This window comes from Crotalus tigris, unplaced genomic scaffold, assembly GCF_016545835.1.
Source record: "Crotalus tigris isolate CLP2741 ecotype Arizona unplaced genomic scaffold, ASM1654583v1 scf7180000019079.287715, whole genome shotgun sequence".
NCBI lineage: Eukaryota > Metazoa > Chordata > Lepidosauria > Squamata > Viperidae > Crotalus > Crotalus tigris.
The window spans coordinates 50,642-172,537 of NW_024097365.1; the positions used below are offsets into that span (position 1 = coordinate 50,642).

General features: G+C 41.5%; 3 protein-coding genes across 3 annotated transcripts; 2 read left to right on the forward strand and 1 right to left on the reverse strand.

Moving 5' to 3' along the window:
* Positions 1-15,290: 15,290 nt before the first annotated feature.
* Positions 15,291-34,910, forward strand: LOC120315359 (class I histocompatibility antigen, F10 alpha chain-like). Its single transcript, XM_039359594.1, has 8 exons — positions 15,291-15,495; positions 18,093-18,368; positions 25,567-25,836; positions 27,768-28,046; positions 28,582-28,677; positions 30,575-30,613; positions 32,260-32,323; positions 34,184-34,910. Exons 1-7 carry the CDS (start codon positions 15,426-15,428, stop codon positions 32,298-32,300), a joined length of 1,071 nt encoding a protein of 356 aa, XP_039215528.1. The 5' UTR covers positions 15,291-15,425; the 3' UTR covers positions 32,301-32,323; positions 34,184-34,910.
* Positions 34,911-63,270: 28,360 nt separating this feature from the next.
* Positions 63,271-82,676, forward strand: LOC120315358 (class I histocompatibility antigen, F10 alpha chain-like). Its single transcript, XM_039359593.1, has 8 exons — positions 63,271-63,377; positions 69,329-69,604; positions 71,332-71,601; positions 73,187-73,465; positions 74,109-74,204; positions 76,141-76,179; positions 81,044-81,107; positions 82,311-82,676. Exons 1-7 carry the CDS (start codon positions 63,308-63,310, stop codon positions 81,082-81,084), a joined length of 1,071 nt encoding a protein of 356 aa, XP_039215527.1. The 5' UTR covers positions 63,271-63,307; the 3' UTR covers positions 81,085-81,107; positions 82,311-82,676.
* An 8,967-nt stretch (positions 82,677-91,643) lies between these two features.
* Positions 91,644-116,477, reverse strand: LOC120315357 (class I histocompatibility antigen, F10 alpha chain-like). The gene is made up of 8 exons (XM_039359592.1): positions 116,274-116,477; positions 112,811-113,086; positions 110,697-110,972; positions 108,410-108,688; positions 105,422-105,517; positions 103,471-103,512; positions 93,324-93,387; positions 91,644-92,100 (listed from the first exon to the last, which is right to left on the reverse strand). The coding sequence occupies exons 1-7, from the start codon at positions 116,341-116,343 to the stop codon at positions 93,359-93,361; spliced, it is 1,068 nt and encodes a 355-aa protein (XP_039215526.1). The 5' UTR covers positions 116,344-116,477; the 3' UTR covers positions 91,644-92,100; positions 93,324-93,358.
* Positions 116,478-121,896: the final 5,419 nt, after the last annotated feature.

A 121,896-nucleotide genomic window follows, 5' to 3' on the forward strand; every position in this document is an offset into this window, starting at 1 on the left:
GTATTAGCTTTTTTGTGGCAGCTGCACACTGCTTTTCTCCTGGGTGGAAGTAGTAATCCAGATCAAGCTCAGTGAGGTGGATTTACAAGAGGAATTGAGAAGAGCTGTGAGAAGGGAAGACGAAAGCGCACCTCGAGACTCATGTCAAACAAGGAAGGTAGCTGAATTGGCTGACTATATTGAGGGTTCCCTAACCATCAGCTGCTTGAAGAAAGGCCCGCCTGGTTTTGGATGAGAGACAGAAACAGAGAAGCCAGGAAGTCTGCAGGAGTCAAGATGGTGTCCATGAAAGTGTGTTTGTACCCCCGCCTTTTATGTACATCACACTCCCAGGTGTCAAGCTATGAAGATTCTTGTCATTAGGACTGCCATTACTGCTTCTGGCTTGCCTACAGTTGTGAGGGGGTGAGGGGAAGGTTTGGTATCCACAGGTGTCCCCTATCAGCCTGAGAGCTGAGGTCAGAGATGTTTGGGGGAATGGAGACTTTCTTCTCCAAGACAAATGCTCGAAGACTAATTGCATAGTGCAGTGGTGGCGAACCTATGGCACGGGTGCCAGAGGCGGCACTCAGAGCCCTCTCTGTGGGCACGCGCGCCATCGTCCCAGTCCTAGGCCTTCAGCTGGGTTTTATAAAACCTTTTCGCTTTAGGCCTCCACCACCGTGTGCCAAAAAAAAAAAAAAAAACAGTTCAATCAATCAGTCAATTTCAACTTCTCTTGGGGAAAAAAACATCTTGCAAAGTTGGAACTGATTGATTGAACTTTTTAGTCCCACCCAGTCTGCCGTTATCACCGCAGCCATGCCCACCCAATGGGCCACACCCACCTAATTGGCCACACCCAGCCAATGGGCCACATCCACCCAGCACCCAACAATGCATAAGTGGGTTTTGGGTTGCAGTTTGGGCACTTGGTCTCTAAAAGGTTCGCCATCACTGGCATAGCATGACCTGAGCTGTCAGAGAAGGGAGGTAAAGTTTTACTCTTTTAATTATTCTTTTCCCCGCCATATTGCCAGAACTGGCTTTCCATCTACTGTAACTGTATGCTATGCCTAATAAACATTTACATTAGAGACCATCATGTCTCCGGTGTGTTTACTTCGTTGGGCTTTTCAGCTGGAACTTAGACACCAAGAGCATTCTCCAAGTGAGGTTGCGTTAGAATAATGTATTCTTTACCCAGTTGGTTCTGAGCCAAGATGATAAAAAAATATATATCACCATGCAGTTTCAGAAATTCTTTATTCTTCAATCTAAGAGCAACGCCAGCAAGCTGCTAGAAAGGCTGCCACAGAGATCCCGTCCATCCAACACTCTCTCTCTCTCTTTCTCTCTCTCTCTCTCTCTCTCTCTCTCTCTCTCTCTCTCTCTCTCTCTCTCTCTATATATATATATATATATATATATATATATATATATATATAGGTTTTTGGTTATTCGGGTTTTCTCCTACATAAAATTGGAAGTGTTTTGGCGTTTTCTCCCACGTAAAATTGGAAGTGTTTTGGCGACGTTTTCGACAAAGTCCCATTCGTCATCTTCAGGCTGGTGTTTTCAGCTTCGTGCTTCGAGGAGCACGAAGCCGAAAACACCAGCCTGACGATGACGAATGGGACTTTGTTGAAACGTTGCCAAGACACTTCCAATTTTATGCTGGAGAAAACCCGAATAACCAAAGACCTACATACAAACACCCGCGAAAACCTCAGAAAACATCTATCTATCTATCTATCTATCTATCTATCTATCTATCTATCTATCTATCTATCTATCTATCTATCTGTTTGTATGTATATATTATATATATGTATGTATATGTATGCATATGTGTATATACATATGCATATACATATGTATATCTATGTATATATATATATATATATATTGGATGGAGGTGATCTCTGCAACAATGTATTTCTTTAGAGACTTGACAGAGAGTGGTATTTTATAGGAGGGGCTGATTGCAATATAGATAGATAGATAGATAGATAGATAGATAGATAGATAGATAGATAGATATAGATATAGATATAGATATATAGATACATTTTTTTTAGATTGCTAACAAAGAATAAAGGGAGAACTGGAATAGCTATTTCAAGCTTCTTAACTCTCTTCAGCCAGACATACCCTTCTGAGATTCAAACCTGGGCTGTGTGCATGCTAGGCAGCTGTATTAACCTTTAATATATATGTATTAGCTCTGTCTTGCTACTATGCCCTTCCCCCAGGAGAAGGAATGTATCACCCTTATCTAGGAAACGGTTTGCACTTGGAGCCAGAGAGAAACGAAAGCGAGAGAGAACTTGAAAGGGCTTGCCTAAGAAGTGAGTTACCAAAACATGCCATCTGTGGATTGGCTGGAATTGAAATGGACTCAGGGGGAGAAGTATTGAAAGTTGCTTTTAATATACTGCTTGCTCGGGTTTTTCCTCAGACCTTGCCTTGTTTTCTCTGCTGTCACTAACCCAGGGGTAGGCAACCTTGGCTCTTTTATGACTCGTGAACTTCAGCATGGCTGGCTCAGGAATTCTTGGAGTTGAAGTCCACGAGTCATAAAAGAGCCAAGGTTGCCTACTCCTGGTTTAGTGCATTACAACTACTGGCTTAAGGTAGAATTGTTCTGTCCTTGGTGTTGAAAGCAAGAAAATAAATGTAAACAGTATTATCAGTTCATAATTAGAAGTGTTGGGGGGATTGGGGGCTCTGGAGGGGCAGATGTCCCATCCCTCCTCCTGCGTGTACAGTGAAGGGATTGGCAGAATTAGAAACGGCCCAAGAATCTGTCCAACAGCAATCAGCTCCCAGATCAGCATAGATTATCTCCAAGATTAACATCAGACCAGCGATCAAGAAATAACACCCCAATCAGGAAACTGTCAGAGAAGCCAACAGTAAACAGCCCAACCAAAGAATTCCTAAGACCTCTCCCCACCAACGCAGACAGGGCAAGCCACCAGACAATAAACTGACAGCACATGCCTTTCCTTACCAGCACTTACGATGTAACCTAATTTGGATAATGAAAAGTCTACCAGAAAATAAGGAAGCGCAGAGAGCATCAAGATAAGAATTAAACATTCATTCTGCAGGAGCGGCAAAACTCATTGAACACGCCATCTCCCATTGGGCTTCAGAGGCAGAAGCAGCGCCCTCTGGTGTCTAGAGAGAGGCATTTTTTTTTCTAGTTGCGCTTTCCATTTCTTGGAAACCTTGTGGTTTCCCTAAATAAATATTTGGCACCCTTCCTTTTGTTTATCCGTCTTTTTAAAAGTGCCAGTTGCTTTTTTTTATTATTAAGCCAAAGGGATCAGGAGGACTTCCTTTTCCAGATTTTCCAGAGAGAAAAAGAGAAAACAAGAATCGCGTCCTCCCCATCATGGTTCAGTCCAAGCCGGGAATAAACAACATGGCGACTGCTTTAATAATAATAACAATAATAATAATAGTAATAATAATAATAATAGTAATAAAGTTGGAAGGAACCTTGGAGGTCATCTAGTCCAACCCCCTGCTCAGGCAGGAAACCCTATATCATTTTGGACAAATGGCTGTCCAGTCTCTTCTTAAAAACTTCCAGTGTTGGAGCATTCACCGCTTCTGGAGGCAGGTTGTTCCACTGATTAATTGTTCTCACTGTCAGGAAGTTTCTCCTTAGTTCCAGGTTACTTCTCTCCTTGATTAGTTTCCATCCGTTGCTTCTTGTCCTGTCTTCAGGTGCCTTTGAAAATAGCTGACTCCCTCTTCTTTGTGGCAGCCCCTGAGTTATTGGAACACTGCTATCATGTCCCCCTTCGTCCTTCTCTTCATTAAACTAGACATACCCAATTCCAGCAGCCGTTCCTTATATGCTTTAGCCTCCAGTCCCCTAATCATCTTTGTTGCTCTTCTCTGTACTCTTTCTAGAGTCTCAACATCTTTTCTACATTGTGGTGACCAAAACTGGATGCAGTATTCCAAGTGTGGCCTTACCAAGGCATTGTAAAGTGGTATTAACACTTCATGTGATCTTGATTCTATCCCTCTGTTAATGCAGCCTAGCCTGTGTTGGCCTTTTTGGCAGCTGCAGCACATTGCTGGCTCATATTTAGGTGATTGTCCACTAGGACTCCGAGGTCCCTCTCACAGTTACTACTATTGAGCAAGGTACCCCCTATACTATATCTGTGCATTTGGTTTTTCTTGCCTAAATGTAGAATCTTGCTTTTTTCACCATTGAATTTCATTTTGTTAGAGAGTGCCCACTGTTCAAGTCTGTCCAGATCCTTCTGTATCTTAAGTCTGTCTTCTGGAGTGTTGGCTATTCCTGCCAGCTTGGTGTCGTCTGCAAATTTGATGAGTTCCCCATCTATCCCCTCGTCCAAATTGTTGATGAAGATGTTGAAGAGCACTGAGCCCAGAACAGAGCCCTGGGACACCCCACTACACACTTCCCTCCATGGAGATGCGGTTCCATTGAAGACCACATACTGAGTACAGCTGGTCAGCCAGTGACAGGTGCTCACTTACCATTTTCTTGCCTATATTTTTAACAGGTTCGTCTGTTTTTTCCCTTTATGTAAAGACAGATGCAAAAATGAGTTAAATAGTTCTGCTTTCTCCCTGTTGCTTGTCACCTTCTTACCACTTCCACCCACTAATGGACCAATCATTTCCTTCACTTTTTTCTTGTTTTTTACATGTTGAAAGAAGGTTTTTTTGTTATTTTTGACTTTGGTCGCAAGCCTTAATTCATTTTGAGCCTTGGCTTTCCTCACTTCATCTTTGCAGGCTCGGGCTATTTGCTGATATTCTGACTTAGTTATGTGCCCCTCTTTCCACTTTCTATACTTGTCCTTTTTATCTTTCAATTTGTCAGAGAGTTCTTTATGCAACCATGCTGGTTTCTTTTGAGAGCTGTTATTTTTCTTTTTTGTTGGTATTGTGCTAGACTGTGCTTTTATTATCTCATTTTTCAAAATTTCCTAAGCTTCTTGAGTTGTTTTCCCCTTGAGGATTCTCATCCATGGAATCCTTCCCAAGCACTCTCTAAATTTATTGAAATTAGCTCTCTTGAAGTCCAAGAGTCTAGTTTGACTTCTATTGCTTGTGCTTCCATAATGTGGAATTCCAACATTGCATGATCACTTCCTACCAGGGTTCCTATGGCTTCAACACCTTCTATCATTTCTTCTTTGTTAGTGAGAATTAGATCCAAAATGGCTAATCCCCTAGTTCCCTTCTCTCCTTTTTGGGAGACAAAGTTGTCTGCTAGGTTTGCCAGGAACCTGTTTGATCTTCCACTTGGTGCAGAGTTTGTCTCCCAGTTGATGTCAGGGTAGTTAAAGTCCCCCATTACTATTGTGATGTGCTTCCTACATACCTTAGTTAGCTGACTAGCAAAAAATTCATCTATTTCCTCTGTTTGGTTGGGTGGCCTGTAGTATACACCTATGGCAATGTCATTTTCCCCCCTTTTATATTGACCAAATGCATTCAAGACTATATTGAGGGTTCCATAACCATCAGCTACTTGAAGAAAGGCCCGCCTGGTTTTGGATGAGAGACAGAAACAGGGAAGCCAGGAAGTCTGCAGGAGTCAAGATGGTGTCCATGAAAGTGTGTTTGTATCCCCACCTTTTATATACATTACAGTCCCGAGTGTCAAGCTACGAAGATTCTTGTCATTAGGACTGCCATTACTGCTTCTGGCTTGCCTACAGTTGCAAGGGGTGAGGGGAAGGTTTGGTATCCACAGGTGTCCCCTATCAGCATGAGAGTTGAGGTCACCAAAGAGATGTTTTGGGAATGGAGACTTTCTTCTGGAAGACAAATACTCGAAGACTAATTGGATAGCGTGACCTGAGCTGTCAGAGAAGGGAGGGAAAGTTTTACTCTTTTAATTATCCTTTTCCCGCCATATTGCCGGAACTGGCTTTCTATCTACTGTACCGGTATGCTATGCCTAATAAACGTTTACATTAGAGACCTTCACGTCTCTGGTGTGTTTATTTCATTGGGCTTTTAAGCTGGAACTTAGACACCAAGAGCATTCTCCAAGTGGGGCTGTGTTAGAATAATGTATTCTTTACCCAATTGGTTCTCAACCAAGATGATAAAAAAAAATATCACCATACAGTTTCAGAAATTCTTTAATCTTAATCTAAGAGCAACGCCAGCAAGCTGCTAGAAAGGCTGCCGCAGAGATCCCCTCCATCCAACACTATCTATCTATCTATCTATCTATCTATCTATCTATCTATCTATCTATCTATCTCTATCTCTATCTCTATATCTATATCTATATCTATATATCTATCTCTCTATCTATCTATCTATCTATCTATCTATCTATCTATCTATCTATCTGTTTGTATGTAAATAATAATAATAATAATAATAAAAAAGTTGGAAGGGACCTTGGAGGTCGTCCAACCCCCTGCTCAGAAAGGAAACCCTATACCATTTCAGACAAATGGCTGTCCAGTTTCTTCTTAAAAACCTCCAGTGTTGGAGCATTCACCGCTTCTGGAGGCAGGTTGTTCCATTGGTTAATTGTTCTAACTGTCAGGAAGTTTCTCCTTAGTTCTAGGTTGCTTCTCTCCTTGATTAGATTCCACCTGTTGCTTCTTGTCCTATCTTCAGGCGCTTTGGAAAATAGCTGGACTCCCTCTTCTTTGTGGCAGCCCCTGAGTTATTGGAACACTGCTATCATGTCCCCCTCGTCCTTCTCTTCATTAAACTAGACATACCCAATTCCAGCAGCCGTTTCTTATATGCTTTAGCCTCCCATCCCCTAATCATCTTTGTTGCTCTTCTCTGTACTCTTTCTAGAGTCTCAACACCATTTGTACATCGCGGTGACCAAAACTGGATGCAGTATTCCAAGTGTGGCCTTACCAAGGCATTGTAAAGTGGTATTAATACTTCACGTGATCTTGATTCTATCCCTCTGTTAATGCAGCCTAGCACTGTGTTGGCCTTTTTGGCAGCTGCAGCACACTGCTGGTTCATATTTAAGTGATTGTCCACTAGGACTCCGAGGTCCCTCTCACAGTTACTACTATTGAGCAAGGTACCCCCTATACTATATCTGTGCATTTGGTTTTTCTTGCCTAAATGTAGAACCTTGCTTTTTTCACCATTGAATTTCATTTTGTTAGATAGCACCCAGTGTTCAAGTCTGTCCAGATCCTTCTGTATCTTAAGCCTGTCTTTTGGAGTGTTGGCTAGTCCTGCCAGCTTGGTGTCATCTGCAAATTTGATGAGGTAAGGAACCGGTGTACCGGTTTCTTACTGTCACCCAGCTTGTTCCGTGGCCTCATGGCAGCCGCATTGGGTAGGAGGTGGCAAACAGCTGGTCTCGGCATGACGCAGCTGTTTGCCACCTCACATATTGCACCCAATGCTGCTGCAGTGCGGCTCGGCCGAAAGCGGCCATGGAACAAATGGTGCAGGCTTCCCCCTCACCTGCCCTTTCAGCTATAGCTTTGGTGACTCTGTCAGAGAAAAGAACTTCACAGCTCTGCCTACAGAGCCACCAAAGCAGCAGGTGGAGCGCTGGAGACTCGGGAAGGCGCTGAAGTGGATGGTCAGGCCATTGGCAAGAGCAACGCATCTGATCTTTCACAAGAAGTTGGAATTCATTGATTGACCTTTTCCCCCCCAAAAAAACTTCCTTTGTCTCTTTGCAAGTGGCGGTGGTGGATTGCAGAGAAACAGCATGGGGCTGGAAGTCAGGTAAGAAAATTCTATTTCTTAGAATTTGTGGATTAAAAGACTCTTTATTTTCTATTTCCTATTTTTTTTTCAATTTTCATTCCTTATTTTTATGGAAGATCTGGTTTTTTTCTTTTAAAATAGAAGAAAAAAACTGAAAAGATTAAAATAACTTTGGAGAGACATCTTGTGGCTAAACGTCATATCGCAATTTTTATTTTTTTATTTTATTTTTAACCAACAAAACAAAACAAAACACAACACACATACACATACAGTATATACTCCTCCCCCCTTTCTTAACAGCGATTACGTAACAGTAATCTTCTATTATTTACATTTCCCCCCTTATTCTTCTTTAGAATATTTGTCCTTATTGCCCCGTTGTTTCTTATTTACATTTTTCTTCCTTCGTATTCTACTTCTTACTAAGAATAATTCATATTATTATTATTATACATTATTATACACATATTTTCACTTTTGACCTTTCCATATTTATTCTCCTCTATTATTTCTAGTCTCCAACCAGTCATAGCACTTGTTCCATGTTATATAGTACTCTGTGTCTTTCTTTTCTTTTAGCTTAGTAATAGTAGTAAAGTTGGAAGGTACCTTGGAGTTTCTTTTCTTTTAGCTTAGTAATAGTAGTAAAGTTGGAAGGTACCTTGGAGGTCATCTAGTCCAACCCCCTGCTCAGGCAGGAAACCCTACACCATTTCGGACAAATGGCTGTCCAGTCTCTTCTTTAAAACTTCCAGTGTTGGAGCATTTACTGCTTCTGGAGGCAGGCTGTTCCACTGATTAATTGTTCTCACTGTCAGGAAGTTTCTCCGTAGTTCTAGGTTGCTTCTCTCCTTGATTAGTTTCCACCCGTTGCTTCTTGTCCTGCCTTCAGGTGCTTTGGAAAATAGCTTGATTCCCTCTTCTTTATGGCAGCCCCTGAGGTATTGGAATACTGCTATCATGTCCCCCCTTGTCCTTCTCTTCGTTAAACTAGACATACCCAATTCTAGCAACCGTTCCTTATATGTTTTAGCCTCCAGTCCCCTAATCATCTTTTGTTAATTTGTCCATCACAGCACAGTCCAGGATTTTTCTTATCACTTCTGTTATTGTGTAAAAGAGACTTGGCTGACAACCCAGAAAGTAGATAAGATAAGATACTGTGCTCTTTATTGAGTGGATTTCTTGAATGTAAAGTCTTTTAGTTTAAATATACTATTATGGAGGAAGATCAGAAATGGATCTTCCTTATGGGAGAAGAGCAGGACCAAACTCTTTGTCTGTTGAAAGAAATTCTTCAAACCTTAATTACAGCTGGTGATGAAATAAGAAGCTACAGAAAAAAACAAGAAGACAGCCTGGACATGCAAAAGCAAAGTATGACTATAACTAAAGAATCATCTACGCAGGATAATACAGAAAAAGTGGAACTGGCCCCCACCTCAACACCCTGCCCAACGCTGCCCAGCATGGCTGCCCTGGGGCCACAGGGGCTGTCCTGGCATGGGAAGGGCATGCATCCCACTTTCCCACCACCATGCAGGGTAAGGTTGCCATGCCCACCCCCGCCCAGATGCCCTCGGCTCCCCCAAGTGTTTGGTTTTTTTTTTTTTACTAACCTGCCTTTCAGCTGCATTCTGTTTCTCTATTTGCTTCTCAGCCTTCGCCACATGTTTGTGGGACTATGAGTAAAAAAAAAAGTTCCATCAGACTTTCTAACTTCTTGGGATCTCACGAGAAGTTAGAAAGTCTAATGGAACTTTTTTTTTTTAACTGATAGTCCCAAAAACATGCGGCGAAGGCTGAGAAGCGAACGGAGAAACAGAATGCAGCTGAAGGGCAGGTTAGTAAAAAAAAGGCCTGGGGAGGCGGGGATGGGCGCGGCAACTTTACCCTGCATGGGTATTGATGCAGGTAGCTCATGGACGGGACTGAAGGCCTAGGACTGGTGCGACGGCACGCGTGCCCACAGAGAGCGCTCTGCGTGCCACCTGTGGCACGCGTGCCATAGGTTTGCCACCACGAATATAGGCTTTCCTGCTTGAGTAGGGGGTTGGACCAGATTCTAGAACAGTGGTTCTCAACCTTTTTAATGCTGCGACCCCCCAACCGGTCATAAGTCGAGGACTACTCAACTGGTGCAGCACCGTTTGCAGAATGGGACTTTTGGCGGGCTCAGCAGGGCAGAGACAGCCTGGACATTCTTGTTGGCTTTTGAAAGCCAATAGAATAAAAGGGAGTAGCACAGCTAAGGAAAAGGGGGAAAAAATGGCGGACTGCGTTGTTTGGTGACCCCCGTGAAATGGTCATTTGACCCCAAATGGGGTCCCAACCCACAGGTTGAGAACCACTGTTCTAGAAGATCTCCAAGGTCCAAGCTCTATTGTGATGGATCTATTTTTTAGTGCTTTATAACTACTGCCTTAAGGTAGAATTGTTTTATCCTTGGCACTGAAAGCAAGAAAATAAATGTAAACAGTATTATCAGTTCATAATTAGAAATGTTGGGGGGATTGGGGGCTCTGGAGGAGCAGATGTCCCTGTGTGTACAGTGAAGGGATTGTGTCATGCACTTTGACCTGAGTCTGAGTGTGCACCTTTGACATCTGTGGGTTAATCCTATTATGTCCTATTCTAGAGTTTGGATGGGGTATGTAGATTCCCACACTCCTTAGCCAGCCCTGGCTTCAGATCCCTTGGCAGAGCCTGCCTCTGGAATCCAGCCAAGAATCTATTCAGCCGATAAAATAATAGATCAGTCTGTTACACCAATGTTTGCTAGGAAGGCAGAACCTCCAGGCTACAACTTTAAATGTAAATTTGCACACAAGGCTTTGGAGAATCAAAATCCTTTTCCCAGGAATAAAGAGGCAAAGTAAAACCAGAAGTGACATGACTACACGCAAACAACTGTGGAAGGTCAGCCGCCACCCCAGAGAAGGAAATATTAAAAGGGCAGAATATTATATTTCTTCATAGAAGCTTAAAGAGGCAGAAAAGCATGCCTAGTTTTCCTTAATAACCCCAAGTCTCCCTCCCTCACACTCAACCAGCTCCGTAGAAATGCAAATGTAAGAATCCATTCAGGAATGTTGGAGGCCTCCAGCTAGAAGATTAAGATGACAAAGACACCTAAAATCTACATACCCCACCCAAACTCTTAAGACAGGACATAACAGGATTAACCCACAAATGCCAAAGGAGCACACTCAATTATAACTTGTACAATTTTTTTTCCCAAACAAAAAAAAACGGAAAAAAAAAAAAAAAAAAAAAAAAAACAAAATGAAAAAATATAAAAACTAAAGGAAAAAAAACAAAATAAAGGTCAAATACATGACCAGGAATACAAAGCCTCAAACAGGAACAGAAAACCTCAGAGCCCCAAAGTTGAAAAACCCACTCCCCCCCTAAAAAAAAAAAAACCAAAATGTTGGCTCCCAACCCCCCCTCTCCTCTTTTCTTCAGAGGCTCTTTCTGGGGGCTGCCTGGGAACACTTTAAAACATTGAATGGTGGGGAGGAGTCCCTCAGATCCTGTCTAGCATGCCAGCAATCAGTTTCTCTTAATAAAGATTCCTTTGAAAGAAACATTCCAAGAGTTCTGTTTTCTTAAGATGTAAAGTGGTTGGATCCTTACACACACTGTAGATGCATCTTGGAACTTTTTAATAACCTTAGCCCCCTCCCCCTCAAGTTATTTCCAAGTCTCTTCTTAAAAACTTCCAGTGTTGTGAGCATTTACTGCTTCTGGAGGCAGGCTGTTCCACTGATTAATTGTTCTCACTGTCAGGAAGTGTCTCCTTAGTTCTAGGTTGCTTCTCTCCTTGATTAGTTTCCACCCGTTGCTTCTTGTCCTGCCTTCAGGCGCTTTGGAGAATAGCTTGACTCCCTCTTCTTTGGGGCAGCCCCTGAGATACTGGAAGACTGCTATCATGTCCCCCCTTGTCCTTCTCTTGGTTAAACTAGACATACCCAATTCCATCAACCGTTCCTTATATGTTTTAGCCTCCAGTCCCCTAATCATCTTGTTGCTCTTCTCTGTATTCTTTCTAGAGTCTCAACACCTTTTTTACATCGAAAAAAAGAAAAGGCTTTGGGGAGAACAATCCATTCATATGTGCTATGGAGATTCTCAGTCATCCAGGTCATGATTGTCCCAAAGGTGTTTTTTTTTTCAAGAGGGAACTGGAATTTCTTGTTTTTTCTTTGAAAGTCCAGAAAGTCCACTTGCCTCTTGAAAAAGCATCTCTGGGACAACCCACTCAAAGGAAACAGAGGGCAACCCCCATGAGGAGGAACTGAAGGGAGGCAGAATCTAAGAAAGACCGCATAGTCGCAGAGAAGACCTGAAGAGGACAGTTGAGTCTCCTTGAAAAGACACCTTGCTAGCTACACCCCCCCCCCCCAATGTGGTCAACCCCACTGATTGGGGTGACACGAAGAAAGCACATGGATGGGGGAAAAGAGGGGAGAGGACCTTGGTGCAGCTAGTCCTCAACTTACAATAGTTCATTTAGTGACCAAAGTTACAACGGCACTGAAAAAAGTGACGTACGACCGTTTTTCACACTTACGACCGTTTTTCACGCTTACAACTGTTGCAGCCTCCCTGTGGTCATGTGATCAAAATTCAGACCCTTGGCAACTGACTCATACTTATGACAGTTGCTGTGTCCTGTGGTCAGGGGGATCCCCTTGTGCGACCTTCTGACACGCAAAGTCAGTGGGGGAAGCCACTTAACAACCACGTTGCTAACTTAACAACTGCAGTGATGCTTTTAACAACTGGGGCAAGACAGGTGGTAAAATGGAGCAGAACTCACTTAACAAACGTTTCGCTTAAGAAAGAAAAAAATTGGGCTGAATTGAGGTCGTAAGTTGAGGACTACCTGTATTTGATATGGGGAAACTTTGGGGGGAGACTGAGGGCTCCCCCTAGATTCATCCAGGAGGCCCATCGCAACTCAGAAAAAAAAGGTTGTGGAACATTCAGAAGAGAGTGGACGGCCATTTGTCTGAAATGGTATCCTGCCTGAGCAGGGGGTTGGACTAGAAGACCTCTAAGGTCCCTTCCAGCTCTGTTATTCTATTATTCTGGTCACATTTCACAATTCACCTAAAGATGCATTTAGTTAATTAATACTGTCGTGGAAAAACCCAATGAAAATGACAAGAGACAGCAACACAAGGACAATACATCTTCCTTTAGGATTCAGAGGTTTAATTTGCTAATAATTTGGAACATAACATAATAACGCAGCTTTCACGACTTACATCAATAACCCATTGCAGTGAGGACCAACTGACAATAGCAGATTCAAACACAACAGCTATAAACCAGTGGCCCCGAATCAGACTTAAACCAACATTTTTATACTTCCCTTTTACTGACCACCCACCCATAATTCTTCCTTGGAATGACAGTTCCCCTCTGAAATTTCTACGTATCTGCTACTTTCACTTCTCCTTTCCCTACAGTAAAATACGTATATTCCAAATATATATATATAATTACATACATTGCATTTTATGTATTGCACAAAGCTCAGCAGATTACAAATAGCACATTCTTATTGTGAAATAACATAAAGTTAAAGCATTAAATCATTAATATGGAACCTATTCTATGTTTATTCATTCCTATCCCTATGAAATGAGAAGGGGCAATATTTCTTGTTTCCCACAATACTATCTGGGTACATAACAAAAGAACCATCACAAATTTATTCATTTGCAAAACAGCTGGAAAAGGATTTTCGGTGGTTGGACTGGAAGACCTCAAAGGTCCTTTTCAACTATTCTATTCTATTCTATTCTATTCTATTCTATTCTATTCTATTCTATTCTATTCTATTCTATTCCATTCCATTCCATTCCATTCCATTCTCTATTCTATTCTATTCTATTCTATTCTATTCTATTCTATTCTATTCTATTCTATTCTATCTATTCTATTCTATTCTCTATTCCATATTTTCTATTCTATTCTATTCTATTCTATTCTATTCTATTCTATTCTATTCTATTCTATTCTATTCTATTCTATTCTATTCTATTCCATTCCATTCCATTCCATTCCATTCCATTCCATTCCATTCCACTCCACTCCACTCCATTCCATTCCCATTCCATTCCATTCCATTCCATTCCATTCCATTCCATTCCATTCCATTCCATTCCATTCCATTCTATTCTATTCTATTCTATTCTATTCTATTCTATTCTATTCTATTCTATTCTATTCTATTCTATTCTAGCTGAGCATTCCTTTTTGTCTAAGCCACGTACAAAAATCTTGTAAAGGCCTGGGGCCCCAGCCAGGACCTTCAGGCACCCCACCGCATAACTCCCTCCACGTAGACCGTGCCTTTGGTACAGATGTTCAACCAGTTGCAACAGTTCAAAAGGCAAAAGGAAACCACACAAAAAAACAATGCATGGCGTATCCGGTGCGTTGTGCACACCACCTGAGGCGAGCAGGGGTCTGTTCCCAGGGTGGCTGAGTTTGGGCAGAGTTGGGGATTTTAAGCTAGCATTTAATTTTGGGAAAAATAATTTAATTAATTAAAATTTAATTTAACACTTTAAAGATGGCTTTTATTGCCCTCCCTCCAAAAAAAAAAAAAAAAAACCCAACAAAAGAAGTTTGGAGCTTTGGATAAATGAATGCCTTTACTCTAGAATAATAAGAAATAAGGGATTAGAGGATTCCCCTCCCCGTATGAAATACAAGTGTTTAAGGTGCCAGCCGAGTCTTTGGACAATTTCTGTGCAGAAGAAAATTCAACTTTCTCTCTGGTGTTGTTTCCCCCCCCCCACTTTTGGTGCCATCTAGTCCAGGGATCTTCAAACTTGGCCCTTTTATGATTTGTGAACTTCAACTCCCAGAATTCTGGGAGTTGAAGTCCACAGGTTATAAAATAGGCCAAGTTTGAAGACCCGATTCTAGCCAGTTTTTGTGATTCCTGGCAACTGCCCCGACTGCGAATTTTTATCATCATCATCATCATCATCATCATCATTATTATTGACCTGGTATTTCAGAACTGGTTTGCCATTGGCTCCTCCTTGGGGCTGAGAGAGAAGGGCTGGCCTTGGGGCTCTGTGCCAGGCACTGTACGGACTCCCCAAATGAGACAGCCTCCCCCACATTTTTACTTCTGGCCCTCCCCCCCCCCCGCTTCTTTGTGGCAGCCCCTCAAATACTGGAATAATGTCCGGGCTGCCATATCCCTCCTCGTACACAGCAGATTCAATTTTAAAAAATTCTTTCAATATTAAATTTTGAAGAGCATTCACTTAATCCTATCACACTGTATTGTATTGTATTGTATTGTATTGTATTGTATTGTATTGTATTGTATGCTATGCTATGCTATGCTATGCTATGCTATGCTATGCTATTACGTTCTTCACCTGCCTGCCTGCCCGTCTCGTGTGAAAGCGGAACGTGTTATTTCCCCCCCCCCCTTCTGTATTGGGCATGATATTTCTCTCCCTTTGGATTCCAGGAAGCCCCACCCCGCGCAGCCTTGGCCACGCCCCTCCCTAGCCGCGCCCCTCCATTATTGCGTCACGTTCGACACTATCTCCCAGCGTCACCCTCCTTAATGAGAGGGATTTTCCAGCGTTCCAGCTGATCTGGGCATCCCGGTTCCAAAGCGCAAGCGCGGAGAGTTTCTTTACAAGCGGCCGCTCAGCGGGACCGCCGAAGCGATGCGGCCGCGCTGGGGGCTCCTGTGGCTTCTCGGGGCCGCCGCTTCCTGCCTTCTGGAGGGCAGCCTCGGTGAGTCCCGGGGCGTAGCTGGAGGGGCGCAACGGCTTATTTTGGACAACTGGGTCAGGAAGGGGGGGAATTAGATGGGTTGCAAGGTCAGGATCTTGGGCACCCCCTGCGATAGGACCCCGTTCGTGACTTTTTTGCCCTCCAACCCCTCCTGACATCCCTGAAGGCGCGACTAGCATGCTCGGGTGGGATCCCTGAATTCATGTAATCATGTATTGTACTAATAAAGGAGAATATTCGTAACTCAGGGTTGACACGAGAGGGTCCTTGCTGCTCTCTGAGCTGGCTTTGTTTTCTTGCGGACGTTTCCTGACCCAGACTAGGTAACCTCATCAGTGCTAGTCCTAGTCTGGGTTGTGAAACGTCTGCAAGGGAACAAGCCAGCTCAGAGAGAGCACCAAGGACCCCCTCAATAATGAAGGGCATCATTTATGATGATTGAAAAGTCCCTGTTGGTTTTTCCAGCGTTTTACTTTCCAATCACAATGTCTTTTTATTTTTAATGGTTGTTTTAGTCATTTATTTAATTCTTTAAATGTTTTTAAAATATATATTTAAAAAAAAAAAAAACAGACAGAAAGTTTGTCCATGCTGGGCTCTCTTTGCTGCCCTTCCTAAATATAGAAGGACAGCTAAGCATGCCAAGCCCATCTATTGCATAGTTTTTACTTTTTAAAGTGAAACTGTTTTATTGCTTTTAAAATAATGATTAAGAAACCCCCACACACACAAAAATCAAAGTGTATGCATAGTCAAAGGAAAAGAAGCACGCACTGAGGCCCGCGATGATATTACAATACTTAATTCACATTCTTTTTCTATATTTCTCTGCATGGAATTGTAGATATCTAGCTTTGTGTATCCATAAATGCTTCAGTTCATTTTGCAAATTATTTCCCATGCTATTTTAATCTTGTTTTTTTGTAGGATAGGTAACTCATATTTGTAGTTAATGCTGGTATATCAAGCTGGTGTATCTAGCCAGTTTGGGGTCTAATGTTTCATTAAAATCCCCTCCTTTACCTCATCATAAATACACTCATTCAATTATTGAAGAAATTAATAAAACATAATAGAATCTAAATTACACCCATTAACATTAACCATAGCTATTACAAGTCCTGCTATTTTAGCATTTAAAATTAAATAACATCCATTTACATCAGTAATGTATTGTACATCAATTGGAAATCCTTTATGAAGCAAAATGGACACACTTTTAGTTTTTCCTCAAAGTATCTGTGAGACAGACCAGTCCCATCCAATCCTTCATTAATATTTATCTTGTTCCATTAAATGAGTTTTTATAAACAAATAGTTTCTGCCTATAACAATTTTAAATATGTTACAATTACATTTTTTTTCTTAATTAACTTCATCTATTAGTTTTAAGTTGGCCCATTTATCAATATTCTCACAGTGCCAATTCATTTTATAACCTATACCTTTTAATAAATATCTAACAGTAAACTTTTTTATATTTAAATGTTTATCATATTCTCTCATATCGCTCATTAACATAGAACCATCATAAAAACTAGTATTAAAGTAATTATTCTACTCTAAGTTATGACAGCCTAAGAAAAAATGACTTAAGGCCTGTGCTCACATTTATGACTGACACACACACACACACACACACACACACACACACACGATTGCAGTTTGAGCATTTGGCAACCAGCTTTACATCAGTTGCACTGGCCATGTGATCAAGATTTCCTTTTTTTTTTTTTTTTGTCTGATTCCTGGCAAAAATGCCCATTAGGGAAGCTGAATTTGTTTAATGATCATGTTATTCACTTAAGAACCATGTGATTTGCTTAATGGATGCTGTAAAAATTCTCATAAAAGTGGGCCTGACTGCAAAAACTTACAAGGGAATATCTGTGTGCCAATATTTACATTGGCACACAAAACCAGCTGTCATGGTTCCGACAGACAGAGATGAATAAAGCAGAATGCCGAGGCTTCGAAATTCCTCAAATAACATGTTTATTAGTTACAAAATGTCAGCATGGTCAAAAGTGAAACCAAGTCTGGATACACAAGCAACAATTTCCCAATACAAAGTTAAATGTCCCAACCAATATGATTATTTGGCAGGCTTTTATGAAACGCCCAGTCCCTAGTCTCGGGAGCAGCCGATGACCTTCGTTCTCATGGGACAGAAGATTATTTTGACTAGCGAAGCACCTGGGCAACACCTCTCGGTTCTATGTGGCAACCTGGAATGAGAAGGAAAATGGCTGCAGCCATGCTCATTTGTAGAGTTGACACCAGTTCTGGCTTTCCCACTCGAAAGCTCGCTTAATTAAACAATAGATTCTCTCATCCCCTCCCACCGGGTGTTCACATTGTCCAATAGTAATACTTCTTGTTATGGGAAAAGTCCACTTTGTGATGGGGCCACATTCAACTGTTTCACTTTCCCCTCCCTCCATACTTCAAGGCAGGCTGACAGTCACGAATGCTAAGCGTTTGATGGCAGCTCTGACAGTCCCATATTGCACCTCATGCTGCAACTTCTCTGGAGCCTCAGTCTATAACCCGTCTCTAGTCCCTCTTAGCTCCGCTCTGCTCTCGTTTCTCCCTAGGCTCCTCCCCTCACGTAATCCGTGTGAGCTACTCTTCTGCGACGGAGGCTTGTCCAGGGCTGCCACCCTTCACAGGCGAACGTTATATAGATGATCAGCTCATCATTCGCTACGAAAGCCACACCAGGAAGATGCATCCTCGAGTGGATTGGATAAATACACTGGAGAAGGAAGATTCCAGATTCTATAACAAGTACACCTGGATTTTGCAAAAAGATGAGAAACGCTTTCAGGAGGACGTGCAAATGCTCCAGAGACGCTATAACCAAAGTGGAGGTAAGTGAGGGGTGGGAGAGATGTGGGTGTTATCCTGCAAGAAAGGAGACAGAGGGGAAAGCTCCGTTTTCTTAGGGATCTTCCTGCCTTCCTCATGAATCAGACCAATTGGCCCACAATAAGCTGGTTGCTGATGCCCTGGCCTTTTCCCTCTTGCAGAACTCAAGTGGGCTCGAGTCTAAAATGAAAATATGACAGTCTCACCGAGAAGCATCAGGAATGTGAATTTTTTTGTGTGTGGGTGCAGAAAACTGAGCAAATCGAGCCCAACATTTCTGTTGCTAAGTGAGACATTTGTCAAGTGAGTTTTGCCCCATTTTACGACCTTTCTTGCCCCAGTTGTTAAGCAAATCACTGCAGTTGATAAGTTAGTAACTGTTCTGTCCCAGCCTACGTGAGTCCTTGTTATGCTCACAAGGAGAAACCCCTCTTTCAACAAGCAGGCAGGAACGGCAAGAAAAAACCAACCCCTTTTATTCTCACAGACCTAAGTCAATGTCCAAGGCAAACAAACAGTTCACAGAAACTCGATCCTCAACACGAACGGTTGCCTTCAGCAACCAGCACCTCCCACACTTTCCCTTTTATAATTCAGCTAAGGCGTGGCTTCCTAATACTTTCTCCTTTGTCTTTGGAGCAACCCCATTGCACTCCTCTGTCCTACTCGCTTCTCTTGCCTGTGCTTTTGTGCATCCTGCATATTTCCCAACTGTTCTTCATCACTGTCCAACTCAGGCTTCTAGCACAGCTGTGTCTCAGCCTGCATGTGAGTAGAGGGGCCAGGCTCCTTGTCCGAGTGTAAGTCTTGGAGCTCCTCAGATCTTTCTTCTGACTCTAATGTCACTGCAGGTCCCTCCTCCTCATCTGATTCTTCAGAACTCACCTGCCAGATCCACTGGCTGGTGAGGAATCACAACCGTAACCCAAAACAAACAAAACAACCACTTCACAAACGCATGGCACAACAGAGGAGAACAAACCCATCGGGACAAGATTCAGCAGTCCATCTATATTTAAAAGACAAAAGCCACTCTTTCAAAGACAGCAAAGTCCACATTTTGGACAGAGAGTTTGAAAGAGGTTTGAAAGAGGGGTCAACGAAGCCATCTATGTCAAAATTGAACAGAGGGGAAGGGATACGACATCAACAGAGGGGGAGGGATACAACATCATCTACCTCCAGTCTACAACACAGTCCTTTCAGACATTTCCAAGAAGGCTCCATCCCCATTTGCACATCTCAGGTGTCCCTGAGCACACAGGTAAACCTCCAAGTGGCTTGAATGACTCTCTGAAAGAATGCAAATGGCTAGCGGTCTGCAAGGAGTATAAGTCCTTCTATTCCCCACCATCCGGTCAGAGCAGAAGAAGCTTCTTGGATGAGAAGCAAAACGTCTTCAAAGAAAAACAAGAAAGTCCAGTTGCCGCTTGAAAAAAGCACCTTTGACTGAGAATCTCCATAGACACATACCAGGCTCCATACTATGGATAGGGCAAAAACATATTTATTGACCCAAGTATCTAGACTTATTTATGATGTTTCTATCCAGGCAGGTCTCCTCATGCACGGAAGGGGGGGGGGCGTATTCTTCCTAATGGCCATGGAAATGGAGGTCAGATTTCAAAGACCGCCAGATGGGGAATTCTTTTTTTTTTATTGAATTTTTTGAAATTTTACAAAAAACAGAACAACCCTTCCCCAAACCTCCCTAACCCTCCCATTCCATCCCCCGACCTTCCCAGAGCTGAACATAGGCTTAATTAAAATTTCTTCGAAAAATCTTTAAAAAAGATATAAACCATGAATAGATCTAAATACATTAATTGAACAAATTATAAGATAATTAACAATAATATATGTATAAAAAAACATAAATACCCCCCCCCCAAAAAATACTTAAAAGGAAAAAGAATAAAGAAAAGGAAAAAAGAAAAAGATAAAAGAAAGTATAATAAAAATAAAAGATAAAAATGAAAAAAAGAATAAAATCTATAAAATATTTTAAATTTTAAATATAAGTTATTGGAAAGCTAAATAGTATTTTTTAATATCCAACTTATATTGTATAAAATCTATCCATTTTTTCCATACCGCAAAATACTTCTCTTGCGATTGATCCTTCAAAAAAGCTGAAATCTTTGCCATTTCCGCCAAATAAGAAACTTTAAAAAACCACTCTTGCAAAGTAGGCAAAGATTCCTTCTTTCAACATTGCCCTACTAACAACCTTGCGGCTGTAATTAAATTTAACATCAATGTGGTCTCTTTAGTATCACAATCAGTAACAATACCTAACAAAAACAATTGTGGGGTAAATCTAACCCTCCTTCTAAAAATTCTTTGAATATTCCACCATATCTTAATCCAAAAGGCTTTTATATTTTTACATGACCACCAAATATGATAGTAAGTAGCATCCAAACAACCACATCTCCAGATGGGGAATTCTGGGAGTGGAAGTCCACTCCTCTTAAAAGAGCCATAGTTGAGGAACACTGTGTTGTGTCCTTCTGGGTTCTCCAGAAACTGGGGACTAAAAGCCAATTTCATCAGAACGAACTTTATTTAATGGAAATGAAAATTCTTACAAGGGAAAACAGGCAATGCTCTCTGTGATGTGATGTGCAAGAGGTATTTTGTTCGGTCGTGGCACGTTCATTTCATTTCATAAGTGTAAGGACTTGTCCCTCCTGTCCCTCTCAGGAATGGACAACTCTTTTTTTTTTTTTTTTCAAAACAATTTTTATTAGTTTTCCATTTTACACCAACACAGCTTAAGAACCCACGTGGAAACATGGTGATCAATTTTTTTAAAAAAACAAACAATAACATGGTAAATATATGCACAATATTTCTTAAAAATATCCCTCTCTATCTATATAGAATGTTATAATCAAATTAATAGGAGAAACTTTCTGACAGTTAGAACAATTAACCAGTGGAACAACCTGCCTCCAGAAGCAGTGAATGCTCCAACACTGGAGGTTTTTAAGAAGAGACTGGACAGCCATTTGTCCGAAATGGTATAGAGTTTCCTGCCTGAGCAGGGGGTTGGACTAGATGACCTCCAAGGTGCCTTCCAACTTTACTATTATTATTATTATTATTATTATTATTATTATTATTATTATTATTATGGATCATCGCACAGTCAGCCAGATGTTCAGACTGGATTTGGCATTTTGTCTACCTATCGAGTCATTACCCAGGACCTGGGATAGGCAGATGTGGATGTTTGATGGTATTACAGATATCGTCACAGGATGGAAGCAGTTCCTAATAAGGCCGCCTTTTGCAATTGACTAATAGCGAATTTGTCAATGCCAATTGTGTTCAAGTGGTGCTCCAGTTGTTTTGGGATTGCACCCAAGGAGCCTATTACTATTTGTACTACCCTTGCTTGCTTTTGCCACAGTCTTTCTATTTCTATTTGTAGGTCTTTGTATTTTGTTATCTTCTCCAGTTCTTTCTCTTCTATTCTGCTATCTCCAGGCACTGCCACGTTATTATTATTATTATTATTATTATTATTATTATTATTATTATTATTATTATTGATCATCGCACAGTCAGCCAGATGTTCAGACTGGATTTGGCATTTTGTCTACCTATCGAGTCCTTATCCATGACCTGGGATAGGCAGATGTGGATGTTTGATGGTATTACAGATATCGTCGCAGGATGGAAGCAGTTCCTAGTAAGGCCGCCTTTTGCAATTGACTAATAGCGAATTTGTCAATACAATAATAATAATAATAATAATTATTATTATTATTACTACTACTATGTCTAACCATCAACTGCATTAATCCATAAAAAGTTTTCAATCTATAGAAACCTATATTTCTTCAAACATTTAAACTTAAACATAAAAAACTCTCCATTTATTTAAAAATATATATATAATAAAATCAATATCTTTCTAAAACTAATTCATTCACTAATATAACGTCTCATTCAGGTTATATAATTCAAAATAGGCTAACATTATCTATCTATTTATATTGTTATAAGCTCATTAAAACATTTCTAAGACAAATTTTCATTGAATATATTACTCTCTATATATTTCATTAATCAATAAAAATTTACAAAAACACATAATCCATCCCAAAGATCCTGTATCATGCTTTCTTAATTTTGCAAATATTTAATCTTAAACTAACATATTCATTTACTATTCAGGTGCCCCAAGAGTTTTTTTATTTAAGCATTATTAACTCCAAAAATAAATTCTTTTCTTTCTCACCAATATTCTATTATTTTTCACTGTTTCTCCAAATCTCCAATAATTAATTCCATCTTTTCCCATATTTCAATTCTTTTCTCATTTTACCATCTCTAATATTAAAAACAAATAAAGCCCTTTTAACAAAGTCCAAATCCAAATCAATCCAGATCACTATAAAACCTTTACCACATTACTATAATCAGATTTAATATTTATATCTTATTCTGAGTTTCTTTCTATTCCAAATAGGTTTCCATAATTGGGCGTCCGCCTGCCACATTATACACTCCAAAAGGAAAGCTCCCATTGTGCATTTTGTTAAGTTAATATGAAAATTATAATTAATCTGGGTGACTCGTAGCAAAACATCATTTCCCCTTTCTTTTAAGATTGAATAAATTTCAATTAAAATCCTTTCTTTTACATCGTCCTCTTTGATCGAGTTTTCCTCTTCTTCCCATGTTTTTTTCTCTATCTCAAAGTCAAAAGGCGTCTGCAGGCCAACTTGTCCTTCTGAAACAAAGTCCTCCAGTTCCTTATCATAAGTCCTTTGTCCGTTGGTATCAAGTCTTTTTTCCAATATCGATAGTCCAACTGTGCATTTACTTCTTCCAACTCAATAAGCGGAGCACAAGTCTCTTGTTTATAAACTAATGTTTCACTTAATCCTTGTATTTTGCCTTGTCAATACAAAGAAATCTCCTTTGAGCAAGCAATTATCTTCTCCGTATTTTCCAAAATTTTGTCCAGAATGTACTTATAAGTAAGATCTGCACCGGTTTCCTCATTTTTATTATATTTAAAATCCTTATCCTTTTAAAGGAGACTATATTTAAAAAACAATCACAATATCCATCTCCTGCCAGCTTCCTCGTCTTTTTACTTTGTACAAAATGAAAGCCTTTCCAGCGAAGAAAAAAATAGCTAATGCAATGAATAGATTTGTCAGAGAACGTCCTCCAGATAATAATCAAGATTAGTCAGATATTCAATCCTTCTGGACACCATAAAGATAAAAGCAAACAGTATTCTCCAAATATTATGAAAAACTTTCTTGAGGCTCCCAATATCCAAAAATAAAATCAACCATTAAAACAAAAATAAATTTAATCCTTTGAGCTTCTCTTCCCCCATTTAAAAAGTCGCTTCACCAGAAAAGGGAGTAATTCCAAGAAAAAAGAAAACTTTTCACAGGCATAAAGAAAATAGAAGTGAAAGGAAAGTCTCACCGTGTTCTCCATGGTGGGTCCATTTGCTTAGCTGATCTTGTGGCTTGCGGTTGGCGCAGCTAAATGATCCACCATTTCTTTACCCTGTCGGCCCAAAGGAGATACTTGGTGCACAGAGGACACCGCCGCTCCTCTGCAACTATCTATCCTCAATGGTAGACGCTCCTCCAGAGCATCTTTTTGACCCTCTCAGGGGTCTACTGGCAGCGGAAACTCGGTCGGCAAAGAGACGACTCCCTTCGCCCGAACGGACCGCCACAAACCAGAACCGGAAGCCAGGAAAGGACAACTCTTGATGCTATGTGGTTAAGCAAAAGAACTTTTACCAAGAGACAGAGGTTGCAGTAAGGCCAAGTGGAATCTAACATTCCTGTGCAAAGCACCAAGCTATTTTTCCCCCGCAGAAACCCAACTCCCCTGATCAGTCCACTGGCAGCCAATACAGTGCTGAAAGGTTGTTTTGAGAATACTGAGGTACAGGACGGATAGCGGGTCATCCTCAGGGCTCAGCAACCTTGGAGTCAGGCTGGAATCGGCTGGGAAGGAGTCCATTCTGGCTCTGAAGACGATCCGCCTCCCTAATTCCCATGTGATCATGGGCTGTTTTTGCCAAAAATTGGAAGAAAATGCCAGTTTGGGGCAAAAAATGTCACAAATTGCAATCACATGACTATGGAAAGCTGCAAATGGCGGTAAATGCACAGTGGTTGCTGAGTGCCTAAATGTGACCACAGGGAGGGAAATAGCTGTTGGTTTCGGAATCAGATCGTAAGTACCTTTGGGGAGGCCCATCTAACTTTGAACAGTCGCTAAAGCTAACAGTCATCAGACTACCTGTACATCCGTATAATTTTCATAGCAACAACATAGAATAGAATAGAATAGAATAGAATAGAATAGAATAGAATAGAATAGAATAGACATTAGAGATCTTTTAGTCCAACTTCCTGCTCAGGCAGGAAACCCTATACAATTTCAGACAAATTTTTGTCCAGTCTTCTTAAAAACTTCCAGTGTTGGAGCATTCATAGTTTCTGGAAGCAAATTGTTCCACTGGTTAATTGTGCTCACTGTCGGGAAACTTCTCCTCAGTTCTGGGTTGCTTCTCCGCTTGATTAGTTTCCATCCATTGCTTCTTGTCCTGCCCTCAGGTGCTTTGGAGAAGAGGTTGACCCCCTGTTCTTGGGGCAGGCCCTGATATTGGAACACTGCTATCATGTCCCCCCTCATTCTTCTCTTCATTAAACTACTAGACATACCCATTCCAGCAACCGTTCCTTATATGTTTTAGCCTCCAGTCCCCTAATCATCTTTGTTGTCTTCTCTGCACTCTTTCTAGAGTCTCAACATCTGTAACAAATATCATCCACAAATGCTAATAATAATCTTTTGCCTTCACAATTTTGAGTTATCTGAAAGTGATCTCAGGAAAGGCGACTTCACTCCAGTGCCGGGAGATGTGGGCCTCTAAGAAATCCTATCTTAATTAAGGAAATTTGAACTGTATGAGGAATTTCCCAGCATTGTTTATAGTGAGTTCCTTTAGAGTGAGAAATCTGTCTTACAGATCCCAAATTCTGTCTCAACCTTGACTTGCCTTCAAGATCTCTTCCTGCAATCCTTGTCTTCCTTGCTTTCTTGTCTCAGCAGTCACAGAATCTGGAGCTCCAGCAGGAAATGGCTTTCTCTGATTTCCTAGAGAGCTTTTCCTCCTAACCTTGGGGATGCTTCTTTTAGGCTTTCACATCGTCCAGTTGATGGTCTTCTGTGAAGTAGGGGAAGATGGGAAAAAGAGCGGCCGTTGGCAGTACGGCTATGATGGGCGGCATTTCCTTGGCTACGAGATGGCGACTGGCATCTGGACAGCAGTTGACAAAGAAGCTCAGGAGATGAAGCGGAGGGTTGAAACTGCCGCCAATCAGCGTTTCACAGATTTCATGGAGACCATCTGCACGGAGTGGCTGCAGAAGAACGACCACTACAGATCGGAGACATCCTTGAGGGAAGGTATGGAGAAACAGCCAGAGAGAAAGTATGGGAGCTGCATCTGCTTAAATGTTGCAAGTGTTTCCTGTGTAGGTTTTCTGGCAAAGAACAGGCCAGATGACCCAGCTTGTTTTCTGCTGGCAATCGTCAGGCGATGTGCTGCCCCACTCACTCACACCCAGGTAACTGTGGTTTAGTGAGTGTATTAATGTTCCCCAGTAATTCCCTTTACCAATATTCAGAACTGTCCCTATAGGCTCAGCTACAAGCAAGCCAAGATTAGTCCACAAAGCAACTGGTCAATAGTCCATAAATAAGTGAAAGTTGCTCGTAAATAAGTGAAAGTTGCTCCACGAAACAAACTTAAATCCACCAGGCCAAAATTAAATACACACATGACAGCTCACTTAGCAAGAAAGGTTCAGAGTCTCCAAGGCATGATTCCAAACACAGTGAAGCAGGAAGCACGAGTAAATAAACAGCCGGCAAACTGGCACGTTCCCAGTAACGCCTTCTTATTCCTGCTGTCTTAAATACCAAGCTTCCCAGTGCAGCCTATCAAGACGGGCAGGGCCTTCTCCTCCCGCGTAATCTGGCTGACCTCCATTGTGCCTGCCTTTTCTCTGCTCTGTGTGCTCTCGGATAAGGTGCAGGGGGCAGTTCCTCCTCCTCTTTGCTGAAGCCTCCTCTGATTCTCTTTCGGCTGGCTGTTCAGAGTCATTATTTAACCAAGTTCCAGATCTCCAAGGAAGAATCTGGGGAGTCATCCAACCGATTGCAGCCTTGATGCTGCCCCTGTTTTTAGCCCTCTCTGATATTTTTTTTTTAAAAAATCAGTCTCTAGAAGTGGAAATAGTAGTGTCAATCTTGTAAGGTAATTGTCAGTGCTGCTAACATTGGATGTTCTTGCTTTGACAAAATATGAAGAGGCAGCCACTCTCTGTATAAGATGTGTGGTACTTTTAGAGTTAAATTAGATGATGCTGGGAGGGGAGAAGAAATAATGTGTGTGGGGATTAGTTAAGATAAGAAACCTTGGGCTACAGAATGGAAGGGAAACTTTGCCCTTCAAACTGATTGGAGAACGTGATTTATGACTGCAAATTAGAGGAGGGAATTATGATTGAATATTATGTGCTCAGGGGAGGGGAATTCAGATCTTGGCATCCACCATGCTGTGCCGACACTTTGTTTCACGATTAAAGACTTTTTAGGATAAACAACGCCTTGAAGTTCTTTGAAGTGTTTCATTAGTCGGAACAATGACAGTAACCCAGATAGGAAGTAGGACCAGAAGAGTTCATTTGAATCAAATTGAATACTTGATTTGGCCACAGGTGATTATACACACAAGAAATTTGTCTCTGGGACAGAAACACTCAGTGTACTTGCAAGGCAACAGAGAAAATAATAATACAGCTCGACTTAACAAAAACAATTAAGCCCAAAATTTCTGTTGAGAAGCAAGAAATTTGTTAAGTGAATTTTGCCCCATTTTACGACTTCTTATAGTTGTTAAGTGAATCATAGCAGTTAAAATGAGTAACACAGTTGTTAGGAGAACATGGCTTCCCCACTCACTTTGCTTGTCGGAAGGTCGTAAAAGGTGATCATATCACCCCTGGACACTGCAACCATCATAAATACAAGTCAGTTGCCTAGCATCTGAATTTTGATCATGTGACTATGGGATGCTGCAACGGTTGTAAGTGTGAAAAACTAAGTCACTTTTTCCTGTGCTGTTGTAACTTTGAACAATCACTAAATGTTGTAAGTCGAGAGTTAGCTGTATTTAATAAAGTGCTTTTATGTTTGTTTTTCTGGCCGAAAGAAATTGTTCAAAGGAGCTTGATTTATTTGGAGACTCCTAGTTCTGGTTGCACGTGCGATGCATGTCAAGCTAATTTCCGGAGAGGCTCAATTTTGATTCTAACATCCCTTTTTTTCCCCAGTTCCTCCAGTGGTGACGATGAGCAGCAGGACAGAAGCCGATGGTATGGAGAGGCACGTCTGCCGAATCCACGGCTTCTACCCCAGGGGGATCGATGCCTCCTGGATGAGGGATGGGGAATTCTGGCTGCAGGATACCTTTCATGAGTCTCTGGCCCCCAACTCAGATGGGACCTACTATTACTCGCTCGGAATCCAAATCGATCCCAAGGAGAGGGGCCGCTATCGGTGCCACGTGGAGCACGATGGCTTGCAGCAGCCTCTGGATCTGGACCTGAAGGGTGAGAGGCTACAGGGAGGGAAAGGCTGGGCTTTTTACAGCTGGAGGATTATGGAAGAGAAATTGTGCCCAGATATATAATAATCATAACAACAACAACAACAACAACAACAATAAATAGTAGTAGAGTTGGAAGGGACCTGGAGGTCTTCTAGTCCAATCCCTGCTCAGGCAGGAAACCAAATACTATTACAGACAGATGGTTGTTCAGTCTCTTCTTAAAAACCTCCCGTATTGGAGCATTTACAACTTCTGGAGGCAGGTTGTTCCACTGATTAATTGTTCTTTCTCTCTTTGATCAGTTTCCATCCATTGCTTCTATTCTATTCTATTCTATTCTATTCTATTCTATTCTATTCTATTCTATTCTAGTCTAGTCTAGTCTAGTCTATTCTACACGTCTCCTATGACGTAAAAACATCTGACATTTCTTAACTTGGTAGATCCCTTATCTTTCTCGCTGTTTGAGATCTTTTCCCCCAATAAGTAGATCTTTTGTGGTCCCATGGAGTGATCTGTTCTTTCCCCCAATCCAGTTCCAGAATCCAGTTCCAGTCTGGGGCTCATCATCGGTGTTAGTGTGGCTGGCGTTATCTTCGTGTGTGCAATTTCTGGGATCTTGGCATTTCTCAGTAAGTATCCTTTTCTGGGTGATTGAAAGATGGATCTATTTCTCCCATGTGTCTCCCTTTGGGGAGCTAGCTACCTTGTTTGCTTACTTGCTGCTTGCTTGTTTATTTATCCATTTATTTATTACCTGTCTTTATTATTTTCACAAATAACTCAGGGCTGTAAACATACCCAACACACCTTCCTCCTATTTTTTTCTCCACAACAATAACCCTGTGAGGTGGTTATACAACTGGCCCAAGGTCACCTAGCTGGCTTTCGTGGCTAAGGCAGGACCTGATCTCAAGCATGGTCTTCCGCTTTCTAGCCCAGTGCCCTAACCACTAGACCAAACTGTTTCTCTTCTTTTTCTGGGCTTCCTTTTTCCCTGTTTTCCCAGCTGACTTAAGGAGCATCTGAGATCTCAGCTTCTTGCTGGGATTCCACTCTCAGTTCAGCTGACAGTCCTGTCTTCTTCTGAGTCGGGAAGAGGCATTCCAGTTCTATCCCTCTCAAAGGCTTTGTTCAAAGAGAAGGGCTTCAATGAAAATCTTCCTCCCCTCCCAGCTGCTGCTTCTGCTTGCTGCTTTCTCCATTTCCCTTTGCTCCTGGGGAATGATCCATTGATCATTGATAATCAGGTGATCCTGTCAGGGAATTGCGCAGCAGCTGACACAAACTTGTAGGTTTATATAAATAAATATATTTAACATCTCTATGTATACAGCAGACTAGATAGTCAGGCAAACAGGAGCATCTTGAGGTAAACAGCAGAGCCCAGAAGGCACACAGAAGAAAAAAGGCGGGAAAAAGGGACACTCCCCTTCCACCGCACCCACAACAACCAATCACAGTGCAGTGTTCCTCAGGCAGGAGCCAGCACACTCAAACCAATCAGTACCTAGTTAAAAACAAATATACATGACGCCTAAAGAAATGGCAAGTCGAAATGAACAGGCACATAGCTTCCAAAGTTTCATTCTTGACATATCGCCTCCCCAAAATCTGGAAATACATAAAAGCAAATATACATGCATATAGACATGGACTAGGAATTAAAACCCCCAATCCATGTCTATATGTATGTATATTTGTTTTATTGGTTTAATTCTATGAATTGGTGTCTGGGAACCTCAAAGTTAATTTTGCTTTGACATTACCATGCCGTGTATAAACAGTAAGATTTTCAGAAACAGAGTGAATCTGATGATTTATTTGGATCCTCAAGCTGGATGTTGAAAACAACCCCTGTGTATTTGGGCTCACTGCACAACCCCACTGCTCCAGCTACTAAATTTGAATATCTTAACACGATCCATTTGTATCAAAGCCAGGATCCTGGGATTCTCTGCCCTAAGAGAGGGACTGATTTGATCCTATTTGGAAGGCCTGTTGCCGTGTGAGGTTGGCATGCTTTGATTCCTGATGTGTCGGCAATGTCTTTTGGTTGGATCCAGAAAGGGTACCGTTTCTGTTCCTGCTCCTCCTTTTGGAAACAGGGCAATAACCTCCCCTCCCTGAGATTTGGTTAGTCCCAAATAGAGATGGGAAGGCCTGGAAAAAAAAACCCAGAAAAAATGGAGAAAAACAGGGGGGGGGGTGTCTGTTTTTTTTTTCTTTTTTTCCCCAAAGCCATTTGTAAAAAAACTGACAAACTGTTTTCCTCCCAATGTTTCTGTTTTTTTTCCAGGCCTTCCTATCAGTCTTCTTTCTGGAGAACATTAAAGTCCTATTCCCCCCCCCCCCAGATCTTAGAAACCCTTTTTCAGATTAACACATTTTGTTAAAAGGCACCAGCTTTTGCAATATGCATCTTTTGAAGTGAGGTCATGAAAGTTTACGCCTTCCCATCGTTGACTGCCTTCCCCTGAGCTTTTCTCCTAACATCTCCTCTTTTTGCTCTCTCTTTCTGCAATCTAGGATTCAGGAGAGAGGATGATCCCAGGAATGACCCTTCTCGTGAGTAGAATTATTAGCAAATATTTTTGTGTTTTGCATGCGAGAATCAAAGTCCAGGCTGTGAAATGTATCTGAGAGCAAATGCAAGCAAAGATGTCGGTAAGAATGACGGGCGGGTAGGATTGGGGAACAGTCCAGGTTCAAAATTTTCTCAGCCTGCTATAAAAATATTATGGGCTGCCTGGAGCCCTTCAGGTAGGTTTGTCCGTTTAAATTTTGTATCCCATCTTTATTATTTTATTTTATTACTGTCAAGGTTCTGACTGACGAACCCAACCAAGCAAACACCTTCGAGAAATTCCAATCTCTTAATGTAAAACTTTATTGAGTACATCATTTCGGCACACATGAAAGCAAAACCAGCTCTGGCAAGATCCCTCTCAAACCGATATAGGAAAAGCATGGAATTCTCCCTCCTCCCTCTGGGTCAGGTCACGTAGGCCAATTAAGTAGAAAAATATTGTTATGAGAAAGTGTCTCTGGATCTGTCAAACACCTGGTGCAATGTCCTTGAGTCTCACGGTCTAGCTTCTGAATCTTTGATGACTGCATTCCAACCCTTCCTTTCTCCCCCCCTCCCGGAGTTCATTGGCACCTGAAAAGCAATAATTATCACACCAGTAAAATCATGCTTCGAAACTTGACAATTACTTTGCATTTATTTATAAGTAACTCCTTGTGGGGAGCAGACATAGTATTCTTCTTCCTCCTGTTTTCTCCACAACAACAATCCTGTTAGGTGGGGTGGGTTGAAAGAGAGAGTGACTAGTCCCAGCAGGCTTTCATGCCTAAGGCGGGACTAGAATTCACCTTTTCCTGGTGATCGGCTGAAATTCATCCAGCCTGTTTTCGTATGTAAGGCTGGACTAGAACTCACTGTCTCCTAGTGTCTAACCTGGTGCCTTCACTACTAGACCAAGCTGGTTATTTACCGGCGCCCCTCCAATCAGCTTCTCTGCTGTGACTACTTGGCTCCAATTCTGTCTTTTTGGACCCTCAGCTTTGAAGTAGGAGAGATGAGGGAAGGAGTCGGGAGCAACTTTGACCCCAGAAATGGAGGTTCTCCCTGAGAAAGGATGGGGTGAGGGGGGGAGGAGATGTGGAAGGAGAAGGGGGGAGATGGCTGGGCTGGAGGGAAAATCCTTCATGGTGGTGGTACTTAGGGATGGAGGAGAAGAGAAAAAGAGAAGTCTAGAAGAGAGATGAAGAATATATCCAGGAATTCATCTCCTCAGGGAGCTGACCCATCAACAGGGAGCGGGAAGCTTCCCATTATACAACTAGATGGGAACTTCCCTGTTTTTCTCCCTTTTGCAGCAAAACAGCTGCCAGTTCTGACCAGGTTGAACTGAATGCTGGCGCTGGAGAAGGAGAGGAGTTTCTCTCCCACAATCAGGGATTCCTGCAGCCTCTTCTGGGAGGGGGAGAGCAGTCCCCAGATTGCTCAAGACCTCATTTTGGAAGCCTTAAGAAGGAACAGACGATTGTGGTGTTGGCTGCTGCTCCTGTTCCGGTCTCCTGTGAATTGCAATTAAATAAATTTGAGGGCACCGAATCAAGTTCAGTTCCTGATGACTGTAGAGTTAAAAAAGGCTTCTCAATCTCCTTAACTTTGGTCATTTCTGCCTTCTCATCTTTTTTTATAGGTAGAGCTCCACTTATGCCCAGTTGCTCAGGAACCATTTGAAGTTACAACGGACCTCCTCAGAGGTACTTACAACCAGCTTCCAAAATATTAAGGGGGCCCATCTTCCCCACCCCCACCTCTCCATAGCACTTATGGCTGTTTGCAGCTTCCTGCAGCCACATGACCGTGTTTTCCTAAAGGTGCTTTTTCCCGAGGCTTTCTTGTTTTTCTTTGAAGATGTTTTGCTTTTCATCCAAGAAGCTTCTTCCGTCTGACTGGATGGTGGGAACTGGGAGGATTTACACTCCTTGCAAACAGCTGGTTATTTGCCTTCTTTTAGAGCAGTGGTTCTCAACCTGTGGGTCGGGACCCCATTTGGGGTCAAACGACCATTTCACAGGGGTCGCCAAACAACGCAGTCTGCCATTTTTTCCCCCTTTTCCTTAGCTGTGCTACTCCCTTTTATTCTATTGGCTTTTGAAAGCAAATAGAATAAACTCTCTTGAATAGAGTCTAATTCTATTGGCTTTCAAAAGCCAATAGGAATTGTCCAGGCTGTCTCTGCCCTGCTGAGCCCGCCAAAAGTCCCATTCTGCAAATGGTGCTGCAAGTTGTCTGCAGTGAAGGCAAGCTATCTGGAAGTTTCCACCCCTCCCTGCTGAGCAACTACTAAAAATGTAAGTAAAAGAGGGCCAGGGGTGGGAGGTGGGAGGCCGGCGGGCGCAGGGACGGTGGCTGGCACGCATAGGGCCCGGCGGGTGCCTTACCTCCCTTGGGCTGGGCCAGCTGGTGGCCCAGCCGGTGATCGGCCTGCGCCATCTCTGCTGCTTGCCAGCTACGCCTCGGCTGGCGCAGGGGCAGCACCACGCATGCGTGGCGCTCCCGGGCAGGGAAAGTCCTCAACTTACGACCGGTTGGGTAGTCCTCAACGTACGACCGGTTGGGGGTTGCAGCATTAAAAAGGTTGAGAACCACTATTTTAGAGAGTCGTTGAGGCCACTTGGAAGAATGCAAATGACCAGCTGTCTGCAAGGAATAAAAATCCTTCCATTCCCCACCATCTGATCAGAGCTGAAGAAGCTTCTTGGGTGAGAAGTGAAACATCTTTAAAGAAAAACAAGAAAGTCCAGTTGCCTCCTGGAAAAACAATTTTAGAATAACCATGACCTGGATGACTGAGAATCTCCATAGTCATGACCACATTTTGTGATGTTTTTGTCAAAAACCTGCAGTTTTCCACAAAACCAGCCCATGGTGAACAATTGACTGCCTCAAAAAAAAGTTGTAAAATTGTGTTGGTCACATGGGTGACTTGTTTTATGACCACCGTGACTTAGAAGCATAATGGGCAGGCTCCATTATGGTCATTAGTTGGAAACTCCCTCTACCTCCCTCCCCCTTGTCAAGCCAAAACATTTTATTTTGAGGGGTCCTTGATGTTCTCTGAGCTTGCTGTCAGCAAACGAGACTCCTTACTAGCACTGATGATGTTACCTAGTTAGGTAATGAAACGTCTGCAAGAAAACAAGCAAGCTCAGAGAGCACCAAGGACCTTCTCAAAACAATGTTTCTCAACCTTAGTAACTTTAAGATGTGTGGACTTCATCCCCCAGAATTCCCAAGCCAGAGTTACAAATACATTTCAACACTGAGCTACAAATATATTCCTTTACCGGTACATTTTATTTGATTCCACCACCTAAATAAAACCCATATTAGTTTGAGCTTTGGGGGCAACTGATCCCAAGAAGAAAGTCAAGGTCAGTTCTGGTTAGTCAGAATCACACTCCAGCTTGAAGTCAGCCACCAGGATAGATCTTGGCCTCCTGGTTTGTCCTCATCCAGGAACAAAAGTAGATGGTTTTTGTCATTGCAGGTCTGTCACTTTGCTGTCCTTCTGCAGTGTTGAACTGATCATTGTTTGTCCTATGTTTTCTCTGCAGTCTGAAACGATGCTGTCAATTGAGATGGGAGCACAGGAAACATTCCCATGTGGCTCTTTGTTCATGTCAAGATGTCAACTTCCTGCCTCTGGCTGAGCTATTCGGACTGGAATTGAATTGATGAAGTGTTTGCAAATGTATTTGGATGTTTGTAAGCTTTTTAACTGCTCGGATATTTAGCAAGTAGCAAAATGTATGCTGAGTTCAACACAGTGTGATAAACAAAACAAGGCTATCGAAACAAGATGGCTGTATTCACAAAGTTGTTATGGGAGAAGAAGTGAATATATGGTTTAAGGTGAAGGCCTGCTTGATACAGCAAGCTAAGATGAACCGCTTTAGAATAGAATAGAGCTGGAAGGGACCTTGGAGGTCTTCTAGTACAGGGCTTTTCAACCGGTGGTACACGTACCATCTGTGGTACTTTGCCACATTGCAGGTGGTACACAAATGCTAGCCAAGTGTAGCAGGGGAGGGGAATGAGCCTAAGCGAGCCGAGCAGCTGCATGACTGTCTGGGCTCGGCAGAAGCCCCAAGAGCCGGCAGGGCTCCAGCTGATTGGCTCCAGCTGATTGATGCTTCCGGAAGCAGCTCGGAGCTGGAGGTAAACTGAAGAAAAAGGGGGAGGAGGAGAGGAGAGTGTTGGAATACTCATGAACAGGAAGAGTCATGTGGTAACTTAGTCAGCCAATGGGATGAAAGTGCTACTGAGTCTGTGCAAAAAGAGTATTGAGTTAGGAGCTGGATTTCCAGTCTCAAGGTTTGTCTCTGGTCTGTCTCTGTAAGAAGTCTTCATTAAGATATGTTGCTGTAAAGAAGAATGGTATTGTAAATATTTTTATACAAATATAAAGTTATTTGAATCAGCTAAATGCAATCAACTGTGAGAGCTTCTGATTTATTTTTTACCAATAGAGAAATTAAAATTCTCTAACAGGTTATAGGCCCAGAGCTTACTAAGGACTGCATTGTAATTTAAAGCTGGAAAAAATTGCCTGTGTTTAGAACAGTGGTTCTCAACCTTTTTATACCGGCGACCCCGGTCATAAGCACGCGGCGCGCATCCGCGGCACGGCGCACATCCGCGGCGCGGCGCGCATCCGCGGCGCGCATGTGCAGTGCCGCCCCCTGCGCTGGCTGAGGCATAGCCGGCAAGGGGCAGCGGCAGGCAGGCCCGGATGCTCCCGGGCGGCCGTGGCAGCGGCGGCGCAGGGCGACCACCAGCTGGGCCACCAGTGGCCCAGCCCAAGGCAGGTAAGGCACCTGCCGGGCCCCACGCATGCCAGCAACCCTCCCTGCACCCACCGGCCTCCCACCTCCCACCCCCGGCCCTCTTTTACTTACTTTTTAGTTGCTCAACAGGGAGGGAAGCTCTGCAGACTGTTCCCCTTGCAGCACCGTTTGCAGACTGGGACTTTTGGCGGGCTCAGCAGGGCAGAGACAGCCCTGGACAATTATGAATGGGAAGGTTTTAGAAAAGTTTAAAATTTTCTATTCAGCAACAGGCTCACTGAGCATGTGCAAGAAAACATGAGTACGTGCCTAAAACTAAGTAGAGAATGTCCACATGTAGAGAACAAAAGAATACCCATATATGGTAAGGTAGGAGGTAAGGTAGGATAATTGTGTCGTCTGATAGGTTTGTGACCTGCCACGTCAGGAATAGCTGACGTAGGTATAGGAGGAGATAGGGAGGGATATAACTGCTGTTACGCTTCTGTAGGAGGTGTGGCTCTTCCCTGTAACTCCTGTGAGTGCATGGTTGAGTTCCACCACGCTTTGCAAACCGTTTCCTTTTACTAAACTCAACTTTGATAATAAAAGAAACTTTATTCTACTACTCCGAACCTCGTCTCTGAATTTCTTTCCAGGAATTCTACAAACAAATTGGGGGCTCGACCGGGATCCAATCTGCGCTGGGACTCTGAGGGGTCCTCCTTAGGTGCACCCCTTTCCTTTTGAAAGGAGGGGAACCACCCAGAGGACTGCGAAGCTCTTGGAAACCCGTAAAATTTCAATAAAGACGAGTATTAGGAGAAGGGTGAATAAAGTGCGGAACAGCCTGAAGACAGACCGGGTAACATCTGCGCGCAGACCCTGGTGAGTACTGGTTTGAAAACACCAGAACACAAGAGTCCAGGGCGGTCGGGATAGAGTGTGTGGATGTGAGAACTGGCAACGGGGCCGGGTGGAAGTCCTTTTGAGGGACCTCGGGGAGGTCTGCAGGACGGAGTGAGTGAAGGGGATATTATTGAATATCCGGAGACGGTGACGTGTGGAACTGAGAAGGAGTTGCTGGGAGGGACATAGGCACACATACTCAAGATAGGCTGAGCACCCATAAAAGAAATGGGGGGAAATACAGGGTCGACCAATTCAGGGACAAAGTGTGTTAAAAGGATCCGTAAAAACCCCAAACTTAAAATCGACCCGAATGGCCCTTTGGGCAAAATATTGGCTGGATGGGGATCCCCGCCCTATAACCGGGAGATTTTGAGGTTGGGGTTGAATAAAGAAGATATGGTCAATTTATGTTGTTTTGTTTGGTGGGAGGACGATAATGTGGAGTGGCCAAGGAATGGCTCCACAGATTATTTTCAGTGTCACAATTTATATAACTATGTGAAGAAAAAGAAATGTAAGAGTTTAGATAATGAATTAGATTATGCGCTAATTTGGGTGCCAGATCTTTGGAACCCAACTGAGCACATTCTCGTGACAAAAACAGATGAGGAAGAAGAAGAACAAGAAAAGGGGAGGGATCTCTTAAAGAGTATTCCACCCCCTTATAATCCTAATCATATCCAAAACCCTCCTCATCCAGTAAATGTATTAACACCACCATTATATCCAGAATCATCAGGGGGAGTGAGCCAGTTAACCCCAGAACAATGGTCAAGTCCCTCTATGCCTGTTTTGAGTCCAGAAAGTCGGGATCCATATCGGACCCCCCAATACCCTACACCACCCATTCCTGTATTAACACCCCATTTCTCTTCTGAAATAGGGAATAAGGGTGAGGAAGTGAAAAAGAATTTGGCAGCAGAGTTGGAAGAGAGAGAGAAAGTTCGGCAGTTTCCCCTGAGGGAAACTCCAAATGGAGTCAATGCTCAGGGAGCCCCGATAATAACATATGTTCAAGAACCACTTAAGGCTTCAGAAGTAAGGGCCTTTAAGAAAGAGATGAAAAGTTTTATAGAAGATCCTCTGGGGGCTAGTGATCAATTGGATTCTTTGTTAGGCCCTAATATTTACACTTGGGATGAAATACAAAATATAATGGGAATTTTATTCAGCCCAGAAGAAAGAAATTTAATTAGAGTAGCTGCTATGGCGGTATGGGAAAGAGAGAATCCAATAGTAGATGGTGGGAATCAGGATGCGGGGGCTGTTAAATATCCTTTGGTGAGACCAGATTGGAATAATAACGAGGAAAGAGGAAGGAGAAATATGCAGGATTTAAGATCAATAATAATAAAAGGGATGAAAGAGGCTATTCCTAAAACACAGAATATGGCACGTGCAATAAATATAGAACAAGGAAAAGAGGAAGCTCCCGCCACCTTTTTGCAGCGTCTTAAAGACGGACTGCGGAAGTACGCTGGGGCGGATCCTGACGATGCCTTAAATGTCCAACTTGTTAAGATTCAGTTTGTGACTAAGGCGTGGCCAGACATCGCCAAGAAATTGCAGAAGAGGGAGAATTGGACTGCAGAATCTCTGGAAGTATTGTTAAGAGAAGCCCAGAAGATATATGTGAATAGAGAGGAAGAGAAAGTGAAAAGAGATGGTCAAAGGACAAGCAGGATGATGGCGATTGCGGTGAAGGAAGTGATGCAAGTGCAGCCAGAGAGAGGAAGAGGGCGAGGCTGGGTGCCACGAGGGAGAGGAAGAGGAAGTGTCGAGTTTAGAGGAAGACCAGGAATGAGAAGCAGGGGCGGAATGACCAGAGGAAGAATGGTAAGAGAGAGAGGAACTTGCTTTCACTGCGGGAAGATGGGACATTTCAAAAGAGAATGCCCAACTCTGGCCTCAGAAGAGCAAATCAATAGGATGATGGAAGAGGATGAAGACATCTACTAGGGAAGTCAGGGGCCCCTGATTAGGAGTTCCCGCCGGGAGCCCTTGATAAATTTGGAGGTGGGAACCCAGGAATACACCTTTTTGGTGGATACTGGAGCATCTCGCACTTCTGTGTGTGTGATGCCAAGGGAAGGAAAATTTGACAAACAGACAAAAATTAAAGTAAGTGGGGTAAAAGGGGAGGCTTTTGATGTAAAACAATTGGAACCAATAAAAATAAAATATGGGGTAAATGAAATTCGGACCCTGAAGTTGTTATATGTACCTGAAGCAGGAATTAATATTATGGGAAGAGATTTGATGTCTGCACTGGGGCTTACAATAAGTTTTGATAAAAACGAAACAGCATATGTTCTAACAGAAGAGAAGGAACAGAAAATTGACCCCTTAGTTTGGGTACAACCAGGCAATAGAGGTGGATTGGAAATAGAGCCTCTGAAAATAAAACTGAAGCCCCAAAGTGAGGTAGTAAGCCAAAAACAATATAACATTTCAATAGAGGGAAGAAAAGGTCTTCAACCAGTAATAGACCAGTTAGTGAAGGATGGGTTATTGGAGGGAACTATGTCACCCTATAATACCCCCATCCTACCTGTGAGAAAACCTGATGGTACTTACAGAATGGTACAGGATTTGAGGCTCTTGAACCTGATAGTAGAGACCAGACATCCAGTGGTTCCAAACCCTTATACCATTCTGAGTAAAATACCTGTAGAACACAAATGGTTTAGTGTGATAGATTTGAAGGATGCCTTTTGGTCTTGTCCTTTGGACAAAGACAGTAGAGCATTATTCGCATTTGAATGGGAGAATCCTTTCACTGGAAGAAAACAACAATACCAGTGGACTGTATTACCCCAAGGATTTACAGAATCCCCAAATTTGTTTGGACAGGTGTTGGAGCAAACTTTGGAGAAATTCAAATTGCCAAAAGGCGTAAAAATGATTCAGTATGTAGATGATTTATTAATATCAGGCAAAAAGAAAACAGACACTGAGGAGGGAACAATTGCCTTGCTAAACTTTCTAGCCCAACAAGGCCTGAGAGTGAGCAAGGGAAAACTTCAATTTGTGGAATAGGAAGTAAAGTATTTAGGACATTTGATCAGTCAAGGTTCTAGAAGAATCAGTGCTGAAAGAATTCAAGGGATTGTGGAACAATCGAGACCCAAAACGCAAAAAGAATTAAGGAAATTCTTAGGATTAATTAGATATTGTAGATTGTGGATAGAAGATTATGCCAAATGGACAAAGAAGTTATATGAACAATTGATCCAAACAAAACCATTCAAAATTGGGTGGACTAAGGAACTTGATGAAGACTTCCAAAAACTAAAACACCTGTTGGTTAGTGCTCCTGTTCTTAGTCTTCCCAATTTAGATAAGCCCTTCCACCTCTTTGTTTCAGTAGAAGGAGGAGTGGCTCTAGGAATTTTGACGCAAAATTGGGCGGGGCAAAAGAAGCCGGTGGCATATTTGTCAGAAAACCTCGACTCAGTGGCCCAGGGATGGCCTACTTGTATTCAAGCAATAGCAGCAGTGGCCTTGTTGGTGAAAAAGAGTGAGAAAATCACAATGGGAGGGGCACTAATTGTTAGTAGTCCTCATCAAGTAAGAACTCTACTGAAACAAAAGGCAGGGAGATGGCTAACTGACTCAAGGTTGTTGAAATATGAAGGGATGCTGTTAGATCATGCTGACCTAGTTCTGACCACTGATTCAGCCTTGAATCCGGCACAATTCCTAAATAAAACTAGCTTATTTGAAAATGATGAAATTGAACATTGGTGTAGTGAAATAGTGGACTTAGAAATGAAGATCAGACCAGACCTGCAAGATATTCCCCTAACAGAAGGGGAAAGATGGTATATTGATGGTTCTTCACGAGTAGTAGAGGGAAAAAGACAAAATGGATATGCCATCATACAAGAAGGAACGTGGGCCCTTTTGGAGGGGGGTAGATTGCCAAATCATAGGTCTGCACAGGCAGCCGAATTATATGCTCTAAAAAGAGCTTTAATATTGGGAGAGAAATTGAATTTAACAATTTACACCGACTCTAAGTATGCCTTTGGAGTGGTGCAAACCTTTGGAAAAATTTGGAAAGAAAGAGGGTATGTAACAAGTCAGGGGAAAGATCTGGTACACCAACAACTAGTGGAGGAGGTGTTATTGGCCCTTGTATTGCCACATAGAATTGCTGTAGTACATTTGAGAGCACATCAAAAAGGGGATGAAATTGAGAAAAAGGGGAATAGATTGGCAGATCAAGAAGCTAAAGAGGCTGGCATGAGTGAAATTATTGAACAAATCAAGTTCATGATTTCTCATGTAGCTAAAATAAAAGAAATCCCAACTTTTAATCAAAAGGAAGAAGACAAAATTAAGCAGATTGGAGGAATCAAGGATGAAGAAGGAAAGTGGTGGTTACCAGATGGAAGACAAATTCTTAATTATCCCCTCATGAGACAAATCTTTGAAAGACTGCATGAGGGGAGTCATTGGGGAACTCAAGCTTTAATTGATGAAGTGTTAAAAAGGTATGCAGGAGTGAAGGTTTACACTGCAGCGCAACAAGTAACCCAAAAATGTATAATTTGTCAAAGAGTAAATAGAAACCAATTGAGAGAAAAACAAAAGGGAGGAAGGCCTTTGGCCCTCTACCCTTTCCAAAACATACAAATAGATTTCACTGAAATGCCACAAGTGGGACGGTATAAATATTTGTTGGTAATTGTAGATCACCTAACGGGGTGGGTGGAAGCTTACCCTTGTTTTGATGAAACCACTAGAACTGTGAGCAGTTTGTTATTAGAACACGTTATACCAAGATATGGGATTGTTCAAAGAATTGATAGTGATCAGGGAAAACATTTCACCGGAAAAATCACTCAAGGGATAGCTAATGTGTTGGGAATAAAATGGGATTTGCACAGCCCATGGCGCCCGCCCTCTAGTGGAAAAGTGGAAAATATGAATGGAAAGATTAAAACTATGTTAACGAAATTATATTTGGAAACAGGAATGAATTGGATGAAAACTTTGCCTATAGCCCTGTTTAGAATAAGAACACAACCTAGGAGGGATGTTGGGATTTCACCTTATGAGATGTTATTTGGCATGCCACTAAGAAATGCTGGTATACAAATGGGGAATCTACCTAGTAAAGATAAGGGACTGATTCAATACTTGCAAATACTGTCCCAGACTTTTGATTCTTTCAGAAAAACTGGCTATTTGATACAAACTCCTCCTCTAAGCTTCAAAGTCCACTCCATAGAAGTCGGAGACCAAGTGTGGATAAAGACGTGGAAAGATGATTCCCTCAAACCGAAGTGGGATGGACCGTTCTTGGTGTTATTGACCACAGACACTGCCATTCGAACACAAGAAAAGGGTTGGACTCATTATACCCGAGTAAAGAAGGCTAATCTTGAGGAGTCGGAAACATGGAAAGCATTTCAAAAAGAACCATTGAAACTGGTGTTAAAAAGACAATGACTTATATCCTTTTGAATATAACAATAGTGGCGATTGGGGGAGAATTATGGATTGAGCCGCCTAGAATCTTTGAACCTAATGGAACTTGGACACAAATTCGGTGTTATAATGACAAAGAGAGTGAACACTGTCCCATGAATTGGATCTTTGAACCCAAAATTTGGTGGTGTGAATCTAAGTTGCAACCAAACTGGCAGCAAGTAGGTCAGGAGAAAAGCTGGGTAACGCAAAATAAAGGGGGTAAGTGTCAAAATACTCTATATTTACAAGTAACCAGGGAGACTATAGGTAAATATACCTGTACCATGTGGGAAGGGAAAACTTATTTGACCAGTCACTCTTTAGTGGCTTCTCCAGACTCCTTTGAATTTCCTCCTATTCCCTTGTGGATATGGACAGCTTCGGCTATTAGGAGACACTTTCTGCGGAGAGAAAAGAGAGCAACTAGTACTATTATCTGTCTAAAAGGTGGGGGACATCAAAAGGGAGAGTTCCAATACTGGAAAACTACTCAATATGGATGTAATCTGACTCTGGAAGTAACACCAAGGCAAACCCAGAGAGATCCAGCTTGGACTTGTAAAAATCAAAGTAGAGAGTGGATGAGTGGAATTACCCAGATGTGTGAAAATGCAACCAGGGGAGACCCAAGGTGCCATTGGATAGGGAAGGCCTTGTGGTACAGTGGTTGTGGCACAGAAGGGGAAAGCACTGATTATCTCTACTTTCTATGTAACAATACTAGGAGTCAGTATTTACAACCTGAATGGGAAGGGCTGTGTGAAGTATTATGGGAAGAACTTGTTCAGACTCATCAGCCTGTCCATTCCTTATCCCCTCCTGTTAGAAAGATGAGAACTACTGTTACTACAAAACAGACCACAACGAAGTTCGGACCCTGCCAAGAGTGCACAGAATGTATTAAAAAGACTAAGCAAGGGAATAGAGTTACTAGTACCTTATTATATCACACTCTAAGACCAGAGTGTAATGCTACTAAAGTGCAACCTTGTGTGTGTAATCAAACTCAATATTTTAGGTGTTATACAGCCCAAGGGATGCAGTGCTATGAACCAAAAGCAGTAGGTCCAATTACTGCTAACATTTATGTATATGGATATAAAGGGGGAGTTACTGGAACAGAAGGGTTATTTGCTATAGCCCAAACTAAGGGAGGATACGTTGCCCACAATACCACAAGAGGAAATACCAAGCTGTCTGTGTGTTTTGACACTTGTAAAGCTATAAGGATAGGACAAGGACATGATAATAGACATGGAATGAAGTGTGGTAACTTTGAGTGGGAAAAAGATTATATGAGGGAAGAAAAATATTTATTCCAAGTTGCTATGCCCGCTGCGAATACAGGCCAGGTGGCTTTTGCTCCAAGTCACACTTATTGGTATACCACTAAGACCCCTTGGGAATGGAGGAAAGGACCCCAGGGGTTCAACTTGTCTATGGCCTCAGTATCAACAGATTGTAAGCCAGAACAGTGTACACGGATTTGCTTACAAATCAAGGCATCTGAAACCCCCTCTACTAATTTTTATTATTTTGGTATTGGTATAAGTGGAAGAGGAAGAGATCCATATGGGTATATTATAGTAAAAGTGAGTTCAACAAAGTTAACTTCAGAGCCAGTAAAAGTATATTGGGAATATCAGGAAGAGATTGCAAAATTTAATAGTCTCCCTGTTCCACCAAAGGCTAAAAATATGTTTATCGCTTTAGCCCAAGAGGTTGCTCAGAAGTTAATGCTGAAAAATTGCTTCGTGTGTGGGGGAACCAATATGGGAGATGAATGGCCATGGCATGCTAGAGAAGCTAATTATACTGAAATTGAGAAATGGAAAGGAAATTTCACTTACCAGAACACTTATAATGAAACTTGGAGGATGTCCATTAACCTGGTGGGCAATATATGTTACTCGAGGAGTAACCATAGTGGGAGAACTAAACCTATGGGGTTCATGCGCTGTTTGAATACCTGGGAAAACAATACTTGGATATCACAAATGAATCAAAGTGTCCCTAACAACTCTTTATCTTTAATTCCCGAGCTTGCCTTCCTAAAAGATCCTGAAAACGATACCCTCCTCTGGACCACTCCTGATGGGTTATATTGGATCTGCGGAGCATTTGCATATAATATTCTCCCTGCTGGATGGTTTGGGTCTTGTATTCTGGGTGCTATACAACCCTCTTTCTTCCTCTTGCCATTACAAAGAAGACAATTATTGGGTGTCCCTGCCTATGAACATGTGGGAAACCTGGTAAGGCGGTCTGTGGCTAAAGTGGGAGAAGGGTTAAAAATTGGGAATTGGAAAGATGATGAATGGCCACCCGAATGAATAATTGCTTATTATGATCCAGCTACTTGGGCCCAAGATGGAAGTTGGGGGTATAGGACCCCAATTTATATGTTAAACAGAATTATCCGATTACAAGCAGTAGTAGAAATTATAACCAATAGAACAGCTGAGGCTTTAACTAAGTTGGCTAAAGAAAGTGTTTTGTCCAGAACATATATTATGCAAAACCGCTTGGCTTTAGATTATTTGTTGGCTAAGGAAGGAGGTGTCTGTGGAAAATTTAATTTAACAAATTGCTGTATACAAATTGACGATTCAGGCATGGTAATTAACCAGATAACGAAAGACATGGTTAGGATTGCACATGTACCTGTACAAACTTGGACAGGGATATTGGATGATGAAGGGTTCTTGGGAGGAATATTCAGAAATTGGAAACAGGCTCTGTTTATGGTATGTATTATATTCATTGGGATGATGATGTTACCTTGTCTGATTCCAGTAATAAAGAACCTAGTGAACAGTTCAGTCCACGGTATATTACAAGCCCAACAAAATGCTAAGTCCATAATGGTATTAAAAGAAATTGGGGACCAAATCCAGTTGTTGGAAAGTATGAATACTTTACATCCAATGAAAACTACCAAAGAAGAAACTAGTAGGTTAAATGAAATAAAAGAAAATATTAAACTAGTGACCAAATAAGAAATGGGGGAATTGAATGGGAAGGTTTTAGAAAAGTTTAAAATTTTCTATTCAGCAACAGGCTCACTGAGCATGTGCAAGAAAACATGAGTACGTGCCTAAAACTAAGTAGAGAATGTCCACATGTAGAGAACAAAAGAATACCCATATATGGTAAGGTAGGAGGTAAGGTAGGATAATTGTGTCGTCTGATAGGTTTGTGACCTGCCACGTCAGGAATAGCTGACGTAGGTATAGGAGGAGATAGGGAGGGGTATAACTGCTGTTACGCTTCTGTAGGAGGTGTGGCTCTTCCCTGTAACTCCTGTGAGTGCATGGTTGAGTTGCACCACGCTTTGCAAACCGTTTCCTTTTACTAAACTCAACTTTGATAATAAAAGAAACTTTATTCTACTACTCCGAACCTCGTCTCTGAATTTCTTTCAAGGAATTCTACAAACAATTCCTATTGGCTTTTGAAAGCCAATAGAATTAGACTCTGTTCAAGAGAGTCTATTCTATTGGCTTTCTAAAGCCAATAGAATAAGGGAGTAGCACAGCTAAGGAAAAGGGGGGAAAAATGGCGGATCGCATTGTTTGGCGACCCCTGTGAAATGGTCGTTTGCCCCCAAATGGAGTCGCGACCCACAGGTTGATAACCGTTGGTTTAGAAAGTTTAAGAACAAGGCAGAATTAGCAAAATGGCTGCAATGGAATTTTAAAAAAGCTGTGTGCCTCGTTTGGGCCAGAAGAATTACATTGTGTGGGCTGCAAAAATGGAATGTTTGTTGAAAGCAAAAGAGCTGTGGTATATTGTTGAAAATCCACCACAAGTGTTTGCAGCAGCAGATCAGAAAAGCCATGATCAAGCTATGGCTTATCTCATCTTGAATTTAGATGATGCACAATTTCTAAATGTTGCAAATTTAAAGACTGCAAAGGAGATATGGTTGAAGTTGAGAGCTGTGAACATGAATGTTTCTGCATGCAATATAGTGCAATTATCAAGAAAACTTTACAGGGCCTGTTTGGAACTAGGTGAATCTGTGAAACAGCATTTAAATAAAATGCAAAGTTTGTTTTTGGACTTAGAACAATGTGGGATTAAATTCCCTGAGTCCCAGAAGGTTTTATTGGTGTTGAATAGTTTAGATAAAACCTGGAACACAGTTTCTGCAATATTTGAATGCAAAGAAGAACAAGACTTAAAGTTTGAGGCTTTAAAGGCATGTTTGCTTAATGAGGAGGAAAAACACCATTTTAGAAGCAGCCACGAGGAGGAGAAATTCCTGAGGAGGGGGTCCAGACTGCAAGTCTCCAGAGGAGAAGAAACAAGCAGATCAGACCCAGACCAAATTGCAACAAAGGAGAGATTTTGCAAGCAGAGAGCAAGCAGAGAGCGGGAAAAGACTTGCTACATTTGTGGAGCGAGCACACATTTGCAAAGGAACTGTTTGCAGAGGAACAATTTGCAGAAAAAGACATTTGTGCAAGGAAAAAGGACTGCTTTGCAAAAGGAACATTTTGGTGTTGCAAACGTTTGCAATAGCAACAACAGAGACAAATGGCTAATTGATAGTGGGGCAAGTCAAACAATTGTTAATGACTCTGAATTATTTTGCAGGTTTGTTTCAGTAGCACAAGAAGCTGTGGCTTTGGCAAATGGCCAGAAAGCAAAAGTCATTGGAAAAGGCAATGTAAAAATTCCATATTTGGAATCAAAGTTTACCAATGTGCTTTGTGTACCTGAGATGGAACATAATTTGTTAAGTGTGTCTAATTTAGACAAACAAGGTTTTGAGGTCATTTTTGTAAATGGGAAATGTCTCATCAAAAGGAATTGGAATATTTGTGCAGAAGGCATAAAGGAAGATAATCTTTATGTATTGCAGGGACAAAAGGTTCAATGTTCCCACATATTTAAGAATGTTGCAGAGCATGATTCATGTGTTCATCTTCTACATAGAAGACTTGGCCATGCAAGCTTTAAAGTTTTGCAGCAAATGTAAGATTTTGCAGAAGGGCTAAATTTGAAGGGATGCAAAACATATTTGGACTGTGCAGTATGCAAAGCATCGAAGTCAAAGGCATTCCCAGTTAGTAAATGTAGCACAAGACAAACAAAAAGAGTTCTAGAGCTGGTCCATGCAGATCTGGTGGGACCTATGCAAGCCAGTTTGGGAGGAGCAAAATATGTACTGGTAATTGTTGATGATTATAGCAGGTATTCGTTTTGCTATTTGCTTAGAGCAAAGACAGAGGTGCTACAACAATTCAAACAGTGGGTAAGTTTTGTAAAGAGAAGATACAGACAACAAGTGTGTCAGTTGCAAACTGACAGAGGTACTGAATTTATGTCAACTAAATTCCAACAATGGTTGGGGCAGTTGGGGATAAGACACAGATGTACACAGCAGCAGAGAATGGTGTAGCTGAAAGAAGGAATGGTGTTTTGCAAACAATGAAAGATTCATTATTGGAGGATTCTGGTTTGAGCAGGTCATATTGGGGAGAAGCCATATTGACTGCTAATTATATAGTTAAGAGGTTGTGGAGTTCCTCCATTAATAATACTCCATATGCCATTCTATATGGGAGAAAGCCATCACTGGCACATTTGAGAATTTTTGGAAGTACTGCATGGGTATGTTATGTGCTCCTGGCTACTTTCCTTCATGACCAGAGGCAAGCTCGCCTGACCAATAACCAGCCAAGACACAGTGAAGGCCTTTTGTTTCGTTTATTGCAATAAGCGGGGAGAGAAGCTTTCAAAGCTTGGTTCTCTCCAAAGTTTTAACCCAAAATATCTCCTTCTTTTATTCATCCCTATCACCGGCCGCTACAGCCCTCCTCTTTCCCCATTGGCTGAGGTAGTATGAGGTTACCCTCTTTCTGTCCGCCTATACACATTTCCTGATAACATACTAAATCATATTCACATATACAATAAGAATAGGAAAAAAATATTTTCTTATGGTTATTTTAAACTCAATATATATATTTATGTTTCCACAATAAGCTCTTTTCCTGCTTTTCTATTCATTGTGTCTCTCTTCTTATCTTATTTGGCATGGTTTCCTGTTTTCCTATACTTCCTGGCTAACCATTTCCTTAAAAAAATCTATTTATCTATTTTATGACTTTCCTCTTCCTTTCTCAGACCCAGCTATTTTTGCCTATATGGTTATCTTACTTCCTTAATCTCTTCCTGACTCTCACCATCTGTATTTTTCTTTCTATTCAATTAGTTTCCATTGTCTCTGAAGATTTATCATATTGATGTATATTTATCAGGTACATATTCCAAAAGCAATCAGAAGAAAGGGACAGCAAAAGGCAAGAAAGCTCAGGTTTGTGGGCTATGAGCCAGGGTCAAAAGGATATCGCTTTGGCGATGGAAGTAAAAGAATTATAATTTCAAGGTCTGCTAATTTTGCAGAACAAAATTGGGACAGAATTAATGCAAATTCTGGGTATGTCTCACTTAATGACGGTGATCTGTTTAGTGACAATAACTCATCTAATGATGGAAAAATCATTATTGAAGATGTCGATATTTAGGAAGGAGAGGCTGAACAAGACATGAAACCAGAAAGAATTGAGACACAGGAGCAGTTAATACCACGTAGGTCAGAGCGATGCAATAAAGGAATTCTGCCTGACAGGTATTCTGCCAGCAAGGTAAAGGTTTGCAATGTGTGGTATGAGCCAAGAAGTTATAAAGAAGTGTTGGCATTACCAAAAGCTGAACAAGAAAGATGGAAGGAGGCCATGGATAAAGAGATGAAATCCATGGGAGACCATGAAGTATTTAAATCAGTGACTTTGCCACAGGGAACCAAAGCTGTGGGTTGTAAATGAGTATATAAGAAAAAGGTATTGCCAAATAATGATATACAGTATAAGGCCTGGTTAGTGGCACAAGGTTTTTCACAATTAAAGAATGTGCACTACGATGAAGTATTTGCGCCAACTGTGAAAAGTGAGAGTATAAGATTAGCACTGGCGTTGGCAGCGGCATATAAGCATAAAATCTGGCACTTTGATATCACAACTGCATTCCTCAATTCTGAGTTAGAGGAAGAAGTTTATATGATCCAAGCACCAGGATATGAAATTGCAAAATCTAACATCGTATATAAATTAAACAAGGCTATTTATGGACTGAAGCAGTCAGCCAGAAACTGGAATATCTGTTTAGATACTGCTTTAAAGGATCTTGGATTTAAAAGTTGCAAAGCTGATAACTGTATATATACTGGACAATTACAAGGAGGGAATTGTCTACTGTTATCATTTGTGGATGATCTTTGCTTCATCGCAAAGGATGCATCACAAGTCAAAGAATTTGCTGATAAATTAGGAAAGAAATTTGAATTAAAGAATTTGGGAGAAATAAAAAATTATCTCGGTGTAGAGATACAGAAAAATGAAAAAGGTGGTTATATTCTCAGTCAAAGGAGAAAAATTGAGCAGTTATTGGAGAAATATAATATGAAAGATTGCAATATTGCTCCCACACCCATGAATGCAGATTTTTATAATAGTTTAAGTGCGGACAAAGGTGAAACCTGTGATCAAGAGATATATCACTCAGCAATAGGGAGTTTGTTATATCTATCACAGTGGTCCAGACCAGACATAGCTTGTGCAGTAAGCATTGGATGGGTGTAAAAAGGGTTCTCAGATATTTAAAGGGAACTATAAATTTGGGTCTTCAAATACAGATTACTGAGGAATTGAAATTAAAGTGTTACGTCGATAGTGACTATGCAAATGACATAAACACAAGGAAATCAAATTCTGGGATTATAATATTGTTTGGAGGGACTCTGATTGGATGGAAGTCCAGAAAACAAACAACTGTTGCTATTTCAACAGCGGAAGCAGAGTTTATTGCTTTATCTGAATTGTGTTCTGAAGTAACATGGTATGTACAGTTGTTGCAAGATTTAAATATTAATGTAAAAGAATCTGTAAAGGTATTTGAAGACAATGCTGCCTGTATAAAAATGGCAACTGGTGACAGGGTGAAGAACAGAAGTAAACATGTAGACATTAAGTATTGTAATGTCAGGGAAGCTGTAAAAAGAAAATTGATTAGTTTACATCATTGTTCTTCTGAGGATAATTTGGCAGACATGATGACTAAACCACTGGGTGATGTTCACTATGGAAAATGTGTAAAGTCAATAGGTCTGATGTCTCTTCCTGTCATGAAGGGAGGAGTGTTGGAATATTCATGAACAGGAAGAGTCATGTGGTAACTCAGTCAGCCAATGTGAGGAAAGTGCTACTGAGTCTGTGCAAAAAGAGTATTGAGTTAGGAGCTGGATTTCCAGTCTCAAGGTTTATCTCTGGTCTGTCTCTGTAAGAAGTCTCCATTAAGATATTTTGCTGTAAAGAAGAATGGTATTGTAAATATTTTTATACAAATATAAGTTATTTGAATCAGCTAAATGCAGTCAACTGTGAGAGCTTTTGATTTATTTTTTACCAATAGAGAAATTAAAATTCTCTAATAGAGAGGCTATAAAAGGAGGTGGTTTGGATGGGGGAAGGGAGAAAAAGACAACAGGAAAGGTTTAATCCCTTTAAACAAACGTAATTAGTTGCCTTTTAGAAAGTTTTCTTTGAAGATAAGCAGGCTTAATTTAAATCTAAATTAAAGCTTTCACAGTTGCCTGAGCCTTTCAGTCTAGGATTGCAACATTGTGACATGTGACACCCCTGAGGGACCTTAAAGAGAGAGAGAGAAAATGGAGTTTGTGTTTCTTTATTGCTTTGCACTTGATTCCTGTGTCTTTAAGGGTACAGGGAATGGACTGGGGGGATGCATTCTTATTACACTGTGGAAGAGCTCAGAAGGGAGAGAGCTAAGAAGGGCTGACCAGGTAGCTACAAACATAGCAACTTTAAGACCTATGGACTTCAACTCCCAGAATTCCTCAACCAGCCATGAGGGCTGAGGAATTCTGGGAGTTGAAGTCCACAAGTCATAAAGGGGCCATCTTTCCCCACCCGTTTTAGAGGATAAAGGGGTCATGTCGGTCATCGACTGCAGAATAAACCACTAATGCCTCTGGAGCCTCATTCTTGCCGCTTTTCCCGTTGTCCCTCCTCTGGGACTTCTGATTGTGTGGAGCCGGCAGGGGCACGTCTGAAATATTGAGGGGCACCATCCCCCAAAAAATCAGGAACACTGCTTTCAAAGAAAGCCACTGATAACTGACAAGATTCCTAAGAATCTTAATATGTAGTGATGAAAATGTGATTTGTTTTGAACTGCGTCCTAGCAAAACACTGGATTCGTTCACCTCCCATTCTTTCTCTTTAAATTCACCTTCTAGATCAGGGGTCTTCAAACTCGGCCCTTTTATGACTCATGGACTTCAATTCCCAGAATTCCTCAGGCATGCTGGCAGAGGAATTCTGGGAGTTGAAATCCATGAGTCATAAACAGGGCCGAGTTTGAAGACCCCTGTTCTAGATCAGCAGCTCGCAAGCTTTTGAACACCAGGGACCGGTTCTGCGAAGAGAGGGTTTTCTGCAGACCGGATGGGGCTTCCCCACCCCTCACCCCACCCTGTTGGCCCAGCCCCAGTTCCCCCTTGCTTCCTTCCAACCCTCTTTGGATGACAGTATTATTAGCTATTAAATTTGTAGGATGCCAAGCTGCTCTAGTGCAGGCAGTCCTCGATGTATGATCACACAGAGCCCAAAATTTCCGTTGCTAAGTGAGACAATTGTTCAGTGAATTTTGCCCCATTTTAACAACCCTTCTTGTTACCGTTGTTAAGTGAATCACTGCAGTTGTTAAGTGATTAACAGGGTTGTTAAGTGAATCTGGTTTCCCCATTGCTGGTCATAAAGTTGACCCCGGGACACTGCAACCGTCATAAATATGAGCCAGTTGCCAAGCGCCCAAATTTTGATCATGTGACCATGGGGATGGTGTAACGGTCGTAACTATGAAAACTGTCAGAAGTCACTTTTTTTCAGTTCTGTTGTAACTTTGAATGGTCACCAAAGAAATGTAAGTCAAGGACTGTCTGTATGTTAGAGTCCCAAAGACTAATAAGCTCAGGGCTGACTCAGTATTAAGCAATATTGGAAAGATAAATTTATGGCCCTTTCCCTCAATAGAAGGAAAATCTGACTGGCCATCAACTATGAGCCTATAGATGAAGACTTTGTATGGATAAATGCAAATGAAACACGGGACTTATTTATACAGCTATAAATTAAATTTTAAAATAGCTATGTAAATGTATCAGAAATATATTTGTTTGGAATAATTTTGCCCTAAAGAATGTGATTACAATATTATATTATATTTTTGCCTTTGCAAGTACATATAGAATTGTAATGTGTGAACCTATTTTTTATCTTTTTGTTCCAGCTCTTTTTACTGATATGTTTTTTTCCTTCTCTTCCACAATGTATGTATGCATCACTATTGCTACTGTTTTTGTGTTTTGTTCTTTAAATAAAAAAAGCTATAAAAATAAAAAGTGTGTATGCTAGAGTCAACTCGGTGCTGTTTCAGTTTTAAGTTGTCCCTAAGGTACTTTTTCAAAAGGCAACTGGGCTTTCTTTGTTTTTAGAGTAGAACAGAGTTGGGAGGGACCTTGTGAGGTCTTCTAGTCCAGCCCCCTGCTCAAGCAGAAGAACATATATCATCTCTGACAAGTGACTGTCTAGCCTCTTCTTAAAAACCTCCAGTGATGGAGCGCCCAGGATTTCTGGAGGCAAAGCTGTTCCACTGCTTAATTGTCCTCACTATCAGAAAGTTTCTTCTTAATTCCAGGTTGCTTCTCTCTTTGATCAGCTTCCAACCATTGTTTCTTGTCCTTCCCTCTGGTGCTTTGGTGAATAACGTGACCCCCTCTTCTATGTGGCAGCCCCTCAAATACCAGAATACTACTACCGTGTTTCCCCGAATGTAAGACCAGGTCTTATATTATTTTTACCTCCAAAAGAGGCATTAGGTCTTAGTTTCGGGCTGTGTCTTATACTTTTCGTGACACCTGCCTCACCTCGCCGTGGCGGAACCAACAGCCCCATCCAACAGGAGCCCTCATGGCTGCTGGCCCACTTCTGCTGCAACCGCTCTTGGTAGGAGCCCATGTGGCACATCCCATCGCTGCCACCACAACGAGGTGAGGCTGGTGAAGGGACTGGAGCTGCTCCATGCACCCTGCACTTGCTTCCTTCAGCCCCCCCCCTCCCCCAGTTAGGCCATTCCTTGCTCCCTTTCACTCCCCTGGCGAGCCGGACTGCAATGCTATCCTACGGAGGATGGGCAAGGTAGACCTGGTCCCCCTCCACCGTGTCGGAGTGACAGTGAAAGGTTCTGCTGCCCTCGAAATGCCTCTCTCTAGACGCCGGAGGGCGCTGCTTCTTGTTTTCTCTTTTTGCAGGCTCTGGAAAATCTGGAAAAGGCAGTCCTCCTGATCCCTTTGGCTTAATAAAAAAAAAAAAGCAGCTGGCACTTTTAAAAAGACGGATAAAGAAAAGGAAGGGTGCCAAATATTTATTTAGGGAAACCACAAGTTTTCCAAGAAATGGAAAGCGAAACTAGAAAAAAAATGCCTCTCTCTAGACACCAGAGGGCGCTGCTTCTGCCTCTGAAGCCCAATCGGAGATGGCGTGTTCAATGTGTTTTGCTGCTCCTGCAGAATGAATTTTTAATTCTTATCTTGATGCTCTCTGCGCTTGCTTATTTTCTTGTAGACTTTTCATTATCCAAATTAGGTTACATGGTAAGTGCTGGTATAAGGAAAGGCATGTGCTGTCAGTTTATTGTCTGGTGGCTTGCCCTGTCTGCGTTGGTGGGGAGAGGTCTTAGAAATTCTTTGGTTGGGCTGTTTACTGTTGGCTTCTTTGGCAGTTTCTTGATTGTGATGTGGTTTATTTCTTGATCGCTGGTCTGATGTTAATCTTGGAGATAATCTATGCTGATCTGGGTGCTGATTGCTCTTGGACAGATGCTTGGGCCGTTTCTAATTCTGCCAATCCCTTCACTGTACATGCAGGAAGAGGGATGGGACATCTGCCCCTCCAGAGTCCCCAATCCCCTCCAACACTTCTACTTATGAACTGATAATACTGTTTACATTTATTTTCGTGCTTTCAACACCAAGGACAGAACAATTCTACCTTAAGGCAGTAGTTGTAATGCACTAAACAATAGATCAGTGGTTCTCAACCTGTGGGTCAGGACCCCATTTGGGGTCGAACGGCCATTTCACAGGGGTCGCCAAACAAGGCTGTCCGCCATTTTTTCCCCCTTTTCTTTGGCCACACCCCTGGCACCCGGTGATGTATAAGTGGTTGGGGGTCACCACAACATGGGGAACTGTATTATGGGGCCACGGCATTAGAAAGGTTGAGAACCACTGCAATAGATCCATCAGAATAGAGCTGGAAGGGACCTTGTAGGTCTTCTAGTCCAACCCCCTGCTCAAGCAGGAGAGCCTATACCAGGGATGTCAAACTCAATTTCACTGACGGCCGCATCAGCATTGCGGTTGCCCTTGGGGGACCAGGTGGGTGTGGCCAGAGTGGGTACAGCCTACTGGGTGGGTGTGGATGGAGTGGGTGTGGCCTACTGGGTGGGCGTGGCCAGTTCTACATCATTCATGTCAAGGGTGCCTATGGGGGCCTGGGCAGGAGTGGGACAAATCTGAGGGTCTCTGGCAGAAGGGGGTGGGACCGGGGCAAGTGCCAAGATGGCCACCACAAAATTGTACATTGGCTCCCAGCTTGCCTGGGCCAGAGCCGAGGCAGCAGGGGCTGTTCCCTCACTGTTTTCAGGATGGCTTTGTGGGCCACATGAAACCACTTCGAGGGCTGCATCCGGCCCCCGGGCCTTGTGTTTGACATATCTGATCTATACCATTTCAGACAAGTGACTTATCCAGTCTCTTCTTAAAAACCTCCAGTGATGGAGCGCCCACAATGTCTGGAGGCAAGCTGTTCCAATGGTTAATTGTCCTCACTGTTAGGAAGTTTCTCCTTAATCCCAGATTGTTTGTCTCTTTGATCAGTTTCCATCCATTGTTTCTCGTCCTGCCTTCTAGTGCTTTGAAAAATAAGTCGACAAGCACCATATAGAATTCCGGTATAATTACACAACAGGAGCTGTTTAACCCAGTGGGATGTCATTTTTCTCCAGGCCTGGCAACTGTTGGAGTATTTTATATAATATGTCAGTAGAATGTTTTATTTGAGCATTTACAGGTAGTCATCAACGTATGAACCACAACTGAGCCCAGAATTTATGTCACTAAGTGAGAAATTTGTGAAGTGAGTTTTACGACTTCTCTTGCCACATTTGTTAAGCGAATCACTCAGTTGTTAAGTGAATCTGGCTCCCCCCATTGATTTTGCTTGTCAGATGGTCACAAAGGGGGATCACGTGACCCTGGGATGCTGTGACTGTCATAAATCTGAGTCAGTTGTCAAGTATCTGAATACTGATCTCCTGACCATGGGGATGGTGCCACGGTTGTAAGCATGAAAAAGGTTATAAGTTACCGGTACTTTTTTTCAGAGCCGTTGTAACTTCTGTGAGGAATAAAAATTCAACTCCAAGGGTGTTGGAAAACAAAACAAGTCTTATTAAAGCTTTTGCAAAAGCTGGTGGAACTCTTGGCAATGGCAAATCCCAGAGTCCACACCTAAATCAATTTTTGCATAGGTTTTTATACCCTGCCCCATGCATCATGCCAAATCCTTCCAAAAGTGAGCCCAATTGATAGACCCACTTGGTCACATGCTTTCCGACCGCCTAGCAACCATTACAGTGACCAAACCCTCCAATTATTTGATCAAAAGCGCCCTTTGATCCTGTCTAATCTTCACTTCCTTGTCTGTGGCATGATTTGTAACATGCAACTCACTAAGGGTATAGCCTTATCTACAAGGTGAACCTTTACTCAAACTGGATAATTGCAGTTTAAAAAGATTTACGTCTTCCCTTGTTTATCTATAAGAATGTTTGCTTTTCATCTAGAAGCTATGTGTGTAACAGAGTTCATGCTTCAGTTAAACATGGCTGCACTTTGGTTCATTGTTGTACTTTAAAATACTAACTCTAGGCAGTTTTTATAAAGAATAACCTTACATAAATGGATAATATGTTATTTATAAGCTATATGCTTATAAATAGTGTGTACTATTCTAAAAATATGTTCTAAGTCAGTCTATATAGTTCCTCTCTATTCCGCCAGCTTACATCTCCTTTCCTAAAAATACCTTAGCCAAGTGCCTCTATATGCCTATTCCTTTAGCAGAAATGGAAAATTACAACATGTACGTTTCTTGTGTACCTCACACTTCGAACGATCACTAAACAAACTGTAAGTCGAGAAGTTCCTGCATTTGTCATGCTCTAAGCCAGTGGCCCCCAACCTTTTGGGCAGCAGGGACCGGTTCCATGAAGAAAGTTTTTTCTGCAGACCAGAGGGGGCCTGGTTTTGCACGCTGCCTGCATCCTGCAGATGGGCCTTTGCTTGTTTGTGTGGCCCGGTTGCTGACATGCCACGGACTGGTGCCGATCCACGGACTGCGGGTTTGGGACCCCTGCTCTAAGCAACTACCATATGGAACTCCAGTATAATGACACAACTGGAGCTGCTTAACTTAGTGGGGTGTCGTTTTTCTCCAGGCCTGGCAACTGTTGGAGTATTTTATATAATACAGTAGTAGAATGTTTCATTTGAGCCTTTACACTTTTATTATGGCTCAGACACCATTGCCTCCTTTTGTCTTCTTTAAAATTAGTTGGCCTTCTTACACCCTACTGTTCACAGAGCCTTGAAAGCTGCTTATATAGGAAGTGAATGGCTTTCAATTTATCCTCAGACGGGTGGATGCCTTGAGCATCAATCCTGAACCCCAGGAAATCAGTAGAGTAGACTCCAATCTTACACTTCTCCTTCTTTAACTTAAGGCCTGCTTTTCGAAAACGAAGTAAGACAGCCTTCAACCTCTCAGCCAAGATTTGAGGTGAAGCCCCAGCGATGAGAACATCATCAAAATAAGGGCAGACACCCAGAATACCCCTCAGGGTGTTTTCCATTACACTTTGAAAAATACCTGGGGCTACATTCACTCCGAATTGCAGCTTCTTCACTTTGAAAACCCCTCTATGGGTCACAATTGTCTGAGCCTCAGTGCTGCAGCATCAACAAGCAACTGTTGATATGCCTGAGCCAGATCTAGCTTTGCAAAAACCCTGCCCTCCTTCCGGGACGCCAGGATGTGGCTCACCACAGGTACTGGATATGCATGTTGCTGAAGGGCCTTGTTAAGTGTGCATTTATAGTCTGCACAAATACAAATGTCCCCATTAGCCTTTAAAGGCATTACTATGGGGGTTTCCCATGGACTAGAATCAACAGGCTCTAAGACACCCTGCTGGAGCAATTTGTCCAGTTCAGCATCAATCTTACTCTTGAGAGCAAATGGTACTCTCCTAGGTTTAACCCTTATGGGTTGTACAGAAGGATCTAGCTTCAACGAAACTGGAGGCCCCTTGTAGGATCCGAGCTCAGAGCTAAACACATCTGCAAATTCCTTGCAGACTGCTGCTAGGCTCTCCGTTTGCAAATTGTGAAGCCCTGTGACCTGGATTCCCAGAGCCTCGAACCAATCGAGTCGAATCAGACTCGTTCGTTCACCCCCAACAACCAACACCTCTAAAGGACCTTCAAAATCCTTATGCTGTACCTTAAGGGTGGCCTCCCTCTTAACGCACACCTTAGAATTTTGAAAATCTGTAAGAATGACATTGGAAGGCCTGAGTGCAACTCGAATGCCACTTCTGCTGCAGATTTTTTTCTGAATGTGTTGAGGGAAATTATTGAAAGTGCGGAACCAGTATCCAGTTCCATAGAAAAAGGAACCCCTTGCAACCTTACTTTAAGGCAGTGGTTCTCAACCTTTCTAATGCCGCGACCCCGTAATACAGTTCCCCATGTTGTGGTGACCCCCAATCATTTATACATCACCGGGTGCCAGGGGCATGGCCAAAGAAAAGGGGGAAAAATGGTGGACAGCCTTGTTTGGCGACCCCCGTGAAATGGTCATTCGACCCCAAATGGGGTTCCGACCCACAGGTTGAGAACCACTGCTTTAAGGGACAGTTTTTTCTTTAGGGGTTTGTGTGTGCCTATCCTCAAAATGTTTCTGCGTGTTGCGCAGAAACCCACCCTGTTTTGGCTGGGGACCCTGGTACCTTTCAGATGCAATTCTTCCTTCGGTTGTACCTTCTGCTGATTCAAACAGACGGATGCGATGTGGCCCTTCTTTCCACATGTTCTGCAGATGGCGGAACGGAACCGACAGTCCGCTCGCTTGTGTCGTCCTCCACACCCGAAGCATTGAAGGTCTGTAGGCGCTTTGTCTGGGCGTTCCTTCTGCCTTCTTCCAGCTGCCTGGTAAAGCTTATCCACTTCATCTTCAGGATCCTCTTCCGAATCATTCCACACGTTCTCTTTATGGACCGTTGCAGTCTCTGGAGAACTTCTGGTGGGCCGCAAATTCTTCACCGCTCCGCCTGCTGCTTCTTCTGCTGTAACCTCTCGCAGAGCATCTTGGAAAGAGACATTTTCCTTTGTGAAGAGCTTCTGTTGTACGTCTCTGTTCCTCAGTCCGCACACAAAACGATCGTAGTCTTTCTTCCAAGTCTTTAAACTCGCACAGTTTAGCTGCTTTTCTCAAGGCCGTGATAAAATCTTTTGCAGATTCCCATGCTCTCTGATCCCTTGTTCAAATGTATGCCTCCAAGCAATAACAGACTGCTTTGGCTGGAAGTGCTCTTTCATCATCTTCTTTAAATCTGGATATGAAACAGTTTCTAAAGAGGCAGGGGATACCAAATTTTCTGCAATTTCAAAGGCGTTTTGCCCACAAACACACAGCAACGTGGCAGCCTTCACTCCATCTTCTCTTACCTGGTTTACTCGGAAGTAAGTCTCCATCCTTGCAACATAAGGCTCCCATTTTTCTGGGTGGGAGACATCGAACTCAGATAAGCGACCTATCTTCACCATTCTTCCAGGGAAAGGGTCTTTCAGCCAAACTCACCCTCCAGCGACGCTGTACTGGCAGGATAGAACGCTGACTTTAACACCGTCTTCCCTCTTCAGGACCTCTTGGGTGAGTCCTCAAAGCTTCTTAATTCGCCTTTGAGAACATCCCATCCTCGTCGCCAGTGTTAAGTCCTCGCAGGAATGGCGAATGACAACAACGCATGTTGAACAGAACAACTACTTTATTCATCTCAGTCACAACTCTGAACAAGAGCAGAGGCGCGCAGGCCTCCTTTTATATGCCCAAATCCCCAGGCAGGCTAGTAATAGAGATCATGCACTTTTCCCACCTTATGCATGCGTGCAAGGCTGGCGCCACTCAGTCTGGTCCCGGGCAGCTTTTGCAATGCCCGGGACTCTTGCAACATCCCGAGCCTGCTGTTGCAGGTTCAGGACACAACACTGCCCTTTTAATATTTCCTTCTCTGGGAGGGGAACTGACTTCCCACATATGGAATGATATTGAGGAAGGAATTGAGTAAATTGGGAAAGGGGGGAGTGTAAAGACCTACCTCACCCCAGCCTCCTAAGAAAGCAGAACTGTTGAAACAGACATTGTCTCAGTAGGAACTTTTATTAGGGGCTAGTGCAGGGATAGGCAACCAAGGACAGAAGCAACCTAGAACTAAGGAGAAACTTCCTGACAGTTAGAACAATTAACCCATGGAACCACCTGCCTCCAGAAGCGGTGAATGCTCCAACACTGGAAGTTTTTAAGAAGAGACTGGACAGTCATTTGTCTGAAATGGTATAGGGCAGTGGTGGCGAACCTATGGCATGCGTGCCAGAGGCGGCACTCGGAGCCCTCTCTGTGAGCACACGCATTGTCGTCCCAGCCCCGCCTCCTCCCACGCCCTCCTCACCAGCAGCCCTCCACAGGAGAGTCGCCCCTGGGCACGGCCCACGCAATACTGCGCAGCCAAGGACATGGTAGCCGGGCAGCGGGGACAAGACTCCACCCTTGCACCCCATCATGCACAGATGATGCTGCAGGGCACGGGTAGAGGGCGTGGCTACCATGGCCGTGCTGGGCTGCCTGGGTGATCTGTGGTGGGCCGTGGAGGTGGTGGATGGTCCAGCCGTCTAGAATACTCTCAAATGCATAAGACCAAAAGTACAATAATTAAGAAGATTTTTTTACATACTATATAAAATTTTCAGGCACAATCTAAATGTTAGGAGTGCCCTCTCCAACCCGTAAATATTTCTGATTGGAAAAGTCAGTGTAACATGGACAGCGAATTTGTCTCCTCAAACCCTAGCTTACCCAGACAGCTGATCTTTAAAAGCAGTCACTTTTTCATGTTGCTGCTGTAGCTTTTTCTGAGTAGTTTCTAATGGCTCCCAGACTTTATGGAGTGCAGTGAGAAAAACCAATTCCGCCCACTGACTTCTTCCAGTTCTTCTGTCCCACTCCCAATAATTGCCCCAGCCAGGACCTTCAGGCACCCCACCACATATCTCCCCCCACGTAGGCAGTGCCTTTGATACAGGTGTTCAACCAGTTGCAATTTCATCCGGCAAATGGATTATTCATCCAGCTGGTGAACAGTTCAAAAGGTAAAAGGAAACCGCACCAAAAAAAAAAAACGATGCATGGAGTATCCGGTGCGTTGTGCACACCACCTGAGGCAAGCAGGGGTCTGTTTCCAGGGTGGCTGAGGTTGGGCAGAGTTGGGGATTTTAAGCTAGCATTTAATGTTTGGAAAAATAATTTAATTAATTAAAATTTAATTTAACCTTTTAAAGATGGCTTTTATTGCCAAAAAGAAACCCAACAAAGAAGTTTGGAGCTTTGAAAAAAATGAATGCCTGTACTCTGGAATAATCTATATCAGGGGTTCTCAACCTTGGCAACTTTAAGACTTGTGGACTTCAACTCCCAGAATTCCTCAGCTGGCTGAGGAATTCTGGGAGTTGAAGTCCACAAGTCTTAAAGTTGCCAAGGTTGAGAACCCCTGATCTATATAAATAAAAATGTAAATGTTCGTTTGTTCAAAATCTTAAATATCCGAAAGTTCTTCACGGATTGCTTTGAAATTTTCACACAACATTGCATTCGAATACGATGTCACACCTGTGACAGGTAAAAACATGTTTTTGAAAAACAGCACCACCTGTTGGACGTAAAAGCAACACACGCTTTTACCAGACTGAGCCACAGCAACGCGTGGCTGGGTACAGCTAGTAAGAAATAAGGGATTAGAGGATTTCCCCCCCCCCCTATGAAATACACGTGTTTAAGGTGCCAGCCCAGTCTTTGGACATTTTCTGTGCAGAAGAAAATTCATTTGAGTCTCCAGCTTTCTCTCTGGTGCTGTTTCCCCCTTTTGGTGCCATCTAGCCCAGAAGTCTTCAAACCTGGGCCTTTTATGACTTGTGGACCAACTCAGCAGGCTGGCTGAGGAATTCTGGGAGTTGAAGTCCACAAGTCATAAAATGGGCCAAGTTTGAAGACCCCTGATCTAGCCAGTTTTTGTGATTCCTGGCGACTGCCCTGACTGCGTTTTTTCTATTATTATTCTTTTTGACCAGGTGTTTCAGAACTGGTTTGCCATTGGCTCCTTCTTGGGGCTGAGAGAGAAGGGCTGGCCTTGGGGCTCTGTGCCAGGCGCTGTACGGGCTCCCCAAATGAGACAGCCTCCCCCACATTTTTGCTTCTGCCCCTCACTCCCCCCACTTCTTTGTGGCAGCCTCTCAAATACAGGGATAGTGTCCGGGCCGCCACATCCCTCCTCATTCCCCATTGGCTGAGGTACTATGAGGTTACACTCTTTGACAGGCTTGTTTCTCCACTCAGTAAATTTCCACTACACAGCAGATTGAATTTTAAAATTTTCTTTCAATATTACATTTTGAAGACCATTCACTTAATCCTATCACTTTCTATTCTATTCTATTCTATTCTATTCTATTCTATTCTATTCTATTCTATTCTATTCTATTCTATTCTATTCTATTCTATTCTATTCTATTCTATTCTATTCCATATTCTTCTATCTATTCTATTCCATTCCATTCCATATTTTCTATTCTGTTGTTGTTGTTAATTGCGAAGTCGTGTCCGACCCATCGCGACCCCATGGACAACGCTCCTCCAGGTCTTCCTGTCCTCTACCATCTTCTGGAGTCCATTTAAATTCACACCTACTGCTTCAGTGACTCCATCCAGCCATCTCATTTTCTGTCGTCCCCTTCTTCTATTGCCCTCAATCTTTCCCAGCATTAGGCTCTTCTCCAGTGAATCCTTCCTTCTCATTAGGTGGCCAAAGTACTTGAGTTTCAGCTTCAGGATCTGGCCTTCTAAAGAGCAGTCGGGGTTGATCACTTCTAGGACCGACCGGTTTGAACGCCTTGCAGTCCAAGGGACTCGCAGGAGTCTTCTCCAGCACCATAGTTCAAAGGCCTCAATTCTTTTGCGCTCAGCCTTTCTTATGGTCCAACTTTCACAGCCATACATTGCAACTGGGAAAACCATGGCCTGGACTATACGCACTTTTGTTGGCAGGGTGATGTCTCTGCTTTTTAGAATGCTGTCTAGATTTGCCATAGCTTTCCTCCCCAGGAGCAAGCGTCTTTTAATTTCTTGGCTGCAGTCCCCATCTGAGGTGATCTTGGAGCCCAGAAAAATAAAATCTGTCACTACCTCCATTTCTTCCCCATCTATTTGCCAGGAATTGAGAGGGCCGGATGCCATGATTTTGGTTTTCTTAATGTTGAGTTTCAAGCCAACTTTTGCACTCTCCTTCTTCACCCACATCAAGAGGCTCTTTAGTTCCTCTTCACTTTCTGCCATTAGAGTGGTATCATCTGCATATCTTAGGTTGTTGATATTTCTCCCGGCAATCTTAATTCCAACGTTTGATTCATCTAGCCCTGCCTTTCTCATGATATTTTTCTATTCTATTCTATTCTATTCTATTCTATTCTATTCTATTCTATTCTATTCTATTCTATTCTATTCTATTCTATTCTATCATCTGTATAGGTGTATACATGTATAGGTATATATTTTCTTTTTTTGGTAGGGTCTCCTGTTTGGGCGGGGGGGGGTTGGACTAGATGACCTACAAGATTCCTTCCAACTCTTCTACTCTACTCTACTCTACTCTACTCTACTACGTTGCGCCAAGGCCACCGTCGGTCTTGCCTTCTTCACCTGCCTGCCCGTCTCGTGTGAAAGCGGACTCTGTTATTATTATTTTTTTTTCCCGCATTCTGTTTTGGGCAACCCTCCGGATTCCAGCAAGACCCACCCCGCGCGGCCTTGGCCACGCCCCTCCATTATCACGTTCGACACTATCTACCTGCGTTCTAAGCGTAAACTCTCCTTAATGAGAGGGATTTTCCAGCGTTCCACCTGACCTGGGAATCCCAGTTCCAAAGCGCACGCGCGGAGAGTTCTTTGCAAGCGGCCGCTCGGCGGGACAGCCGAAGCGATGCGGCCGCGCTGGGGGCTCCTGTGGCTTCTCGGGGCCGCCGCTTCCTGCCTTCTGGAGGGCAGCCTCGGTGAGTCCCGGGGCGTAGCTGGAGGGGCGCAACGGCTTATTTTGGGCAGCTGGGTCAGGAAGGGGGGGAATTAGATGGGTTGCAGAGTCAGGATCTTGGGCACCACCTGCGATAGGACCCCGTTCGTGACTTTTTTGCTCTCCAACCCCTCCTGACATCCCTGAAGGCGCGACTAGCATGCTCGGGTGGGATCCCTGAATTCATGTAATCATGTATTGTACTAATAAAGGAGAATATTCGTAACTCAGGGTTGACACGAGAGGGTCCTTGCTGCTCTCTGAGCTGGCTTTGTTTTCTTGCGGACGTTTCCTGACCCAAACTAGGTAACCTCATCAGTACTAGTCCTAGTCTGGGTGATGAAACGTCTGCAAGGGAACAAGCCAGCTCAGAGAGAGCACCAAGGACCCCCTCAATAATGAATGGCATCATTTATGATGATTGAAAAGTCCCTGTTGATTTTTCCAGTGTTTTACTTTCCAATCACGATGTCTTTTAATTTTTAATGGTTGTTTAGTCATTTATTTAATTCTTTAAATGTTTTTATATATATATATATATATATATATATATATATATATATATATATATATATATTAAAAAAAGTCCGGACAGGAAGCTTGTCCATGCTGGGCTCTCTTTGCTGCCCTTCCTAAATATAGAAGGACAACTAAGCATGCCACACCCATCTATTGCATAGTTTCACTTTTTAAAGTGAAACTGTTTTATCGCTTTTAAAACAATGATTTAAAAACTCCCACAAAAATAGAAGTGCATACATCCTCAAAGGAAAAGAAACATACATAAAAATGAAGCTCAGAGAGCACCCAGGACCGCGATGATATTACAATACTTAATTCACATTTTTTTTTCCTATATTTCTCTGCGTGGAATTGTAGATGGAGGTATCTAGCCTTCTGTGTCCGTAAATGCTTCAGTTCGTTTTGCAAATTATTTTCCATGCTATTTTAATCTTGTTTTTTTAAAGTTTTTTATTCATTTTTTCCATAGAAACAATAATAAATTTTCAACCAACGTGCTGTCTGAGTTTATATATGCTAATACATATTTAATTCCTAATCCTTTATTCTTTGCTCAAGCCAATAGTAAAATAAGTTCCAGGTTTGATAATAGTCCGTTTCTTCCTTTTCTTTCAGTCTCATAGTCAATCTGTCCATCTCTGCACATTCTAATATTTTTTTTTAATTATTTCTTCATCTGATGGTATTCCTTCATTCTTCCAGTATTGCGCAAATGTAATTCTTGCCGTTGTTGTGACGTGCAAAGTCAAATATAAGCTTTGTTTATTGATCTTTTCTGGCATTATACCTAATAAAAAAAGTTCAGGTTTAAAATCAACATGTTCTCCTAACATCTTTTCTAATCAAGTATGTATCTTTTTCCAATAGTTCTTTGCTTTATCACATGTCCACCAAACATGATAATACGTACCTGACTTATGTTTTCATTTCCAACATCTATCTGATATATTTTTAAACATTTTCGCTGATCTTGCTGGTGGCAAGTGCCATCTATAAAACATTTTATATAAATTTTCTTTACAAGAAGTTGACATTGTCAGTTTATAATTTCTTTCCCATAGGTTTTGCCATCTTTCTAGTTCTATATTGTGTCCAAAACTTTTCGCCCATCTTATCATTGTTTCTTTAACTTGTTTGCCTTTCATTTCCAAAGTTAATAAAAAATTATACATTTTCTTAATTAATTTTTCAACCGAAGTTAACAGAGTCTTATCAAACACAGTTTGTTCCTTATAAAACCCATACATTTTAACATCTTTTATCATATCTAGTTTGTATTTGTAAATGTGTCCACCATGATAAGTTGATGCCCTGATTTTCCATTTCTTGTTTAGATTTTAAATGTTCTTCAGAGTTTAGAATATCTCTATATGTCCAGATTTTTCAAAGTCCACTAAATTTGGGTGTACAAATGCTTCCATTGTTGACAACCACCCTGGAATTTTCAAATATATTTTGCTTTTTATTTTTTCCCATGTTGTTAACATTGCATTTTTATATAGTGATTTTGGAAATATTTATGAACTTTATTTTCCCCATACCATAAAAAGGCAGGCCACCCCAATTGTAAATCATGCCCCTCCAGATATAACCACCTTTTATTTTTAAGAATTATCCATTCTTTTACCCATATTAATACGGATGATTGATAATATAGAACCTACTCTGGTAGGCCAAATCCCCCGTTTCCTTTAGCATCTTGTAACATTTTCATCTTAATTCTAGGCTAGCTTTCTTTCCTTGCCAAATAAATTTCAAAATTAGTGAATTCAAATCTTAAAAAAAAAATTCTGCAATTTTATAAGTATTGTTTGAAATAAAAATAAAATTTTCAGTAGTAAATTCATTTTCACTGTAGCAATTTTTCCTAGTATTGACAATTGCAAATTTTTCCATTTTTCCAAGTCCAATTTTAATTGATTTAATAATTTTATATAATTAGCGTCTTTTATCATTGAACATCTTGCTGTCAACTGTCTTCCTAAATATTTAATCTTTTTAATTATCTGTAATTCTGTTTTTCCCAAAAAAATTTTTGTTTATCTGTAAGATTTTTAAATCTTACTTTAGTTTTTCTTTGTTTATTTTCAATCCTGCCATTTCTCCATACTGTTCTATCTTTCCCAATAGTTTAGGAATCATCTCCAAAGGTTCTTCTAAAATGAACATCGAATCATCATTAAAGCTTGCAATTTATATGTTTTGCCTTTTATTTCTAGTCCTTTGTGTTCTATATCTTGTCTAATATTTCTGCTTAAGACTTCCAAAGTAAAAATAAATAACAGTGGAGATAATGGACATCCTTGCCTTGTTCCTTTCCTTATCTCAAAGTTCTCAGTATAATCTCCATTCACAATCACTTTCGCTGTTTGTTTATTATATATCGTTTTTATCATATTTATAAAATTCTGTCCAGAGTCCATTATTTGTAATTGCTGAATCATAAATTGCCAGGAAACATTATCAAACATCTTTTGAGCATCTAGAAATATTAGTGCCATTTGTTTCCCTGGATGTAATTCATAGTATTCTAATACATCCATTAGTGGAAACTAATCAAGGAGAGAAGCAACCTAGAACTAAGGAGAAACTTCCTGACAGTGAGAACAATTAATCAGTGGAACAGCCTGCCTCCAGAAGCAGTAAATGCTCCAACACTGGAAGTTTTTAAGAAGAGACTGGACAGCATTTGTCCGAAATGGTGTAGGGTTTCCTGCCCGAGCAGGGGGTTGGACTAGATGACCTCCAAGGTCCCTTCCAACTTTACTATTATTATTATTATTACTCTTAGATTGTTTTTAATTTGTCTCTTTGGTAAGAAACCATTTTGGTCTGGATATATAAATTCAGTCTCTCAGCCATTACTGAAGTAAAAATTTTATAGTCCACATTCAATAACGATATCGGTCTGTAGCTTTTTACCTGTGTCAAATCTGAGTCTTCTTTTGGTATTAAAGTAATATCTGCTGTTTGTTTTTTGTATGATAGGTAAGCATTAACTTAAACTCATATTTATAGTTAATGCTGGAATATCAAGCTGGTGTATCTAGCCAGTATGGGATCTAATGCTTCATTAAAATCCCCTCCTTTACCTCATCATAAATACACTCATTCAATTACTGAAGAAATTAATAAAACATAATAGGAGAATCTAAATTACATCCATTAACATTAACTATAGCTATTACAAGTCCTGCTATTTTAGCATTTAAAATTAAATAACATCCATTTACATCAGTAATGTATTGTACATCAATTGGAAATCCTTTTTGAAGCAAAATGGACACACTTTTAGTTTTTGTCAAAGTGTCTGTGAGATAGATCAGTCCCATCCAATCCTTTATTAATATTTATCTTGTTCCATTAAATGAGTTTCTATAAAAAAGCAGTTTCCACCTGTAACAATTTTAAATATGCTAAGATTACATTTTTTTGTTTTTTAATTAATTCATCTATTAGTTTTTATCAATATTCTCACAGTGCCAATTCATTTTGTAACCTATACCCAGTGTTCTTTTTCTAAAAAAAAAAAAAAGTGCCGTAACTCAAACATGTCATACAACCCGCCTTGCCTACCCTACGAAGTTCCGTCCAAAAAGGTGCCGGAACTCCGTTCTGGGCGTTCTATGAGAAAAAAAGCCTTGCCTATACCACTTAATAAATATCTAATAGTAAACTTTTTTATATTGAAATGTTTATCATATTCTCTAGTATCGCTCATTGACATAGAACCACCATAAAAACTAGCATTAAAGTAATTATTCTATTCTAAGTTATGGCCTAAGAAAAAATGACTTAAGGATTTGTACTCACACTTATGACTGACACGCACACACATATATACATACACATGTGATTGCAGTTTGAGCATTTGACAACCAGCTTTATGATCAGTTGCACTGGCCATTGATCAAGATTTCCTATTTTTGGGGGGGAGGGACTGATTCCTGGCAATAATGCCCATTGGGGAAGCTGAATTTGTTTAATGATCATGTTATTCACTTAAGAACCATGTGATTTGCTTAATGGATGCTGTAAAATTTCTCATAAAATTGGGCCTGATTGCAAAAACTTACAATGGAAAATCTGGTCCCAATTGTGTCTGTAAATCGCGGACTATATTCATTTCAAAATTTATAACTTGGGTGGAGTGAAGGTCTCTTTCACACCTTCCCCCAGTTTGGTTTCTTAATAAAGGAAGACCCTCGACTCCATTTGTAGTGAAAGTTACTAAAAGCCAAATGGACTACAGTATAGCAAAGCCAGAACTGAAATTCGTGTGCCAAAATTTCCCAGTTAACATTCCCTGTCCAGTTCCTCTCCTCCTCTATGTCAACTGTCCAATTGGCATTTCCAGGTAAAGAAACTTCTGGGACATGATTTTACCAAGAGTATAATACTTTACTGAAAATTTACATTGGCACAAAATTTACATTGGCACGCAAAACCAGCTGTCATGGTTCTGACAGACAGAGATGAATAAAGCAGAACGCTGAGGCTTGCAAATTCCTCAAAGAACCTGTTTATTAGTTACAAAATATAAGCATGGTCAAAGGTGAAACCATGTCTGGATACACAAGCAACAATTTTCCAATACAAAGTTAAATGTCCCACCCACAAAAGTTATGCAAGCAACTACATTACCCAGTATGATTATTTGGCAGGCTTTTTATGAAACGCCCAATCCCAAGTCTCGGGAGGAGCCGATGACCTTGGTTCCCATGGGACAAAAGATTATTTTGACTAGCGAAGCACCTGGGCAACACCTCTCCCTCCGTTTTATGTGGCAATCTAGAATGGGAAGGAAAATGGTTGCAGCCATTTGTAGAGTTGACACCAGCTCTGGCTTTCCCGCTCAAAAGCTTGCTTAATTAAACAATAGATTCCCTCCCTCTACCCACTGGGTATTCACATTGTCCAATAGTAATACTTCTTCTTGTTATGGGAAAAGTCCCCTTCTCCATCGAGCACCTGCATTAGTGACCTTGGTGTTATCAGCACCAAGCTCTCAAAAGATGCCTCGGTTGCCTACATACCATCCCTCCTACCTTTGCATCCCACAATCTTGTCAAGCTATGAGCAAGGAGAAAATGTAGGTGAAAGGGCGAATCAGTCTTTTCTCCCTGGCCCCTTATTGTCCAATTATATTTGAGTAAACTGTTTTTGCAACTATTTTTGCATTATTCTCCCATGGTAACGACTTAGAAGACTCTGAGTGGCACCCCCACCACCTTCAACTGTTTCACATTCCCCTCCCTCCCTCCATACTTCATGGCAGGCTGACAGCCATGAACGTATGATGGCAGCTCTGACAGTCCCATATTGCACCTGATGCTGCAACTCCTCTGGAGCCTCAGTCTGTAACCCGTCTCCAGTCCCTCCTAACTCCGCCCTGCTCTCGTTTCTCCCTAGGCTCCTCCCCTCGCGTAACCCGTGTGAGCTACTCTTCTGCGACGGAGGCTTGTCCAGGGCTGTCACCCTTCACAGCCGAAGGTTATATGGATGATCAGCTCATTGTTCGCTACGAAAGCCACACCAGGAAGATGCATCCTCGAGTAGATTGGATAAATACACTGGAGAAGGAAGATTTCAGATTCTTTAACAAGTACACCTGGATTTTGCAAAAAGACCAGAAAGACTTTCAGGAGGATGTGCAAATGCTCCAGAAGCGCTATAACCAAAGTGGAGGTAAGTGAGGGGTGGGAGAGACAAGTGAGGAGTGGTAGAAACATGGGTGCTATCTTCCAAGAAAGGAGACGAAGGAGAAAGCTCTATTTTCTTATGGATCTTCCTGCCTTCCTCATGAATTGGACCGATTGGTTTACAGTAAGCTGGCTGCTGATGCCCTGGCCTTTTTCCTCTTGCAGAGCTCCAATGAGCTCGAGTCTAAAATGAAAATATGGCTGTCATAGTCCTGACAGATGAAACTCTTCAAAGAACTTTAAGGTATTGTTTACCCTAAAGAATCTTTATTTGAGAAGCATAGCATTGGCACTAACACAGTCGAAGCCAAAAACTGGATTTCCCCTCCCCTGAGCACATAGTATCAAAGCACAATTCCCTCCTCCAATTAACAGTCATAAATCACATTCTACAATTAGTTTGAAATGCAGGCTCTCCCTCCAGTTCTCCAGCCCCGCCAATTCTTATCATCTCTTATTTCAGTAACCTTGGTTCACACACTAGGTTCAGTATTATTATCTCTAGCTAAACTCTCATGCATATTCCTTCCCCCAGCATCATCTAACTCTAACTCTAAGAGTAAAACGTAAGAAGGAAATGGTTGCATCTCCATCTCTTGTCAAAGCAAAAACATCTGAGGTTAGCAGCGTTGACAATGGCAGTCCCACCGAGAAGCATTAGGAATGTGAATTTTTTTTGTGTGGGTGCAGAAAATTGAGCAAATTGAGCCCAAAATTGCTGTTGCTAAGTGAAACATTTGCTAAGTGAGTTTGGCACATTTTACGACCTTTCTTGCCCCAGTTGTTAAGCGAATCACTGCACAGTCGCTAACCCTAACAGTCCTAAGACTACCTGTACATCCATATAATTTTCATAGCAACAACAGAGAATAGAATTAGAATTAGAATTAGATAGAATAGAATAGACGGAAGGGAACTTAGAGATCTTTTAGTCCAAACCCCCTGCTCAGGCAGGAAACCCTATACAATTTCAGACAAATTTTTGTCCAGTCTCTTCTTAAAAACTTCCAGTGTTGGAGCATTCATAACTTCTGGAAGCAAATTGTTCCACTGGTTAATTGTGCTCACTGTCAGGAAACTTTTCCTCAATTCTAGATTGCGTCTCTCCTTGGTTAGTTTCCATCCATTGCTTCTTGTCCTGCCCTCAGGTGCTTTGGACCCCCTGTTCTTTGTGGCAACCCCTGAGATATTGGAACGCTACTATCATGTCCCCCCTCGTCCTTCTCTTTGTTAAACTAGACATACCCAATTCCAGCAACCGTTCCTTATATGTTTTAGCCTCCAGTCTTGCTCTTCTCTGCACTCTTTCTTGATTCTCAACATCTGTAACAAATATCATCCACAAATGCTAACAATATAGATCTTTTGCCTTCATAATTTTGAGTTATCTAAAAGTGATCTCAGGAAAGGTGACTTCACTCCAGTGCCGGGAGATGTGGGCCTCTAAGAAATCCTATCTTAATTAAGGAATTTTGGACTGTATGAGGAATTTCCCAGCCTTGTTTATAGTGAGTTCCTTTATAGTGAGAAATCTGTCTTATAGATCCCCAATTCTGTCTCAACCTCGAGTGGCCTTCAAGATCACTTCCTGTAATCCTTGTCTTCCTTGCTTTCTTGTCTCAGCAGTCACAGAATCTGGAGCTCCAGCAGGAAGTGGCTTTCTCTGATTTCCTAGAGAGCTTTTCCTCCTAACCTTGGGGATGCTTCTTTTAGGCTTTCACATCGTCCAGTTGATGGTCTCCTGTGAAGTGGGGGAAGATGGGAAAAGGAGCGGCCGCTGGCAGTATGGCTATGATGGGCGGCATTTCCTTGACTACGAGATGGCGACCGGCATCTGGACAGCAGCTGACAAAGAAGCCCAAGGGATCAAGCAGAGGGCTGAAACCTACATCAAGCAGCGTTTCACAGATTTCCTGGAGAGCATCTGCACGGAGTGGCTGCAGAAGAACGACCACTATAGATCAAAGACATCCTTGAGGGAAGGTATGGAGAAACAGCCAGAGAGAAAGTATGGGAGCTGCATGTGCTTAAGTGTTGCAAGTGTTTCCTGTCTAGGTTTGCTGGCAAAGAACAGGTCAGATGAACCAGTTAGCTTGTTTTCTGCTGGCGATCGTCAGCCGATGTGCTGCCCCACTCACTCACACCCAGGTAACTGTGGTTTAGTGAGTTTATTAATGTTCCCCAGTAATTCCCTTTACCAATATTCAGAACTGTCTCTATAGGCCCAGCCACAAGCAAACCAAGATTAGTCCACAAAGCAACTGGTCAATAGTCCACAAGTAAATGAAAGTTGTTCCAAAAGATAGCTCCAACAAACAAACTTAAATCCACCAGGCCAAAATAACATACACACTCGAAAGCTCACTTAGCAAGAAAAGTTCAGAGTCTCGAAGGCACGATTCTAAACACAGTGAAGCAGGAAGCAATGATGAGGAAACAAACAGCCGGCAGTAACGGCTCCCTATCCCTGTTGTCCTAAATAGCCAGTTTCCCAGTGCAGCCCATCAAGACGGGCAGGGCCTTCTCTTCCCGAGTAGTCTGGCTGACCTCCATTGCTCCTGCCTTTTCTCTGTGTCTCTTGGATCAGGTGCAGGAGACAGTTCCTCCTCCTCTTCGCTGACCCTCTGCCTCTGCACGTTTTCCCCAGCTGAAGCCTCCTCTGATTCTCTTTCGGCTGGCTGTTCAGAGTCATTATTTAACCGGGTTCCAGACGTGCCAGGAATGGCCTCACCCTGCCTTGAGCTTATCTCTGAGGAAGAATCTGGGGAGTCGTCCAAGTGATTGCAGCCTTGATGCTGCCCTTGTTTTTAGCCCTCTCTGATTTTCTTTTTTTTAAATCAGCCTCTAGAAGTGGAAATAGTAGTGTCAATCTTGTAAGAGAATCCAGACAGGAAACAGGACCAGAAGAGTTAGTTCGAATCAAATCAAATCAACTTGATTTGGCCACAGGGGATTAGACACACAAGGAATTTGTCTCCGGGACAGAAACACTTAGTGTACTTGCAAGGCAACAGAGAAAATAATAATACAGCTCGACTTACAGTCACAATTGAGCCCAAAATTTCTGTTGCGAAGCGAGAAATTTGTGAAGTGAATTTTGCCCATTTTACGACTTCTTATAGTTGTTAAGTGAATCACAGCAGCTGTTAAATGAGTAACACGGTTAGTAGGAGAATATGGCTTCCCCGCTGACTTTGCTTGTCGAGAGGTCGTAACAGGTGATCATATGACCCCTGGACACTGCAGCCGTCATAAATACAAGTCAGTTGCCAAGCATCTGAATTTTGATCATGTGACCATGGGGATGCTGCAACGGTCGTAAGTGTGAAAAACTAAGTCACTTTTTCCTGTGCTGTTGTAACTTTGAACGGTCACTAAATGTTGTAAGTCGAAGGGTACCTGTATTTAATAAAGTGCTTTTATATTTGTTTTTCCAGCCGAAAGAAACTATTCAAAGCAGCTTGATTTATTTGGAGACTCCTAGTTCTGGTTGCACGTGTGATGCACAAGTTAAGCTGATTTCCGGAGAGGCTCAATTTTGATTCTAACATCCTTTTTTTTCCCCCAGTTCCTCCAGTGGTGACGATGAGCAGCAGGACAGAAGCCGATGGTATGGAGAGGCACGTCTGCCGAATCCACGGCTTCTATCCCAGGGAGATCGATGCCTCCTGGACGAGGGATGGGGAATTCTGGCTGCAAGACACCTTCCATGAGTCTCTGGCCCCCAACTCTGATGGGACCTACTATTACTCGCTCGGAATCCAGATCGATCCCAAGGAGAGGGGCCGCTATCGGTGCCACGTGGAGCACGATGGCTTGCAGCAGCCTCTGGATCTGGACCTGAAGGGTGAGAGGCTGCAGGGAGGGAAAGGCTGGGCTCTTTTTACAGCTGGAGGATTATGGAAGAGAAATTGTGCCCAGATATATAATAATCATAACAACAACAACAACAATAAATAGTAGTAGTAGAGTTGGAAGGGACCTTGGAGGTCTTCTAGTCCAATCCCTGCTCAGGCAGGAAACCCAATACTATTACAGACAGATGGTTGTTCAGTCTCTTCTTAAAAACCTCCAGTATTGGAGAGTTTACAACTTCTGGAGGCAGGTTGTTCCACTGATTAATTGTTCTTTCTTCTTAGATATAGATTCCTTCTCTCTTTGATCAGTTTCCATCCATTGCTTCTATTCTATTCTATTCTATTCTATTCTATTCTATTCTATTCTATTCTATTCTATTCTATTCTATTCTATTCATTCCATCCCTATATTCTATTCTATTCTATTCTATTCATTCCATCCCTATATTCTATTCTATTCTATTCTATTCTATTCTATTCTATTCTATTCTATACGTCTCCTATGACGTAAAGACATCTGATATTTCTTAACTTGGTAAATCCCTTATCTTTCTCGCTGTTTGAGATCTTTCCCCCCAATCAGTAGATATTTTGTGGTTCCCATGGAGTGATTTGCTCTTTCTCCCAATCCAGTTCCAGAATCCAGTTCCAGTCTGGGGCTCATCATCGGTGTTAGTGTGGCTGGCGTTATCTTCGTGTGTGCAATTTCTGGGATCTTGGCATTTCTTAGTAAGTATCCTTTTCTGGGTGATTGAAAGATGGATCAATTTCTCCCATGTGTCTCCCTTTGGGGAGCTAGCTACCTTGTTTGCTTACTTGCTGCTTGCTTGTTTATTTATCCATTTATTTATTACCTGCTTTTATTATTTTCAAAAATAACTCAGGGCTGTAAACATATCCAACACACCTTCCTCTTATTTTTTTCTCCACGACAATAACCCTGTGAGGTGGTTATACAACTGGCCCAAGGTCACCTAGCTGGCTTTCGTGGCTAAGGCAGGACCTGATCTCAAGCATAGTCTTCCGCTTTCTAGCCCAGTGCCTTAACCACTAGACCAAACTGTTTCTCTTCTTTTTCTGGGCTTCCTTTTTCCCTGTTTTCCCAGCTGACTTAAGGAGCATCTGAGATCTCAGCCTCTTGCTGGGATTCCAGTCTCAGTTCAGCTGAGTCCAAGGTTTGGACAGTCCTGTCTTCTTCTGAGTTGGGAGGAAGCATTCCAGTTCTGTCCCTGTCAAAGGCTTTGTTCAAAGAGAAGGGCTTCAGTGAAAATCTTCCTCCCCTCCCAGCTGCTGCTTCTGCTTGGTGCTTTCTCCATTTCCCTTCCCTCCTGGGGAATGATCCATTGATCATTGATAATCAGGTGATCCTGTGAGGGAATTGGGTAGCAGCTGTCCAAATAAAGTCAGAGACACTGACACGAACTAGTACGTTTATATAAATAAATATATTTAACATTTCTATATACAGCAGACTAGATAGGAGCATCGTGAAGTAAATCGCAGAGCCCAGAAGGCACACAGAAGAAAAAAGGCGGCAAAAAAGGGACACTCCCCCTCCGCCGCACCCACAGCAACCAATCACAGTGCAGTTTGCCTCAGACAGGAGCCAGCACACTCAAACCAATTGGTACCTAGTTAAAAACAAATATACATGACGTCTAAAGAAATGGCAAGTCGAAATGAACAGGCATGTAGCTGCCAAAGTTTCATTCTTGACATATCACCTCCCCAAAAGAAGAATGAATCTGGAAATAAATAAAAACAAATATATAAGCATATAGACATGGATTAGGAATTAAAACCCCTAATCTGTGTCTATATGTATGTATATTTGTTTTATTTGTTTAATTCTATGAATTGGTGTCTGGGAACCTCAAAGTTAATTTTGCTTTGACATTACCATGCCGTGTATTCAATAAACAGTAAGATTTTCAAAAACAGAGTGAATCTGATGATTTATTTGGATCCTCAAGCTGGATGTTGAAAACAACCCCTGTGTATTTGGGCTCACTGCACAACCCCACTGCTCCAGCTACTAAATTTGAATATCTTAACACGATCCATTTGTATCAAAGCCAGGATCCTGGGATTCTCTGCCCTAAGAGAGGGACTGATTTGATCCTATTTGGAAGGCCTGTTGCCGTGTGAGGTTGGCATGCTTTGATTCCTGATGTGTCGGCAATGTCTTTTGGTTGGATCCAGAAAGGGTACCGTTTCTGTTCCTGCTCCTCCTTTTGGAAACAGGGCAATAACCTCCCCTCCCTGAGATTTGGTTAGTCCCAAATAGAGATGGGAAGGCCTGGAAAAAAAAACCCAGAAAAAATGGAGAAAAACAGGGGGGGGGGTGTCTGTTTTTTTTTTCTTTTTTTCCCCAAAGCCATTTGTAAAAAAACTGACAAACTGTTTTCCTCCCAATGTTTCTGTTTTTTTTCCAGGCCTTCCTATCAGTCTTCTTTCTGGAGAACATTAAAGTCCTATTCCCCCCCCCCCCAGATCTTAGAAACCCTTTTTCAGATTAACACATTTTGTTAAAAGGCACCAGCTTTTGCAATATGCATCTTTTGAAGTGAGGTCATGAAAGTTTACGCCTTCCCATCGTTGACTGCCTTCCCCTGAGCTTTTCTCCTAACATCTCCTCTTTTTGCTCTCTCTTTCTGCAATCTAGGATTCAGGAGAGAGGATGATCCCAGGAATGACCCTTCTCGTGAGTAGAATTATTAGCAAATATTTTTGTGTTTTGCATGCGAGAATCAAAGTCCAGGCTGTGAAATGTATCTGAGAGCAAATGCAAGCAAAGATGTCGGTAAGAATGACGGGCGGGTAGGATTGGGGAACAGTCCAGGTTCAAAATTTTCTCAGCCTGCTATAAAAATATTATGGGCTGCCTGGAGCCCTTCAGGTAGGTTTGTCCGTTTAAATTTTGTATCCCATCTTTATTATTTTATTTTATTACTGTCATGGTTCTGACTGACGAACCCAACCAAGCAAACACCTTCGAGAAATTCCAATCTCTTAATGTAAAACTTTATTGAGTACATTATTTCGGCACACATGAAAGCAAAACCAGCTCTGGCAAGATCCCTCTCAAATCGATATAGGAAAAGCATGGAATTCTCCCTCCTCCCTCTGGGTCAGGTCACGTAGCCCAATCAAGTAGAAAAATATTGTTATGAGAAAGTGTCTCTGGGTTTGGTCAAACACCTGGTGTAATGTCCTTGAGTCTCACGGTCTAGCTTCTGAATTTTGATGACTGCATTCCAAACCCTTCCTTTCTTCCCCCTCCCGGAGTTCATTGGCACCTGAAAAGCAATAATTATCACACCAGCAAAATCATGCTTCGAAACTTGACAATTACTTTGCATTTATTTATAAGTAACTCATTGTGGGGAACAAATATAGTACTCTTCTTCCTCCTGTTTTCTCCACAAAAACAATCCTGTGAGGTGGGGTGGATTGAAAGAGAGAGTGACTAGTCCCAGCAGGCTTTCATGCCTAAGGCGGGACTTGTTGTTAATTGCGAAGTCGTGTCCGACCCGTCGCGACCCCATGGACAATGTTCCTCCAGGTCTTCCTGTCCTCTACCATCTTCTGGAGTCCATTTAAATTCACACCTACTGCTTCAGTGACTCCATCCAGCCATCTCATTCTCTGTCGTCCCCTTCTTCTATTGCCCTCAATCTTTCCCAGCATTAGGCTCTTCTCCAGTGAATCCTCCCTTCTCATTAGGTGGCCAAAGTACTTGAGTTTCAACTTCAGGATCTGGCCTTCTAAAGAGCAGTCGGGGTTGATCTCTTCTAGGACTGACCGGTTTGAACGCCTTGCAGTCCAAGGGACTCGCAGGAGTCTTCTCCAGCACCATAGTTCCAAGGCCTCAATTCTTTTGCACTCAGCCTTTCTTATGGTCCAACTTTCACAGCCATACATTGCAACTGGGAAAACCATGGCCTGGACTATACGCACTTTTGTTGGCAGGGTGATGTCTCTGCTTTTTAGAATGCTGTCTAGATTTGCCATAGCTTTCCTCCCCAGGAGCAAGCGTCCTTTAATTTCTTGGCTGCAGTCCCCATCTGAGGTGATCTTTGAGCCCAGAAAAATAAAATCTGTCACTACCTCCATTTCTTCCCCATCTATTTGCCAGGAATTGAGAGGGCCGGATGCCATGATGTTGGTTTTCTTAATGTTGAGTTTCAAGCCAACTTTTGCACTCTCCTTCTTCACCCGCATCAAGAGGCTCTTTAGTTCCTCTTCACTTTCTGCCATTAGAGTGGTATCATCTGCATATCTTAGGTTGTTGATATTTCTCCCGGCAATCTTAATTCCAACTTTTGATTCATCTAGCCCTGCCTTTCTCATGATGTGCTCTGCATATAATTTAAATAGGCAGGGTGACAGTATACAGCCTTGCCGGACTCCTTTTCCAATTTTGAACCAATCAGTGGTTCCGTGTTTGGTTCTCACTGTTGCTTCTTGACCCGCATATAGGTTTCTCAGGAGACAAATGAGATGGTCTGGTACTCCCATCTCTTTAAGAACTTGCCACAATTTGTTGTGATCCACACACTCAAAGGCTTTTGCATAGTCAATGAAGCAGAAGTAGATGTTTTTCTGGAACTCCCTAGCTTTCTCCATGATCCAGCGTATGTTGGCAATTTGATCTCTATTTCCTCTGCCTCTTCGAAATCCTGCCTGTACTTCTGGTAGTTCTCGATCCACATACTGCTGGAGTCTAGCTTGTAGATTTTAAGCATAACTTTACTAGCATGTGAAATGAGTGCAATGGTGCGATAGTTTGAACATTCTTTGGCATTGCCTTTCTTTGGAATTGGAATGTAAACTGACCTTTTCCAATCCTGTGGCCACTGTTGAGTTTTCCAAATTTGCTGTCAAATTGAGTGTAGTACTTTTACTGCATCGTCTTTTAAGATTTTGAATAGCTCAGCTGGAATACTGTCACCTCCACTAGCTTTGTTGTTGCTCAGATTTTCTAAGGCCCATTTCACTTCACATTCTAGGATGTCTGGTTCGAGGTCACTGACCATCTCATTGTGGTTATCTGGGATGTTAAGCTCATTCTTGTATAGTTCTTCTGTGTAGTTTTGCCATCTCTTCTGCCTCTGTTAGGTCTCTGCCATTTTGGTCCTTTATCATGCCCATCTTTGCATGAAACGTTCCCTTCATATCTCCAATTTTCTTGAAGAGATCTCTGGTCCTACCTATTCTGTTGTTTTCTTCTATTTCTTTGCACTGTTCATTTAAGAAGGTATTCTTATCTCTTCTAGCTATTCTCTGGAATTCTGTATTCAATTGGGTGTATCTTTCTTTTTCTCCTTTGCCTTTCGCTTCCCTTCTTTCCTCAGCTCTTTGCAAAGCTTCCTCAGACAGCCATTTTGCTTTCTTGCATTTCTTTTTCTTTGGGATGTTTTTAGTTGCTACCTCTTGTACAATGTTGCGAACTTCCATCCATAGTTCTTCAGGCACTCTGTCTATCAGATCCAGTTCCTTAAATCTATTTGTCACCTCTACTGTATATTCATCAGGAATATGATTTAGTTCATACCTGAGTGGCCTAGTGCTTTTCCCTACTTTTTTCAATTTAAGCCTAAATTTTGCAACGAGCAGCTCATGATCTGAGCCACAGTCAGCTCCTGGTCTTGTTTTTACTGACTGTATAGAGCTTCTCCATCTTTGGCTGCAGAGCACATAGTCAATCTGATTTCTATGTTGACCGTCTGGTGATGTCCATGTGTAGAGCCGTCTCTTGGGTTGTTTGAAAAGAGTGTTTGTTATGACCATCGTATTCTCTTGACAAAATTCTATTAGCCTGTGCCCTGCTTCATTTTGTTCTCCAAGGCCAAACTTGCCTGTTATTCCCGTTATCTTTTGGCTTCCTACCTTAGCATTCCAATCCCCCATGTTGATAAGGACATCATTTTTTGGTGTTAATTCTATAAGGTGCTGTAGGGCTTCATAGAACCGGTCAATTTCATCCTCTTCAGCACCAGTGGTTGGGGCATAGATTTGGATTATTGTGATATTGAATGGTTTGCCTTGGATTTGAATTGAGATCATTCTGTCATTTTGGGGATTGTATCCCAGTATTGCTTTTCCTATTCTTTTATTGACTATGAAGGCTACTCCATTTCTTCTGATGGATTCTTGCCCACAGTAGTATACCTGATGGTCATCTGAGTTAAATTCACCCATTCCTGTCCATTTTAGTTCGCTGATTCCTAAGATGTCGATGTTCATTCTTGTCATCTCTTTTTTGACTACGTCTAGCTTGCCTTGATTCATGGATCTTACAGTCCAGGTTCCTATGGAGAAAAAATCTTTACAGCATCGGACTTTCCTTTCACCACCAGATATATCCACAGCTGAGCGTCCTTTCGGCTTTGGCCCAGTCGCTTCACTCTTTCTGGCGCTACTAGTACTAGCCCTCTGCTCTTCCCCAGTAGCATATTGGATACCTTCCGACCTGAGGGGCTCATCTTCCAGCGTCATATCTTTTTTCCTTTTAGTACTGTCCATGGGGTTTTCATGGCAAAGATACTGGAGTGGTTTGTCATTTCCTTCTCCAGTGGATCACATTTTGTCAGAACTCTCTGCTATAACCTGTCCGTCTTGGGTGGCCCTGCACGGCATAGCTTATAGCTTCATTGAGTTATGCAAGCCCCTTCGCCACGACAAGGCAGTAATCCATAAAGGGGAAGGCGGGACTAGAATTCACCATTTCCTGGTGATCGGCTGAAATTCATCCAGCCTGTTTTCGTATGTAAGGCTGGACTAGAACTCACTGTCTCCTAGTTTCTAACCTGGTGCCTTCACTACTAGACCAAGGTGGTTATACACTGGCGCCCCTCCAATCAGCTTCTCTGCTGTGACAACTTGGCTCCAATTCTGTCTTTTTGGACCCTCAGCTCTGAAGTAGAGAGATGAGGGAAGGAGCCTGGAGCAACTTTGACCCCAGAAATGGAGGTTCTCCGTGAGAAAAGATGGGGTGAGGGAGGAGGAGATCTGGAAGGAGAAGGAGGGAGATGGCTGGGCTGGAGGGGAAATCCTTCATGGTGGTGGTACTTAGGGATGGAGGAGAAGCGAAAAGAGAAGTCTAGAAGAGAGATGAAGAACATATCCAGGAATTCATCTCCTCAGGGAGGTGACCCATCAACAGGGAGCGGAAGCTTCCCATTATACAACTAGATGGGAACTTCCCTGTTTTTCTCCCTTTTGCAGCAAAAAAGCTGCCAATTCTGACCAGGTTAAACTGAATGCTGGCGCTGGAGAAGGAGAGGAGTTTCTCTCCCACAATCAGGGATTCCTGCAGCCTCTTCTGGGAGGGGGAGAGCTGTCCCCAGATTGTTCAAGAGTTCATTTTGGAAGCCTTAAGAAGGAACAGACGATTGTGGTGTTGGCTGCTGCTCCTGTTCCGGTCTCCTCTGAATTGCAATTAAATAAATTTGAGGGCACCGAATCAAGTTCAGTTCCTGATGACTGTATAGTCAAAAAAGGCTTCTCAATCTCCTTAACTTGGCTGATTTTGGTCATTTCTGCCTTCTCATTTTTTTCTGTAGGTAGAGCTCCACTTATGACCAGTTGCTCAGGAACCATTTGAAGTTACAACGGACCACCTTAGAGGTACTTACAACCAGCTTCCAAAATATTAAGGGCTGCCCATCTTCCCCACCTCCCACCTCTCCATAGCACTTATGGCTGTTTGCAGCTTCCTGCAGCCACATGACCGTGTTTTCCTAAAGGTGCTTTTTCATGAGGCTTTCTTGTTTTTCTTTGAAGATGTTTTGCTTTTCATCCAAGAAGCTTCTTCTGCTCTGACTGGATGGTGGAGACTGGGAGGATTTATATCCTTGCAAACATCTGGTCATTTGCCTTCTTTTAGAGAGTCATTGAGGCCACTTGGAAGAGTGCAAATGACCAGCTGTCTGCAAGGAATAAAAATCCTTCCATTCCCCATCATCTGATCAGAGCTGAAGAAGCTTCTTGGGTGAGAAGTGAAACATCTTCAAAGAAAAACAAGCAAGTCCAGTTGCCTCCTGGAAAAGCAATTTTAGAATAACCATGACCTGGATGACTGAGAATCTCCATAGTCATGACCACATTTTGTGATGTTTTTGTCGAAAACTTGCAGTTTTCAGCAAAACCAGCTTATGGTGAACAATTGACTGCCTCAAAAAAAGTTATAAAATTGGGTTGGTCACATTGGTGACCTGTTTTACGACCACCATGACTTGGGAGCATAATGAGCAGACTCCATTATGGTCATTAGTTGGAAACTCTCTCTACCTCCCTCCCCCTTGTCAAGCCAAAACATTTTATTTTGAGGGGTCCTTGATGTTCTCTGAGCTTGTTGTCAGCAAACAAGATTCCTTACTAGCATTGATGATGTTACCTAGTTAGGTAATGAAACGTCTGCAAGAAAACAAGCAAGCTCAGAGAGCACCAAGGACCCTCTCAAAGCAATGTTTCTCAGCCTTAGTAGGTTTAAGATGTGTGGACTTCATCCCCCAGAATTCCCAAGCCAGAGCTACAAATATATTTCAACCCTGAGCTACAAATATATTCCTTTATTGGTACATTTTATTTGATTCCACCAACTAAATAAAACCCATATTAGTTTGAGCTGGGGGGGCAGAAAGTCAAGGTCAATTCTGGTTAGTCAGAATCACACTCCAGCTTGAAGTCAGCAACCAGGATAGATCTTGGCCTCCTGGTTTGTCCTCATCCAGGAACAAAAGTAGATGTTTTTTGTCGTTGCAGGTCTGTCACTTAATGTCCTTCTGCAGTGTTGAATTGATCATTGTTTGTCCTATGTTTTCTCCGCAGTCTGAAACGATGCTGTCAATTGAGATGGGAGCACAGGAAACATTTAATGTGGAATGTTTTTGCATTGAAAACAGATGGAGATGCAGCCATTTTCTTCTTTTTGCTTTTAGAGTTAGATGATGCTGGGGGGGGGGAATGTGCACAAGAGGCTAGCTAGACATAATAACGCTGGACCTACTGTGAGAACCAAGATTGTTGAAAAAAGAAATGATAAGGAATTGGCAAGCTGGAGGGGAAGCCCATGCTTCCAACTAATTGGGGAATGTGATTTATGACTGTTAACTGGAGGAGGGAATTGTGCTTTGATATTATGTGCTCAGGGAAGGAGACCTCAGTTTTTGGCTTCAATTATTTTAGTGCCGATGCTATGCTACTCAAATATTCTTTTTTTAAAAACAAATTTTTATTGGTTTTCCAATTTTACATTGAGTATTCGGAAAGCAGCGTGGTGACTGGGTAATCAGTGGTTCAATAACAAAATCTTTAGTACATATCTCAGGTTACATCATCAGAAATTCCTTCTCCATTTCCCTTAACATTTGTTATATCACATTTAGGCTAATAGATCTTTAATTATAACAAAGCTAGTTAAAACATTTATCAATATATTTTTTGCTTATACATATCCATATCCTGTTTTTAAGTTTTACCTAATTTTTAATTTTTATATTACAATATTCCAATATCCATAGTGTTTGAGTTTCGGGTAATCCAAATTTCCTTTATTTCACTACATAAAAGTTATCATATCTAGAATATACATGTTACTTACAAATATATTCTTATCTTATTTCATAAACATTTTCTATTTCTCATCCTAATACATCATCATTTGCTGATAGAGTGTCCTTTATTGTCTCAAGTCCATCATCATCTATATTATCTGGGCTAAGCAATAGTTCGAAGCTAATTCCTAATTGTTAATTTTCATTTCCCTTATAAGTCTAAATCCTGAATATTAAGCCAGTTAATCCCTTATTTTTTATCATTTAACAACAATATTTAAATCCAATAATTTCCCTTCATCTAAAAATCTCCCTTTAGCCCATTAGTTGAGACTTTAGGATCCTCTATCATAAATTAAAAGATCCTATTTTTAAAAAAATCTAACTCTGGCTTTCTTTTTGTGCCAACCACTCTTCCATACATGCCTTGAAATCATCAAATAAATCTCCCTTCATTCTTGTACGTATTGCTTGAATCAAGGGAGACCATCTAGTTATCAGTTTTCCAGAAAGGCTGGCCCATTCATAGTCGTAGATTGTTGTCCAGGTGGCTCCTTCATTACAATTTGGTCTTCTTGTTCCTCAGGTTTCTTCTGGTTTAGGTAGAGAGTCACGTCCAGCTTTATGGTGGTTATTTGGTTATCTAGGTTTTCAGTATGCTGTATTTGTTGGTCTTTAACAGTCTCTGTGTTAGTGTTGCTTTGTTCCACTTCTGTTGCTTTTTGGGTTGTAAGTTCTTTAGTTGTGGTCAGGGTTTGTCTGTCTAAAATGTCAATAAATTATATTTGTTGATCTTTAAACTCCTCTGTTTTTGGTATTAATTTCTTCTGCCTCTGTTGGTTTTTGGATTATAGGTTCTTTTGTTGAAGTCAGAGTTTCATTTTGTAGGTTTAAGCTGGCACCTTTGTCTTTCAGTCTGGATTTAATTATCTCAGTAGCTTCAAGGATTTTTTTCAAGTATGAGTTTATAATTAAGTTGTTGCTGGTCTTCCTCCATTTCCAACACAGGTATAGGTAGTCCTTTAGTGAAGGCTATTTTTAGATGAAAGTTAGTAAATGTTCACCTCCACAATTCCTAAAAACCAATTTTACTGTCCAGCTGTTCTCCCAGCTTTTTATCTCTTTTAGATAGTACCAAGGACAAATCTGGGCTGTAAGCAGGTCTCTTTAACCAAAGTATTTTCTTGTTATACCAAGCTTTGCCACAAGATGACCCTGACAGCATTTAAAATCTTTCAAGAGCAGGGCTAGGTTTTTATCCAGATAAAGTTCTTTTTCATAGATAAGGTGACAGGTCCCCGTGAGAATAGGAATTTTTTGGTCCCCAGATATCAAGGTAATAAAAATCCAGTTACTTAATTGTATTTTTCAGGGCTTTATTTTCCCTACGTAGTCAGGCGCTGCCATCTTAGAGGGTAGGAGGAAAATGTTTCCTTCCCTCTCTCCTCGCAGGGGGAAGAAGTTTCAGAAGGCTTTTGACAGGAAAATACTTGGGATACAAAAAGGTAAAGTCTCACCCAGTTCCTCCGTGGTGATTTCAATGTGTTTGGTTGTAAATTTGGCCTTGGCAGGTAGCGGCTTAATGATGGGCCATGTGAATGGCCAATCTTTTCTCTGTCGGTTCGAAGAGCTGCCCCGGATCAAATGGAAGGGCTGCTGCCCTTCCGCGATCAATCAGGAGATCCTCTTCCCCTCTCGTTGCCCCTCCAAGGCAACTTTCGGCCCCTTTTAGGGTCCCCCGGCGAGAAAATGGACGGCAGAGAGAGCGATCGCCCTGTACATCCGCCAGCGCCGTGATCCGGAACCGGAAGCCTAAACTCATAATCCCTAAGTTGGGGGCACAGGTAGATTTAAAAGTGTTAGTCAATTCTGGATGCTCCTGGTGCATCATTAGCTTGCCATTTGACATGAAAATGGGCATACGAGCAAAATTGCTCTCCAAACCTGTGAGGTTTGAGCAAGCCAATGGCTCCCTGATGGGAGGAACTTTAGTCACGCAAGTAACTGAGCCCCTATGCTTAGAAATAGGTGAGCACTGGGAGTTTATTCGCTTCCTGGTGGCTCCAAAAATGACTGAGCTGTGATCCTAGGATTAGCCTGGTTGGACTAATGGAAGCCATTTATCTGGTGGGAGAAAGGAATGAGAACTGTGAGACTACCAATAGGGCCCAAGCCCTACACTGATTCAACTGACGTTATAGGAAACTTTAGCCCACCCAATGAGGGAGCGCACATGGCTGCCTCACTGCCACCAGGCGAGCTGCTCATCCCCAGTGAGTACCGGGACCCAGCGGAGGCATTTAGTGAGAAAGAATGCGATGCCCTGCCTCCTCGCCGACACAATGATTGCTCCATTGAACTGTTGCCGGGGGCCAAACTCCCACAATCGAGAATGTACACTATGTTCCCCCTCGAAATGGAGGAGATGTAGCGATATGTGGACAAAAATCTAGTGAGAGGATTCATTGAATGGGCCAAGTCTGCTGTGGGAGTCCTTGTATTGTTTAAAGAAAAAAAAAGATGGGTCCTGGTGTATCTTGATGACATCCTGATATATAGCACGAATATGACTGATCATATACAGTTGGTGAGAGAAGTGTTAAAGAAACTATTGAATGCCAAGCTTTATGTCAAACTGTCAAAATGTGAATTTCACCAGACCCGATTAGATTATCTTGGCTACAAAATTTACAATGAGGGCATTGAAATGGACCCAGCCAAAGTGAAAGCTGTAATTGAACGGCAGCCCCCCAAAGACTCGCAAACAGCTCCAGAGCTTCATAGGTGTTGCCAACTTCTACCCTCAATTCATCCCCTCCTTTGCTGAGATTGCGCTGGGCACAGTACTTTTAACCGTTTTAACTTCACTCTAAAGTACATACCGGGAGCGTACGTACCCCAGAGAAAGAAATTGTTGGAATATTCATGAACAGGAAGAGTCATGGGGTAACTCAGTCAGCCAATGTGAAGAAAGTGCTACTGAATCTGTGTAAAAGGTATTGAGTTAGAAGCTGAATTTTCAGTCTCAGTTTGTCTCTGTAAGAAGTCTTCATTGAGCTATGTTGCTGTAAAGAAGAATGTATGGTATTGTAAATATTTTGATACGAATATAAATAAATTTATTTGAATCAGCTAAATGCAGTCAACTGTGAGAGCTTCTGATTTATTTTTTCACCAACAGAGAAATTAAAAATCTCTAACAGAAATATTAAAAGGGCAGAATATTATATTTCCTCAAAGAATCTTAAAGAGGCAGAAAAGCATGCCCAGTTTTTCTTAATAGCCCCAAGTCTCTCTCCCCCAAGCAGAAACCAGCTCTATAGAAATACAGATGTAATAATCCATTCAGGAAGGTTGGAGGCCTCCAGCTATAAACTGCAACCTTCTTTTTAAAGCAGTCGCCATGTTGTTTATTCCTGACTTGGACTGAACCATGATGAAGACTTTTCCTTCTTTGTGGCAGCCCTGAGGATCAGGGCTGCCCCTTTCTCCTCTCAGGTGCAGCTGCTGTGCTATTCTGTGCTCAGGCTGGGAATCATTTTTTTCTTCCATAATTTTTATTCTCAGGAATTTGTCTCAAATTCTTTCACCTAGGGGTTTCTGCAAAACAAAGGCAACCGTCACAATCTCAAGTCCAAGCAATCCAACCCCTCAAGCAGAATAGAGCTGGAAGGGACCTTGGAGGTCTTCTAGTCCAGCCCCGTTCAAACAGGAAACCTTATATCATTTCAGACAAGTGGCTGTCCAGTCTCTTCTTAAAAACGGTTCTTAACAAAACCTGTGCTTTTTCTGCCAGATCTGCTAGGGCAGGGGTCTTCAAACTTGGCTGTCTAATGACTTGTGCACTCCAACTCCTAGAATTCCTCAGGCAGTTTGAAGACCCCTGTGCTATGGGAATTGATTTTCTTTCGAATAAGTACACTGTCGGAATCCAATTATATTTCATTTCTATCTACCTACTCTGATAAAAACCAATTCTTACTCTCTTCTGGATTCTGTCATACTACAAAAGAGGAGGAGGGTAAGCATGGGGGTTTTACCACCCTCACTTCCGGTTGTTGATTCTCTTTGAGAGTACTAACCATAACAATGCAGCCATCCCCTTTCATCCTACTCCCTCTGAAATTCTCCCTTTTGCCGGCAGTGAGGGAAAAGGGGAAAATGCAACACCTGGGATATGGAAAAAGAGAGAATGAGTGATCGTGCCTACGGAGCAGACTGACGATATATTTCCTGGACTTAACAACTAGAAATCTGCCGAATTGAATCGCCTGGAAGAACTATGGGGTCGGGCTGCTGGGGAACACTTTAAAACATTGAATGGTGGGGGGAGGGGGATCCCTCAGATCCTGTCTAACATGCCTGCCATCAGTTTCTCTTAATAAAAGTTCCTGTTGGAAGAGACGTTCCAAGAGTTGTTTTCTTAAGATGTAAAGTGAGGTGGATCCTTACACACTCTGTAGATGCATTTTGGAACTTTTTAATACTTTGCCCCCCCTCCCCCTTCAAAGTTATTTCCAAGCTAAAAACTGAGCTCAGTGGTTCTTGGGAGATGCCTGACTGCAGCATGCTACTGGCACATTTTGTTTAGCAATAAGTCAAACTAAAATACACCAAACCCATCTTGCATTGCCAATCTTTTAAGTGATGAGTATGCATTCCATGTACACAAAAAACGAGGGAAGATACCAACAGAAGAGAGCTTGGAGTTGAACTGTGGAATCCTTGGTGCTCTTTGAACTTGGTTGTTTTCTTGTAGGCCTTTCATTATACAGCTGGGTTAATAGCATCCCACCTCATCCCTTTTCTTTGTCAAGCTGCCAGTGAAGGGGAATATAGATGAAAGTGCGAGTCAGTCTCGACAGGAAGGATTTATATTCTTCAATACAAATCCTTCCATTCCCCACCATTCAATCAGAACTGAAGAAGCTTCTTGGATGAGAAGCGAAACATCTTCAAGGAAAATGACACCAAACTGACAGGAGTAGCCAACACCCCAGAAGATAAACTCAGGACCCAAAAAGATCCCGGGCTGATAAACAATCGGCCCTATCCAACAAAATGAGTTTCAGTGTGGAGAAAAGCAATGTTTTGCATTTAAGCAGGAAAAATCAAAGGTACAAGTGCAGACTGGGCAAAACCTGGCTTAAAAACTGTAACTGAGAGGGACCTTGGAGTCCTAGTGAACGATCACTTGACTATGAGCCAGCAGTGTGCAGCAGCAACCAAAAAAGCTAAAAGGTTGTATGAACAGAGGCATAGAATCAAGATCACATGAAGTAAAATACTGCAGCCAATTTTGGTCATCGTATCATAAAAAAAATGTTGAGAGTTTGGAAAAAAGAGAAGAGCAACTAAGATGATCAAAGGCCTGGAGACTAAAACATAGGAAGAACGGCTACGGGACTTGGCTCTGGCAAGTCTAAAGAAAAGAAGAAATAGGGGAGACATGATACTGTGTTTTCCCGAAAATAACCCTCCCCCAAAAGACCTACCCTGATTTGTGGGGGTGGGCCTAATATAAGCCCCACTCTAAAATAAGCCCTAATTAGGATCCTACCCACTCTGTCCCACCTGGCTGCCACAATGGGGCAGGAGGCCGCGTGGCACATCCCGCCGCTGCCACCACAATGAGGTGAGGCAAGTGGGGGAGGGGGTGGAGCAAGATTTATTTAATTTTTTTTGCGAGAAGTTGGAAGGTCTGACTGAAATTTTTTTAGTCCCACAAACTCTGTTTCCCTGCAGCAGGAGAGAAACGTGCCAGAGCTGGAAAGCAGGTTAGTGAAGAAATCTTTTCCTTTTGGGAAGAGGGAGGAGCAGGACGATGGTGCGCCAAGCTCTATAGCAGCACCGGGAGAAGTGGCAGGAAACAGGGATGCCATTTCGAGAACAGAGAAGGGAGACGCGAGGCGATGGTAGGGTGGCAAGCAAGTGCTCTTTTCTGCTTTGCATTGCTACAAAGAGACGTTTCCCTCCCCGTTCTCTGTTCTCTAGTGGTGGCGACGGAGGGCTGGTGGAGGGAGGCGACATCACCAGGCAGGTGATTTGTGGGGTGGAGCATGAAGAAAGCCTCTAGCGGTGCACAACAGTAGAGCCTTGCACTGTCACTCCCCTCAGGCTCAGAAAGGGTGGAGGGGGACCAGGTCTACTCTGCCCATCCTCCGTAGGGTAGCATGGAAGTCCAGCTTGCCAGGGGAGTGAAAGGGAGCAAGGAATGGCCTGGCTGGGGGGGGGGGGGGCTGAAGGAAGCAGGTGCAGGGTGTGTGGAGCAGCTCCAGTCCCTCCACCAACCTCCGTTGTGGCAGCCACAGTGGGATCTGCTGCGTGGCCTTCTACTGCAAGCGGCTACAGCAGAAGTGGGCCAGCAGCCATGCCGGCTCCTGCTGGATGGGGCTGTTGGTGCCGCTACTACAAGGTGAGGCAGGTGTCATGAAAAGTATAAGACACTGCCCAAAACAGTAGGCAGCACCTACTGCCTCTTTTGGAGGCAAAAATAAGACCGGGTCTTACTTTGGGGGAAACACGGTAGCAGTATTCCGGTATTTGAGGGGCTGCCACAAAGAAGAGGGGATCACGTTATTCACCAAAGCACCAGAGGGAAGGACAAGAAACAATGGTTGGAAGCTGATAAAAGAGAGAAGCAACCTGGAATCAAGAAGAAATTTCCTGACAGTGAGGACAATTAACCAGTGGAACAACTTGCCTCCAGAAATCCTGGGCACTCCATCACTGGAGGTTTTTAAGAAGAGGCTAGACCAGGGGTAGGCAATCTTGGCTCTTATGACTCGTGGACTTCAACTCCCAGAATTCCTGAACCAACCATGCTGAGGGCAAAGGGAGAGGTTTCCAAGCTGAATCATGGTGACTCAGGAATTCTGGGAGTTGAAGTCCACGAGTCATAAAAGAGCCAAGGTTGCCTACCCCTGGGCTAGACAGTCACTTGTCAGAGATGATATATGTTCTTCTGCTTGAGCAGGGGGCTGGACTAGAAGACCTCCCAAGCTCCCTTCCAGCTCTATTCTACTCTAAAAACAAAGAAAGCCCAGTTGCCTTTTGAAAAAAGTACCTTAGGGACAACTTCAAACTGAAACAGCACCGAGCTGACTCCAGCATACTGGAGCAGTTGGCAGTATGACGTTTTATAGTTTTTTTTATTTAAAGAACAAAACACAAAAACAATAGCAATAGTGATGCATATATACATTGTGAAAGAGAAGGGAAAAAACATATCAGTAAAAAGAGCTGGAACAAAAAGATAAAAAATAGGTTCACATATTACAATTCTGTATGTACTTGCAAAGGCAAAAATATAATTTTGTAATCACATTCTTTAGGGCAAAATTATTCCAAACAAATATATTTCTGACACATTTACATAGCTATTTTTAAATTTAATTTATAGCTGTATAAATAAGTCCCATGTTTCAACTGCATTTATCCATACAAAGTCTTCATCTATAGGCTCATAGTTGATGGCCAGTCAGATTTTCCTTCCGTTGAGGGAAAGGACCATAAATTTATCTTTCCAATATTGCTTAATATTGAGTCAGCCCTGAGCTTATGAGTCTTTGGGACTCTTAACATACAGACAGTCCTTGACTTACATTTCTTTAGTGACCATTCAAAGTGACTTCTGTTTTTCAGTTACGACCGTTACACCTTCTCCATGGTCACGTGATCAAAATTTGGACGCTCAGATTTACAATAGTTGCAGTGTCCCGGGGCCATGTGATCCCCTTTTGTGACTTTATGACCAGCAATGGAGAAGCCAGATTCACTTAACAACTCTGTTACTCATTTAACTGCAGTGATTCACTTAACAACCGTGACAAGAAGGGTTGTTAAAATGGGGCAAGATTCACTGAACAATTGTCTCAGCAACAGAAATTTTGGGCTCCGTGTGATCATACATCGAGGACTACCTGCACTAGAACAGCTTGGCATCCTACACATTTAATAGCTAACAATACTGTCATCCAATGAGGATTGGAGGGCAGCAAGGGGGAACTGAGGCTGGGCCAACAGGGTGGGGTGAGGGGTGGGGAAGGGGGCAGCAATCAATAATAGTTTGGTATTTGGGCAGGTGAGGATAATCTAGAACAGGGGTCCCCAACTCCCGGTACGTGGACCGGCACCGGTTCGTGCAAACAAGAGAAGCCCCATCCGCGGGATGCAGGCAACACGTGGAACTACGCCCCCTCTGGTCCGCAGAAAACCCTTTCTTTGCAGAACCGGTCCCTGGTGTTCAAAAGCTTGCGGGCCACTGATCTAGAACAGGGGTCTTCAAACTCGGCCTCGTTTATGACTCATGGACTTCAACTCCCAGAATTCCCGAATCAGCCGTGCCATATTTTCTTCTTTCCCGTCTTCCCTTAAAACAGCGGTTCTCAACCTGTGGGTCGGGACCCCATTTGGAGTCGAACGACCATTTCACGGGGGTCGCCAAACAACGCAGTCCGCCATTTTTTTCCCCCTTTTCCTTAGCTGTGCTACTCCCTTTTATTCTATTGGCTTTTGAAAGCCAACAGAATAGACTCTCTTGAATAGAGTCTAATTCTATTGGCTTTCAAAAGCCAATAGGAATTGTCCAGCATCCACTCTACTCTACTCCATATTCTATTCTATTCTATTCTATTCTATTCTATTCTATTCTATTCTATTCTATTCTATTCTATTCTATTCTATTCTATTCTATTCTATTCTATTCTATTATTCTATTCTATTCTATTCTAACTCAAGCGGTTCATCTTAGCTTGCTGTATCAAGCAGGCCTTCACCTTAAATCATATATTTACTTCTTCTGCCATAACAGCTTTGTGAATACAGTCACCTTGTTTTGATAGCCTTGTTTACCACATTGTGTTGAACTCAGCGGACATTTTGCTACTCGCTAAATATCCGAGCAGTTAAAAAGCTTACAAACATCCAAATACATTTGCAAACATTTCATCAATTCTATTGCAGTCCGAATAGCTCAGCCAGAGCCAGGAAGTTGACATCGTGACATGAACAAAGAGCCACGTGGGAACGTTTCCTCCCATCTCAATTCACAGCATCGTTTCAGACTGCGGAGAAAACATAGGACAAACAATGATCAATTCAACACTGCAGAAGGACAGCAAAGTGACAGACCTGCAATGACAAAAAAACATCTACTTTTGTTCCTGGATGAGGACAAACCAGGAGGCCAAGATCTATCCTGGTCGGTGACTTCAAGCTGGAGTGTGACTCTGACTAACCAGAATTGACCTTGACTTTCTTCTTGGGATCAGTTACCCCCCAGCTCAAATTAATATGGGTTTTATTTAGGTGGTGGAATCAAATAAAATGTACCAATAAAGGAGTATATTTGTAGCTCAGGGTTGAAATATATTTGTAGCTCTGGCTTGGGAATTCTGGGGGATGAAGTCCACACATCTTAAAGTTACTAAGGCTGAGAAGCATTGCTTTGAGAAGGTCCTTGGTGCTCTCTGAGCTTGCTTGTTTTTTTGCAGACGTTTCATAACCTAACTAGGTAACATCATCCGTGCTAGTAAGTAGTCTTGTTTGCTGACAGAGAGCTCAGAGAACATCAAGGACCCCTCAAAATAAAATGTTTTGGCTTGGGGAAGGGAGGTAGAGGGAGTTTCTAACTAATGACCATAATGGAGCCTGCCCATTATGCTTCTAAGTCACGGTGGTCATAAAACAAATCACCCATGTGACCGACACAATTTTACAACTTTTTTTTGATGTAGTCAATTGTTCACCATGGGTTGGTTTTGCTGAAAAATGCTGGTTTTCAACAAAAACATCACAAAATATGCTCATGACTATGGAGATTCTCAGTCATCCAGGTCATGGTTATTCTAAAATTGCTTTTCCAGGAGGCAACTGGACTTTCTTGTTTTTCTTTGAAGATGTTTCACTTCTCACCCAAGAAGCTTCTTCAGCTCTGATCAGATGGTGGGGAATGGAAGGATTTTTATTCCTTGCAGACAGCTGGTCATTTGCATTCTTCCAAGTGGCCTCAACGACTCTCTAAAAGAAGGCAAATGACCAGCTGCCTGTAAGGAGTATAAATCCTTCCATTCCCCACCATCCAGTCAGAGCGGAAGAAGCTTCTTGGATGAGAAGCAAAATGTCTTCAAACTAAAACAAGAAAGTCCAGTTGCCTCATGAAAAAGCACCTTTAGGAAAACACGGTCATGTGACTGCAGGAAGCCGCAAACAGCCATAAGTGCTATGAAGAGGTGGGGGGTCGGGGGTGGGGAAGATGGGCAGTATTATGGAAGCTGGTAGTAAATACCTCTGAGGAGGTCTGTTGTAACTTCAAACGGTAGCTCAGCAACTGGTCATAAGTGGAGGTTTACCTATAGAAAAAGATGAGAAGGCAGAAATGACCAAAATCAGCCAAGTTAAGGAGACTGAGAAGCCTTTTTTGACTCTATAGTCATCAGGAACTGAACTTGATTCGGTGCCCTCAAATTTATTTAATTGCAAATCACAGGAGACCGGAACAGGAGCAGCAGCCAACACCACAATCGTCTGTTCCTTCTTAAGGCTTCCAAAATGAGGTCTTGAACAATCTGGGGACTGCTCTCCCCCTCCCAGAAGAGGCTGCAGGAATCCCTGATTGTGGGAGAGAAACTCCTCTCCTTCTCCAGCGCCAGCATTCAGTTCAACCTGGTCAGAACTGGCAGCTGTTTTGCTGCAAAAGGGAGAAAAACAGGGAAGTTCCCATCTAGTTGTATAATGGGAAGCTTCCCGCTCCCTGTTGATGGGTCACCTCCCTGAGGAGATGAATTCCTGGATATGTTCTCCATCTCTCTTCTAGACTTCTCTTTTTCTGTTCTCCTCCGTCCCTAAGTACCACCACCATGAAGGATTTCCCCTCCAGCCCAGCCATCTCCCCCCTTCTCCTTCCACATCTCCTTCCCCCCCTCACCCCATCTTTTCTCAGGGAGAACCTCCATTTCTGGGGTCAAAGTTGCTCCCGGCTCCTTCCCTCATCTCTCCTACTTCAAAGCTGAGGGTCCAAAAAGACAAAATTGGAGCCAAGTTGTCACAGCAGAGAAGCTGATTGGAGGGGCGCCAGTGTATAATCAGCTTGGTCTAGTGGTGAAGGCACCAGGTTAGACACTAGGAGACAGTGAGTTCTAGTCCCGCCTTACATATGAAAACAGGCTGGATGAATTTCAGCCGATCACCAGGAAATGGTGAATTCTAGTCCTGCCTTAGGCATGAAAGCCTGCTGGGACTAGTCACTCTCTCTTTCAACCCAACCCACCTCACAGGATTGTTGTTGTGGAGAAAACAGGAGGAAGAAGAGTACTATATTTGTTCCCCACAAGGAGTTACTTATAAATAAATACAAAGTAATTGTCAAGTTTCGAAGCATGATTTTTCAGGTGTGATAATTATTGCTTTTCAGCTGCCAATGAACTCCGGGAGGGGGGAGAAAGGAAGGGTTTGGAATGCAGACATCAAAGATTCGGAACCCATCGCGGCATCTCTAGTTGCATGGGGAGACTCGTCTCCTCGTCGGCTAGCTTTCTCTCCGCTGGCAGACCCTTACGCGGCTCCAAAGTCGCCCTTCTGTCGAGGAGGCTACTGAGGAGCGGCGGCTTCTTTAGCGGTTTGAGCTATCTCTGAGGGCTGACGAAGATCGGCCAGTAAAATGGCCGATCACCCTGCTGCTTCAAACCGCAAGCCAAAGAACATCTAAGCTGTAAGAACCCCCATGGTGAATCCGGGTGAGACTTTGCTTTGCTATTCTCTCTATTCTATTTTGTTTTTGGTACCTGAAAGAGCCTTGTTGGAATTATTTCCCTGACTTGAAAAGGCAGCTTCTACATTCTTTGGGAAGAAAGGTGTTCTATAAAAATAGAACAAAATTTTAAAGACTATATTTTACTTTTATATTTTTTGGGGTACAGGAAATTTTTTTTCTTTTTTCCTCTCTTTCTAAGAATTGTATTATTATCCTATACTGGAAGATTATTTCTTTGTCACATTATATTTTAAAAGATACCAAAAAAAAGGAAATGGTTTCTGGAAAAGACCTTTTTTAATTTACTGAGGACATCTAGTGGCGAAAATTTAAAACTACAACATCTGGTTACTTGGTGTGAAGATGGACTAGATCTGACCTTCAAAACACTTTTGAAGAGAAAAGATAAGCTGGGCAGCTGTGGGAACTGTGGGGGTGGATATTGCCTAAATTATATCAAATATAGCCTCCACAAAAAGAAAAAGAAAAGAAAAGAAAAAAGAGACTCTTTTTAATTACTATCAAAATGGAGAAACCTCAGTCACAATTAAACTGTACACTTATATTGGAAAAGATCTATGAGGCTACTGCAAAAATATGTGCTACAATGAAAAAGTTCACTACAAAACTAAGATCCAGAAATTTCACTTCAAATGTGCAAATGGATGTCCAGGCTACATCTGACTATGGTATAAATCAAAACATACTAGAAGAGGAATTAACAGAGATAAAAGAGGAACTTATTCCAGCTTACAAACCTTCCATCTGCAATTTAGAGGAACTGAAGAAGCAAAGACTGAGACTTCAAACTACAAAGCAATGACCCTTTAAGGAAGAGAGAAATAGACGTCTAATGCAGAAGATGGGATTGCTATTATTTCAAAGGCTACTGCAAGCAACAAAGACAGATTTACTGGCTGAAAGGGAAGCATCCCTATGGAAACCTGTTTGACACAGGAAAAAAGCCAGAATTAGACTGAAAAGAGAAATTTAAAATTGTGTAATGGATTTAAAGGCAATGTTTGATTTATGGTTTGTTTTAAGGATTATGACTTAGAGTTAGAAGCAAGAAAAAATATAAATATATATATATGAGGGAGTTTTTTAGAAAAGATATTTTAAATAGATTAAAAATACTTTTTGGAGTAATAGATTTATTTTGATGAAAATTATGTATTGGAATTGAAAAAATGTTGATTTTTTAGATTGGGATGGTTTTAATAATTAATGGAGTGTTTTAATTTAGATGATTTTTTTGTACAATAACATAGATGTGATAAGGTATGACAATCAATTGGATGAAATTTGAAGTTTCTGTAATGAATTGAAGTGAATTAAGGTTTAACATTATTTTTTAACTAAGATAGCTATTGTGTAATGGAAGAATAAATAAATGAGATTGGTGATAAAAGGAGGGATGAGAGATTAAGAACTAGAATATCTCTGGAAGGGATATCTGAATTTATAACTTGTTGATTTTTTTTTTTTATTGAATTTTTTCAGAAATTTTACAGATAAACATCCACCCCCCCTCCCAAACCACCCCACCCTCCCCCCCCCCCGACTTCCCAGAACTGAATATAGGATTATTTAACAAATTTTAAAAATAACGTTTACAATTTATAAGATAATTAATAATAATAATAAAAATCGTAATCATAATATATATAATAATAATATACATAACATAAGCTTTAAAGTGAATAATATATACTAAAAAAAAAAGAAAAAAAAAGAGGAAAAAAGGAAAAAGAAAAGAGAGAGAAAAAGAAAAAAAGAAAAAGGTAGACGAAAAATAAAACATATATAAAAAAGTATATGAATAATAATACATAAAGCGTAAAAAAAAGAAGAAAGAAAGAAAAAAAAACAATCATTACAAGTTATAGAAAAGCTAAATAATATTTTTCCATATCCAAATTATGTTGTATAAAATTTATCCATTTTTCCCATACCGCAAAAAATTTCTCTTGAGATTGCTCCTTTAAAAAAGCCGAAATCTTTGCCATTTCTGCCAAATACGAAACTTTATAAAACCACTCTTGTAAAGTAGGCAAGGATTCCTTCTTCCAATATTGTCCTATTAACAGCCTAGCGGCTGTAATCAAATTTAACATCAATATAACCTCCTTAGCATCACAATCAATAACAATACCTAATAAAAATAATTGCGGAGTAAATTTTACCCTCTTTCTAAAAATTCTTTGAATATTCCACCATATCTTAATCCAAAAAGCTTTTATATGCTTACACGTCCACCAGATATGATAATAAGTAGCATCCAAGTGTCCACATCTCCAGCATTTCGGCTGTAAATTAGGGTACATAATGGACATTTTCTTTGGATCAAGGTGCCATCTATAAAACATCTTATAAAAATTCTCTCTTAAATTTTGCGCTTGTGTGAATTTAACATTTCTTATCCAAATAAGTTCCCAAGTATCCATTGAAATCGATTCACCAATATTCTGTGCCCATTTAATCATACAATCTTTAACTAATTCAGATTCTGAATCCAATTCCACTAAAACCCCATAAACTCTCTTTATATGGGTTGGCCTTTGATCTCTTACTTGTTTTAGAAGAATTTCATCTTCTCTGAGCCAGCCCATTTTACAATCCATCTTCCATCTATCCACTATTTGTCTATATTGGAACCATGAATAAATTAGATTTTCATGTGTTAATTCTTCCAAAGATTTTAACTGCCAGTCTTGGCCATCCCATCTAAGTAACTGTGCATAAGAGACCATATCCATATTAACCCCTTTCCTTATGCCTTCTATGGCATGCCGAGGTATAGCCCATAATGGTATTTTAAAATCACATTTATAATACTTCCTCCACACTCTAAGCAAAGAGATTCTTATAATATGAGACTTAAAAACCCAATCCACTTTTTTATTAAATATTAAATAGGCATGCCATCCAAAAAGTAAGTCCCAACCTTCCAAATGAAGTATTTCTATATTTGTTAAATTCACCCAGTCGCTGATCAATGTTAATACTACAGCATCATAATACAATTTCATATTTGGTACCTTGAGTCCGCCTCTCTCACGAAAATCTTGCATTATTTTAAGTTTCACCCTTGGTTTTTTCCCTGCCCAAACAAATTTATTAATACCTTTTTGCCATTCATCTAAATTACGATCACTCTTTAAAATAGGTAACATTTGAAACAGAAAAATAAACTTTGGCAGGACATTCATTTTAATAACTGCAATTCTACCCATAAGGGATAACTGTAAATTGTTCCAATTTTTTAAATCCTTCTGTACCTCCGTCCACAGCTTTTCATAATTATTTTTATACAATTTTGCATTGGAAGCAGATAATATAACCCCCAAATATTTTACCTTATCAACAATTTCAAAGTCTGTTAACTTAACTAGAACCTGTTTATCACCATTAGTCATATTTTTAGCTAATATTTTAGTCTTATTATTATTAATTTTAAAACCAGAAACACGTCCATATTGTTGGATCAATTGTAATAATTTTACCACCGAACAAGTAGGTTGAGACAAAGTAACAACCAAGTCATCTGCAAAGGCTCTTAATTTATATTCTTTTTTATTAATTTCTATTCCTTTTATTTCTTGAGACTCCCGAATTTTAATCAACAAAATTTCCAATGTTAAAACGAACAATAACGGAGATAACGGGCATCCCTGTCTTGTACCTTTTTCTATTACAAAAGCCTCTGACAAACCCCCATTTACAATAAGTTGAGCAGTCTGTTTTTGATATATATTAGATAATACTTGTAATATATTTTGTCCAAAATTCATCTCCTTAATTAAACATAACATAAACTGCCAATTCACTTGGTCAAAGGCTTTTTCAGCATCCAAAAATATCAGGCCTGCAGAGACTTGGTTATTCTTTTCTAAATACTCTAATAAGTTAATGATTTGTCTGACATTATTTTTCATATACCTTCCAGTTATAAAACCCGATTGATCCTTATGTATAAGCTGCTGCAAGATCCCCATAAGCCTGTTGGCTAAAATTTTTGCAAAAATTTTATAATCCACATTTAAAAGAGATATAGGCCTATAATTTTTAGGCAATGTAAGATCTTGATTGTCTTTTGGAATCAGTGATATAAATGCATTACGCCAAGATGGAGGGATCTCTAACCCCTGTAATAAGTTATTAAACAATTCACACAACGGTTGAGTCATCTCTTCTACTAGAGTTTTATAATAAATAGATGTCAACCCATCCGTACCCGGCGCTTTGCCCAATTTCAATTGTTTAATAGCTGTAACAATTTCTTCCTTAGTAATTAAACCATTAATCTCTTTTTCCTGATCTTCTGTTAATTTAGAAAAATTAACTTTACCTAAATAATTGTTTATATCTGTAGTTTGAATATTAGTACTCTTGTATAATTTTTGGTAGTATTCTAAAAAAGATTTCTTAATCAATTCTTTCTGATAAACCAATTTACCATTATAATTTATTTTATCTATATTCCTCTGTTTCTGTTTCTTTCTTAACTGATAAGCCAACCATCTCCCTGGTTTATTAGCGTTACAAAATGTATTTTGTTTCATAAATAGTAAATTGGTTGCAGCTTGATCAGCTATCAACATGTTAAATTGTGTTTTTAACAGTTTTATAGCTCCTTTCACCTTTTCATCTAAAGGATTTGAAATTAGGAGTTTCTCTTTTAATTTAATCTCCTCTTCTAAATCTTTACGTTTCTGAATCTGTTTCTGTCTATGCAAGTTATTCATTTTTATCAAAATACCACGCATAAAAGCTTTACTTGCATCCCACACCATTGACATTGATGTTCCCTTATTCATATTTAAAGCAAAATATTCCTTTAAACATTCCTTTAGTTTATGGACATTTTTTTCTTGTTTAAATAAATTCTCATTCACCCTCCAGGATCTCCTGTCTTCTTTCTCAGCAAACAGTTCCATCCAAACTGGACTATGATCAGACAATGTCCTAGGAAAAATTTTTACATTCTTCACCCTGTTGTATAAATCTGTTGTGATAAAAAAAAATCAATTCTTGAGAAAGATTGGTGTCTATCTGAGAAGAAGGTAAAGTCCCTTTCTTCTTGGTTACGTTCACGCCAATAGTCTCTCAATTCCCAATCTTCTTTCATGTCAAAGAAGGCTTTAGGTAGTTTAGCCTGTTTAAAAAAAGTAGAAGAGCCTTTTTTGTCCTTTTGTATATCTAAGACACCATTCCAGTCTCCCATTAAAATCACAGATCTATAGTCCAACAAGGTTATTTTCTGATGTAGCAACCTGTAGAATTGCTCCTGTTGCTGGTTTGGTGCATACAGCCCCACAATAAGAATTTTCTTGCCATATAAACCAAGTTCAAGCATAACATATCTTCCATGAGGATCTGATTCTAACAGGATAGCAGATAAATTCTGCTTAACATAAATTACCACACCCCCTTTTTTCCCAGGGGCGGGAGATACAAAATGAGATCCCAAACGAGGATTGTTTAAGTATTTTTGATCTTTAGATGTAATATGAGTTTCTTGCAAGCAGATAATATCATTGTTGTGTTGCTTTAAATAATGGTAGATTTTTTTTCTCTTTTGAGGAATATTTAATCCATTAACATTCCAGGTCAGGAGCTTTGCCATCTCCCTTGGCCTTGAGCCTGGAGAAGATCCCCTCAAATTCTGCTACTGAAGAGTATGTTGCAGAGCTTTTGGGTCTTGCTCCTCCCACCGGCATTGAGACAATTTGCTGAGTAGATTCTTTAATTTCTTTTTCTTTTTTCTGTTGTTCTTTTTCTTTACGTTTATGTGCTGCACGGGTCATTCTCTGTTCTTTAACCTCTGCTTGAGACATCCATACCACCTGTCCAGCAGTCATCGCACCTGTACCTTCAGGTTTCTGTTCCATCTCTTTATCACTCAGGACTTTGTGCATCATGGGCAAAGGTGAGCCTGCACCCAGGACCGTTTTGTAAAATTCCTTAGCTTTAACAACTGTATTAAGTCTATAACGTGTCCCCGCATGGCTCAAAACAATACCCATCGGAATCTCCCATCTAAATGGCATCAGTCTTGCTTTAAGTTCATTTGCTAGAAAAGCAAAATCTTTTCTGCTTCTTAAAATTTTAGGTGGAATTTCCTTTAAAATAATAATATCTTGGGCAGCAATCTGAAATCTTTTATTGTAAAAAATTTGCAGAATCTGATTTCTCAAAGACTTCTTAGCAAAATATATCACCACATCTCTAGGCAGATTCTTCTGTTTTGCAATCCAAGAATTAACTCTATAAATTCTTTCCACTTCCCCACGTAACTCATCTTTATCTATATTCAAAATAACAGCCAAGTCATTAATCACCATTTCCATCAAGTCTTGGGTTTTATCTTCTTTCAGGCCTCTTATTCTCAAAGCATATTCCATCTGTCTGTACTGGAACATGAGAATATCATCTTGTGAAGTTTCCACTTTTTTCTGCATATCTTGGAATTTATAATCCAAAAGTTCTACTGTTTCTTCAATTTCCTCCACTCTAGAATCCAGCTTCACGACCACTGAGGCCACTCCAGATAAAGCTAAAAGTATGTCATCCCTCAAAATAGTATTATTTTGTTCTAAAAGCTCCTTCATCTCTTTCTTCATTTCTTCCTTGCTTTCAGATTTATTCTGTTCCAAAAGTTGCTTCATTTCCTCCCTAAACTGTGACACAGCATTTACCATTATTTCTTTAATGTCTTGTGCTGATGTGCCAGATGGGGGAGGTGAAGGTGGAGTAGTTTTAGGTTGCTGCGCTGAGGGTATTATTTTAAGTTGTTGTTGCACAGTAGAAGTAGCAGGAGAAGAAGTTACCTTAGGAGCTGTAGTAGCTGGTTGTCGTTTTGAAGCCATTTTAATTTATCTTTCTTTCTTCATAAAAATACCAATAGAAAATAAAAAATCCAAAAAAAATTAAAAATAAGGTAAAATAGAATAAAATAGAATCAATTTAAAAACTCCCAAAAAATAATAAAAATAAAAATAAAAAGGAAAGCAGTATTAAGCAACAGTTCAGCCAGTCCGTCTTTCAAAGGAAAAAAAAACTTTCAAAATGCCATTTTACTTTCACTCTCACTTTTCCGCCCGCGAGAAAAAAAAAAAGAAAGCTCAAAAAATAAAAAAAAATCAGCACATACTAAATAAACTAAGTAAACTAAAAAAAAATAAAAATAAAGCTAAACTATAAATAAAGTCCTTTAAACAGTTCTGTCCGGTTTAAAATTACTCACGGTTACTTTAAATACGGAGATGGTAGCGGCGTTTCGCTTTGTTTCCGAAGAAACAAAGACAGCTGAGAGGCGGAGAAGGCAATGAACTCCGAGGGAGCACTCTTTCTACCCCCCCTAAAATAAAAATCCAGGGAAGGTTAAGAGGTTCTACCTCTATTCATGCGATCTCTACCCCTTCCCTTCGCCCGGGAAGAGGATTGCGAGCCGCGGGCCAGCTGATGAACGCTGTGCTCCGCGGATCTGACACCATCTCAGGAGGACGGCTACAAAGTAGCCGCCATCTCCACCGCCTTAACCACCGGAAGCCACCTGGTGCAATGTCCTTGAGTCTCACGGTCTGGGTTCCGAATCTTTTTTTTTTTTTTTTTTTTTGAAAATATTTTATTGTTTTTTTTTTTTTTTAATTTTTAAGAAAAAGTACTCAGGACACACCGTGGTGTTTGGGTAATCAGACATTCCAAAGTAAAAACATAAATAAACAACTCAACTCAATACATTCACTGTCTCCTCTCTATTTCCCTCAAATAACATTATACGTTTAAAATATTCCATTTCTAAATTAAATTTCTATTACTACTAAACCTATTTTAAAACTTTATCAGTTTACAATTACCAAAATCAAATTTAACTTTAAATCAACTTGTTTGGTAATTGTAAACTGATAAAGTTTTAAAATAGGTTTAGTAGTAATAGAAATTTAATTTAGAAATGGAATATTTTAAACGTATAATGTTATTTGAGGGAAATAGAGAGGAGACAGTGAATGTATTGAGTTGAGTTGTTTATTTATGTTTTTACTTTGGAATGTCTGATTACCCAAACACCACGGTGTGTCCTGAGTACTTTTTCTTAAAAATTAAAAAAACAATAAAATATTTTCAAAAAAAAAAAAAAAAGATTCGGAACCCAGACCGTGAGACTCAAGGACATTGCACCAGGTGTTTGACCAAACCCAGAGACACTTTCTCATAACAATATTTTTCTACTTGATTGGGCAACGCGACCTGACCCAGAGGGAGGAGGGAGAATTCCATGCTTTTCCTATATGGGTTTGGGAGGGATCTTGCCAGAGCTGGTTTTGCTTTCATGTGTGCCGAAATGATGTACTCAATAAAATTTTACATTAAGAGATTGGAATTTCTTGAAGGTGTTTGCTTGTTTGGGTTCATCAGTCGGAACCTTGACAGTAATAAAATAAAATAATAAAGATGCAATACAAATCTAAACAGACAAACCTACCTGAAGGGCTCCAGGCAGCCCATAATATTTTTATAGCAGGCTGAGAAAATTTTGAACCTGGACTGTTCCCCAATCCTACCCGCCCGTCATTCTCATCGACATCTTTGCTTGCATTTGCTCTCAGGTTCATTTCACAGCCTGGACTTTGATTCTCGCATGCAAAACACAAATATATTTGGTAATAATTCTACTCACAAGAAGGGTCATTCCTGGGATCATCCTCTCTTCTCCCGAATCCTAGATTGCAGAAAGAGAGAGCAAAAAAAGGAGATGTTAGGAGAAAACCCCAGGGGAAGCCGGTCAACGATGGGAAGGCGTAAACTTTCATGACTTCACTTCAAAAGATGCATATTGCAAAAGCTGGTGCCTTTTAACAAAATGTGTTAATCTGAAAAAGGGTTTCCAAGGTCTGGGGAAAAAAATAGGACTTTAATGTTCTCCAAAAAGAAAACAGATAGGAAGGCCTGGAAAAAACCCAGAAAAAGTGGGGAAAAATAGTTTGTCCAGTTTTTTCCAAATGGCTTTGGGGAAAAAAGGAAAAAAACAGAACACCCCCCCCATTTCCCCCCATTTTTTCCGGGTTTTTTCCCCCAGGCCTTCCCATCTCTATTTGGGACTAACCAAATCTCAGGGAGGGGAGGTTATTGCCCTGTTTCCAAAAGGAGGAGCAGGATCAGAGACGGTACCCTTTCTGGATCCAACCAAAAGACATTGCCGACGCATCAGGAATCAAAGCATGCCAACCTCACACGGCAACAGGCCTTCCAAATAGGATCAAATCAGTCCCTCTCTTAGGGCAGAGAATCCCAGGATCCTGGCTTTGATACAAATGGATCGTGTTAAAGATATTCAAATTTAGTTGCTGGAGCAGTGGGGTTGTGCAATGAGCCCAAATACACGGGTTGTTTTCAACATCCAGCTTGAGGATCCAAATAAATCATCAGATTCACTCTGTTTCTGAAAATCTTACTGTTTATTGAATACACGGCATGGTAATGTCAAAGCAAAATTAACTTTGAGGTTCCCAGACACCAGTTCATAGAATTAAACCAATAAAACAAATATACATACATATAGACACAGATTAGGGGTTTTAATTCCTAATCCATGTCTATATGCTTGTATATTTGTTTTTATGTATTTCCAGATTCATTCTTCTTTTGGGGAGGTGATATGTCAAGAATGAAACTTTGGCAGCTATGTGCCTGTTCATTTTGACTTGCCATTTCTTTAGGTGTCATGTATATTTGTTTTTAACTAGGTACCGATGGTTTGAGTGTGCTGGCTCCTGCCTGAGGCAAACTGCACTGTGATTGGTTGCTGTGGGTGCGGCGGAGGGGTAGTGTCCTTTTTTCCCGCCTTTTTTCTTCTGTGTGCCTTCTGGGCTCTGCGATTTACCTCACGATGCTCCTGTTTGCCTGACTATCTAGTCTGCTGTATACACAGAGATGTTAAATATATTTATTTATATAAACCTACAAGTATGTGTCAGCTGCTGCCCAATTCTCTGACAGGATCACCTGATTATCAATGATCAATGGATCATTCCCCAGGAGGGAAAGGAAATGGAGAAAGCACCAAGCAGAAGCAGCAGTTGGAAGGGGAGGAAGATTTTCATTGAAGCCCTTCTCTTTGAACAAAGCCTTTGAGAGGGACAGAACTGGAATGCCTCTTCCCAACTCAGAAGAAGACAGGGCTGTCCAAACCTTGGACTCAGCTGAACTGTGACTGGAATCCCAGCAAGAGGCTGAGATCTCAGATGCTCCTGGGAAAACAGGGAAAAAGGAAGCCCAGAAAAAGAAGAGAAACAGTTTGGTCTAGTGGTTAAGGCACTGGGCTAGAAAGCGGAAGACCATGCTTGAGATCAGGTCCTGCCTTAGCCACGAAAGCCAGCTAGGTGACCTTGGGCCAGTCACATAACCACCTCACAGGGTTATTGTTGTGGAGAAAAAAATAGGAGGAAGGTGTGTTGGATATGTTTACAGCCCTGAGTTATTTGTGAAAATAATAAAGACAGGTAATAAATACATGAATACATAAATAAACAAGCAAGCAGCAAGTAAGCAAACATGTTAGCTAGCTCCCCAAAGAGAGACACATGAAAGAAATTGATCCATCTTTCAATCACCCAGAAAAGGATACTTACTGAGAAATGCCAAGATCCCACAAATTGCACACGCCAAGATAAAGCCAGCCACACTAACACCGATGATAAGCCCCAGACTGGAACTGGATTCTGGAACTGGATTGGGAGAAAGAGCAAATCACTCCATGGGAACCACAAAATATCTACTTATTGGGGGGGAAAGATCTCAAACAGCGAGAAAGATAAGGGATCTACCAAGTTAAGAAATGTCAGATGTCTTTACGTCACAGGAGATGTCAACATTTTTATTCCACACATTCTACAGGCTATTCACTCTGAAGGATAACTTTCCGAAGGGTGAAATGTTGGGAAAAGCCTTTCTACCTTCGAAAAGATCGTGTTTGCAGAAAGGCAGCAAGCAGAGTCTTTCTCTCTCTTTTAACATAGTTATTTTCATTTCTTAACAAGAATAAAATACAAAACAGGAAAAACAAAAAACATAGAACATTAACAGTGAAAATAAGAAAGAAAATTTGAGGTGTACAAAAAAGAAGGGAAAAATTAAAAAAAAAGGCAAATGTCAGATATATCCAACGATGAACATAAAGTAGCCAACCTGGCTGGATGCTGAAAGATGAATTTAAAAAAAAAAAACTGATAGGTTTTCCTCCCTTTACATTAACAGGTCTACAAATAGTTATAGGTTTTCCCATCCTTATTTAGCAAAATACTATATTACATAAACAAATATTCCAGAGGAGAGAATATATGTATCTAACAATCAAATTGACCCAACATCATAATATATATGTAAAAAGAAAGAAAAAAAAGCCAATAGGTTAACCCAAACATTATCCTAATTTTCAAATCGCCCTGTTAACCATCTGTTATTGTATTTAACACATAGAAAGTCCACAGATGACTTCCAGTCTCTTATAAAGCTGTCTAGTCCATTGCCTCATCAGGGCAGTTAATTCTGCCATCTCTGCTAATTTAGTCAACTTTAAAATCCATTCTTCAACAGTCAGCATCTCTTTTCCTCTCCAATGCTTAGCAAATGCAATCTTTCTGAAAGATTGAAAGTTTTTTTCCAGCCAGCGTCTTTAAGAGACTCCGCTCCACATTGGGCAAAAGAATAGAATAGAATAGAATAGAATAGAATAGAATAGAATAGAATAGAATAGAATAGAATAGTAGAACAGAGTAGAATAGAATAGAATAGTAAAATAGAATAGAATAGTAGAATAGAATAGAATAGAATAGAGTAGAGTAGAATAGTAGAATAGAATAGAATAGTAGAATAGAATAAAATAGAATAGAATAGTAGAATAGAATAGAAGAATAGAATAGAATAGAATAGAATAGAATAGAATAATAGAATAGTAGAATAGAATAAAATAGAATAGTAGAATAGAATGAAATAGAAATAGAATAGAATAGAATAGTAGAATAGAATAAAATAGAATAGAATAATAGAATAGAATAGTAGAATAGAATAGAATAGAATAGTAGAATAGAATAGAATGAAATAGAAATAGAATAGAATAGTAGAATAGAATAAAAGAATAGAATAGTAGAATAGAATAGAATAGAATAGTAGAATAGAATAGAATAGAAATAGAAATAGAAATAAAATAGAATAGAATAGAATAGAATAGAATAGAATAGAGTAGAATAGAATAGAAGTTGGCTCAAGCAGGAGAACCTATACCATCTCAGACAGGTGATTGTCCAGGCTCTTTTTTAAAATTTCCAGCAATGGAGCACCCACAATTTCTGGGGGCAAGCTGTTCCACTGGTTGATTGTCCTCACTGTCAGGAAGTTTCTCCTTAATTCCAGCTTTCTTCTCTCTTTGATCAGCTTCCAACCATTGCTTCTCATCCTTCCCTCTGGTACTCTGGTGAACAACCTGACCCCCTCTTCTTTGTGGCAGCCCTTCAGATACTGGAATACTGCTATCATATCTCTCCTATTGCTTCTTTTCTTTAGACTGGCCAAACCCAAGTTCCGCAGCCGTTCTTCGTACGTTTTGGTCTCCAGGCCTTTGACCATCTTAGTTGCTCTTTTCTGACATGCCATCTGACACGCAACCCTGTGGCTATCAAAGAAGCTGGATAAACTGGTCTGCTCCAAAATGGGTCCTGGCAAGAATCAGCTGCCAGGAATTAGAGGGAATTCTGTGGCAACGGCTTGAAACCTAATGCAGTTCTAGTTAAGTTAATGCAGTTCTAGGCTGCATTAACAGAGGGATAGAATCAAAACCACATGAAGTGTTAATGTCACTTTACAATGCCTTGGTAAGGCCACACTTGGAATACTGCATCCAGTTTTGGTCACCACGATGTAAAAAAGGTGTTGAGACTCTAGAAAGAGTACAGAGAAGAGCAACAAAGATGATTAGGGGACTGGAGGCTAAAACATATAAGGAACGGTTGTTGGAATTGGATATGTCTAGTTCAGGGGTCTTCAAACTTGGCCCTTTTGTGACTTGTGCAACTCCCAGAATTCCTCAGCCAAGCATGCTGGCTGAGGAATTCTGGGAGTTCAAGTCCAGAAGTCATAAAAGGGCCAAGTTTGAAGTCCCCTGGTCTAGTTTAATGAAGAGGAGGACAAGGAGTGACATGATACCGTAGCAGAAGAGGGAGTGAAGCTATTCTCCAAAGCACCTGAGGGCAGGGCAAGAAGCAATGGATGGAAACTGATCAAAGAGAGAAGCAACCTAGAACTAAGAAGAAATTTCCTGATAGTTAGAACAATTAATCGGTGGAACAACCTGCCTCCAGAAGTTGTAAATGCTCCAACACTGGAAGTTTTTAGGAAGAAACTGGACAGCCATTTGTCTGAAATGGTATAGGGTTTCCGGCCTGAGCAGGGGGTTGGACTAAATGACCTCCAAGGTCCCTTCCAACTCTACTACTACTATTTATTGTTGTTATTGTTGTTGTTGTTGTTGTTACTATTATTATTATATATCTGGGCACAATTTCTCTTCCATAATCCTCCAGCTGTAAAAAGAGCCCAGCCTTTCCCTCCCCGTAGCCTCTCACCCTTCAGGGCCAGGTCCAGAGGCTGCTGCAAGCCATCGTGCTCCACGTGGCACCGATAGCGGTCCCTCTCCTTGGGATCGATCTGGATTCCGAGCGAGTAATAGTAGGTCCCATCTGAGTTGGGGGCCAGAGACTCATGGAAGGTGTCTTGCAGCCAGAATTCCCCATCCCTCGTCCAGGAGGCATCGATCTCCCTGGGGTAGAAGCCATGGATTCGGCAGACGTGCCTCTCCATACCATCGGCTTCTGTCCTACTGCTCATCGTCACCACTGGAGCAACTGGGGAAAAAAAAAGGCTGTTAAAATCAAAATTGAGCCTCTCTGGAAATTAGCTTGACATGCATCGCACGTGCAACCAGAACTAGGAGTCTCCAAATAAATCAAGTTGCTTTGAATAGTTTCTTTCGGCCGAAAAAACATAAAAGCACTTTATTAAATAGAGGTACCCCTCGACTGACAACATTTAGTGACCGTTCAAAGTTACAACAGCACAGGAAAAAGTGCCTTAGTTTTTCACACTTACGACCGTTGCAGCATCCCCATGGTCACATGATCAAAATTCAGACGCTTGGCAACTGACTTGTATTTATGATGGTTGCAGTGTCCAGGGGTCATATGATCACTTTTTATCATCTTCTGACAAGCAAAGTCAGCGGGGAAGCCATATTCTCCTAACAACCGTGTTACTCATTTAACAACTGCTGTGATTCACTTAACAACTATAAGTCGTAAAATGGGGCAAAATTCACTTAACAAAGTTCTCGCTTCGCAACAGAAATTTTGGGCTCAATTGTGACTATAAGTCGAGCTGTATTATTGTTTTCTCTGTTGCCTTGCAAGTACACTGAGTGTTTCTGTCCCGGAGACAAATTTCTTGTGTGTCTAATCCCCTGTGGCCAAATCAAGTTGATTTGATTTGATTCGAATTAACTCTTCTGGTCCTGTTTCCTGTCTGGATTCCCTTAGAACAGTGGTGGCGAACCTATGGCACGGGTGCCAGAGGCGGCATTCAGAGCCCTCTCTGTGGGCACACGCACCGTCGCCCCAGTCCTAGGTCTTCAGCTGGGTTTTATAAAACCTTTTCACTTTAGGCCTCCACCACGTGCAAAAAAAAAAGGTTCAATCAATCAGTCAATTTCAACTTCTCGTGGGGAAAAAAAAGATCTTGCAAAGTTGGAATTGATTGATTCAACTTTTTAGTCCCACCCAGTCTGCCGTTACCACTGCAGCCACGCCCAGCCAATGGGCCACATCCACCCAATTGGCCACACCCAGCCAATGGGCCACACCCACCCGGCATCCGACGATGCATAAGTGGGTTTTGGGTTGCAGTTTGGGCACTCGGTCTCTAAAAGATTCGCCATCACTGCCTTACAAGATTGACACTACTATTTCCACTTCTAGAGGCTGATTTTTTTAAAAAATAAAATATCAGAGAGGGCTAAAAACAAGGGCAGCATCAAGGCTGCAATCGCTTGGATGACTCCCCAGATCCTTCCTCAGAGATAAGCTCAAGGCAGGATAAGCCCATTCCTGGCACTTCTGGAACTTGGTTAAATAATGACAGCCAGCCGAAAAAGAATCAGAGGCGCCTTCAGCTGGGGAAAGCCTGCAGTGGCAGACGGCCAGTGAAGAGGAGGAGGAACTGACTCCTGCAGCTGATCCGAGAGCACACAGGGCAGAGAAAAGGCAGGAGCAATGGAGGTCAGCCAGACTACTCGGGAAGAGAAGGCCCTGCCCGTCTTGATGGGCTGCACTGGGAAACTGGCTATTTAGGACAACAGGAATAGGGAGGCATTACTGGGAACGTGTCAGTTTGCCAAGTGTTTGTTTCCTCGTTGTGCTTCCTGCTTCACTGTGTTTGGAATCGTGCCTTGGAGACTCTGAACCTTTTTTGCTAAGTGAGCTTTCATGTGTGTGTATTTAATTTTGGCCTGGTGGATTTAAGTTTGTTTGGTGGAGCTATTTGTTTGAGCAATTTTCACTTATTTATGGATTATTGACCGGTTGCTTTGTGGACTCAACTTGGCTTGCTTGTGGCTGGGCCTATAGGGACAGTTCTGAATATTGGTAAAGGGAATTACTGGGGAACATTAATACACTCACTAAGCCACAGTTACCTGGGTGTGAGTGAGTGGGGCAGCACATCGGCTGACGATCACCAGCAGAAAACAAGCCAACTGGGTCATCTGGCCTGTTCTTTGCCAGCAAACCTACATAGGAAACACTTGCAACACTTAAGCAGATGCAGCTCCCATACTTTCTCTCCCATACTGTTTCTCCATACCTTCCCTCAAGAATGTCCCCGATCCGTAGTGGTCGTTCTTCTGCAGCCATTCCATGCAGGTGCTCTCTAGGTAACCTGTGAAACGCTGCTTAATGGCAGTTTCGTCCTCCCACTTCCGCTTGATTCCCTGGGCTTCTGTGTCAGCTGCTGTCCAGATGCCGGTCCCGATCTCGTAGTCAAGGAAATCCCGCCCATCATAGCCATACTGCCAGCGGCCGCTCCTTTTTCCATCTTCCCCTACTTCACAGAAGATCATCATCTGGACGATGTGAAAGCCTAAAAGAAGCATCCCCAAGGTTAGGAGGAAAAGCTCTCTAGGAAATCAGAGAAAGCCACTTCCTGCTGGAGCTCCAGATTCTGTGACTGCTGAGACAAGAAAGCAAGAAAGACAAGGATTACAGGAAGAAATCTTGAAGGCCAGTCGAGGTTGAGACAGAATTGGGGATCTATAAGACAGATTTCTCACTATAAAGGAACTCACTATAAACAAGGCTGGGAAATTCCTCATACAGTTCAAAATTCCTTAATTAAGATAGGATTTCTTAGAGGCCCACATCTCCTGGCACTGGAGTGAAGTCGCCTTTCCTGAGATCACTTTTAGATAACTCAAAATTGTGAAGGCAAAAGATCTATATTGTTAGCACTTGTGGATGATATTTGTTACAGATGTTGAAAGAGTGCAGAGAAGAGCAACAAAGATGATCAGGGGACTGGAGGCTAAAACATATAAGGAACGGTTGCTGGAATTGGGTATAGTTTAATGAAGAGAAGGACGAGGGGTGACATGATAGCTGTGTTGCAATATCTCAGGGGCTGCCCCAAAGAACAGGGGGTCAACCTCTTCGCCAAAGCACCTGAGGGCAGGACAAGAAGCAATGGATGGAAACTAATCAAGGAGAGAAGCAACCTAGAACTCAGAAGAAGTTTCCTGACAGCGAGCACAATTAACCAGTGGAACAAAGACAAAGGAGAAAGATCTGTACAGATCTGCAGCCTTGTATAAAAATAAAGTGCATGCTGGCCTCCTACATTGTCTCCCTAAACCCTCTACAGCTAGTCCTAGACTTACAGCAGTTTGTTTAGTGATTGTTCAAAGTTACAACGGCATTGAAAATGTGACTTAGGACCATTTTTCATAGTTACAACCTTTGTAGCATTCCCGTGATCATGTAATCAAAATTGGCCACTGGTTCATATTTAGGATGGCTGCTGTGTCCCAAGGTCATGTGACCATATTTTGCAACCTTTTGACAAGCAAAGTCAGTGGGAGAAACCAGATTCACTTAAGCCCTGGGTTACCAACATATCAACTGCAGTGATTCGCTTAACAACTGGGGCAAGAAAGGTCGTAAAATGAGGCAAAACTCACTTAACAAATGTCTCACTTAGCAACAGAAATTTTGGGCTCGATTTGCTCAATTTTCTGCACCCACAAAAAAAAAAATTCACATTCCTGATTGCTTCTCGGTGGGACTGCCATTGTCAACGCCGCTAACATCGGATATTTTTGCTTTGACAACAGATGGGGATGCAACCATTTCCTTCTTACGTTTTACTCTTAGAGTTATAGAGTTAGTTAGATGATGCTGGGGGAAGGAATATGCATGAGAGTTTAGCTAGAAATAATAATACTGAACCTAGTGTGTGAACCAAGGTTATTGAAATAAGAGATGATAAGAATTGGCCGGGCTGGAGAACTGGACGGAGAGCCTGCATTTCAAACTAATTGGAGAATGTGTTTTATGACTGTTAATTAGAGGAGGGAATTGTGCTTTGATACAATGTGCTCAGGGGAGGGGAATCCAGTTTTTGGCTTAGACTGTGTTAGTGCCGATGCTATGCTTCTCAAATAAAGATTCTTTAAGGTAAACAATGCCTCGAAGATCTCCAAAGAGTTTAATGTGTCGGAACCATGACAGCCATATTTTCATTTTAGACTCGAGCTCATTGGAGCTCTGCAACAGGAAAAAGGCCAGGGCATCAGCAACCAGCTTATTGTGGATTAATTGGTCCGATTCATGAGGAAGGCAGGAAGATCCATAAGAAAATAGAGCTTTTCCTTCCATCTCCTTTCTTGAAGGATAGCACCCACGTCTCTCACACTCCTCACTTACCTCCACTTTGGTTATAGCGTCTCTGGAGCATTTGCACGTTCTCCTGAAAGTCTTTCTGGTCTTTTTGCAAAATCCAGGTGTACCTGTTATAGAATCTGGAATCTTCCTTCTCCAGTGTATTTATCCAATCTACTCGAGGATGCATCTTCCTGGTGTGGCTTTCATAGCGAGTGATGAGCTGATCGTCCACATAACCTTCAGCTGTGAAGGGTGACAGCCCTGGACAAGCCTCCGTCGCAGAAGAGTAGCTCACACGGATTAGGCGAGGGGAGGAGCCTAGGGAGAAACAAAAGCAAGGCGGAGTTAGGAGGGAGTGGAGACGGGTTACAGACTGAGGCTCCAGAGGAGTTGCAGCATGAGGTGCAATATGGGACTGTCAGAGCTGCCATCATATGTTCGTGGCTGTCAGCCTGCTCTGAAGTATGGAGGGAGGGAGGGGAATGTGAAACAGTTGAAGGTCGTGGGGGTGCCACTCAGAGTCTTCTAAGTCGTTACCATGGGAGAATAATGCAAAATGGTTGCAAAAACAGTTTACTGAAATATAATTGGAGAATAAGGGGCCAGGGTGAAAAGACTGATTCGCCCTTTCACCTACATTTTTCTCCCTTGCTCATAGCTTGACAAGATTGTGAGATACAAAGGTGGGAGGGATGGTATCTAGGCAACCGAGGCATCTTTGAGAGCTTGATGTTGATAACGCCAAGGTCACTAACGCAGCTGGAGAAGTGGACTTTTCCCATAACAAGAAGAAGTATTACTATTGGACAATGTGAACACCCGGTGGGTGGGGGCGAGAGAATCTATTGTTTAATTAAGCAAGCTTTTGAAAACCAGGGCTGGTGTCAACTCTACAAATGAGCATGGCTGCAGCCATTTTCCTTCTCATTCTAGGTTGTCACACAGAATGGAGGGAGAGGTGTTGCCCAGGTGCTTCGCTAGTCAAAATAATCTTTTGTCCCATGGGAACCAAGGTCATCAGCTACTCCCGAGATTAGGGACTGGGCGTTTCATAAAAAGCCCACCAAATAATCGTATTGGGGAACATAGTTGCTTGCATAGCTTTTGTGGGTGGGACATTAAACTTTTTATTGGGAAATTGTTGCTTGTGTATCTGACTTGGCTTCACTTTTGACCATGCTGACATTTTGTAACTAATAAACATGTCCTTTGAGGAATTTGTAAGCCTCAGCATTCTGCTTTATTCGTCTCTGTCGGAAACATGACAGCTGGTTTTGCGTCTTCTGTGCCAATGTAAATTTTCAGTAAAGTATTATACTCTTGGTTAAATCATGTCTCAGAAGTTTCTTTTCCTGGAAATACCAACTGGACAGTTAACATAGGGGAGGAGAGGAACTAGACAGGGAACGTTAACTGGGAAATTTTGGCACACAAACGTCAGTTCTGGCTTTGCTATACTGTAGTCCATTTGGCTTTTAGTAACTTTCACTACAAATGGATTTGAGGGTCTTCCTTTACTAAGAAACCAAACTGGGGGCAGCTCTGACAGAGACCTTCACTCCACCCAAGTTTACATTTTGAAATAAATATAGTCTGTGATTTACAGACACAATTGGGACCAGATATTCCCTTGTAAGTTTTTGCAGTCAGGCCCACTTTTATGAGAATTTTTACAGCATCCATTAAGCAAATCACGTGGTTCTTAAGTGAATAACATGATCATTAAACAAATTCAGCTTCCCCAATGGGCATTTTTGCCAGGAATCAGACAAAAAAAAAAAAAGGAAATCTTGATCACGTGGCCAGTGCAACTGATCATAAAGCTGGTTGCCAAATGCTCAAGCTGCTGTATGTGTGTGTGTGTGTGTCAGTCATAAGTGTGAGTACAGGCCTTAAGTCATTTTTTCTTAGGCTGTCATAACTTAGAATAGAATAATTACTTTAATGCTAGTTTTTATGTTGGTTCTATGTCAATGAGCGATACTAGAGAATATGATAAACATTTAAATATAAAAAAGTTTACTGTTAGATATTAAATGGTATAGGTTGCAAAATGAATTGGCACCCTGAGAATATTGATAAATGGGCCAACTTAAAACTAATAGATGAAGTTAATTAAGAAACAAAAACTTGTAATCTTAGCATATTTAAAATTGTTACAGGCAGAAACTGCTTGTTTATAGAAACTCATTTAATGGAACAAGATAAATATTAATGAAGGATTGGATGGGACTGGACTATCTCACGGATACTTTGACAAAAACTAAGTGTGTGTCCATTTTGCTTCAAAGAGGATTTCCAATTGATGTACAATATATTACTGATGTAAATGGATGTTATTTAATTTTAAATGCTAAAAGAGCAGGACTTGTAATAGCTATGGTTAATGCTAATGGATGTAATTTAGATTCTCCTATTATATTTTATTAATTTCTTCAGTAATTGAATGAGTGTATTTATGATGAGGTAAAGGAGGGGATTTTAATGAAACATTAGACCCCAAACTGACTAGATACACCAGCTTGATATACCAGCATTAAGTATAAATATGAGTTTGAGTTAATACTTACCTATCCTAAAAAAAAACAAGATTAAAATAGCATGGAAAATAATTTGCAAAACGAACTGAAGCATTTATGGATACAGAAGTCTTGATACCGCCATCTACAATTCCATGCAGAGAAATACAGGGGAAAAAAAGTGAATTAAATATTGTAATATCATCGCGGTGTTGGGTGCTCTCTGAGCTTGGTTTTTATGTATGTTTCTTTTCCTTTGACGAAGTATGCACTTTGATTCTTGTGAGGTTTTTTTAATCATTAAAACACTTTTGCTTTAAAAAGTGAAACTATGTAATAGGTGGGCTTGGCATGCTTAGCTGCCCTTCTATATTTAGGAAGGGCAGCAAAGAGAGCCCAGCATGGACAAACTTCCTGTCCGGTCTTTTTTTTAAAAAAAAAAATTTTTAAAACATTTAAAGAATTAAATAAATGACTAAACAACCATTAAAAATAAAAGACACTGTGATTGGAAAGTAAAACGCTGGAAAAATCAACAGGGACTTTTCAATCATCATAAATGATGCCATTCATTATCGAGGGGGGTCCTTGGTGCTCTGTCTGAGCTGGCTTGTTCCCTTGCAGACGTTTTATAACCCAGACTAGGACTAGCACTGATGAGGTTACCTAGTTTGGGTCAGGAAACGTCCGCAAGAAAACAAAGCCAGCTCAGAGAGCAGCAAGGAGCCTCTCGTGTCAACCCTGAGTTACTAATATTCTCCTTTATTAGTATAATACATGATTTCATGAATTCAGGGATCCCACCCGAGCAAGTCGCGCCTTCAGGGATGTCAGGGAGGGGCTGGAGGGCAAAAAAGTCACGAACGGGGTCCTATCGCAGGTGGTGCCCAAGATCCTGACCTTGCAACCCATCTAATTCCCCCCCTTCCTGACCCAGCTATCCAAAATAAGCCGTTGCGCCCCTCCAGCTACGCCCCGGGACTCACCGAGGCTGCCCTCCAGAAGGCAGGAAGCGGCGGCCCCGAGAAGCCACAGGAGCCCCCAGCGCGGCCGCATCGCTTCGGCTGTCCCGCCGAGCGGCCGCTTGCAACGAAACTCTCCGCGCTTGCACTTTGGAACCCGGATGCCAAGGTCAGCTGGAACGCTGGAAAATCCCTCTCATTAAGGAGACTTAACGCTTAGAATGCTGGGAGATAGTGTTGAACGTGACGCAATAATGGAGGGGCGCGGCTAGGGAGGGGCGTGGCCAAGGCTGCGCGGGGTGGATCTGGCTGGAATCCGGAGGGTTGCCCAGAACAGAATGGGGGAAAAAAAAAATAATAACGCGGTCCGCTTTCACACGGGACGGGCAGGCAGGCAGGTGAAGAAGGAAGGCCGACGGTGGCCTTGGCGCAAGGTAATAGAGTAGAGTAGAGTAGAGTAGAGTAGAGTAGAGTAGGCAATAACAATAGGAATAGGAATAGAGCTGGAAGGGACCTTGGAGGTCTTCTAGTCCAGCCCCCTGCTTAAGCAGGAGAACCTATACCGTCCCAGATAGGTGAATGTCTAAAGTAAAGCTGGTTTAGCGTCAAACTTCTTTTTGTGGCTTAGCGATGGGCTAGGTTAAGGCTTGTTGCATTTTGCAGACAGGAAACGGGGATGAATTGAGTAACCTAAGTGAAGATTTTTTAAAGAAGGGGAATATTGGTGGCTCAGGGTTGAAGGACCTCTCATTTCAAATCAAGCTTTTGTTTGAGAGGCTGTCACTCACTACCATTTGAAAGTAAGATAAGACAGGGGCCTTCAAACTTGGCCCTTTTATGACTTGTGGACTTCAACTCCCAGAATTCTAGGAGTTAAAGTCCACAAGTCATAAAAGGGTCAAATTTGAAGATCCCTGAGATAAGATAACCCTTTATTGTCACTTTTTTCTATGAACACACTGGCGGACATTTTTTAAAAAATGAAATTCCGATGCCCACTTTCAATAGAATAGAATAGAATAGAATAGAATAGAATAGAATAGAATAGAATAGAATAGAATAATAAAGAGTAGAATAGAATAGAATAATAAAGAGTAGAATAGAATAGAATAGAATAGAATAGAATAGAAGTAGAAGAATAAGGATAGAATAGAATAGAATAGAATATGGAGTAGAGTAGAGTGGAGTAGAATAGAATAGAATAATAAAGAATAGAATAGAATAGAATAATAAAGAGTAGAATAGAATAGAATAGAATAATAAAGAATAGAATAGAATAGAATAATAAAGAATAGAGTAGAGTAGAATAGAATAGAATAGAATAGTTGGAAGGGACCTTGTAGGTCATCTACAAAAAAAAAAAGAAAGAAAATATATACCTATGCACATATACACCTATACATATGATATAGATAGATGAATAGGATAGGATAGAATTAAGTGAATGGTCTTCAAAATTTAATGTTGAAAGAAAATTTTAAAATTGAATCTGCTGTGTAGTGGAAATTTACTGAGTGGAGAAACAAGCCTGTCAAAGAAACTACAATGGATGGAAGCGAGGAAATGGTAGCATAAAGGGATGAGGTAAGACAGATACATAGGCAAAAATTAGCTGGGAAAAGGAAGAACACAAGCTGCAAAAAAAAAAAAAAAAACCTTGCAAGAGGGAAGGGCTAGCCAGGGAAAACTGGCGGAATGAAATAACAGGAAAGGCAGATTAAACTGAAAAACAGTTCTCAGAAGTTATAAAAAAGGGGCCCAGAACTCAAAACAGAGAACTGAGCATGTGTAATTAACTGATAAATATTAACTGACACACCTTGCATAAATTATCTCCTAATTTTAATGTACGTATGGTGTATGATTTAGTATGTAGCAGGAAATAGGAGGAAGTTCGGAAGAGCATAACCTCATAGTACCTCAGCCAATGGGGAACGAGGAGGGATATGGTGGCCCGGACACTATTCCAGTATTTGAGGGGCTGCCACAAAGAAGCAGGGGGGAGGGGTAGCAACCCATTCTCCAAAGCACCAGAGGGCAGAAACAAGAAACAAGGGATGGAAACTAACCAAAGAGAGAAGCAACCTAGAATTAAGGAGAAACTTCCTGACAGAACAATTAACCAGTGGAACAACCTGCCTCCAGAAGCGGTGAATGCTCCAACACTGGACATTTTTAAGAAGAGACTGGACAGCCATTTGTCTGAAATGGTAGGGTTTCCTGCTTGAGCAGGGGGTTGGACTAGAAGACCTCCAAGGTCCCTTCCAACTGTTATTCTGTTATCTTTATTACTCTTATAACAACTCAAGGTGGCGAACATAATTAATACTCCTTCTTCCTCTTATTTTTCCCTTAACAACAACCCTCTGAGGTAGGCTGGTCTGAGAGAGAATGACCGGCTCAAACTCACCCAGCTGGTTTTCTTGCCTAATGCAGGACTGGAACTCAAGTTTCTTGCTTTCTAGGCCAGCATCTTAACCACCAGATCAAATTGGCTATCTTGCCATAAATCAATCCATCAGAAGAGAGCTAGAAGGGGCCTTGGAGGTCTTCTAGTCCAACCTCCTGTTCAAGCAGGAGATCCTATACCCTTTCACACAGGTGGCTGTCCACTCTCGTCTTTAAAACTTCCAGTGATGTCCTCATTGTTAGGAAGCTTCTCCTTAATTCCAGGTTGCTTCTCCCCTTGATTAGTTTCCATCTCTTGGTTTCTTGTCCTGCCCTCTGGTGCTTTGGAGAATGGGTTGACCCTCCCCCTTCTTTGTGGCAGCCCCTCAAATATTGGAATAGTGCTATCATGTCATCCCTAGTCTTCTTTTTCTTCAGACTGGCTATACATACATAACATACAAATAAATAAACCCAATTACCCACCTACCCACCAAACTGGCTCTTGCCATGACACATAGATAGATAGATAGATAGATAGATAGATAGATAGATAGATAGATAGATAGATAGATAGATAGATAGATAGATAGATACACAGACAGACAGATGGAACTCACTCCAGACTCAAACCATACACGGCTTTCTCCCAGTTGTGGACTCTGAGGTGTCTCGTAACTTGATGTTTACCCAAAAAACCATAGTACAATCCAAGCATTTGTATGGTTTCTCCCTGGTGTGAAACTTCTGATGGGACACAAGGCGGAACTGTGGTGGAACTGAAACTCCATCCTTACTTTTAAGGCCACTGTTTCTCAACTGCTTCAAGAAGTGTGGATTTCAATTCCCAGAATTCCCCAGCCAGCATGCTGGCTGGAGAATCCTGGGAGTTGAAGTCCACACGTCTTAAATTGTTAAGGTTCAGAAACACTGCTCTGGGCAAACAACAGGTTTTCTCTCCTGTTTGGTTTTTCTGATGCCTAAATAAGGTTTACACTCCAGCTGAAGCTCTTCAACATCACTGTATTTATTCGGTTTCTCCCCACTGTGAATAATTTGATATCTGGTAAGATTTGTGCTCCAACTGAAACCCTTTCTACCCTCCAAACTCATGTAGCACTTCTCCCCATTGTGGCTCTATTTATGACCTTTAAATTTTGATTCACTGCCGAAATTGTGGGCACACGCAGTGCTCTGGAGGAGCAGTGGTTAGAATGCAGTATTGCAGGCTGAATCTGCCGACTGCCAGTAGTTTGATCCTGACCAGTTCAAGGTCGACTCAGCCTTTCATCCTTCCAAGGTCGGTAAAATGAGGACCCAAATTGTTGGGTTGACACTGTAAATCGCTTAGAGAGGGCACTAGGGGACGATATACAAGTAGTCCTCAACTTATGACAGTTTGTTTAGTGACAGTTCAAAGTTACAATGGCACCGAAAAAAGTGATTTACAACCATTTTTCACACAATCACTGCAGCACCCCTGTGGTCACAGGATCAAAACTCAGATATTTGACAACTGGCTCATATTTAGGACGTCCCGACGTCACACGATCGTAAAATGGAGCAAAGTTCCCCTTACAAAGGTTTCGCTTAGAGACATATATTTTGGGTTCAAGTGTGGTGGTAAGTGGAAGACTACATGAATAAGCCTAAGTGCTATTGCTGTTGCTCCCCTCCCATTCTATTTTTTTTTTCTGACCTTGAAGCGAGGTTGTATGCAAACAGTACCTAGGGTTTAGTGTCTTGATTTTGTGTTTGCTCTCTTCCTTGCACACTCATGTGATGCTTATTTCTAACCTTTTCCTGCATCTCCTTGTTAAAACCGGGCTTGACAACAAACAGGGTAGAATGGAATGCAAAGGTGGAGACATGGTATCTAGGCAACTGAGGTGTCTTTGAGAGCCTGCAACAACAACGTCACTGATGGGCCATTCCATGTGAAGTGGTCTGATTTCAGAAAAGTGCCCTGCTCGACCAGCACGGATTTTGATGAAATTTTGTGTGTACATGCACACATGTCCCCAATGAACATTGGTAAAGTGTTATGTTTGCCGATGCAATACTTGCGGAGATATAGTCATTTGTTTGACCCCATACCACAACCTTCTACAGTAGGTATGACCCTTGAGATTCCAGCAACTTTGAGACATAATATTTCCAGCAATATTTTGTTGAGAGAAATAAAACTTGGCCATCTTGTACAACTTTTTGTGCTCTATTAAACAAAATAATAAACACATTGTCATGAGCAATCTCCATCTAGATAATTTGGAGCAAAGTTGGCCGAAAATATTGCGGCTCAAAAAAAAGTTTAAAGTTTGGCTTTTGATATCTCTGGAAGGAACGGTATGATAAATGTGAAACTTTGCGTGTAATAACTTAGCAACACAAGGTTTTCAAATATAAAATTTCATTCTCCTACTGCTTTCCAATAGTTTACAAATTGAGTGTAAATTTGACGTTTTTTGTAAAAACACCAAAATAGGGTATTTTCAGTCTGCTTTTACAAAAAAAGACCTTCTGGAAACTCTGTTAAATCATTCTCATTAGAAAGAGCATGTTTCAACCCCCCTAAAAAAGTAGGGTTGGTTTTTCATCGCTGACGTATAAAGCCCTAAAAATAGGGACAAAGTTGAGGATATCGCTATGGCAATATCACATGTATTCATTATTTTTTTTTGTCTTGTTTGTTTTATATAGACATCATTACTACTATTATATTGCGTTGGTCCATGGTGACATTGTCATTAGCAGTTCAGGCACTTGAACCAGCAACCCATCGCCATAGGGGGCACGTCCAATAGCCGTGCAACATCAGCCACGGGTAGATTTCTTGGTTCAGGATCCCAAGTCTGCAGTTTGGTTTCTTCCTCGAGGTTCCAAAGTCTTGTGTGGCTGCAACACATTTAACAAACAAAATCACATAAGTAAACACGGGCTGTTGAAAGTTGATCTAGCCATGTCCAATGATTTAACAAAAGTGGCGAAAACAAATGTGAAGCCGGGTCAAAAGATTTGCTCCAAGTGTAAAGCCAAATATGTTTCCATGGTCCAAAGCATTACGATATGGACATTTCAGACAGTTTGACCGATTTAGGGACTTCTCCATTAAAAATTTGTAAGTTGAGCAGTAGGGATAAAACTGGCTATGTGAAACGAAAAATTGAATGTGTGCAGAAAGTGGTAGCAGACAAAATAACGTTAGCCGCTAGAGTAGCAGCTGAAGATATTGGGCAAACTAATGAGTCTGCTGCTAAGG

Bases quoted from the DNA above. Each gene is read 5' to 3' on its own strand.
- LOC120315359 (XM_039359594.1), top strand. From the start codon at position 15,426: ATGCGGCCGCGCTGGGGGCTCCTGTGGCTTCTCGGGGCCGCCGCTTCC. The intron at 28,678-30,574 runs GTAAGTATCCTT...TCTGCAATCTAG, and splicing joins TGGGATCTTGGCATTTCTCA to GATTCAGGAGAGAGGATGAT. The intron at 30,614-32,259 runs GTGAGTAGAATT...CTTTTTTTATAG, and splicing joins TCCCAGGAATGACCCTTCTC to GTAGAGCTCCACTTATGCCC.
- LOC120315358 (XM_039359593.1), top strand. From the start codon at position 63,308: ATGCGGCCGCGCTGGGGGCTCCTGTGGCTTCTCGGGGCCGCCGCTTCC. The intron at 69,605-71,331 runs GTAAGTGAGGGG...TGCTTCTTTTAG, and splicing joins GCGCTATAACCAAAGTGGAG to GCTTTCACATCGTCCAGTTG. The intron at 74,205-76,140 runs GTAAGTATCCTT...TCTGCAATCTAG, and splicing joins TGGGATCTTGGCATTTCTTA to GATTCAGGAGAGAGGATGAT.
- LOC120315357 (XM_039359592.1), bottom strand. From the start codon at position 116,343: ATGCGGCCGCGCTGGGGGCTCCTGTGGCTTCTCGGGGCCGCCGCTTCC. The intron at 113,087-116,273 runs GTGAGTCCCGGG...GTTTCTCCCTAG, and splicing joins CCTTCTGGAGGGCAGCCTCG to GCTCCTCCCCTCGCCTAATC. The intron at 105,518-108,409 runs GTGAGAGGCTAC...CTCCCAATCCAG, and splicing joins TCTGGACCTGGCCCTGAAGG to TTCCAGAATCCAGTTCCAGT.